At 43.0% G+C, this 144179-nt stretch overlaps 1 protein-coding gene across 1 annotated transcript; it reads right to left on the bottom strand.

Moving 5' to 3' along the window:
* Nucleotides 1-80271: 80271 nt before the first annotated feature.
* On the bottom strand, nt 80272-142523 carry nf2a (NF2, moesin-ezrin-radixin like (MERLIN) tumor suppressor a). Its single transcript, XM_041901667.2, has 16 exons — nt 141740-142523; nt 138347-138472; nt 138015-138137; nt 130946-131029; nt 117807-117875; nt 117495-117577; nt 116747-116822; nt 111997-112131; nt 111684-111758; nt 110544-110657; nt 110197-110319; nt 109473-109690; nt 102492-102597; nt 87840-87958; nt 86493-86652; nt 80272-81481 (listed from the first exon to the last, which is right to left on the bottom strand). The coding sequence occupies exons 1-16, from the start codon at nt 141851-141853 to the stop codon at nt 81431-81433; spliced, it is 1776 nt and encodes a 591-aa protein (XP_041757601.1). The 5' UTR covers nt 141854-142523; the 3' UTR covers nt 80272-81430.
* Nucleotides 142524-144179: the final 1656 nt, after the last annotated feature.

Here is a 144179-nt window from a genome sequence, read left to right as displayed (position 1 = left end):
ATTCCAAATCGACAACTAGATTTTGTACCCGCAAGGCAGTTGTGTAGATGTTAGACAGGGTTAGGGGGTAGAGGATCAATTCGGAATTCATTGTATGTTGTCTAGTAGCGTTTCTCATAACCAAAAATGAGCTGACCCTTTGTCAGTGCTTTGGTACAACTCCTTCCTACTCATTGCCACTCATGGGCAAATGTGTGCTACAAGCTACCATGGTGGCATGGAACTGGGCTGAGCTGAACTAGGGGGACTAGGGGAACTGGGGTGGGTAGTTGAGCTAGGGGGGCTCCGGTGATGCCCATCAGGACTCTGATGACAGCTTGGCGCCACAGAATTAAAACTCATACCGAGCCCAGCTCCTCATCTCCCTGGCAGTTATTCACCAAAGACAGGAAGGAGGCTCGCAGGAGGCTGACAGATGGAAAAGTAGAATAATTGGCAAGTCTGTAACAAGGATGTGGAGGAGAGAGCCTGAGGTTTTTGGGAAGAAGCCTGATTACATTGTTAGAGATGAAAAAAGGTGAAAGATTAATAAAGAGGGAAACAGAGAGAGGTAAATAAAGTAGAGAAGAGCTAGAGAGGAGATTGAAAGTTTGAGAAAGAAAACTGTAAGGCAATTTTGTTATAACACATAAAGATGGTAATCATCTCATCAGTGACGTGCATTGAGGTTGGTGGCTGGGTAGACACTGGCTATTATCAAAGCCAGATTTACTCACAAATAAACCTTGATGAAGCCCAAGTTCCCCATACAACAGATAGCTCCAACAACCAGCGTGTCATAGGCTATTAACCGAAAAAATAAATCACCAAATGTAAATACCAATGTAGCCAGGAAACACAACCAATAGCCTCCGATGGCGGCATATTTCATATAATTCGACAAAATGACACACTGCTCAACTCAGCTCAGCCATAGACCAATGTATCATCCACAGTTACAACTGATAGATGGCACTAAAATACCAATATATGGACACATTTCATCCAAATAATTTGCAACGCAAAATCCATAGCCTTTCACAATGGATTAACAATTCTTCCAATGCAATAAGGTTCTAACGAAATGTCCATATCAACAATCGAAATGACTGAAAAACGCAGTTCAAAACATAAATAAAGTGACTCATCAAAACAAAATTCTAGCTTAATAAATCAAATGCATCAAAGCAATGTTATCCGTATGTCACGCCCTGGCTCTAGGGACTCTTTTATGTTGAGCCAGGGTGTGTAGAGTCTATGTTTTGTGTTCTTTGTTTCAGTTTCTAGTTCATGTGTATCTATGTTGGCCGGGGTGGTTCTCAATCAGAGGCAACGAGAATCAGCTGTTGCTTGTTGTCTCTGATTGGGAACCACACTTAGGCAGCCTGTTTGGCACAGTGTATTGTGGGATCTTGTTCCGTGTTGGTTTGTGTATGTACCCAAGGACTTCACGTATCGTTTTGTTGTTTTTGTTCGTGTGGTAAATATATAATAAAAGATGTTCGCATTCCACGCTGCGCATTGGTCCAATCCTTTCGACGATCGTGACACCGTAGATCCAAACCATAAACAGCTAGACTGCTTTAGGAAATTAATTACATATTAAAGCCACTAAAGTATAGACAATAGAGTAAATGGGGAAGTAATTTACAAAGGAAAACCTTTTATACAGGTATATGAGGCCGCGGCCAGGATTCAGCACTGCTTAATGGACAGTGCCTCGGGGGCCGCTCATATGATAACCTACAGGTTAACTCCGTGGCCTCTTGGTCCCACTTTAAATTACGTTCAGCTTATAACGGCTTCATAAAGCCTTCATAATGCTTAGGTTTATGTTATATTTGACCTAGTAGGTTATGTCACATTGGATATTGGTGGTTATGTCACACAGTTAAGCCACATTTATGAACCCTTTATAGACCATGTCATATGGTTATAGATGATTTGTGACACAATTATGTAGTGTTTATGAAGGCTTTATGGAGACTTTATGAAGCCTTTATAAGCTGCACGTCATTTAAAGCAGGACCAGCCTCTTAAACTCTGATGCCCTCTGGTGGCATTTTCTAAACAGCACATAATATTGTATACTACTCTCATAAAGTACATTTCGGTTTAAAAACTATAAGTCCTACAAACACATGCTAAGTACTTTTAGAAAGGCTGAGATACAGCAGGCCCCAAAAAACTGAAATGCATCACATTGTTGTTTATTTTTTCTTCGGCAGGGGGGAATAAGAGATTTGAAAGTCTAGGTTGAATTAAAATATGTCACCAATTACTGTTCCAAAAGGATTTCAAAAATAATAATAATAATTGTCAGATCTTTTACCTAACACAGCCATTTTAAACATGCCATGCCTTCATTTTTGTCTTACAGGAATGATATAGCTACAAATGAGGAGAAAGCTGAAGTCTCTACCTATCCATTGATGTAAATACACTACATGGCCAAATGTATGTGGACCCCCCTTCAAATTAGTGGATTTGGCTATTTCAGCCACATCCGTTGCTGACAGGTGTATAACATCGAGCACACAGCCATACAATCTCCATAGACAAACATTGGCAGTAGAATGGATGACTTAAGAACTCAGTGACTTTCAACATGGCACCGTCATAGGATGCCACCTTTCAAACAAGTCAGTTCGTAAAATTTATGTCCTCTTAGAGCTGCCCCCGTCAACTGTAAGTGTTGTTATTGTAAAGTGGAAACCTTTAGGAGCAACAACGGCTCAGCCGCGAAGTGGTAGGCCACATAAGCTCACAAAATGGGACCGCCGAGTGCTGAAGCGCGTAGTGCATAAAAATTGTCTGTCCTCGGTTGCAACACTCACTACAGAGTTCCACATTGCCTCTGGAAGCAACGTCAGCACAATAACTCTTTGTCGGGAGCTTCATGAAATGGGTTTCCATGGCCGAGCAGCCGCACACAAGCCTAAGATCACCATGCGCAATGCCAAGCTTCGGCTGGAGTGGTGTAGAGCTCGCCACCATTGGACTCTGGAGCAGTGGAAACACATTCTCTGGAGTGATGAATCACGCTTCACCATCTGGCAGTCCGACAGACAAATCTGGGCTTGGTGGATGCCAGGAGATCGCTACCTGCCTCAATGGATAGTACCAACTGTAAAGTTTGGTGGGGAGGGATAATGGTCTGCGGCTGTTTTTCATGGTTCGGGCTAGGCCCCTTAGTGAAGGGAAATCTTAACGCTACAGCATACAATGACATTCCAGACGATTCTGTGCTTCCAACTTTGTGGCAAAAGTTTAAGGAAGGCCCTTTCCTGTTTCAGCATGACAATGCCCTCGTGCACAAAGCGAGGTCCATACAGAAATGGTTTGTCGAGTTCAGTGTGGAAGAACTTGACTGGCCTGCACAGAGCCCTGACCTCAACCCCATCGAACACCTTTGGGATGAATTGGAACACCAACTGCGAGCCAGGTCTAATCGCCCAACATCAGTGCCCGACCTCACTAATGCTCTTGTGGCAGAATGGAAGCAATGTTCCAACATCTAGTGGAAAGCATTCCCAGAAGAGTGGAGGCTGTTATAGCAGCAAAGGGGGTACCAACTCCATATTAATGCCCATGATTTTGGAATTACATTTTCGACGAGCACATGTCCATATACTTTTGGCCGTGTATCCGAAGCACGGCCGCAAAGCATTACATTTTACAGCGAATGCTGCAGAAGAAGCACTCCTTAATCCGCTTGCGCACACACATGGCTGACTGGTGCACCCACACACACCGCTGGCTGTTTAAACCTGTCTGAAAACAGCCTACAGTGCATTCGGAAAGTATTCAGACCTCTTGCCTTTTCCACAGTTTGTTACGTTACAGCCGTCTTCTAAAATGGAATAAAAATAATAATAATGTCATCAATCTACACACAATACCCCATAATGACAAAGCGAAAACAGGTTTTTTGATATTTCTGCACATTTATTATAAATAAAAAACAGAAATACATTATTTACACAAGTATTCAGACCCTTTGCTATGACACTCGAAATTGAGCTCAGGTGCATCCTGTTTCCATTGATCTTCCTTGAGATGTTTCTACAACTTGATTGGAATCCACCTGTGGCAAATTCAATTGATTGGACATGACTTGGAAAGGCACACACCTGTCTATATAAGGTCCCACAGTTTACAGTGCATGTCAGAGCAAAAAACAAGCCATGAGGTCGAAGGAATTATCCGTAGAGCTCCGAGACAGGATTGTGTTGAAGCAGAATTCTGGGGCATTGAAGGTCCCCAAGAACACAGCGGCCTCCCTCATTCTTAAATGGAAGCAGTTTGGAACCACCAAGACTCTTCCTAGAGCTGGCCGCCCGGCCAAAGTGAGCATTCGGGGGAGAAGGGCCTTGGTCAGGGAGGTGACCAAGAACCCGATGGTCACTCTGACAGAGCTCCGGAGTTCTTCTTTGGAGGTGGTGGCAGCATCATGCTGTGGGGATGTTTTTCAGCGGCATGGACTGAGAGACTAGTCAGGATCGAGGGAAAGATGAACGGAGCAAAGTACCGAGTACAGGTTGAGGAAAACCTGCTCCAGAGCGCTCAGGACCTCAGACTGGCAGCGTAGGTTCAGCTTCCAACAGGACAACGACCCTAGCACACAGCCAAGACAACGCAGGAGCGGCTTCGGGACAAATCTCTTAATGTCCTTGAGTGGCCCAGCCAGAGCCCGGACTTGAACCTGATCTAACATCTCTGGAGAGACCTGAAAATAGCTGTGGTGCGACGGTCCCCATCCAACCTGACAGAGCTTGAGATCATCTGCAGAGAAGAATGGGAGAAACTCCCCAAATACAGGTGTGGCAAGCTTGTAGCGTCATACCCAAGAAAACTTGAGGCTGTAATCGCTGCCAAAGTTGCTTCAACAAAGTACTGAGTAAAACGTCTGAATACTTATGTAAATGTATTATTTCAGATTTTCAGTTTTTTGTCTAAAAACCTGTTTTTGCTTTGTCATTATGGGGTATTGTGTGTAGACTGTTGAGGGGAAAGAAATGTCATCCATTTTAGAATAAGGCAGTAACGTAACAACATTTGGGAAAAGTCAAGGGGTCTGAATACTTTCCGAATGCACTGTATAATATATCTTTGTCTATAAAAAATTATCTGAGCTGCATGTGATTGAACAAGTCACAGGAAGCATGCGCTCCTTTCGTTGCCTTCCTTGTAGACAGAATAAAACATGGTTGGGCAGATTACTTGAAAACTATCTACAGTGAGGGAAAAAAGTATTTGATCCCCTGCTGATTTTGTACGTTTGCCCACTGACAAAGAAATGATCAGTCTATAATTTTAATGGTAGGTTTATTTGAACAGTGAGAGACAGAATAACAACAAAAAAATCCAGAAAAACGCAATTCATAAAATGTTATGAATTGATTTGCATTTTAATGAGGGAAATAAGTATTTGACCCCCTCTCAATCAGAAAGATTTCTGGCTCCCAGGTGTCTTTTATACAGGTAACGAGCTGAGATTAGGAGCACACTCTTAAAGGGAGTGCTCCAAATCGCAGCTTGTTACCTGTATAAAAGACACCTGTCCACAGAAGCAATCAATCAATCAGATTCCAAACTCTCCACCATGGCCAAGACCAAAGAGCTCTCCAAGGATGTCAGGGACAAGATTGTAGACCTACACAAGGCTGGAATGGGCTACAAGACCATCGCCAAGCAGTTGGTGCGATTATTCGCAAATGGAAGAAACACAAAATAACTGTCAATCTCCCTCGGCCTGGGGCTCCATGCAAGATCTCACCTCGTGGAGTTGCAATGATCATGAGAACGGTGAGGAATCAGCCCAGAACTACACGGGAGGATCTTGTCAATGATCTCAAGGCAGCTGGGACCATAGTCACCAAGAAAACAATTGGTAACACACTACGCCGTGAAGGACTGAAATCCTGCAGCGCCCGCAAGGTCCCCCTGCTCAAGAAAGCACATATACAGGGCCGTCTGAACTTTGCCAATGAACATCTGAATGATTCAGAGGAGAACTAGGTGAAAATGTTGTGGTCAGATGAGACCAAAATCGAGCTCTTTGGCATCAACTCAACTTACCGTGTTTGGAGGAGGAGGTATGCTGCCTATGACCACAAGAACACCATCCCCACCGTTAAACATGGAGGTGGAAACATTATGCTTTGGGGGTGTTTTTCCGCTAAGCGGACAGGACAACTTCACCGCATCAAAGGGACGATGGACGGGGCCACGTACCGTCAAATCTTGGGTGAGAACCTCCTTCCCTCAGCCAGGGCATTGAAAATGGGTCGTGGATGGGTATTTCAGCATGACATTGACCCCAAACACACAGCCAAGGCAACAAAGGAGTGGCTCAAGAAGAAGCACATTAAGGTCCTGGAGTGGCCTAGCCAGTCTCCAGACCTTAATCACATAGAAAATCTGTGGAGGGAGCTGAAGGTTTGAGTTGCCAAACGTCAGCCTCGAAACCTTAATGACTTGGAGAAGATCTGCAAAGAGCAGTGGAACAAAATCCCTCCTGAGATGTGTGCAAACCTGGTGGCCAACTACAAGAAACGTCTGACCTCGGTGATTGCCAACACATTTATTCATAAATTAAATACTCGTACATATTAAATAGCCTAGAAAAAAAGAAAGAAACAGAAAGAAAATGTTATTAAACCTGGTAATAATTAATTTTCTTTCAATTTGCTCTAGACTCTACTATCAATAATAAAACTAGGCCTACGGTATTTCCTTGAAAAGTAGACTTAAACAGCATATGTTGGATAGGAATTGCCTTTAGCAAGGCACTGCAGCTTGTTCTGGCTGATCCCCTCGAACTTGTCAGCAGCACACAGAATCTCTCCATCGATTGGAGTAGTATTAGGCTACTAGTGATTGGAACCCATATGTAAAGTCTGACTGTAGCCTATTAATTGCCCACTGGGCACAAACTGGTTGAATCAACATTGTTTCAGTGTAATTTTGTCAATGTACTGAGCACAAATTGGTTGAATCAACATTGTTTCAATGTACTGTGACGTTGAATCTACGTGGAAAATACATTGGATTTGAAAAAAGTCATCAATTGTTGTTTTGATGGTGAAATTTAAACCACAGGATAATGTCATCATTGTAACCAATTTTTTACATAGACAAACATTGTATAAAATATGTTGAATTTGTACCTTTGAAACAATGTCAGATCTTCAATGTTATATACACTATAACAATTAACAATATGTCACGCTCGTCGGGAAGAGAGGAGGACCAAGGCGCAGCGTTGAAGGCAAACATACTCTTTATTTAGTGATTACACTACAAAAATAACGTGACGTCCACGGTTTAACACAAACCACACTGGAACAAGATCCCACAACCACTGTGGGAAAACAGCCTGTCTAAATATGGTTCCCAATCAGAGACAACCAGCAACAGCTGACACTCGTTGCCTCTGATTGGGAACCACTCTGGCCAACATAGAAATACAACTACTAGAAAACAAATGGAAACTCACACCCTGGCTCAACATACAAGTGTCCCCAGAGCCAGGGCGTGACAGTACCCCCCCCTAAAGGCGCGGACTCCGACCGCGCCAACTAAATAACACAGGGGAGGGACCGGGTGGGCACTCCGCCTTGGCGGCGGATCCGGCCCAAGCCTGATCCCCACTCCCTCTCCAACCCCCAAAGTACCCCTGGTCCGGTCTGGCCCCGCTGGCCGGAGCTGGACTGCACACTGGTGGAGCGGACTGCTCTAGCTCCGGCGTGAAGCAGCTGACGGGTGCCGGACCAGGCACCGGTGGAACAGGCACGGGCGTGCCGGACTGACGCACGCACACCACTGGCCTGGTGTGGGGAACAGGCACGGGCCGTGCCGACTGACGACGCACACCATTGGCTTGGTGCGGGAGCAGGAGCGGACCGGACCGGGCTGGCGACAGCGCACCATTGGCTTGGTGCGGGAGCGGGCCCGGACCGGGCTGGCAACGCGCACCATTGGCTTGGTGCGGGGAGCAGGAGCGGGCCGGACCGGGCTGGCGATGCGCACCATTGGCCTGGTGCGGGGCGCAGGAACTGGCCGGGCCGGGCTGGCGACGCGCACCATAGGCCTGGTGCGGGAGCAGGAACAGGCCGGACCCGGGCTGGCGACGCGCACCATAGGCTTGGTGCGGGGAGCAGGAACAGGCCGGGCCGAGCTGGCGACGCGCACCATTGGCTTGGTGCGGGGAGCAGGAACAGACCGGACCGTACTGGGGACACACACCACTGGCCCTACGCAGGGATCTGGAACGGGCCGGACTGGACTGGTAACACACCCCAGTACCTCTCGCCGTGCCTCTACACCTTCCTTCCCCTCTTTGACCAGTGGCCCCCCGTAACCTGGCGGCCTCCTCTGCCAAACCCGCTGGGCCGCTCTATCGCGGTCTCCTGCTGCCCCGTCGTCCACGGCGTTAGCCCCCCCCCTAAAAAATGTCTGGGCTTCTCTCCTACCCGTGGACCAGGTCTCCATACTTTTCGCCAGCCTTTCGCCCTTCTGCTTCCACGTCAAGCCCCTCTCTTGCTCACCCGGCTTGACCCAGTCGAGGAGGCGCTGGATATCCGCTAGAGATTTCCCTGGCGATGGCTCCTGGACCCGCTGCTTGGTCCAGTTCTGGTGGGATCTTCTGTCACGCTCGTCGGGAAGAGAGGAGGACCAAGGCGCAGCGTTGAAGGCAAACATACTCTTTATTTAGTGATTACACGACAAAAATAACAAAACGATAACGTGACGTCCACGGTTTAACACAAACCACACTGGAACAAGATCCCACAACCACTGTGGGAAAACAGCCTGTCTAAATATGGTTCCCAATCAGAGACAACCAGCAACAGCTGACACTCGTTGCCTCTGATTGGGAACCACTCTGGCCAACATAGAAATACAACTACTAGAAAACAAATGGAAACTCACACCCTGGCTCAACATACAAGTGTCCCCAGAGCCAGGGCGTGACACAATAGGCTAGGCAACACCTCCTACAGTCATTTCGGTCTCCGATCCAGGGTTTTAACCAAGCCCTGCTTAGCTTGTATATTTGTCCCTGGCTACTACCAATGTGCTATTGTGAGAATAATTATTGAAAGACCTCTTAATAACTAAATACATTACTCACTGTTGCTATCGAAGTCATTCCAAAGGGTAGTTTTAACAGAGCAAATGAGTCATCTATCATAACATTTACATTTTAATCATTTAGCAGACACTCTTATCCAGAGCGACTTACAGTTAGTGAGTGCATACATTTTCATACTGGCCCCCCGTGGGAAACAAACCCACAACCCTGCCGTTGCAAGCGCCATGCTCTACCAACTGAGCTACAGGGGACCATATGGAGTAGAGTATGTAGATATCACCCTAGACACTGATCCAAGGTCAGTTTCACATTTACCCTATGGTTAAAGTTAGGATTTGGAGGGAATATGCTGAACTATGGCTACGGGCAACTTCTCCATCCCTACAGCACACACACAACACCACGACGCCCCCCTCTCTTGTAAACCAGTCACCTCAGCTGAACTGTAAAAAAAACAAAATTTTTAAGAGTGCTGCAGACAAATCCAAAAAGCAACTTCACTCACAGTACACACACGGTTACGCATTTGTACATAGACACAGAAACCGCGTAAACTCTGGTTACAATGTGGAAACCTCACAAACCTTTTTGTCATTCAGATAGTTCTCAGAAACAAAAGGCCCACCCTAACGGATTATAAAAACTCACTCCTAACCCTTTACATATAATAGTTAGTTATGACACTGGTATACATGCATCCACATCACTCACGCCCTGTTTGACACTACACTAACATGGGGGAATTCCTTTCTTGCATTTCATCTCTCGCCCTCTTCATCCTGCATTGAAGCCCTCTATGTCCAGAGGAGAAAGATAAGGTGAAGGGGAGGAGTGATGTGAGAGGAAACAAGAGATGGCTTTCGCCTCTGCTGGTCTTCTGTGGGCAGCTTCTGTCCGATTGCTTCGCTGTCCAGCTCCTGTTGCATCAGAGTTCACTACACCCCTCCATCTGTACTAGATTCATTCAACTCTGTTCATACTCACTCCACACAGAATATGCTATACCACTTCCCATAGAGCTCTACCCACTGCTCAACAGGAAATGACAGCCTAGAGGCTCTGCCTATCTAATCCTAAATAGCAGGTTAAAGAAAATAGAGGTTTTACACACTCATACTATTACTACTACCTTCCTCTCTCATCCCTTCGTACCACTAACACTACCCCCTCTCATTCCTCTCTTTCTTTCTCTGGCTTCCCCATCCACTCATCTGTGTATGACAAAGCCCTGCTGGAGCGTAGCTGTTAATGGAGCTGGAGCTGATGCTGTAGATGTGTGTCTGTGTCATGCTGGGATAACTACCGGGAGCTGGGGAGTTGAACATCTGAAATGAGCCTCTGTAGGTCATTCATCAATATCATCAATGATACTATTTAGGCATATAGTATTTGCGAAGTCATCAACAGCTATTGTTTCAATTCAACCCAGGGTTCAACAAAGAATAGACAATACATATAGGCCTAGGGTTTCATGCTTTGGTTTCATTTCATATGTAATCTTCAAGTTAATCATTAATACGTTGGATTCACGTCTCCATCTCAACCAAAAATCTAAGTTAAAGAATAGGACTAAATCCAATCAAACTTTATTTAAAGTGCATTTAAAGTTTGATTAGATTAGATTTAGTTATATTCTTAAACTTAGTGCACCAGTGGCTCAGATGAAACTATCCAAGCATTAGATATCCTTTAAATGTTGATATTTGGTTGCGTTGTCAACCAAACACAATTCAATAATATTTTGGTAATACAGTAAATAGCCTAAAGTTAAGGCTATTGTACAAACTAATGTAACAGTATTTATTCAACCTTAAAATGAATAACACATCCATGGCCACATTTTGAGGTTAGCCTACCGTAACTATAAATGTATTCTGATGTAATCATAGAAAATGTGTATGTTCAAGATAGCATGCAAAGGTCACAGGTCTGTGGAGATGTTCACAATTGCTATAATAATCTGCACAGGAACTTGAACAGCATTGATCACTTGCACTATGTACTTTTAATGTAATCTCAACTGTAATGCTGGTCATTTGGTTGTGCTATTAGATGAACAACAGTGATAACACATTAAGTTGTTGTATAAATACAAAATATCTGACATTGTTTTTCCATTTGAATTTGGTTGTGCTTTTAAATGGTTGAAAGCACAGCAATAATTTTAAAAAATCAATATGAAAAGAAGATGGAATGTGACTGACCTGCACAGGTAGGAAAGTGTCCAGATGACTGTGAGGTGATTGACCAGTAGGCTAGGTGTGGATGTTCTGAAAGATGAATTCTAATCAATAATCTGAACACTTTAAGAGCGCCCGTCGACACCTGATGGGCTATCAGCAGGACAATTAGTCAATATCCCTAAATTGATGTTGGTCATCTGCTATTGTCTGCTTGATTTAAAGCAGCGTGTAGGAAGATTTAACAGAGAAAGCAAGGATGTTTTGAACTGGATTCGTTTTTCCAAACTGCCCCCTGTAGGTGGATGAAGGCCATACTTAGAGTAACAAACTATAAAGGAAAATACATGGCTACTTTTGACAGATTTTAGTTTTTTTAAATAAAATAAATAGGGAAACTTCTCTGAAACCCTTTGGCATAATCTTCTACCGGGGTAAGATGCCCTATAATTACCTCACCTGCATATAAATTAGCTTTCTTCTTTTACCTTTTTCTTACACTCCATTATGTACAGTTAAGCTAAACTCATTATCATTTGAATAAGGCAATATTTTAAATCCCATCAGTCTTTAAAATAAAATTCAAGAGCAAATGGTTTTCAATAGTTTAATGTTTATATATTTTTTAAACAAATTAATTGGAATATAACTGATTAAATATTGATTAAACACACACACACACACACACACACACATTAAACATTTCATAACAGTGGTGGCGCCTCAGGGTTTTGGGTGGCCATTAAAAGCACGGGCAGCTGCCTTTAAGCCCTGCCCATTTTCAACAGCATTCAGGGCACAACGAAGTGCATCTTTCGCCATAGCCACCACGATCAGATATTTTCTTGTAAACTCTCATCTGAAAATAAAAAAATGAAAAGGATCTTAGGAACAGTGGAGAACTGACCCTAATCTAACCCTAACCCTAACCCCTATTCTGACCCTAACCTAACCCTAACCCCTATTCTAACCCTAACCCCTATTCTGACCCTAACCCCTATTCTAATCCTAACCCTGGCCCCTATTCGAACTCTGACCCCTAACCCTAATACTGATAACTGGGGGTTAGCTAGCTATGCTAGCAGACATTAGCTTATGCTAACTAGCTGGATAGCATTTGTTTCACCTCAGACTTTCTGCAAGTGAGGTTGCTAGCTAGCTAACTGGGGGCTAGCTAGCTATGCTAACAGATGTTAGCTTATGTTAACTAGCTGGACAGCATTTATTTCATCTCAGACTTTCTGCTAGTGAGGTTGCTAGCTGGCTAACTGGGCTAGCCAGTGCCTAAATTACAGCTAGAAGCAAATGATCAACCCCGGGGCATCTTGCCCCCAACATACTAATCTAACATATTACTACTAAAAAACAATCAACATTTTTCTCTCTAAACAAGTGGATGATTTATCTTAAGGCTTCCCTACATGTATATATACATTTTTAAAGATCTATGGGGGGAGGTCTTACCCCAGGGGGCATTTCGCCCCATAGTACCCTTTTTTTTGTTTCATTCAATTGAGTCTTATGACGGAAGCCTGGAGGTTTTTATTCTAGGCATGAAGATATTTCAACATCATGTCTAGACAATAAAAGCCTACAATGATATCTCATCCTTGGCTGCCAAATGTACACATCATATTTTAATTGAGGAAGTGCACCATAATCATTATTTTAGCGATCCACGGTAGACGTCCCTCCTAATGAAAAGGCCCCCCATCCTGCTGACATGAGCTGATGAACAGCGCACTTGCCCTTGAGATGCATTTATGGATGAGAAAGTGAACATGCCATTTCCAAAAAGTTTTCAGTGTAGGCCATTCATATGAAAGATGTACGCTGTACTTGGTTTTAAGCATCACTTTATCAAATCACTTCTTGTTTTCTTGATCTGCGAGCAGCACCTGTCACACTCTGTAATGTCTCGGAAAACACAGGGAATTCATTGCGCACGAGACACGTAGGCTATTATTAGAGGCCCTTGGAGTAGGTTATTCTGGCTGGAATTGTTACTCTCCCGCAATGTAAAAATTACTGACATGGCAGCACTGATGTCAATGAATAAATGGCAATCGAAATAGGCTAATAAGAAAGCTGATACCTGTGCATGTATTTTGATGGTGAGCGCCCAGTAATAGATCGACATGCAGTCGGTTTAATCATAGGCTATTGTTACTTTGTGTCTCTAAAATCAATGTTTCCATTTCTATACAGAAAGTATTTTTTTTACCAATGTCGGCCTATTACCAGATCCTAATATTTTAGCATGAACTGTAGGCCTATACCTGATCACATTTCTGTAGGCTATAGATACAATGTTCTGCCCATATGAACACATGTATTTTAGGACAAAAAAACATCAATACATGATTTAATGAAAAGAAGCAAACATACACAACATTGTTTCACATTCTTTAATAACAGACTCATGAACACAAACACACAGTATGCTATGATCCGTGCTATCCGGGATCCTTGGGATGTCCATACCCCATAGACGGGTTAGTTGAGAACATCACGAAAACGATGAGCATGCTTCAATGGGGCAGAAGGCGTGTGTTGTTGTGATTCTCGATGGTCAGATTCTTAGCAACAATGACAAGAAACTGCCATGTGGGGAATCGTAATCCACTGGGCACAGACATCAGTTCAACATTTCGTTTTTATTGACTTTTGGTTGAGTTGTCAACTAACTTGAATTCAACATGAAATCAACCAAAATGTCATCATGTCATTGGATTTAGGTTAAAAGTTGGATGTCTAAAAAGAAGAAAATCCTTTACCTTGACGACTTTGTGCAAATCCAAACAGTTTTCCACATTGATTCAACATCATCACATTATTTGTTTTTGTTTAAATGACATGTAAACAATGTTTATTCAACCAGTTTTTGCCCAGTTGGAAGTGGCTAATTTCAGTTAGTTTTATCTTGTTCTTGATTCTATGTCTTGTTTTGAGATGTTTTGACTGATGTCACCTATATGCTAATATGGCAAAAACGTTATTTATGTTTTCAATAAACATTGGAGAAGACATCTAGTTTACATGTTGTCAACAATCTAAGGCAACCCCATCTGTTTTGCCCCATAGTTGCGCACACGTCGGTTTTGTTGCTAAACAACCATCCTGTTTATTGAAGTTGAAATTTCAAATGGTTAGGGTAAGGGTTAATGTTAGGGTTAGGTAAGGGTTATGGTTAAGGTTAGGGTTGAAACAAATCAAATCAAATCAAATTTTATTGGTCACATGCGCCGAATACAACAGGTGCAGACATTACAGTGAAATGCTTACTTACAGCCCTTAACCAACAGTGCATTTATTTTAAACAAAAAAAGTAAGAATAAAACAACAACAAAAAAAAGTGTTGAGAAAAAAAAGAGCAGAAGTAAAATAAAGTGACAGTAGGGAGGCTATATATACAGGGGGGTACCGTTGCAGAGACTTACAGTTAGTGAGTGCATACATTTTCATACTGGCCCCCCGTGGGAAACAAACCCACAACCCTGCCGTTGCAAGCGCCATGCTCTACCAACTGAGCTACAGGGGACCATATGGAGTAGAGTATGTAGATATCACCCTAGACACTGATCCAAGGTCAGTTTCACATTTACCCTATGGTTAAAGTTAGGATTTGGAGGGAATATGCTGAACTATGGCTACGGGCAACTTCTCCATCCCTACAGCACACACACAACACCACGACGCCCCCCTCTCTTGTAAACCAGTCACCTCAGCTGAACTGTAAAAAAAAAAAAAAAAAAAAAAGAGTGCTGCAGACAAATCCAAAAAGCAACTTCACTCACAGTACACACACGGTTACGCATTTGTACATAGACACAGAAACCGCGTAAACTCTGGTTACAATGTGGAAACCTCACAAACCTTTTTGTCATTCAGATAGTTCTCAGAAACAAAAGGCCCACCCTAACGGATTATAAAAACTCACTCCTAACCCTTTACATATAATAGTTAGTTATGACACTGGTATACATGCATCCACATCACTCACGCCCTGTTTGACACTACACTAACATGGGGGAATTCCTTTCTTGCATTTCATCTCTCGCCCTCTTCATCCTGCATTGAAGCCCTCTATGTCCAGAGGAGAAAGATAAGGGAGGAGTGATGTGAGAGGAAACAAGAGATGGCTTTCGCCTCTGCCTGTCTTCTGTGGGCAACTTCTGTCCGATTGCTTCGCTGTCCAGCTCCTGTTGCATCAGAGTTCACTACACCCCTCCATCTGTACTAGATTCATTCAACTCTGTTCATACTCACTCCACACAGAATATGCTATACCACTTCCCATAGAGCTCTACCCACTGCTCAACAGGAAATGACAGCCTAGAGGCTCTGCCTATCTAATCCTAAATAGCAGGTTAAAGAAAATAGAGGTTTTACACACTCATACTATTACTACTACCTTCCTCTCTCATCCCTTCGTACCACTAACACTACCCCCTCTCATTCCTCTCTTTCTTTCTCTGGCTTCCCCATCCACTCATCTGTGTATGACAGAGCCCTGCTGGAGCGTAGCTGTTAATGGAGCTGGAGCTGATGCTGTAGATGTGTGTCTGTGTCATGCTGGGATAACTACCGGGAGCTGGGGAGTTGAACATCTGAAATGAGCCTCTGTAGGTCATTCATCAATATCATCAATGATACTATTTAGGCATATAGTATTTGCGAAGTCATCAACAGCTATTGTTTCAATTCAACCCAGGGTTCAACAAAGAATAGACAATACATATAGGCCTAGGGTTTCATGCTTTGGTTTCATTTCATATGTAATCTTCAAGTGAATCATTAATACGTTGGATTCACGTCTCCATCTCAACCAAAAATCTAAGTTAAAGAATAGGACTAAATCCAATCAAACTTTATTTAAAGTGCATTTAAAGTTTGATTAGATTAGATTTAGTTATATTCTTAAACTTAGTGCACCAGTGGCTCAGATGAAACTATCCAAGCATTAGATATCCTTTAAATGTTGATATTTGGTTGCGTTGTCAACCAAACACAATTCAATAATATTTTGGTAATACAGTAAACAGCCTAAAGTTAAGGCTATTGTACAAACTAATGTAACAGTAGTTATTCAACCTTAAAATGAATAACACATCCATGGCCACATTTTGAGGTTAGCCTACCGTAACTATAAATGTATTCTGATGTAATCATAGAAAATGTGTATGTTCAAGATAGCATGCAAAGGTCACAGGTCTGTGGAGATGTTCACAATTGCTATAATAATCTGCACAGGAACTTGAACAGCATTGATCACTTGCACTATGTACTTTTAATGTAATCTCAACTGTAATGCTGGTCATTTGGTTGTGCTATTAGATGAACAACAGTGATAACACATTAAGTTGTTGTATAAATATAAAATATCTGACATTGTTTTTCCATTGGAATTTGGTTGTGCTTTTAAATGGTTGAAAGCACAGCAATAATTTTAAAAAATCTATATGAAAAGAAGATGGAATGTGACTGACCTGCACAGGTAGGAAAGTGTCCAGATGACTGTGAGGTGATTGACCAGTAGGCTAGGTGTGGATGTTCTGAAAGATGAATTCTAATCAATAATCTGAACACTTTAAGAGCGCCCGTCGACACCTGATGGGCTATCAGCAGGACAATTAGTCAATATCCCTAAATTGATGTTGGTCATCTGCTATTGTCTGCTTGATTTAAAGCAGCGTGTAGGAAGATTTAACAGAGAAAGCAAGGATGTTTTGAACTGGATTCGTTTTTCCAAACTGCCCCCTGTAGGTGGATGAAGGCCATACTTAGAGTAACAAACTATAAAGGAAAATACATGGCTACTTTTGACAGATTTTTGTTTTTAAAAATAAAATAAATAGGGAAACTTCTCTGAAACCCTATGGCATAATCTTCTACCGGGGTAAGATGCCCTATAATTACCTCACCTGCATATAAATTAGCTTTCTTCTTTGACCTTTTTCTTACACTCCATTATGTACAGTTAAGCTAAACTCATTATCATTTGAATAAGGCAAGATTTAAATAAAGGCAAGAATAATAAAATTCAAGAGCAAATGGTTTTCAATAGTTTAATGTTTATATATTTTTTAAACAAATTAATTGGAATATAACTGATTAAATATTGATTAAACACACACACACACACACACACTCACACACACTCACACACACATTCAACATTTCATAACAGTGGTGGCGCCTCAGGGTTTTGGGTGGCACATTAAAAGCACGGGCAGCTGCCTTTAAGCCCTGCCCATTTTCAACAGCATTCAGGGCACAACGAAGTGCATCTTTCGCCATAGCCACCACGATCAGATATTTTCTTGTAAACTCTCATCTGAAAATAAAAAAATGAAAAGGATTTTAGGAACAGTGGAGAACTGACCCTAATCTAACCCTAACCCTAACCCCTATTCTGACCCTAACCTAACCCTAACCCCTATTCTAACCCTAACCCCTATTTTGACCCTAACCCCTATTCTAATCCTAACCCTGGCCCCTATTCGAACTCTGACCCCTAACCCTAATACTGATAACTGGGGGTTAGCTAGCTATGCTAGCATACATTAGCTTATGCTAACTAGCTGGATAGCATTTGTTTCACCTCAGACTTTCTGCAAGTGAGGTTGCTAGCTAGCTAACTGGGGGCTAGCTAGCTATGCTAACAGATGTTAGCTTATGCTAACTAGCTGGACAGCATTTATTTCATCTCAGACTTTCTGCTAGTGAGGTTGCTAGCTGGCTAACTGGGCTAGCCAGTTTCTAAATTACAGCTAGAAGCAAATGATCAACCCCGAGGTCATCTCACTCCATTGGAGGCGGGGCATCTTGCCCCCAACATACTAATCTAACATATTACTACTCAAAAACAATCAACATTTTTCTCTCTAAACAAGTGGATGATTTATCTTAAGGCTTCCCTACATGTATATATACATTTTTAAAGATCTATGGGGGGAGGTCTTAACCCAGGGGGCATTTTGCCCCATAGTACCCTTTTTTTTGTTTCATTCAATTGAGTCTTATGACGGAAGCCTGGAGGTTTTTATTCTAGGCATGAAGATATTTCAACATCATGTCTAGACAATAAAAGCCTACAATGATATCTCATCCTTGGCTGCCAAATGTACACATCATATTTTAATTGAGGAAGTGCACCATAATCATGATTTTAGCGATCCACGGTAGACGTCCCTCCTAATGAAAAGGCCCCCCATCCTGCTGACATGAGCTGCTGAACAGCGCACTTGCCCCTGAGATGCATTTATGGATGAGAAAGTGAACATGCCATTTCCAAAAAGTTTTCAGTGTAGGCCATTCATATGAAAGATGTGCGCTGTACTTGGTTTTAAGCATCACTTTATCAAATCACTTCTTGTTTTCTTGATCTGCGAGCAGCACCTGTCACACTCTGTAATGTCTCGGAAAACACAGGGAATTCATTGCGCACGAGACACGTAGGCTATTATTAGAGGCCCTTGGAGTAGGTTATTCTGGCTGGAATTGTTACTCTCCCACAATGTAAAAATTACTGACATGGCAGCACTGATGTCAATGAATAAATGGCAATCGAAATAGGCTAATAAGAAAGCTGATACCTGTGCATGTATTTTGATGGTGAGCGCCCAGTAATAGATCGACATGCAGTCGGTTTAATCATAGGCTATTGTTACTTTGTGTCTCTAAAATCAATGTTTCCATTTCTATACAGAAAGTATTTTTTTTACCAATGTCGGCCTATTACCAGATCCTAATATTTTAGCATGAACTGTAGGCCTATACCTGATCACATTTCTGTAGGCTATAGATACAATGTTCTGCCCATATGAATACATGTATTGTAGGACAAAAAAAACATCAATACATGATTTAATGAAAAGAAGCAAACACATACAACATTGTTTCACATTCTTTAATAACAGACTCATGAACACAAACACACAGTATGCTATGATCCGTGCTATCCGGGATCCTTGGGATGTCCATACCCCATAGACGGGTTAGTTGAGAACATCACGAAAACGATGAGCATGCTTCAATGGGGCAGAAGGCGTGTGTTGTTGTGATTCTGGATGGTCAGATTCTTAGCAACAATGACAAGAAACTGCCATGTGGGGAATCGTAATCCACTGGGCACAGACATCAGTTCAACATTTAGTTTGTATTGACTTTTGGTTGAGTTGTCAACTAACTTGAATTCAACATGAAATCAACCAAAATGTCATCATGTCATTGGATTTAGGTTAAAAGTTGGATGTCTAAAAAGAAGAAAATCCTTTACCTTGACGACTTTGTGCAAATCCAAACAGTTTTCCACATTGATTCAACATCATCACATTATTTGTTTTTGTTTAAATGACATGTAAACAATGTTTATTCAACCAGTTTTTGCCCAGTGGGAAGTGGCTAATTTCAGTTAGTTTTATTTTGTTCTTGATTCTATGTCTTGTTTTGAGATGTTTTGACTGATGTCACCTATATGCTAATATGGCAAAAACTTTATTTATGTTTTCAATAAACATTGGAGAAGACATCTAGTTTACATGTTGTCAACAATCTAAGGCAACCCCATCTGTTTTGCCCCATAGTTGCGCACACGTCGGTTTTGTTGCTAAACAACCATCCTGTTTATTGAAGTTGAAATTTCAAATGGTTAGGGTAAGGGTTAATGTTAGGGTTAGGTAAGGGTTATGGTTAAGGTTAGGGTTAAATCAAATCAAATCAAATCAAATTTTATTGGTCACATGCGCCGAATACAACAGGTGCAGACATTACAGTGAAATGCTTACTTACAGCCCTTAACCAACAGTGCATTTATTTTAAACAAAAAAAGTAAGAATAAAACAACAACAAAAAAAAGTGTTGAGAAAAAAAAGAGCAGAAGTAAAATAAAGTGACAGTAGGGAGGCTATATATACAGGGGGGTACCGTTGCAGAGTCAATGTGCGGGGGGCACCGGCTAGTTGAGGTAGTTGAGGTAATATGTACATGTGGGTAGAGTTAAAGTGACTATGCATAAATACTTAACAGAGTAGCAGCAGCGTAAAAAGGATGGGGTGGGGGCAGTGCAAATAGTCCGGGTAGCCATTATTAGCTGTTCAGGAGTCTTATGGCTTGGGGGTAGAAGCTGTTGAGAAGTCTTTTGGACCTAGACTTGGCACTCCGGTACCGCTTGCCGTGCGGTAGCAGAGAGAACAGTCTATGACTAGGGTGGCTGGAGTCTTTGACAATTTTGAGGGCCTTCCTCTGACACCGCCTGGTATAGAGGTCCTGGATGGCAGGAAGCTTTGCCCCAGTGATGTACTGGGCCGTACGCACTACCCTCTGTAGTGCCTTGCGGTCGGAGGCCAAGCAGTTGCCATACCAGGCGGTGATGCAACCAGTCAGGATGCTCTCGATGGTGCAGCTGTAGAATTTTTTGAGGATCTGAGGGGGGTATTCTTATGACATTGCCAGCAGTAAGATTTGAGTTTGATTTCCAAAAAGACAAGGACTGTATCTTTCAAATGATATGTCACTTTCTATTTTCTGTCAAATATATTTTTGGGGGGGTACACCCCAAACTCACCGGGCCTGGTAGTCTCAGTTGACATGAGGGCCAAGGATGGCGCAGTTGTACTTCACCAACACTCCCAATACATAATGACTGCTTCGATCAAATCATTCTGTATTCTGTTTGATGTACCACAGAAAACACGGTGGAAGTCTCCAAGTGTCTAGCTACCCTTTCACCTTTTTCAGCAAAGGTGTAAAATAACTCCACATAGTTGCCACGAGTACATGAGCTTGATCGTTACCGCGTAATGCTAACTCTTGTTGCTCTAATAGTCCTTCAAAATCTCACGGTTTTCCTTTACCTTAACCTTGTGGATGGCTGGTTGTTTTTGCTGCTCATTTAATGCCAGATTGATCCATCTGTCCCAAATGTTTTTAGGGTGATATGGTGTTGGATATGGGATGCCAACTTTTCGTGTTTGTTGAGGGCATTGGTCAGGTTGTTGAGGTTGCAGTAGCCGCCTGCTATGCAGACGTTGTCCCCAATTGGGAAGAGCAGGCAGCAGAACCAGTACAGGTCTACTAGTAACGCAACCACACAGCCATTATTTTCGTTAATACCACTCTTGTTTAAACAATCAGATGATTTTCTGTCCCTTCAGGAAGCGCAGGTGTTGGTCTCCATCTCTGAATTACTGTATACCAAGTTTTCCTTCACAGTCCAACTTGGAAAATTGTGTGTGTCAATTTTGTCAGGTTGTTTTTGCTAGCTAGCTAGCTTCATTCAGTTTAAGGGATGCGCGCGCCAAATTATGTAGACGCCCAAATGTGCAGAGCTCACCCACACCACATGTTTAGGCAATATGCACGCACAAAATATTTAATCCGCTCAATGCAACAAATGTCAGCTAGGAAAAGCAGCGATACCTATGCTGATTCTGTCCATTAACAGTCACTGGAGTCAGGAACGGCATCAACGATTTGAATGGATGGGGACATTGAGGAGAAAGGCATGCATACCCTGGCGCTTTTCCTGAGGTTTTGATGCAGTTTGTTGAGCAAATGTTGAGATCTTGAGCATAAAAACCACCAGAATCATTTAGAAAAAACATTAGATAATAAAAAAAGAGTTCTATATAATTATATTTTTACTTGGCTTTTCATAACTGCTTTTTTTATTAGATTATCACAGGGTAAGCACTGCCTACCCTGACTGCACATCACTGCCTACCCTGACTGCAATTCACTGCCTACCCTGACTGCACATCACTGCCTACCCTGACTGCATATCACTGCCTACCCTGACTGCAATTCACTACCTACCCTGACTGCACATCACTGCCTACCCTGACTGCACATCACTGCCTACCCTGACTGCACAGCACTGCCTACCCTGACTGCACATCACTGCCTACCCTGACTGCACAGCACTGCCTACCCTGACTGCACAGCACTGCCTACCCTGACTGCACATCACTGCCTACCCTGACTGCACATCACTGCCTACCCTGACTGCACAGCACTGCCTACCCTGACTGCACAGCACTGCCTACCCTGACTGCACAGCACTGCCTACCCTGACTGCACAGCACTGCCTACCCTGACTGCACATCACTGCCTACCCTGACTGCACATCACTGCCTACCCTGACTGCACATCACTGCCTACCCCCTGACTGCACATCACTGCCTACCCAGACTGCACATCACTGCCTACCCTGACTGCACATCACTGCCTACCCTGACTGCACATCACTGCCTACCCTGACTGCACATCACTGCGCTACCCCCTGACTGCACATCACTGCCTACCCAGACTGCACATCACTGCCTACCCTGACTGCACATCACTGCCTACCCTGACTGCACATCACTGCCTACCCCCTGACTGCACATCACTGCATCTCATAGCCTTCAAAGTACAGTCACCAGATTTCGTTTTTTATTCGCAAATTGAAATGAGCAGTTTGAGCTTTTAAATAAAAAACTAATACAGCAAAAAATCCTCCCCCAGACAGACTGACATACAACAAAAATTCTAAAGTAAAATTGGTGGAACATTGTGTGTGTCATTCCAGGACCCTCTATTGAAAAACATCCAGATTCTACTACCATGTCCATCCACTCCCCCAGACCCCATCTAGGGATGAGCAAGTCTGTTTTTCTGCCTGTCTATCTGGGGGGCTAGTACCCTTCCCTTTATGTTATATCTGCCCCTGAACCAATCATCCTCTCCATTCAGACCGTGTTGCTGGCTGCAGAGCGAGCCGCAGAGCAGGCGGGAAACCACATGGAGTGAATAATGCTCCACATTGCAGCCTATTCAGCTGCAGCCGGATTAGATCTCCGTCCCAAATGACACCATTTTCCCTATATAGTGACCAGGGCCCATAGGACTTTGGTCAAAAGTAGTGCACTATATAGGGAATAGGGTGCCATTTAGGACATTTAAACAGCAGACTGGAGCCACAGGGATATGCGTGCTGAAAAACAAGGAAGTGGGAGAGGGAAAAGGGCGATTTCTCTGTATTTGGGACTGAAGGACACAGATGTTATGGTCATTGGAATTAAGCGCAATACACTAATGCATCTTCATGACCGGCTAGCCACTTCAGTATATTGCTATGGGAAATTGGGATTAGTCTAGTTTTGTTTAGTGATGTATGTTTGTGTAAGCACTGATGTTGTGCAATGCAGTACTCAGACTCAGACCCAGACAGAGATTTGTTCCAATTGAATGTCCCATTTCAGACATTCCCATTTGGTAAGCAGTGGCACAGCCAGCCCCGCTTCAGATTCTCTCTAACTCTCATACCCACAGTGTGTGCATGCTCACTGTAGCCATTTGTGGGTTTTGGTTGAGTTACAGTGAAATCAGAAGTCTATAAAGAAACAAGAGAGCTGCCAGGGAAAGAGGAGTAGAACTGAGCTGAATTATTCTCTCTGAATGCTGCAGCAGCAGAAATAGCATACACTAAACTAATCAGAAAGGGTTCTTTCAGTGACAATGTTTCCAACTCTTTGAGATTGAGAACTCCTTTTTTCTCTGGCCTTCTGTGGTAGCCACACTCAACAAGCCTGGTCTTGCGAGTTCACACTCTGTTTTACATGGCTTGCGAGATCAGACTGCTGCTGCTGGCATTCATAGTCCTGTTTTGCTCAGTTGATAGAGCATGGTACTTGCAATGCTGGGGTTGTGGGTTTGACTCCCATGGGGGACCGGTATGGAAATGTATGCACTCATACTATAAGTTGCTCTGGATAAGAATGTCTGCTAAAATGTAATTCATATCCTGGGACTTTGTGTTTATCTCCAATTGTTCCTCTCATCTCCCCTATGCCTCCATGAGCAGTCCTGAGATGGGTGGACCGTGCTGAGGATGTTTGGAGGATGACACGCCAGCTCCTGTTTGAAGTTCCACTCTATTATTTGGGGAGCTTCCGCCTTGGATGAGGAAGGGGGGAGACAATAGGGGTAGAGGTTGAGGGTATAGACTTGGATGTGTGGAAAAGGAGCTGAGCAAACCTTTTCTTTTGGAGAAAAAAAACACAAATCTTGGTGACAAACAGACGAGACACAGCAGCCAGCCGGCTCCACCGTGGTTGCACCAACGGAAACACCCAGACAACTACCCTGACACTCTCGCAACCACCCCGTGAGAACCCTCTGCGGCAATGAGAAAGTGGGGTTGTGGAGTGCTAGCCACGGAATATCTAACACCACAGGGAAAGCAGGAGACTCAATGATGGAAAAAGTGACCTGCTCACAATGCGTCTCCTGTGTGATCATGGTGACTGGTACCGTGACTTCCTTTATCAACCCGGACCCTAATGGTCGACTATCAAGTGCTCTGATGGGGCGTGGAATGGATAGGGGAACTAATGAAATGCCCTGGCGGCGTGCGAAAGTTTTATCCATAAAGTTCCCAGCTGTGCCTGAATCTACTAGCGCCTTACACTAATCAGGGAAGTATATGGGTATGGTACAGTGCGCAGCAGAGGGCTCTGAACAAGAGTGGGTGCTCAATACCTGGGGTGATGCGAGAGTGCCCTGCCGGCCGCCTCCTGACCCAAAAGAGGGCTGACGACAATGTATGGTGGAATGTCCCTTCGTGCCATCCGATTGGCACTGGCGCTGTCGTCTTCCACTCTCTCGGTGCGCGGTACCACCCAGCTCCATGAGCTCTGGATCCGCGTTGGTCGGGGCGGGAACGGGCAGACCTCCTCCAGGACGTCCTCTGGTTGCCAACAGGTTATCCAGACGAATGGCCATGTCCACCAGTTCGGTAAAAGACAAACTGGTGTCACGGCAGGCTAGCTCCTGTCGGACGTCCTCCCGTAGATGGCACCGGAACTGGTTGATCAGGGCCTGCTCGTTCCACCCGGATCCTGCTGCCAGAATCCGGAACTCCAGCGCGAACTCCTGTACTGTCCTCGTCCCCTGCCTCAAGTGGACCAGCTGCTCACCCGCCTCTCGACCCTCGGGCGGGTGATCGAAAACCGCCCAAAATAGGCGGGCGAACTCCCTGTAGTCCTTCAATGCCTCTCCTCCTTCTCTCCAAACCGCGTTGGCCCACTCCAGCGCTTTCCCCGAGAGGCAGGAAATGAGGACGGACACCTGCTCTCGATCTGATGGCGCCGGCCTGACACTGGAGCAGTACAGCTCCAGTTGGAGAAGGAATGGTCGAGATATCTGGATCCCTCCGGGTGCTGTGATGTAGGTGGCTGGATCCGGTTGGTCAGCTGGTCTCGACGGATCGGTTCCTCTTCTCTCCAGGCATTGGACGACCTGAAGAACCCGATCCATCGCTTCCCCCAAGCTGGCCAGCATAGTGGAATGTTCCTGGACCCTTACCACTATTCCAGGCATGCGCTCCTCTCCTGCTGACTCCATAGAGGTGAGTGATTCTGTGATGAGGTGTGAATGACGGAGTCAGGCGCAGGAGGTAAAACACTGAAATCCAGAGTTTATTCAGTGTACATGAATAAAACGAAACTAGCACAAGTGAAAAATCCACCTTAGCTACATACAAGAAAAGAGTAGCTCAACCGAGCTACTCACTCTCACAATGAACAATCACTCAAAAGGACAAGGGGGCAGAGGGAACACTTATACACAGACTAATTAGGGAATGAGTACCAGGTGTGTGTGATTGACAAGACAAGACAAGACAAATGGAGTGATGATAAATGGAGCGGTAGTGGCTAGTAAGCCGGTGACGACGAACGCCGAAACCTGCCCGAGCAAGGAGGAGGGGCAGCCTCGGCTGAATTCGTGACAAACTGCCTGTAGCTCAGGACCTGAAGCAAGGATATGCATATTCTTGATACCATTTAAAAGGAAACACTTTGAAGTTTGTGCAATTGTGAAATCAATGTAGGAGAATATAACACATTAGATCTGGTAAAAGATCATACAAACAAAAAAACAAGTGAAGCAGAGTAAACTGCTGGTTTGGGAAATCACACTGCAAATGAGCATCTCATTATAAAACCCATGAAGAGACTCTCCACTCAGAGAGAATCAATGAAAACAAAACAATGAGGGAATCAGAATCATTAGACCCCCTTCATCCAATAATCTGGAGCTCTATTTATAGTTGTAACCTACGGGACTGAATTAATTTTGCTAGAAGTTATTGCAATTTCCCACAAGTTATATTAGTGGGGTGGAGTAGCCGAGTGGGCAAAGTTTTCTGAGGAAAAATACGTGTTGGAGCTTGAAAGAGGGTGGCAGCATTTGATACTCCCCTATTCATTATTTGTCAGTGGCCTAATGGGCTTGGTGCTATAACTCTTTCTCTCCGTGCGAACAGCAACAGCCCCTACGTGAGCGGTTTTTGATGCAAAGATAATACAGTGCATACATCACCCAGCCATACCGCTCAATAAAAGTCAGTCACCTCCTATACGACGTGCCATACGAGGTTACGCTCTTCTCTACCCATTTGCCTAAAGTCAGTGTTTCTCTCTCTCTCTCTCTCTCTCTCTCTCTCTCTCTCTCTCTCTCTCTCTCTCTCTCTCTCTCTCTCTCTCTCTCTCTCTCTCTCTCTCTCTCTCTCTCTCTCTCTCTCTCTCTCTCTCTCTCTCTCTCTCTCTCTCTCTCTCTCTCTCTCTCTCTCTTGTAACGCCAGGGTAGTGGGTTCGATCCCCGGGTCCACCCGTACGTAAAAATGTATGCACACATGACTGTAAGTCGCTTTGGATAAAAGCGTCTGCTAAATGGCATATTATTTTATTATTATAAAGAACAGACTTGCTCTCTCAATTTAATTTCCATTTCAATTTCAATTCAATTTCAATTTTAATTCAATTTAAGGTCTTTATTGGCATGGGAAACGTATGTTAACATTGCCAAAGCAAGTGAAGTAGATAGTAAACAAAAGTGAAATAAACAATAAATATGAACAGTAAACATTACACTCAGAAGTTCCAAAAGAATAAAGACATTTCAAATATCATATTATGTCTATATACAGTGTTGGAACAATGTGCAAATAGTTAAAGTACAAATGGGAAAATAAATAAATATAAATATGGGTGTTTGTTCTTCACTGGTTGCCCTTTTCTTGTGGCAACAGGTCACAAATCTTGCTGCTGTGATGGTACACTGTGGTATTTCACCCAGTAGATAAGGGAGTTTATCAAAATTGGGTTTGTTTTCGAATTCTTTGTGGATCTCTGTAATCTGAGGGAAATATGTGTCTCTAATATGGTCATACATTTGGCAGGAGGTTAGGAAGTGCAGCTCTCTCTCTCTCTCTCTCTCTCTCTCTCTCTCTCTCTCTCTCTCTCTCTCTCTCTCTCTCTCTCTCTCTCTCTCTCTCTCTCAATGACACAGAACAGACTCTCTCTCTCTCTCTCTATCAATGATACAGAACAGACTTGTTCTCTCTCTCTCTCCCCAGGCACCTACTGGTGATTTTAGACCGACTGACTGACCATTACATATGTAACCCACAGCCAAAGAAAAGTTAAAGTCTTGATAGACTATCTTCAGCTTTAAGCTTGTGATTTTGGGCATTGTAAGAAAGGCAAAGGAGCCACCCACTGGGCAAAAACTGGTTGAATCAACATTGTTTCCACATCATTTCAACCATAAAAATGAATGTGAGGACGTTGAATCAATGTGGAAAACTGATATATAAAACTAGACGTTGTCTAAACTGATGGGCAGACACAGACTCCAAAAACCTAAACATACCTCAGGATTTTAGGCCAGAGAAAAGTTTTCCTGATGGAGCTTATTTACCCTTAAGCTCTGCAGAGTTTTTGGGCATCGTAAAAAAAAAGTACCAGGCAAGGCTCCTTCCAGAATTTGTATTGTTTCTCTCAGTCTGACTTCAAAGTTGTGGAAACCAGGGCAAGATGGCTCTGTCATCTTTCCCCTCCCATCACTGAACTGCAGTTTGTTTACCCACAGCTTTAGAGGGGAGCCATGACACATCAGAACATCTGAGTCTGCAGGCTGTGAGGCTGTGAGACTACTTCCTCCCAGTAACCCAGAAACGCGACAATGAGGAGCTATCAATGGGAAATAAGGAAAAAAGAGAGCTTTCCCTTTTGAAAAGTTCAGCAAAAATCGAAGTTCAGCAAGACGTGATGTGAGTTTAAATCCAGCCACGACTGTACTGCAATTCACTCTTTGCCCACTTTGGTAATCAATGAGACAATTCAACACTTTTCCAATATCTTGCTCTCACTGTCAATATAAACGTTTCAAGCCTTTGTAAGCACAAATACTGCATTCCCTTCACGTAAAATGGACTTTCCAGAACTTTTCCAAAGTGTCTCAGTCTCTTACACATTATTGGTGACTCAAGCCATTGCTATGCACTTGTACTGTACACTGAGTGTACAAAACATTAGGAACAACTGCACTTTCCATGACATAGACTGACCAGGTGAATCCAGGTGAAAGCTATGATACCTTATTGATGTCACCTGTTAAATACACTTCAATCAGTATAGATGAAGGGGAGGAGAGAGGTTAATGCAGGTTTTTTAAAGCCTTGAGACAATTGAGACATGGATTGTGTATGAGTGCCGTTCAAAGGGTGAATGGGCAAGACAAAATATTGCAGTGCCTTTGAATGGGGTATGGTAGTAGGTGCCAGGCGCACCGGTTTGAGTGTGTCAAGAACTGCAACGCTGCTGGGTTTTTCCCCCTAAACAGTTTCCCATGTGTATCAAGAATGGTCCACCACCCAAAGGACATCCAGCCAACTTGACACAACTGTGGGTAGCATGGGAGTCAACATGGGCCAGCATCTCTGTGGAAAGCTTTCGACACCTTGTAGAGTCCATGCCCAGACGAATTGAGGTTGTTCTGATGGCAAAAGGGGGTGCAACTCAATATTAGGAAGGTGTTCCTAATGTTTTGTACACTCAGTATATATGGAAATAGCTGAAAATTCCCATTTCCCCTGTCTGAAATCAATTATACCCAGCTGCCTCTTGGGAAATTGAGATCTGGCAGTTCCCTGAGTGGATTTAACATACTGTACGCTTAGTGACTCTGCTGGATCGGTCTGTATCTATGCCTTCCACCCTTGCCTCCCCTACCAGCCTCCCCTGCACCTCCCCTGCCTCCACCAACCACCCCCATCTCACATTGCCTCCACAAGCCTCCACTCTGCGGATCGAACTTGATCATAATAAACTAATTTTAGAGCCCAAAACGGTACTGCTAAGTTTCTACGCAGTAGCCGACCTGCAGAGCTCGTGACTTTACGCTCTAGATCGGACACTGGGGCCCTGGTGTGTGCGTGTGTGCATGTTTGCTTAGCTTTCTCTCTCTGTGTCTTAATGCTACATTAGCATGTAAAGTGACCTAGAAATGTATGTGGTACAAAATATTGATCTGGATGCTGACCCATGCATCATTCTGTAATGGGCTTCTTTAGCATGGCCTCCCATACGTGTGTTCACAGTATGAGGTAGCTAGTGTTGCCACAGTGTGAGCGAAAGTTACTGGACCATGAAGGAAGGCAGCCCAGCAGGCTGTTGGAAGCTGGTGGATCTGGCAGCATGAAGTCTCCCTGAGTCATACGGCTGCTGCTACAACGGCACTCATCTAGTTAGGTAGCACCTATTGATCACAATAGAGTCTGGAGACTGAGAGTTATAACTTAACTTCATTAGATTATCTTATAGACTGCAAGGAACTTTTAATTCGATTCAACAATTTGTCAGTAGTTTTTGGTTTGTTGGGGTACTGCATTAAATAGGCAGACATATTGATAGGCTGAGCTTGTCCTGCTCATAATGAGACACACAGTGACATAATCAGATGCAGCAAAGTGTCAGAGCTGATCTTTAAAGTGACTAACCCGCTCATCTATGAATCTGCTGCAATTACACATTTAGCATAGTAATGGCAAGGGTAACCACTGCTACCACTAATTGTTACAAATAGTCTAATTTTGTATTCCCAACGTATTCAAACCTGAAGCTTGCATTTTTAAATGATATTCTCTCACACACACACACACATACACACACACACACAACAATCCTCTTAAACAAAAGACGCCCTATGCATTCGTCCCAGCAGGGAGAGGCTTTCTGAGGTGTATTCAGGGGAACAGTGGGCGCTAGTCTGGTTTATCTGATATCCGTGAAGGGTACCCAAGTGCCCTTGTTGTGAGTGGAATCACTGGCTGCGGGCAGGCTGGAGGCGATGCCAGCAGGTGGGCCAGACAGACGGATGAGAGCGGTGTTCATTCGCTTGCTCATTTGTTTGTTCGGCACCCTCTCAGTCCTGCATCCCTGTTTGTCCTGCATCCCCCCCAATAATAAGCACCCTGATGAATCTTCAGTTGTCTGTCTACTGTTGTTCATTTTCCTCTCTGGGTGTCCATAATCCATCAATCTGTTTGTCCTCTAAAATGTCTTCTTAGTAGATTTCTTAGAAATACCATGAGCATTTGATTGAGCCTATCACTGTAAACCCCAAGGCATCTTTAACTCAAATACTTCTGGTAGTTTAACTCAAAGTCAATGAAAAGTCATTATTAGTTAAAATGTTTGTGTGGTAATGACTCAATCCTAAATGAAAAGTCACATCAACTCTATTTTTGTAAGTTATGATAACAAACTTTTGACCCAGAATGCATGTTGATTATTTGGAATTGTTTTTAATATCTCTGTTTTTGCATGCACATTGAGTGATTGATTGACTAATCTTATGCTACACAAAGATAAATAACATACATTTTTCTAAACTAATCCAATCATTTAGTTAGATTTTTTGCACCCATTACTGAAATGGTTGTTCCCGTTTAAATGGCTTAGGTAGTCTCCTCACACTGTTCCTAACCCTGACTGTCATTATGAATAAACAATTCCAACTGTTGAATATCCTCTGGCTGGATTCCAATAGAAATTACACATCACTTTGCAAGCCAGCATAATGTGACTTGCAGGTAGGGTTGCAAAATACTGATACATTTCCCAGGTTTTCCAGAAATCCCGGTTGGAAGATTCTTGGAAATCCTGGATTTTTTTTAAATCTGGGAATTTGGGGAAAGTTACCAGAATTCTGCAACCCTACTTGCAGGCCTGATGTGGCCTGTAAAGCATGAGTTTCAGGCCACTGTATCAGGGTTAAGCTAGGCCTCAAAATAAGACCTTATGAGATATGTAATGTATTGTCATAAAGAGTTTAACCCCCCTAGAGTCAATGCACATGCTCCTGTGGAAATTAGCTTAATAAAAAAATCCCCATAAAAATCTGTCAGCTTAAGCTAGAGATATCTGTTTCTTTTGCATTGCGTCTCAATCCACCACATCCGCCGATATCGCTCTTCTGCATCTGCGGTGAAAGGTGACAGAGCTAGAGCAATGTTTGTCAGACCATGAGACATCCAAAAAATCGGTCTTCTCAAAAAATTGTCTATAGCGTACGAATGGTTTGACCTACAAACTATTATGAGCCCTCTATAGAAAGATGAGACTCCCACGAACGCATTTTTTGCTCTACGACCAACACAAACGTCTTGGGACTCGTCTGAAGTCGGTACAGCCGATCTGCCAACTTCTGTCTGTAGCGTCCGAACAGTTTGGGCTACACACTAATATGACCCCTCTGTGACCCCTCTTGTTTTGCTCTAGACACCCACTGGCCTCACAAGACTCTTCTGAAGGTTCCCCGGTACCAGTTGAACAAATGAATGGAAGTACAGTACCAGTCAAAAGTTTGGACACACCTACTCATTCAAGGGTTTTTCTTTATTTTTACTATTTTCTACATTGTAGAATAATAGTGAAGACATCAAAATTATGAAATAACACATATGGAATCATGTAGTAACCAAAAAAGTGTTAAACAAATCAAAATATATTTTAGATTTTAGATTCTTCAAAGTAGTAACCCTTTGCCTTGATGACGGCTTTGCACACTCTTGGCATTCTCTCAACCAGCTTCATGAGGAATGCTTTTCCAACAGTCTTGAAGGAGATCCCACATTTTCCTTCACTCTGCAGTCCAACTCAGCCCAAACCATCTCAATTGGGTGTAGGTCGGGTGATTGTGGAGGCCAGGTCATCTGATGCAGCACTCCATCACTCTCCTTGGTTAAATAGCCTTTACACAGCCTGAAGGTGTGTTTGGGGTCATTGTCCTGTTGAAAAATGATAGTCCCACTGAGTGCAAACCAGATGGGATGGCGTATAGCTACAGAATGCTGTGGTAGCCATGCTGGTTAAGTGTGCCTTGAATTCAAAATAAATCACAGACAGTGTCACCAGCAAAGCACCCCCACACCATAACACCTGCTCCTCCATGCTTCACGGTGGAACCACACATGCGGAGATCATCCGTTCACCTACTCTGCGTCTCACAAAGACACCAAAAATCTCTCATTTGGACTCATCAGATCAAAGGACAGATTTCCACCGGTCTAATGTCCATTGCTTCTGTTTCTCTGCCCAAGCAAGTCTCTTCTTATTATTGGTGTCCTTTAGTAGTGGTTTCTTTGCAGCAATTCGACCATGAAGGCCTGTTTCACACAGTCTCCTCTGAACAATGGATGTTGCGATGTGTCTGTTACTTGAACTCTGTGAAGCATTTATTTGGGCTGCAATCTGACGTGCAGTTAACTCTAATGAATTTATCCTCTGCAGCAGAGGTAACTCTGGGTCTTCCTTTCCTGTGGCGGTCCTCATGAGAGCCAGTTTCATCATAGCGCTTGATGGCTTTTGCGACTGCATTTGAAGAAACTTTCAAAGTTCTTGAAATGTTCTGTATTGACTGACCTTCATGTCTTAAAGTAATGATGTACTGTCGTTTCTCTTTGCTTATTTGAGCTGTTCTTGACATAATATGGACTTTTACCAAATAGGGCTATCTTCTGTATACCACCCCTACCTTGTCACAACACAACTGGTTGGCTCAAACGCATTAAGAAGGAAAGAAATTCCACAAATTAACTTTTAACGTTGGCACACATGTTAATTGAAATGCATTCCAGGTGACTACCTCGTGAAGCAGGTTGAGAGAATGCCAAGCGTGCGCAAAGCTGTCATCAAGGCAAAGGGTGGCTACTTTGAAGAATCTCAAATATAAAATATATTTTGATTTGTTTAACACTTATTTGGTTACTATATGATTCCATGTGATTCCATGTGTTCTTTCATAGTTTTGATGTCTTCACTATTATTTTACAATGTAGCAAATACATTTTTTTTATTTTTTTTATTTGTAATGAGTAGGTGTGTCCAAACATTTGACTGGTACTGTATATATGGAGACTGTTTAGTGCCAAAGATAAGGGGTTAAATACATGAAAAAAAAAACACGACAAAATCTTGATCTTTCTTATATCTCTCAGATATAGGACAGAACAAACTTCCTTTTGATTTGTTTGGGGGGGACTATCTGTTGTTCAATGTTGTGAATCTGTTATTCAATGCGTTTGTATGGGCTAATAGCAGTAAGGCCAAATACACATTTTCATCAAATAATTCGTTATATATATTTTTTGATACTTCAAGGGGTTTTACATTTCTAAATCAAATAGCAGAATTATCCTTGGTATGACCTCCTTAAAACAATTCCATATAGCTTAGACAGGTCTTAAGACTGTGATGGGTTAATTCTAATGATACTATTAGCTTAGGAACTCACTTGGTGAAGGCCACATGACTGAAAATGAACTATTTCAACAACAATGTCTCTGTCACTTAGAAATACAGTCATGGGTTGTAACTCTACAATTCACTCAAAGGCAAGGCACACCGGGAAATTATATTGGAAGCGTGGCTTAGTGGGGGCGTTACTTAAAATGTTGAAGCTGATACAACTCAAATCTGGATCCCCTACAGGGTTACAGTGACTATCGGTTTGAGTAATGACTACAAAATCACTTTAAGTAACTGTAGGCTACTCAGATATATTAAGTTTCATTAGTTCCATCGCGGGAGTATTAAACAATTATATTTGAACCCAGATCTGGTGTCCAGTCCAGTCCCACTCTAGTCCCATGCAACCGGTGACACCAGATTAAATGTGTTCACAGCCAAGGATCTACACAGATGGACAAGAGCTGTTTCCTTCCCAGTCCTGGTAAATCAGCCGTTCAATCTGTGCTGCATAGTACATAACATGTTAACTGTTGCTCACTTGTCACCACATAATCTAAGCCACTGAAGAATCATTCACAACCACAATTTCAGCAACATGGGCCAAGCTTATGTTTGGTTAGAACCCAAACTTCAAACCCTAGTTAATGTATATCCCAGACTGTATATCTGTTACTGTACACTACACATACATAAGAATGCCTAACTATTCCTTGATGGACTTTAAGGACAGTGTCTGTAAAACAAAGACACATTTAAAGTCTGTCTGTGAAGTTGAGTCTTCATTCTCGGTAGCTAGCCTACTTCCCAAAACAGGTTGATAACACAGTGTTCTGGGTGCGTGTGTGCATAGCCTATGTCAAAGCGAGATGGACAGTTCTAACATCCCCCAAAGACAGTCTGAGAGTCAGGCTGAGATTAGAAAGAAATGAAAAGTAGACTGCAATATCTCCCTCCTTATACCTCAAAGCTAGGCTGATGTATTTAAAACTGAGAGATGGATGTGCATGTGAAATGGTCCTCTGTAGCTCAATTGGTAGTGCATGGTGCTTGTAACGCCAGGGTAGTGGGTTCGATCCCCGGGACCACCCATACGTAAAAATGTATGCACACATGACTGTAAGTCGCTTTGGATAAAAGCGTCTGCTAAATGGCATATTATATTATTATTATTATTATTAAAAATAATAGCCTTGGTCTAGTACTCTGTCTAGTATAATTTAAATTGTATGAGAATAACTTCACATTGTATTTTTATCCCTATACAAAGAAGCTGTAATGACTCAGCTAACAACTATCTGTTGTTTCACCATAGCACGCAACATGGTAACAAATCCACAAATACAGTAGACAAAATTGTCCATCAAGCTGAAAATACCTCAGCTCCAAGTGAAAATACTGTATTCATGCTCTGTTTATAATTTCTCATCCACAGTATCCCCACACCAGTAAGAGAGTGTGTGGGTTAGAGGTTGTTTCCACCCTTGTGGTTTTAAAGAGTGCAGTGCTGTATGAGTCAGAGCTCTGTTTTTTCTCACAGTGAAAGGAGAGGGAATGGGCTACATACAACAGGCTACCCTGAGTGTGAGCTGAATAGCTGAATAGCTGAAAGGAAAGGGGCTCCACTGCATCACAATCATCACTAAAACAATCATACTCATGCTTTTATTAGAACCAATCAGGCAAAAACACACAATCTCAACTGATGTCACTATATAAGATGTTGTATTTATTGGGAAATTATCATATCGGTCCATGTAATTTACATTTCCTAAACATTTCTTTAATAAAATGAAAAAAAATTAGGCCTACCCTTCCCACCTTTTCAATCATTCTGAGGTTAAATTAAAACTTGATAGGTGTTTCGCTTCACTTCTTGCTGTGGTTGTATTCGCTCTGTTTCCATGCTCATCTAGGAACGATGTGGCATTTGTGTCACAGACACAGTCCTCTGACTGTCAACTGCGTTTATTTTCAGCAAACTTAACGTATAAATATTTGTATGAACATAACAAGATTCAACAACTGAGACAAAACTAAACAAGTTCCACAGACATGTGACTAACATAAATGGAATAATGTGTCCCTGAACAAAGGGGGGGTCAAAATCAAAAGTAACAGTCAGTATCTGGTGTGACCACAAGCTGCATTAAGTACTGCAGTGACTCTCCTCCTCATGGACTGCACCAGATTTGCCAGTTCTTGCTGTGAGATGTTACCCCACTCTTCCACCAAGGCACCTGCAAGTTCCCAGACATTTCTGGGGGGAATGGCCCTAGCCCTCACCCTCCGATCCAACAGCTCCCAGACGTGCTCAATGGGATTGAGATCCGGGCTCTTCGCTGGCCATGGCAGAACACTGACATTCCTGTCTTTCAGAAATCACACACAGAACGAGCAGTATGGCTAGTGGCATTGTCATGCTGGAGGGTCATGTCAGGATAAGCCTGCAGGAAGGGTATCACATGAGGGAGGAGGATGTCTTCCCTGTAACGCACAGCGTTGAGATTGCCTGCAATGACAATAAGCTCAGTCCGATGATGCTGTGACACACCGCCCCAGACCATGACGGACCCTCCACCTCCAAATCGATCCCGCTCCAGAGTACAGGCCTCGGTGTAACGCTCATTCCTTCGACGATAAACGTGAATCCGACCATCACCCCTGGTGAGACAAAACTGCGACTCGTCAGTGAAGAGCACTTTTTGCAAGTCCTGTCTGGTCCAGTGACGGTGGGTTTGTGCCCATAGGCGACGTTGTTGCCGGTGATGTCTGGTGAGGACCTGCCTTACAACAGGCCTACAAGCCCTCAGTCCAGTCTCTCTTAGCCTACTGCGGACAGTCTGAGCACTGATGGAGGGATTGTGCGTTCCTGGTGTAACTCGGGCAGTTGTTGTTGCCATCCTGTAGCTGTCCCGCAGGTGTGATATTCGGATGTACCAATCCTGTGCAGGTGTTGTTACACGTGGTCTGCCACTGCGAGGATGATCAGCTGTCCATCCTGTCTCCCTGTAGCGCTGTCTTAGGCGTCTCACAGTACGGACATTGCAATTTATTGCCCTGGCCACATCTGCAGTCCTCATGCCTCCTTGCAGCATGTCTAAGGCACGTTCACACAGACCCTGGGCATCTTTCTTTTGGTGTTTTTCAGAGTCAGTAGAAAGGCCTCTTTAGTGTCCTAAGTGTTCATAACTGTGACCTTAATTGCCTACCGTCTGTAAGCTGTTAGTGTCTTAACGACCGTTCTATATGTGCATGTTCATTAATTGTTTATGGTTCAATGAACAAGCATGGGAAACAGTATTTAAACCCTTTACAATGAAGATCTGTGAAGTTATTTGGAATTTTACGAATTATCTTTGAAAGACAGGGTCCTGAAAAAAGGATGTTTCTTTTTTTGCTGAGTTTATATAGGAGAAAGACAAGTTAATAAATTGTCAAAAAAACACAAGGCTTTCAGATACACTACCAGTCAAAAGTGTGAGAACACCTACTCATTCAAGGGTTTTTCTTTATTTTTACTATTTTCTACATTGTAGAATAATAGTGAAGACATCACAACTATGAAATAACACATATGGAATCATGTAGTAACCAAAAAAGTGTTAAACAAATCAAAATACATGTTATATTTGAGATTCTTCAAATAGCCACCCTTTGCCTTGATGACAGCTTTGCACACTCTTGGCATTCTCTCAACCAGCTTCATGAGGTAGTCACCTGGAATGCATTTAAATTAATAGGTGTGCCTTCTTAAAAGTTAATTTGTGAAATTGCTTTCCTTCTTAATGCGTTTGAGCCTATCAGTTGTGTTGTGACAAGGTAGGGGTGGTATACAGAAGATAGCCCTATTTGGTAAAAGACCAAGTCCATATTATGGCAAGAACAGCTCAAATAAGCAAAGAGAAATGACAGTCCATCATTACTTTAAGACATAAAGGTCAGTCAACACGGAAAATGTCAAGAACATTGAAAGTTTCTTCAAGTGCAGTCACAAAAGCCATCAAGCGCTATGATGAAACTGGCTGTCATGAGGACTGCCACAGGAATTGAAGACCCAGAGTTACCTCTGCTGCAGAGGATATGTTCATTGGAGTTACCAGCTTCAGAAATTGCAGCCCAAATAAATGCTTCACAGAGTTCAAGTCACAGACACATCTCAGCATCAACTGTTCAGAGGGGACTGTGTGAATCAAGCCTTCATGGTCAAATTGCTGCAAAGAAACCACTACTAAAGGACACCAATAAGAAGAAGAGACCTGCTTGGGCCAAGAAACACGCGCAATGGACATTAGACCGGTGGAAATGTGTCCTTTGGTCTGGAGTCCAAATTTGAGATTTTTGGTTCCAACCGCCGTGTCTTTGTGAGATGCTGTATGGGTGAACGGATGATCTCTGCATGTGTAGTTCCCACCGTAAAGCATGGAGGAGGAGGTGTTATGGTGTGGGGGTGCTTTGCTGGTGACACTGTCTGTGATTTATTTAGAATTCAATGCACACTTAACCAGCATGGCTACCACAGCATTCTGCAGCGATACGCCATCCCATCTGGTTTGCTCTTAGTTGGACTATCATTTGTTTTCAACAGGACAATGACCCAACACACCTCCAGGCTGTGTAAGGGCTATTTCACCAAGAAGGAGAGTGATGGAGTGCTGCATTAGATGACCTGGCCTCCACAATCCCCCGACCTCAACCAAATTGAGATGGTTTGGGATGAGTCGGACAACAGAGTGAAGGAAAAGCAGCCAACAAGTGCTTAGCATATGTGGGAACTCCTTCAAGACTGTTGGAAATGCATTCCAGGTGAAGCTGGTTGAGAGAATGCCAAGGGTGTGCAAAGCTGTCATTAGGGCAAAGGGTGGCTATTTGAAGAATCTCAAATATAAAATATATTTTGATTTGTTTAACACTTTTTGGGTTAATACATGATTCCATATGTGTTATTTCATAGTTTTGATGTCTTCACTATTATTCTACAATGTAGAAAATAGTAAAAATAAAGAAAAACCTTTGAATGAGTTGGTGTTCTAAAACTTTTGACCGGTAGTGTAGAGTGAGAGGAAATCAAGTCTAACTGTCTGCAGGGAAACTCCATCTCCTCTCCTGCTGTGCCCAGGCTTTGTCTGGTTGTGCTGCTTTGTGTAATGGGAAACAGAGGGACAGTCAGAGGCTAGAGTATCTCTGCCTGTCATGGGATATCACGCTGCTGCCTCGTGGGAGGACAGGAAGGGCTCTTCATTAAAATGAAATTGCACACCCTGCCTGCGTCTCACCGTGGAAATGGCTTCCCCCGTTCCCCTCTCCAACTCTTAGAGGAGATTATGAAGGCCCCACAGCCTCCCTGTGGGCCAAGGTAACACCATGTGCTACCGCCATGAGTTTTACATCAGGAATTACTGACCCAACATGTCTCTCTCTCTCTCTCTCTCTCTCTCTCTCTCTGTCTCTGTCTCTGTCTCTGTCTTCTGGCCTCGCTCTCTGTTTCTCGATCTCTCAAACAAAATGTTATCTGCATTAACATGAAGAGTTTAAGGATCTGTATGGAAGCCTATCAATGCTTCTTGTTTCACTGGGGTATAACAATGAGGTAACACGCATCTAAAAATCAATTTGTCATCCATCGCCATGGGGAAAGGCAAAGAACTCACAAATAAAAAGAGAAAAAAAGCTTGGTGTTTGATCACCTTTCAGAACCATTTACACACCAAGGGCTCATTCAATTAGATCCGCTTTAGCCAACATCCGCACAGCGGTTGTTTTGATGGTGTCAGAGGTGGAACTGCATTAGAGCTGTCAAATCTACAAGTGGCTCCTGGAATTTATACCTAAAGCAGACATTGCCATTGGCTGCACGGAGTCGCATTAACAGAAATCCCATGCAGCCTTGTTTACAAGTTCAAACACTGGAATGTGAGATGTAATCTACACCTCGATTAGGATGACAGAAATCCTCAGTATTTAATGTTTGAGATTTTTCCATTTGAGCGTAATTATTTCTATTTAGCCTACACTTTCTCATTCTGAACTTATAATACTAGTATGGGGGAGAGTGTGGCTTTGTGACAATGATCGCAAGAGCAGCTGATCACTGATTTGACCGCTCCAACTCAGTTCCACCAGTTGCTCACTGATTTGATGCTCCAATGCAGTTCCACCTCCAAAACATCTGCTATGCAGGTGTCTGCTATCACCGGTTAACGCTTGATCTGATTATATCTAGGCCATACTGTATCATTTCAGCAGCCAGGTCACCCGTGATACAAGTCAGTATTCGACGTTCATCCATGTCTGATGATGTGGAAACCGGCCACGATGGGCAACAGTGAGCGCTGTTACCTTGAAGTCGGTTTTGCAAGGACATTGTAGATGGGGATGGCGAATGGGCATGAACATCTGCCTCTGACTCCAGACGTTGTAAGTTTGAATCCAGCGATAAAAAGTGTTTTTTGATATTTTTGTTTTAAGCCTATCCCAAACCTTAACCCTTACCTTAACTATTCGGAGTTAATGCCTAACCTTAAGATTTTGGAGTTAATGCCTGAACTTAACCCTAACCTTATAAATTTGGAGTTAATGCCTGAACTCAACCCTAACCTTAAGTTAACGCCTAAACTTAACCTTAAACACTTCGAAATTTGACATTTGGAGCAACTTCGAAATTTGACTTTTGAGAAACATGGATGAAAGTCTAATTCTGATGTGAGACTGTGAGAGCTAGAAGCATTTCAGAGTGTAGTGAGGCGAATGAGTGAGACACTCAAATACACGGAAACACACGCACGCACATGCACACACGCACACACACCATTATGATTTGACAGCTGTTGTCATGGAACCACCCCAGAATCAACTATCACTGCTTGCCTTGGACACTCACTGACAGATGTCGCAGGATAATGAACTTGGAGTGAGTCAGCTTCTGCCGTAGATTCAAGTTTTATTCCAACACTGCATGTAGTTAACTAGACTGTTTCAGTGGCAATTACAGTACATACTTCAAGCTACGTATATTTAGCTAATGAGAGTTTGAATACGTTTATTTTATTTAATCGCCAAGTTCTACCTGTTACTGTTTTATTGTGAATAATGCACAGCTGGAACACATTGTTTAACCGGTTACAAGGCGTGGACGGCCCACTACGCTAATTAAAGTTTGGCTCAGGTTAGCTTGCATTATGTTCTATCTCTACTTTCTCATAGTAGTGTTGGTTTCCTGTGGCCGAACTGTTTGTCATAGTAGTATTGGTATACTGAGCCGTGACTGACTCATCCATTATCTGACTCCCTGGTTTCTTCCTGTTCATTAAGGAATCCTGACAGTCTGCTCTAGTCTGTTTCTGGTCTGTGAGCTCACTAACAGGGATGAAAGAGAGGCGAGGGAGAGCTGCTGGAGTTTCTGCCAAGCAGCTGTTCACCACCTCTGACTGGCCCCTGCCCAAACTTCACCAGGCCTTGCTTTGACCAGCCCAGCATCAAACCAGCACAGCCCAGCTCAGACCAGCCTATGGTGCAGGGGCAGGTGGCATGGTCAACACCAGCCTGTAGCTCCACGTGTTCCTAACGTCTGTCACATCCTGGCTAGTAGACATGGAGGGGGAAAAAGGGGGCTGGCTATTGAGGCAGACAGCCAGCCATGTCTGGTGTCTCTGAAGTGGTGATGATGAAGAGAGCAAAGTATGGAAGTTGAAAGAGAAAGTGTGTGTGTGTGTGTGTGTGTGTGTGTGTGTGTGTGTGTGAGAGAGAGTGCATGCACAGCTGTCTCTTTGTGTGTGTGTCATCCCTGTCAGAGCAGAAACTCACTTAGAGAGTCTTACAGCTCAACAGGTGTCATCCCCCAACCCCCACCCCCCTCCTCCCATCCATCGCCATGGCTGACACATCTCATTCATCCCAGTCAGTCACTAATTGCCCTTTCCTTCAGGTAAACAACCTAACCTGTCATTTACTAATGTCTACTTATGGATGTGTTTTTTTCCTACAACACTGTGTGTCACAAGCTCACAAATCAACACTGTCAACGAGAAAATGTCCGGAAATTCATTATCATGTATTTATAAGTGCTAGGATGCTAAAACTATTTCACAAGATGCAGCGTAACTGTCAGTGTCAACATTTGACATTTCCCATCGGTGTGATAAGGGTATGACAGTATTTCACCCCCTAGAGATTACACATGATTTATCTCTTTGTTTCACCCCTTGTCCCAAGCACACCAAGATGATAGATCTCATTTTAATGTTTTTCAGCTGTATGGCGCACACACCGACACACACTCCAATGCTCAACTTCAGTTTCAGCCCCTTTGATAAGGGAAAACCCAAATTAAAATGATATCTGGGTATAAATGGATTACATGAAAGACAGCATTTAATTCAAACAGAGTTAATTACCTCTCTAGGGATAATTTGCAACTGAATGGAAGACAGACAACATGAAAGAACTTCATTAACCTTGAATATGAACCACCAAATTCACAAAGGGTTTATTAATTTCAATCGTCATTATAACAGCAGGTATTATAATGATTTTGGTCAAAATCAGGATTAATTATATTGTGATTATGTATTAGGGGTAATTAAAAGATCAACATGGAGGGTAACTGGAGCCACTACAACCTACAGTAAAGGAAGGTTGACAAAATGTCTCAAAGACCACAAATGATGAAGCATCTTTCACATAAGATGTCCCTGGCTCCATCTCAATTCATCTTTCCACAATTCCTTGCATCCTCTTTCCACACCTCCTTCTCAAACCAGAGTAGAAGATCGAAAGTCCCTTTCCTCAACCTTTTTCTTCAATGTGTTTTCTGAGAAGGAGGCAAGGAGAGAGGCTGCGAGGAATCAAGGAAAGTTGCATTGGGAAAGCGCCAATTCGTCAGCCCTGCCTGCTAAATGTGTGGCTTATGGAGACAGTCGTGTTTTAGGGCAGCTCTCTCTCATATGAATTCCACCTGCAGATTCACAACAACACCTCAGCCTTGTCCCCGATCTCTTGCTTTAATTGCCAGAAAGAGTGAAGGCGCAGAAACGCCACTCACTCCCTGTTTGTTTTGCCTATAGTCTACCTGTCACGTAAACACACCCACGCACACATACACATACCTATTTTGCGTTTGTGCATGTGTGCATTTGTGTGTGTGTGTTTGCCAGCCAGTAAGTCTGTGTACACCCACTGTACCACTTTCTGTCAGCAAATATTTGAATTGTGCATTTGAAAACGACTGTTTGGATTGTGTCTACAAGAGGCGTGGGTGTCCATATTAGCATACACGGTGACTCATTCACAAATTAGTACACTAAGTGGGCTACTGTATAATAGACTGTCATGAAATATATTTCTGGTACTAACTGATACTGTTATCTACAGAAGTTGTGGAACAACGATGATACAAAGAAAACAAGCTATCAAAAAAAGATAATAGGATATCAATTGATAAAATGGCTCTAGTCATCATATTTTCTTCCATCAGCCGACTCCGAATATCCACTCAAGTCTGGGGTAAACAGGAGTGCAGATCCCTGTTTGTTTGTTGCCTCAGTGGGTTTCCTGATCTTCAGGGAGGGAGTATGAAAAATGTATGCACTCACTAACTGTAAGTCGCACTGGATAAGAGCGTCTGCTAAATGACTAAAATGTAAATGTCTTTTTTTTTCTCACTTTTTTAAATTATTTTTGCTCTCTCTCTCTCTCATTTTGTCAGGGGAGTTCTGTTGAACATCCCCATATCTGACTGCTGAGTCATTAAGGTACTGAACACCACCCCAGCTGAGAATTCTCTCAGGGGTGGAGAGAATAAATGATTGTTTTCTCTCTCTCTCTTTTCTCTCCCTCTCCCTCTCTCTCGCTCCCTTCTCGCTCTATGTCTGTCTGTTGTCTGTATGTCTCTCTTTCTATCCCTTTCTCACTGTTCTGCTCTCCCTCTCCCTTCCCTTTCTCACTCACTGTCCTGTCTCTTTCTTTCATTCCCTCTCTCTCTCTCTCTGCACCTTACTGAGGCTCTGAAGGGAGAAAATACATGTTTTCCCCCAGCAGGACTATTCCCTCCCAGTTACTGCAGTGGTAAAGCAGCAGCAGTCACACCTTAGGGATGATCAGCTCCTGTCTCTCTGTGATGTCCAGGCACATTCTTAGAAAAAAAGGTGTTATCTAGAAACTAAAAGGGTTCTTCGGTTGTCCCCATTGGAGAACCCTTTGAAGAACCATTTTACTTTACAAGTAGAACCCTTTTGGTTCTGGTTAGAACTATTTTGGGGTCCGCGTAGAACCCTTTCCACAGAGGGTTTTACATGGAACCCAAAAGGGTTCTACCTGGAACTAAAAAGGGTTCTCCTATGGGGACAGTCAAAGAACCCTTATGGAACCCTTTTTTGTAAGAGTGCACGATAAGTAATCTACCTGTAAAGGGTGAGCGATAAGATCACAGTGATAACACAACATCTGCCCTTTTTATGCGGTGAAGTTTCTCAATGAGGAAAACTCTGTCAGTGTTTTTCAAATCCATATTTACTTTCATGTCTGTATTCGTAAAAAAATATGCCCCATGATCTTTACTTCTTCAAAGACTACTATATCAAATACTCTATTTTGCTTATTGCTGCATGTGTCACGACTCACAAACTAGGCATCTGCCTTGTCAAAATTAAAATGCTAATCAAGAATTTGCTTGTGTTTTGCCAGCACAGGCATTTAAAGAGAATCCCTTACAAGTACAGTGCATTCGGAAAGTATTCGGACCCCTTCACTTCTTAAACATTTTGTTACGTTACAGCCTTATTCTAAAATGGATTAAATAAAATAAATCCTCATCAATCTACACACAATACCCCATAATGACAAAGCAAAAACAGGTTTTTAGAAATTTGCTATGAGACTCGAAATAGACTATGAGACTCGAAATAGAGCTCAGGTGCATCCTGTTTCCATTGATCATCCTTGAGCTGTTTCTACAACTTGATTGGAGTCCACATGTGGTAAATTAAATTGATTGGGCATGATTTCGAAAGGCACACACCTGTCTATATAAGGTCCCACGGTTGACAGTGCATGTCAGAGCAAATACCAAGCCATGAGGTCGAAGGAATTGTCCGTAGAGCTCCAAGACAGGATTGTGTCGAGGCACAGATCTGGGGAAGGGTACCAAAAAATGACTGCAGCATTGAAGGTCCCCAAGAAAACAGTGGCCTCCATCATTCTTAAATGGAAGAAGTTTGGAACAACCAAGACTCTTCCTAGAGCTGGCCGCCCGGCCAAACTGAGCAATTGGGGGAGAAGGGTCTTGGTAAGGGAGGTGACCAAGAACCCGATGGTCAATCTGACAGAGCTCCAGAGTTCCTCTGTGGAGATGGGAGAACTTTCCAGAAGGACAACCATCTCTGCAGCACTCCACCAATCAAGCCTTTATGGTAGAGTGGCCAGACGGAAGCCACTCCTCAGTAAAAGGCACATGACAGCCCGCTTGGAGTTTGCCAAAATGCACCTAAATGACTCTCAGACCATGAGAAACAAGATTCTCTGGTCTGATGAAACCAAGATTTAACTATTTGGCCTGAATGCCAAGCGTCACGTCTGGAGGCAACCAGGCACCGCTCATCACCTGGCCAATACATGTTACAGGAGGGGGTCGCAGTTCCGGAGCGACCCACTAGGTGTCATCCTCCGACAACCTTAGGCAACTCGTCACTCACAGTCTGGACTAATCAGTATCCTATTGGTGTCACCTGTGTCTACCTGTTCACCTGTGTATTTATGCCCTCACTTCCCTGTGTTCCCTTGCTCAGTTTTCTCTGTTCGTTTCTCTATGTCCAGCAGTACTACTCAGTGTCTGATCGGAGACCTATGTATAGGTACTTGAGAAGTGTTCTCCCTGTTTCGTTATTTGTTTCAGTCGTAGGAAAGTATTTAGTATTATTGCTGTCAGACGGTTTTTGGAGATTTATTTGCGTGATTATCGTGATAAGTCCATTATTTTGTATTCTGGCTTTGGGACCACCAGTAAAGATCCTTGTTTCCCCATCTCTGCCTACTGCCTACTGTATAGCCTGCACCGCACTTGGGTCACACCTCACATCAACCCTTACAAATACCATCCCTAAGGTGAAGCATGGTGGTGGCAGCATCATGCTATGGGGATGTTGGTCCTCTGTAGCTCAGCTGGTAGAGCACGGCGCTTGTAACGCCAGGGTAGTGGGTTCGATCCCCGGGACCACCTGTTACGGATACAGGTATCCTGTGTTTTTGTGTGTTTCTCTCCTTCTGCCCTAATCACAGGTGTCCTGTATGTTCCTGATTGGTGGTCGTTGAGGTGTCTGCTGATTGGACCAATCAGTGAACATTCCTGTGAATTGCACCACCTGTTACTCGTTTGTTCAATCACACATCCCATTTTATAAAAAACCAGACTTGTGTTTGTTGCAAGAGAGAGATTTTTTCCATATGTGAGTATGGACACTGTTGTGTCCTGTGTGTTGTGTACTCACTAAGTTGTTGGTTACCCTGTTGGTAACTTTATTAGAAACTATTTCTTTACCTGAGTGTGGATACTGTTGTATCCTGTGTACTTATTTAATTGCTGATTACCCTGTTTAGTAGCTTTGTGTGTTTCTGGGAAAAGGGGAGTTTAAGCTAGTTGCCCTTGGGCGTACATTACCCGTAGGAAGAAATCTGTCTATAAACACCAGTTAGACCTGAGCGGACCACCCACTGTATTTTTTTGTATGGTAGCAGTAGCCTAGCGGTTCTTGAGGCAGGCAAGATCAGTTTAGGGGGTTTTACACTATTGTTTCATTTCTTGGGTCCTGCTCAGCCCTTTTTCCCAAACCCTTACCGTGTGTTCATAAATAAACCATTAGTGTTTGACGGTAGTTCATGGTTGTTGTGTCATTTTTGGTTCTCACTGCTCCATGCCACACTCCTAATTTGCATAATTTATGTTACGTGTCTCATGTCCATCCACCCTAGACGTTTAGAGGCACGGGGTTCGTAACATAAAGTGGGGGTTCATCCGGGATCCTATCTATCCCATGCTACTCATGTAAATTAGTCAGTGTCTGGTTCAGTGTTGAGCTTGGCAGCTGTAACTACCTGTTTTTTTTGTGTGTTCAGTAGTCGACGGCTCGTGTTGCTAGTAGGATGGCTACTTTTGATTTGGAGGCATTTTTGGAAAACCCTACGTGGGAGGTTTTTGATAATTGCCGTAGAGTGGATCTACAGGCTTTGGCTGACCACTTTTCTGTACCCATACCGAGGGGTTTAGTGAAAGCAGAAGTTAGGGAAGTAGTGCTAGCGATATTGTTAAACGAGCGAGTGCTTGAGTTACCGCCGCCTGAGTCTGCTGCTCCTGTAGGGGATGTGGTTGCTGTTCCTGTAAGCCCATCAGTGTCTGAGGACGAGGCTAAGGCTCCAGCCACATTGCCCCGTTATGACCCACTCTCCCCACTGACTGACAGTGATGCCAGGATCGATGTCCGCTCGACACGGCTCCAAATGGAGGCGGAAGAGCGGGCACAAATCAGGCAAGACAAGCTGGAGATGCGTAAGCTAGAGGCAGAACAGGAGACGCGTAAGCTAGAGGCAGAACAGGAGACGCGTAAGCTAGAGGCAGAACAGGAGACGCGTAAGCTAGAGGCAGAACTGGAGACGCGTAAGATGGAAATGGAGATGCGTAAGATGGAACTGGAGGTGCGTGAAAATGGAACTAGAGGCAGAAACAGCGAGGTTAGTCTCTGCTAATACTATGCCTGCTAGTGAGCCATCCTCACCAGCTGTGTCATCTGCTACGTTTGATATTAGTAGGCAGATCACCTTGGTACCTGTGTTCAGGGAGTCAGAGGTTGATTCCTATTTCAGTGTGTTTGAACGTATAGCGGTAGCATTGAAATGGCCCGAAGAGGTATGGTGCCTATTACTTCAGTGTAAGCTAACAGGTAAAGCCCAAGAGGTTCTGGCAGCGCTACCTCTTGAAGACAGTTTGAATTATGAAGTGGTCAAAGCTACTGTTCTTCGTGCCTATGAGCTTGTTCCTGAGGCATATCGACAGAGATTTAGGTCTCATAAAAAGTCTCCTACTCAGACTTATGTGGAGTTTGCTAGAGACAAAGGAAATCTGTTTGACAAATGGCACAGTGCTAGTAAGGTAACTGATTTTAACTCTCTACGGGAGTTAATCTTGTTAGAAGAGTTTAAAAATTGCTTACCCGAACGCATTGTAGTTTATCTGAACGAACAGAAAGTATCCTCACTGTCGGAAGCGTCTGTATTGGCAGACGAAGTTTGTGTTGACGCATAAGAGCGTGTTTTCGGCTCGTACGGAGAGCAGGGCTGCGGAGTTGCTAACTTTTAGTCCTAGTCGACCAGCAGTACATCCAGCGCGCCCAAAAGATGTGCGTCACTGTTTCTATTGTCATAAGGTGGGACATATGGTTAATGATTGCTTTTTGCTTAAACGCAAACCGGGGATGCCTCGGCACACCAGGCCGCCAACGGGTGTTGGGCTGATTCGTACGGTTGTAAGGCCGGAATCAAGACAGAAGCCTCATAGTGAATGTGGTTTGAAAGGCCCTGTCCCAGATCACAGTTATGAACCGTTCATTTTTGAGGGGTTTGTTTCTAGATCAGATAATGAAGCGTCTCAGCGTCCAGTTAGAATCCTCAGAGATACTGGTGCGGCGCAGTCGTTCATACTCGCTGATGTGTTGCCCTTGTCCAGTAATACATATTGTGGTTCCAGTGTGTTAGTACAAGGAATTGAAATGGGTTTCGTCCCAGTGCCATTGCACTTTGTGAACGTACACTCTGAGTTAGTCAGTGGATTGTTCAGAGTTGGCGTACGTCCGATGTTGCCAGTAAAAGGGGTGACCTTTATAATGGGCAACGATATTGCCGGAGGAAAGGTAATACCCATATTGGAGGTATTGGATAAAAGTGACCAGTCTCTCTCCGAGGAGCTGGCACAGGGTTATCCAGATGTGTTCCCCGCTTGTGCTGTCACACGTGCTCAAGCACGACAAGTGGGTGAAGTGGTAGATTTGTCAGACACGATTCTATTCAGAGAGTGTGACCCAGAGGATAGTTCGGGTGCTACCTCTGGTAAGCTGGTGCAGTCTGACCAACAGCCCAGAGAAAGGAAGAAGGATGTGGAACTTGTTGCTGAGGCAATACAGTTACCAGTTACTCGTGAGCAGCTGATCGCTAACCAACAGGTTGACATTAGCCTGGCTAAATGTTTTTCTAGTGTTGTCTCAGAGGACGAGCTAAAGAAGAAAAACATGGCATACTTCATTGATGGTAATCTCCTCATGCGTAAATGGACATCCCATGTTGACGCTGGCGGAGATTGGAATGCTGTTTACCAAATAGTGATTCCTACAGCCTTTCGACCAAATGTTTTATCCCTCGCTCATGATCACCAGTGGTCCGGACATCTGGGAGTCACCAAGACTTATGATCGTGTTTTGCGACATTTCTTTTGGCCTGGCTTAAAACAAGATGTGGCTCAGTTCTGTCGGACTTGCCACACCTGTCAAGTAGTTGGGAAACCGAACCAGGTTATTTCCCCGCGCCTCTTTGTCCCATACCGGCCATAGGTGAACCATTCGAACATGTGATGGTTGATTGTGTTGGACCATTACCAAAAACAAAATCTGGTAACCAGTTTATGTTGACAATTATGTGTGTGGCCACCAGGTACCCAGAGGCCATTCCTCTGCGAAGGATTACTGCTCCGGTGGTGAGTAAAGCGTTGATCAAATTCTTCTCAACTTTTGGATTACCTAAGGTGATACAAACTGATCAGGGTACGAATTTCCTTTCTAAACTTTTCAAACAAGTGTTAAAATCCTTGTCAGTTATACACCGTGTGTCAAGCGCATATCACCCAGAGTCTCAGGGTGCGCTTGAACGTTGGCATCAGACCCTGAAGTCTATGCTCCGTAAATATTGCTTGGAATCTGAGAAAGATTGGGATGAGGGAGTTCCTCTAGTGTTGTTTGCTGTCCGTGAGACAGTACAGGAATCCCTAGGGTTCAGCCCAGCTGAACTGGTGTTTGGACACACCATGAGAGGACCTATGAAAGTCCTTAAGGATCAGTTTTTGTCACAAGAGTTGTGTGTGAAAGAAAATGTGTTGGACTACGTTAGTCGCTTTCGTGAGCGCCTACATGCTGCCTGTGCTCTAGCAAAGGAAGCGCTGTCTTCCTCACAGAAACGGATGAAACGACACTATGACACACAGGCTGTTTCTCGTTCACTGCAGCCAGGTGACCGAGTTCTTGTGTTGTTGCCTGTGCCAGGAGCGTCATTGTCAGCACGTTTCTCTGGTCCTTATGTCATTGAAAAGAAACTAACTGAAACTGACTATGTGATACAGACTCCTGATAGAAAACGCCAATCTCGTGTGTGCCACGTTAACATGTTGAAGACATACCACAACAGACCCGTCACTCAGGTAGACAGTCCAGAGAAACTGGCCGAGTCGGCTGTCTCTGTTGCTGCTACGGCTGTAGTGGGAGGTCATGTTAATGATGTGGACGGAGATGGTTTGGAGTTGCGCAATACTCAGCAGCAGTGTGCTAGATTGCCCAATTCAGAGATGCTGCTGTCTCTCCCGTCAAGCCTGATTCATTTAACGGACAGACAGTCAGATGATATTGTGAGACTATTACACAGCTTTCCATGTCTTTTTAATGATGTTCCTACATGTACAAATGTGTTAGAACATGACATTAATGTTGGAAACGCTGCACCTATCAAGCAACATCCTTATCGTGTCAACGTCGCTAAGAGAAAGATAATGAGGGGTGAGGTCGGTTATTTGCTGGAGAATAACCTGGCTATGCCAAGTTCAAGTCCTTGGAGTTCTCCGTGCATTCTGGTTCCTAAACCTGATGGGACATCCAGATTATGTACGGACTATCGGAAAGTCAATGCGGTCACAGTGCCCGACTCGTTCCCGTTACCCAGACTGGATGACTGTATTGATACTGTTGGTGCTGCTACTTATGTAACCAAATTAGATCTTCTAAAGGTTACTGGCAGGTGCCGTTAACCCCACGTGCCTCCGACATCTCTGCATTTGTGACCCCAGATCACTTCCTACAATATGCTGTCATGGCATTTGGGATGCGGAACGCACCAGCCACTTTCCAACGCCTGGTTAACACAGTATTGGCTGGAGTTCCTAATTGTAGTGCTTACCTTGATGATCTGGTAATTTATTCAACTGAGTGGTCTGATCATGTTAACACTCTAAGGGTAGTGTGTGAACGTCTAGCAACCGCTTCTCTAACCCTGAACTTAGCAAAGTGCGAGTTTGGGAAGGCCACTGTTACTTATCTTGGTAAACAGGTCGGCCATGGTCAGGTGCGCCCTCTAGATGCCAAGGTCTCAGCTATAAACGCATTTCCCGCACCTACCACCAGAAGAGAGCTACGCCGTTTTTTAGGGATGGTTGGCTACTACCGTAGTTTCTGTAAACATTTCTCTGCGGTAGTTGCTCCATTAACGGATTTGCTCAGTCCGGCGAGAAAATTTGTATGGTCTGAAGATTGTTGTACTGCTTTCAACACTGCTAAAGCACTCTTGTGTAGTACTCCTGTTCTTGCTGCGCCAGATTTTGAGCGGCCGTTTAAACTGGAGGTAGATGCAAGTGCCAGAGGTGCTGGTGCTGTTCTACTGCAGCAAGACCAGAGTGGAGTGGACCATCCTGTCTGTTATTTTCACGGAAATTTAGCAAATGTCAGACAAACTATTCCACCATTGAACAAGAAGCTCTAGCTTTGTTGTTAGCTCTGCAGTACTTTGAAGTTTATGTTGGTTCCAGTGCATTACCAGTGGTAGTGTATACTGACCATAACCCCTTAGTTTTTCTCCACCGGATGTACAACCAGAACCAACGCCTTATGCGTTGGGCACTTGTCGTGCAAAATTATAATTTGGAGATCCGCCACAAAAAAGGGGTTAGATAATGTGATGGCAGATGCTTTGTCTCGTGTTTGATGATCTAGGTTTTTTTTGTTATCCTGGCGGATGATTATTGAATTTTGGGTGTTGTGATAGTACGTGTGTCGCAAACCATTTTGGTTTGCTCTTTTAAGGGTGGGAGTGTTACGGATACAGGTATCCTGTGTTTTTGTGTGTTTCTCTCCTTCTGCCCTAATCACAGGTGTCCTGTATGTTCCTGATTGGTGGTCGTTGAGGTGTCTGCTGATTGGACCAATCAGTGAACATTCCTGTGAATTGCACCACCTGTTACTCGTTTGTTCAATCACACATCCCATTTTATAAAAAACCAGACTTGTGTTTGTTGCAAGAGAGAGATTTTTTCCATATGTGAGTATGGACACTGTTGTGTCCTGTGTGTTGTGTACTCACTAAGTTGTTGGTTACCCTGTTGGTAACTTTATTAGAAACTATTTCTTTACCTGAGTGTGGATACTGTTGTATCCTGTGTACTTATTTAATTGCTGATTACCCTGTTTAGTAGCTTTGTGTGTTTCTGGGAAAAGGGGAGTTTAAGCTAGTTGCCCTTGGGCGTACATTACCCGTAGGAAGAAATCTGTCTATAAACACCAGTTAGACCTGAGCGGACCACCCACTGTATTTTTGTATGGTAGCAGTAGCCTAGCGGTTCTTGAGGCAGGCAAGATCAGTTTAGGGGGTTTTACACTATTGTTTCATTTCTTGGGTCCTGCTCAGCCCTTTTTCCCAAACCCTTACCGTGTGTTCATAAATAAACCATTAGTGTTTGACGGTAGTTCATGGTTGTTGTGTCATTTTTGGTTCTCACTGCTCCATGCCACACTCCTAATTTGCATAATTTATGTTACGTGTCTCATGTCCATCCACCCTAGACGTTTAGAGGCACGGGGTTCGTAACACCACCCATACACAAAAATGTATGCACGCATGACTGTAAGTCGCTTTGGATAAAAGCGTCTGCCAAATGGCATATTATTATATTATTATTATTATGTTTTTCAGCGGCAGGGACTGGGGGACTAGTCAGGATCGAGGGAAAGATGAACAGAGCAAAGTACAGAGAGATCCTTCAGGAAAACCTGCTCCAGAGCAGTCAATAATATATATATATATATATATATACAGTACCAGTCACACCTACTCATTCAAGGGTTTTTCTTAATTTTTTGCTATTTTTTACATGTAGAATAATAGTGAAGACATCAAAACTATGAAATAACACAAATGGAATCATGTAGTCACCAAAAAAGTGTTAAACAATAAAAATATATTTTATATTTGAGATTCTTCAAATAGCCACCCTTTGCCATGATGACAGCTTTAAACACTCTTGGCATTCTCTCAACCAGCTTCACCTGGAATGCTTTTTTAACAGTCTTGAAGGACTTCCCACATATGCTGAGCACTTGTTGGCTGCTTTTCCTTCATGCAGCCGTCCGACTCATCCCAAACTATCTCAATTGGGTTGAGGTCGGGGGATTGTGGAGGCCAGGTCATCTGATGCAGCACTCGATCACTCTCCTTCTTGGTAAAATAGCCCTTACACAGCCTGGAGGTGTGTTGGGTCATTGTCCTGTTGATAAACAAATGATAGTCCCAATAAGCCCAAACCATTTGGGATGGCGTATCGCTGCAGAATGCTGTGGTAGCCATGCTGGTTAATAAATCACAGACAGTGTCACCAGCAAAGCACCCCCACACCATAACACCTCCTCCTCCATGCTTTATGGTGGGAAATACACATTCGGAGATCATCCATTCACAAAGACACAGCGGTTGGAACCAAACACCTCCAATTTGGACTCCAGACCAATGTCCATTGCTCGTGTTTCTAAGCCCAAGCAGGTCTCTTCTTCTTATTGGTGTCCTTTAGTAGTGGTTTCTTTGCAGCAATTAGACCATGAAGGCCTGATTCACACAGTCCCCTCTGAACAGTTGATGTTGAGATGTGTCTGTTACTTGAACTCTGTGAAGCATTTATTTGGGCTGCAATTTCTGAGGCTGGTAACTCTAATGAACTTATCCTCTGCAGCAGAGGTAACTCTGGGTCCTCCATTCCTGTGGCGGTCCTCATGAGAGCCAGTTTCATCATAGCGCTTGATGGTTTATGTGACTGCACTTGAACAAACTTTCAAAGTTCTTGACATTTTCCGTATTGATTGACCTTCATGTCTTAAAGAAATGATGGCCTGTCATTTCTCTTTGCTTATTTCAGCTGTTCTTGCCATAATATGGACTTGGTCTTTTACCAAATAGGGCTATCTTCCGTATACCCCCCTACCTTGTCACAACATAACTGATTGGCTCAAACACATTAAGAAGGAAATAAATACCACTAATTAACTTTGAATATTCTACACCTGTTAATTAAAATGCATTCCAGGTGACTACCTCATGAAGCTGGTTGAGAGAATGCCAAGAGTGTGCAAAGCTAAAATATAAAATAGATTTAGATTTCTTTAACACTTCTTTGGTTTCTACATGATTCCATATGTGTTATTTCATAGTTTTGATGTCTTCACTATTATTCTACAATGTAAAGTGGTCCTCTGTAGCTCAGCTGGTAGAGCACGGCGCTTGTAACGCCAAGGTAGTGGGTTCGATCCCCGGGACCACCCATACACAAAAAATAAAAATAATGTATGCACCCATGACTGTAAGTCGCTTTGGATAAAAGCGTCTGCTAAATGGCATATTATTATATTATTATTAGAAAATAGTAAAAATAAAGAAAAACCATTGAATGAGTAGGTGTGTCCAAACTTTTGACTGGTACTGTATATATATATATATATATATATATATATATACACAGTTGAAGTCGGAAGTTTACATACACTTAGGTTGGAGTCATTAAAACTCATTTTGCAACCACTCCACAAATTTATTTTTATCAAACTATAGTTTTGGCAAGTCGGTTAGGACATCTACTTTGTGCATGACACAAGTAATTTTTCCAACAATTGTTTACAGACAGATTATTTCACTTATAATTCACTGTATCACAATTCCAGTGGGTCAGAAGTTTACATACACTAAGTTGACTGTGCCTTTAAACAGCTTGGAAAATCCCAGAAAAGGATGTCATGGCTTTAGAAGCTTCTGATAGGCTAATTGACATAATTTGAGTCAATTAGAGGTGTACCTGTGGATGTATTTCAAGGCCTACCTTCAAACGCAGTGCCTCTTTGCTTGACATCATGGGAAAATCAAAAGAAATCAGCCAAGGCCTCAGAAAAATAGTTGTAGACCTCCACAAGTCTGGTTCATCCTTGGGAGCAATTTCCAAACGCCTGAAGGTACCACGTTCATCTGTACAACCAATAGTATGCAAGTATAAACACCATGGGACCACGCAGCCGTCATCCCGCTCAGGAAGGAGACACGTTCTGTCTCCTAGAGATGAACGTACTTTTGTGCGAAAGGTGCAAATCAATCCCAGAACAACAGCAAAGGACCTTGTGAAGATGCTGGAGGAAACAGGTACAAAAGTATCTATATCCACAGTAAAACGAGTCCTATATCGACATAACCTGAAAGGCTGCTCAGCAAGGAAGAAGCCACTGCTCCATAACCACCATAAAAAAGCCAGACTACGGTTTGCAACTGCACATGGGGACAAAGATCGTACTTTTTGGAGAAATGTCCTCTTGTCTGATGAAACAAAAATAGAACTGTTTGGCCATAATGACCATCGTTATGTTTGGAGGAAAAAGGGGTTGCTTGCAAGCTGAAGAACACCATCCCAACCGTGAAGCATGGGGGTCGCAGCATCATGCTGTGGGGGTGCTTTGCTGCAGGAGGGACTGGTGCACTTCACAAAATATATGGCATCATGAGGAAGGAAATTATGTGGATATATTGAAGCAACATTTCAAGACTTCAGTCAGGAAGTTAAAGCTTGGTCGCAAATGGGTCTTCCAAATGGACAATGACCCCAAGCATACTTCCAAAGTCATGGCAAAATGGCTTAAGGACAACAAAGTCAAGGTATTGGAGTGGCCATCACAAAGCCCTGACCTCAATCCTATAGAAAATGTGTGGGCAGAACTGAAAAAGCCTGTGCGAGCAAGGAGGCCTACAAACTTGACTCAGTTACACTAGCTCTGTCAGGAGGAATGGGCCAACATTCACCCAACTTATTGTGGGAAGCTTGTGGAAGGCTACCCAAAACGTTTGACCCAAGTTAAACAATTTAAAGGCAATGTTACCAAATACTAATTGAGTGTATGTAAACTTCTAACCCACTGGGAATGTGATGAAATAAATAAATGCTGAAATAAATAATTCTCTCTACTATTATTCTGACATTTCACATTCTTAAAATAAAGTGGTGATCCTAACTGACCTAAGACAGGGAATTTTTACTCGGATTAAATGTCAGGAATTGTGAATAACTGAGTTTAAATGTATTTGGCTAAGGTGTATGTAAACTTCCGACTTCAACTGTATATACAGTGAGCACCATAATTCATTGGACAGTGACCATTTTTTTGTTATTTTGGTTTTGTACTCTAGCACTTTGAGTTTGAAAGGATACAATGACAATGAGGGTGAAGTGCAGACTGTATTTTCATACATATCGGATGAACCGTTTAGAAATGACAGCACCTTTTGTACATGGTCCCCCTATTTTAAGGTACTAGTATTTGTTAAATTGGCTTCACAGATGTGAGTTGTTAGGCAGGTGTATTCATGTGTGTCGTTAGTGAATGCAGGAGAGTTGTTGATTAATAGTAATGATTCTAGACTTTGCTATTGCCTTTGGAGGTTGTTGTTGGGGTGTGACAACATGAGGAAGACAGCAGTGTCGATGCAAATGAAGCTGGCCATCATAAGGCTCAGAAATGAAAATCAATCAATCAGGAACATTGCAAAAACCCTGGCCATGTCCAAGTCAACAGTTTGGTTCATCATTAACAAGAAAAAAACAACCAGTGAACTCAATTATGTCAAAAGACCCGGTAGACCGAGGAAGACCACTGTAGTGGGGACCGGAGAATACTCTCTATGGTGAAGAAAACCCCCCTGACAACAGCCCAACAGATCAAAAACACTCTCCTGGATGCAGGTGTAGATGTGTCAAAGTCTACCATACGTAGAAGACTACACCAGCAGGACTACAGAGGGTACACTACGAGATGCAAACCACTGATAAGCCTGAAGAACAGAAAGGCGAGATTACAGTTTGCTAAAAAGCACCTAAAAGAGCCCCAAGAGTTCTGGAAAAACGTATTGTGGACAGATGAGACAAAGATGAACATGTACCAGAGTGATGGAAAGAGGAAAGTGTGGAGAAAAAAAAGAAATGCCCATGATCCAAAGCATACCACCTCATCCGTGAAACATGGTGGAGGGGGTGTTATGGCTTGGACCTGTATGGCTGTCAGTGGAACAGGCTCACTTGTCATCATCGATGATGTGACTGCAGACAGAAGTAGAACAATGAATTCTGAAGTCTACAGAAATATTTTATCTGCTCAGATAAAACCAAATGCCTCCCTAAACATACTGCTAGAGCAACGAAGGGGTTTTTGATGGCCAGAAAGTGGAAAATCCTTGACTGGCCGAATCAATCACCGGATCTGAATCCAATTGAACATGCATTTTACATGCTGAAGAGGAGACTGAAGGCAATAAGTCCCCGAAACAAGCAGGAACTGAAGATGGCTGCAGTACAGGCCTGGCAGAGCATCTCCAGGGAAGATAACCAGCATCTGGTGATGTCCATGCATCGCAGCCTTCAAGCAGTCATTGCATGCAAAGGATATGCGACCAAATATTAACAATGATTACTTTATTCTACATTATGTTAAACTGTCCAATGTTTTTTGATGCCCGAAAATGGGGTGGACCATGTACAAAAGCTTCTATAATTTCTAAACGGTTCATCCGATATGTATGAAAATACCCTCAAATTAAAGCTGACAGTCTGCACTTCACCCTCATTGTCATTGTATCCTTTCAAACTCAAAGTGCTAGAGTACAGAACCAAAATAACAAAAAAATGGTTACTGTCCAATGAATTATGGTGCTCACTGTATATATATTTATGAAACATTGAATCTGGACAAAATAAATCACCAGGAACAAGGTTTTGAAGTGTCTGTTCTATATCTGAGATATATAAGAAAATAAAAAATGGTGGTCACGTTATGTTTGGCTCATTTTACCCCCTATGCATGTTTTGCAATTTTTACAGCCAGTTACTGGGTTAATTTCAGATGACTCCTGTGAAGCTTGTGTACCTTTTGATATTGGTAACATATTAGTTTGTAGCTCCAATGGTTAGGTCTAGACAGTCAGTTTGTGAGAAGACCTCTTCGAAATGTCGTAGAGCCAAACAACCGACACCATCATGTTTGTGAGAGTCTCCCCTTTTCGATAATGGTGACATAGCTCACACGGTTCGGGTTTCACAGACGATTTCGTGACGATTTTCTTGTCCGGATCCATGTGTAGAAAAAGGCCGCTTTTACAAGCCCCATGTTATGGAATAGGCACAAACTTTAAATCGACGAGGGGATTGAGCTGCAGCCACTACAAGAAACAGTAAGTCTCAAGCATGAACACATGGGGAGCTATACAATATTCAACAATCGACTGTATGGCGAATTTAATTGCTGTTTTTAAATGCAAAATATTAGTTAAGCATGTTACCTACCACAAACGGTTCTGTTTATTGCTTCAAACACAGTCCTTTGAATAAAATGTATGAAATGAGTCACATTACCTGCAGGTTTATAGAGAGAAATATGAATAGTGTTAAAGTGAGCAAAAAGCATGTTTGAGTACACCTGGGTAGCAGTTAATTGGTGCTTGAGGGTACTCTTTCTGGAGAATTCTGTTTCAGCTCTGTTGGTGGACTCTTTAAGGCGGAAGTCTGAATATCAACATGGGTAATTGGAAGATGATCTAGGTGTGAAGTGTAATATCTATACGGGCTGAAAAGTATTTAGGAGACGTTAATAGCTTGCCCCTTGGCAACCTCACCTGCTTAGCACTGTTAGTACTGTCTCTATGCCTCTATAAGCCAGTTATCCACTAGAGATACAGTGGGGAAAAAAAGTATTTAGTCAGCCACCAATTGTGCAAGTTCTCCCACTTAAAAAGATGAGAGAGGCCTGTAATTTTCATCATAGGTACACGTCAACTATGACAGACAAATTGAGGAAAAAAGATCCAGAAAATCACATTGTAGGATTTTTAATGAATTTATTTGCAAATTATGGTGGAAAATAAGTATTTGGTCACCTACAAACAAGCAAGATTTCTGGCTCTCACAGACCTGTAACTTCTTCTTTAAGAGGCTCCTCTGTCCTCCACTCGTTACCTGTATTAATGGCACCTGTTTGAACTTGTTATCAGTATAAAAGACACCTGTCCACAACCTCAAACAGTCACACTCCAAACTCCACTATGGCCAAGACCAAAGAGCTGTCAAAGGACACCAGAAACAAAATTGTAGACCTGCACCAGGCTGGGAAGACTGAATCTGCAATAGGTAAGCAGCTTGGTTTGAAGAAATCAACTGTGGGAGCAATTATTAGGAAATGGAAGACATACAAGACCACTGATAATCTCCCTGATCTGGGGCTCCACGCAAGATTTCACCCCGTGGGGTCAAAATGATCACAAGAACGGTGAGCAAAAATCCCGAACCACACAGGGGGACCTAGTGAATGACCTGCTTAGAGCTGGGACCAAAGTAACAAAGCCTACCATCAGTAACACACTACGCCGCCAGGGGACTAAAATCCTGCAATGCCAGACGTGTCCCCCTGCTTAAGCCAGTACATGTCCAGGCCCGTCTGAAGTTTGCTAGAGTGCATTTGGATGATCCAGAAGAGGATTGGGAGAATGTCATATGAAACCAAAATATAACTTTTTGGTAAAAACTCAACTCGTCGTGTTTGGAGGACAAAGAATGCTGAGTTGCATCCAAAGAACACCATACCTACTGTGAAGCATGGGGGTGGAAACATCATGCTTTGGGGCTGTTTTTTCTGCAAATGGACCAGGACGACTGATCCGTGTAAAGGAAAGAATGAATGGGGCCATGTATCGTGAGATTTTGAGTGAAAAACTCCTTCCATCAGCAAGGGCATTGAAGATGAAACGTGTCTGGGTCTTTCAGCATGACAATGATCCCAAACACACTGCCCGGCAACGAAGAAAGTGGCTTCGTAAGAAGCATTTCAAGGTTCCTGGAGTGGCCTAGCCAGTCTCCAGATCTCAACCCCATAGAAAATCTTTGGAGGGAGTTGAAAGTCCGTGTTGCCCAGTGACAGCCGCAAAACATCACTGCTCTAGAGGAGATCTGCATAGAGGAATGGGCCAAAATACCAGCAACAGTGTGTGAAAACCTTGTGAAGACTTACAGAAAACGTTTGACCTGTGTCATTGCCAACAAAGGGTATATAACAAAGTATTGAGAAACTTTTGTTATTGACCAAATACTTATTTTCCACCATAATTTGCAAATAAATTCATAACAAATCCTACAATGTGATTTTCTGGAATTTTTTTTCTCATTTTGTCTGTCATAGTTGACGTGTACCTATGATGAAAATTACAGGCCTCTCTCATCTTTTTAAGTGGGAGAACTTGCACAATTGGTGGCTGACTAAATACTTTTTTTCCCCACTGTACCTTACAAACTGAGCCGCTAAAGAGAGATAACATTATTGTTATGAAGGCAGTTCGTTTCACTCAGGCTAACCTTTATAGAGAAAACACAGGCTCTCAGTTGAGTTCAATTAATTTCTCCCAATCTAAAGAGCATGAGGCTGAGGGGAGACCAACTGTTTGTGTGTGATGTGTGAGAGAGAGAGAGAGAGAGAGAGAGAGAGAGAGAGAGAGAGAGAGAGAGAGAGAGAGAGAGAGAGAGAGAGAGAGAGAGAGAGAGAGAGAGAGAGAGAGAGAGAGAGAGAGAGAGAGAGAGAGAGAGAGGTTTCTGAATGTAGAAACAGCAGATTAGATTTCTAGGGAGATGCACATTTATACATCACCGCAGCATCAGTAAATGGGCCAATCTGCCACCACCCAGATCTTCCTTCTGATGTTAAATCTGAATTAATAGCTGAACACACCTCCAAGGCCACATCTATCTGGTTAAAGTTACCCCTGTATCGTTCCAATTAGATCATCCCTGTTTCCGCTGTGTTATATATAAAAATTTTCCCTCCCATCTGATGTTTTTTAGGGATGGAAATTAAGCTAGCCCGCGGCTAGTACTTTTAGTAGAAAATATGCCCAACTAGCCCGCTGACTAGTGACATTTTGTCTTTTCAAATATAGCATGGCACAGGTTTTGGACCAGGACTAGTAAAATTTTTAAAACTTATTTCAGTATGATGCCTGGTTGGAAAAAACATACCAAAATCTCAAATACCATCCTCACCTTCCCTTATTTTACAATCATGCTCTCCACCTGGGTGGATGTCCCATCTCTTTTCCTCAATGGTCTGAAAGAGGGATTTATATTATCTCAGACATTACAGAAGGATACTGTCTCCGAGCATTCCAAGACTTCCAGAAACAATTGAACTGACCTGGCACTTCCCTTTTTCTTTAACTTACAGCACGGTTCTGCTTTGCGTGTCTATGGAGTCCCCTGGGGGCAGGAGTGGTCTCTACATGCAATTCACAAATTGATTGTTAATGGCAGTACACAGGGACAAGTTTCTAAATGACATCTTCAGTTGCTTAAAGATCACCCACAAACCAATCCCTTCCCATGCTTCATGGAAGAAGTACCTCTCCATGTGTACTACTGTGATCAATTGGACGAGAGTTTGGTCCAACATATCAATTGCTTTAAGAAACCCCAACCATCAAATTATAGATTACAATTTTTCCCATAGAACTTACTGCACACCACGCAAACTATTCAAGACATTTAAATCCACCAAGTACTGCAGACCGTCAACCTCGGTTACTTTGGATTTTCCTTTTTGCCACAAAGCATCTGAGTTGTATACCATAAGGAGTATGAGTAGATACCCTTGCTATGAGGGAAACATAACCAGCACCGTGTCAAGTTGAACACAAACAAACAACAGAGGGGAAATAGTGATGAGTGTTGCTTGAAAATGAAGATAATAAAGCCTCATTAATATAAAGTAATTATATCCAGCTCTCTACAAGGGCAGACTGCTGGAGTGTGTAATAGACACATAGATGAATGAATTACCTGTAGTCTAGCTGTAGAGGTACTCTCTCCCTTTCCCACTACACTGTTGTCATCCTATACAATACGTTTTTGTGAAAGTAGGTACACTCACACACGGCTCCTAAAAAGAGTAAGCTCAATTTCTCAGAGCCTCAAAATATACCTTTTTCTTTTTTTTTTCCTTTTTTTTTTTTTTACAGTTTGTTGCAAAATGACAAAGGAGAATTTGTTTGCATCCAAAATGGCACACTATTCCATACATATTGCATTGCTTTTGACCAGAGGCCTATGGGCCCCTTGTCAAAAGTTGTGCACTATAGGGAATAGGGTGGATATTTTCGTTGAGGCTTTAATGGTCAGCTCCCAGGGTTGGATAGGTTACTTTCTAAATGTAATCCATTACAGTAACTTTTGGATTACCCAAACTCAGTAACGTAATCTGATTACTTTCAGTTACTTTTAGATTACTTTCCCCTTAAGAGGCATTAGAAGAAGACAAAAATGTATATTACCAATTGAAATACATCTATTGCAGGATAAATCAATATTAGAGTTTATATAGCTGGCCATAAATGGATGTTGCATTTTACTTTATGGTTTGGTTATCTTCTATTAACACATTGCTTTCTACTACAGATCATACCATTAGGCTATACCTTTACATTAAAAGCCAAAGTCTGTCAGATTTCCAGTCATTCCAATTAATGTAACACCCCTTGATCTTCAAGAGTAGGACTTGGAAATATGGACATATAGATTAGCCAAAATGTTTTAACTGAGCATAACCCAAAAACGAAGGATTTATTAGCCTAGTTTATTGGGTATGGTTTTCTAGTTGAAAAATAAATGCTGCTCTCATGGAACGGCATGCTTTGAGTACTACCGAAAAGTGCTATTTGCATATGAAAAATGCCTGACATATGCTGCATTTGCTATAGGCCGATTGTTTGCGTTTTTGTTGGTGACACTAATTTGCAGCTGTTGAAGTCTATAAAAATGCGCTAGTTTGAGCATATGCCCTTAGGCCCATGGAATTCTGGGGAGAATCAGCACAAATTAGATTGAGCAATAAAAGCCCAACTCGTGGTCTTCTTAAATTACACTCGTTTTTGACAGTATGGAGCACAATACAGGAGGAGTTTAGAAGGGAGGAACTCCCTCAAACTTGTTTTCCATAGGCTGGGATCCGCACTATGCAGCTGTTGCAAGAGCGCATTTTTCACTGGCTGTCCACTGGTCGCAAAAACAATGATTGATAGGCAGTTGAAACTTCTTCAATTCAACCATTATTGGGTTAAAATACACATACATTTGTGAACAGCCATCCACCACAACCACAATCCCTAGGGCGCAAATAGCTAAATGAGAGAGCAGCAGTGTGATTCACATCAATGCGCAAGATATCAACAATAAATTATATCTGTATCCATAGGCTACACCACTGCTGTCGTCATTACCTACAAGCGTTTATTCAAGTTGGATAATCTTTGGATGCCGACAGCAGTCGCACCATTGGAAGACATAGCTTGGACTACAAAAGCCTATTCCTGATCTTTTCCCACGATCCATCAAACGTATTTGGTGTGTCATCATTGTGATCTCTGACAATTTTTTACATTGTAGAATAATAGTGAAGACATCAAAACTATGAAATAACACATATGGAATCATGTAGTAACCAAAAAAGGTGTTAAAGAAATCAAAATATATGTTATATTTGAGATTCTTCAAATACCCACCTTTTGCCTTGATGACAGCTTTGCACACTCTTGGCATTCTCTCAACCAGCTTCATGAGGTAGTCACCTGGAATGCATTTAAATTAATAGGTGTGCCTTCTTAAAAGTTAATTTGTGAAATTGCTTTCCTTCTTAATGCGTTTGAGCCTATCAGTTGTGTTGTGACAAGGTAGGGGTGGTATACAGAAGATAGCCCTATTTGGTAAAAGACCAAGTCCATATTATGGCAAGAACAGCTCAAATAAGCAAAGAGAAATGACAGTCCATCATTACTTTAAGACATAAAGGTCAGTCAACACGGAAAATGTCAAGAACATTGAAAGTTTCTTCAAGTGCAGTCACAAAAGCCATCAAGCGCTATGATGAAACTGGCTGTCATGAGGACTGCCACAGGAATTGAAGACCCAGAGTTACCTCTGCTGCAGAGGATATGTTCATTGGAGTTACCAGCTTCAGAAATTGCAGCCCAAATAAATGCTTCACAGAGTTCAAGTCACAGACACATCTCAGCATCAACTGTTCAGAGGGGACTGTGTGAATCAAGCCTTCATGGTCAAATTGCTGCAAAGAAACCACTACTAAAGGACACCAATAAGAAGAAGAGACCTGCTTGGGCCAAGAAACACGCGCAATGGACATTAGACCGGTGGAAATGTGTCCTTTGGTCTGGAGTCCAAATTTGAGATTTTTGGTTCCAACCGCCGTGTCTTTGTGAGATGCTGTATGGGTGAACGGATGATCTCTGCATGTGTAGTTCCCACCGTAAAGCATGGAGGAGGAGGTGTTATGGTGTGGGGGTGCTTTGCTGGTGACACTGTCTGTGATTTATTTAGAATTCAAGGCACACTTAACCAGCATGGCTACCACAGCATTCTGCAGCGATACGCCATCCCATCTGGTTTGGGCTTAGTGGGACTATCATTTGTTTTTCAACAGGTCAATGACCAACACAACTCCATGCTGTGTAAGGGCTATTTTACCAAGAACGAGAGTGATCGAGTGCTGCATCAGATGACCTGGCCTCCACAATCCCCCGACCTCAACCCAATTGAGATGGTTTGGGATGAGTCGGACGACAGAGTGAAGGAAAAGCAACCAACAAGTGCTTAGCATATGTGGGAACTTCAAGACTGTTGGAAAAGCATTCCAGGTGAAACTGGTTGAGAGAATGCCAAGAGTGTGCAAAACTGTCATCAAGGCAAAAAACATATTTTGATTTGTTTAACACCTTTTTGTTACTACATGATTCCATGTGTTATTTCATAGTTTTGATGTCTTCACTATTATTCTACAATGTAGAAAATAGTATAAATAAAGAAAAACCCTTGAATGAGTAGGTGTGTCCAAACTTTTGACTGGTACTGTACATACACACAAACTTTATTTGCCTTGATCCTGAACTACACTAAACGTATTACTGTCTCTAAACATAGTTAATTTAGTCATATTCGAACCCAGGAAATGTCCCTAACACCAATTCACTGTTCTTTTCTTGTTGTTGTTGTAATCCCCCCCCCCTTTTATTTTAATTAATCTTTACTTGTTTATTCTCCACAGGTCTAATTGATGCTAATTGAAACAGGCAGAGAACGCAATTGCAGAGCAGACTATCCCAATGAAATTTACCCACCAAAACAAGCTAGTCTGCATCCCAAATGTAATCCTTTCCCCTATATAGTGCAAAACTTTTGACCAGGGCCCATAAGGCTCTGCTCAAAAGTAGTGCACTATAAAGGCAATAGGGTGCCATTTGGGACGCACTTCTGGACTCTGGGATCCGGCTCTCTCTCAGGCTGACTAGTCCTGGTATTGATAGGCCCCAATGAAGCAGCTGCCCAATGAAACTCACTCGTGTTAAAAACAGATGTGAACTAATGCCTTCCCTTTTGTCACCAACACTGCCAAGGGGAGGCTGCAAAGGCAAATGTCAATTTCACCTAATTTTTCCTCGTTTTCTACCCAAAAGGCAAGTGAGGATAATTGACTTTTCTGCGGCTTCTGCCTCGCCTCTGACGAAAACAGTTAGCCGAGCCATCCATAATAATTTGTTTCCTTGCAGTAGCCTACCAAAGTAGAGGAAGGGCAGAACCTGCCCTACAGGCAAAGGGTTTGTTGCTTGATTTAGCTGGAGGAAGTTGTGAGCCATCCAAGTATTTACATCACTAATACAGTCAAATAATTATCTGGGGAGCTAAAATCCTCTGGTGGCACAGAAATGTAAAGTTGTGTATCGTCTGCATAGCAGTGGAAATCAATGCCGTGTTTTGTGATAACACTGCCAATGGGAACATATATCAACTGAACAGTACTGGACCCAAAATCAAACCTTCTGGAATGCCACATGTGATATCTATTTTCTCTGAGTTACGTTCACCAAGGGAGACAAAAAACTCTTGAACAGGTCCTAAACCAATTTAGAACTGGACCGGAGAGGCCAACCCACCTCTCCAGTCTGTCCAGAAGGCCATCATGGTCAACAGTGTTGAATGCAGCCCTTATATCCAAGAGTACAAGGACAGAGAGCTGTTTGGCATCTGTGTTGGCTCTAAGATCATTTAACACTTTAACTAAAGCTGTCTCTGTAGTGTTTGGATTCCAAGAGTTTGCAAGGCAGTATTGAATGTCACTGTCTGTCCATGTGTCACTGTCTGTCGCCTCAAATTTGCGGAAACCAGATTAGAATATTTCAAAAATACAGTTTGCACTTAAAAAAATATTTTACCTGTTTGAAAACCAATTTCTGCAACTATATCCGGCAGTCACGTAGATAGTCCTTCCCTGTATCCAAATCACAAACACTACAAATGCAGCAAGCTGGTTCACTTGGACTAGGACGTCTTCGGATTTTCCATGTTTCCTGACAAACAAAGCATGCAGAGTAATTCCAATATTTATCAAATATATAATCTCTAAAGATTTCCATCATAGCACTTTAAATTAACTCTCTGCATCAGAGACAGAAGCCAAATTGCTGGGATGTGTGTTGCACAGAACTTCAGGATGTGGTTCCCTATTTCTTGAGGATTGACCATGTCTGTCATCGTATCCAAACAAACAGACAAAGCCATGTCTCTTGGGATCCAATCAATAGAAAGGAAAGCAGAGCAAAGAGAGCATCTGGCGTGTCTCACAGCTCTGGTGTACAGAACACAAACAACAGAGGTAACAATTACTTCTCTGTCCTGCTCCTCCTACCTCTCCAGTACTACCTCTGCTCCCTTGTGTTCCACTTTACTGCTGCTGGGTCCCGGTCCTGTCTCGCCAACAGAGCCATGGTCCAGAGAGCTCAACTATGGACTCCCCCTCTTCTTGTATACTGAGTATATCATGTATACTGAACAAAAATATAAACACAACATGCAACAATTTCAAAGATTATCCTAGGTTACAGTTCATATAAGGAAATCAGTCAAATTAAATGAATTAATTAGGACCTAATCTAAGGATTTCGCATGACTGGGCTAAGGCGCAGCCATGGGTGGGCCTGGGAGCTCTGTTTAACTGTTTGTACTTATATTTGTATATTTTCCAACCTCACTTACACAACATTTTTACCAGTTTCTGATCTGTACTGTTTTGGCTTGTTTACTTTGGTGTGAATCAGTGGCGGTCAGTGCCGTTTAAGATGAGGGAGGACAATCTTTTTTTCATGAGCATGGCCTTATTTCTATTACAGCATATTGGATGAATCTCATCCATATTCCATTCACCAGGTTCAATGTAACAGTGATAGGTTTAGGCTACTACATGATGCTCAAATTTACCCTATACCCATCATGAGGTTGCTACAACCTAGTCAATGAATGAAAGTTTACAACGTAGGTGCACACAGGTCGAGAGACAAATTTGAGGCGACAGACAGTGACACATGGACAGACAGTGACATTCAATACCGCCTTGCAAACTCTTGCCTGCATCTAGCTGATTTGGGTGTAATCATTAGTCTAACAGTTGCAAACGAGAGTTTCTATTGGACAAATTCAGGTATGTTTATCCCCGTTTTGTTCCGTTTGCTTCCGTTTAAGAAAAGTTTTTCAACAGAATCGGCGGAATGAATACACCCCTGATCATGTGTAAACACAGTTCACTTTCATAGCAACCACGTTGTATTCCTTCTATGCGCTCTACTCCTCTCACCTTGTCCCTTCGCTTGTAGACGTCAATGCACAACACATCAGCTGTATGTGACCAGGTGAAAAAACCTTTCCATGCCAAACCGCTACACACAGCCTACATCGTTGTCACCATATTAGCTAAAGTAACGTCATAGTCAGCATGGCTAATAGAACTAACGTGTTAGTAAACCCGCTACAATCATGCAGTAACGTTAGTGTACAGTCAGTAAGCAGTTATACCGGCGGGCCCCGGTGACAATAAATTAGTAATACCAAAAGCTTACCTAGACTTGGAAGAGTTCCAGTGTTGTGTTGGATAGTCATAGCCACCTAGCTAACATAGCATCCCTCTGTTTGAGCAGGGTGTTTCAGTAGGCTAAACTAGCTAGCTGCATTTTCTAGCTAAGTAAGTGAAACTGAAAGTAAAAAAAAAAGTAAAAATCTCTCTCTCTTTCTCTCTTGCTTCTCATTCATTTTGGAAGAAATTAATTTGTTCAAAACTGTTCAACTATTGTCTTTATCTTTGAGTCAACTACTCACCACATGTTATACACTGCAGTGCTAGCTAGCGTTGGCTTATGCTTTCAGTACTAGATTCATTCTCTGATCCTTTGATTGGGTGGACAACATGTCAGTTCATGCTGCAAGAGCTCTGATAAGCTGAAGGACGTCCTCCGGAAGTTGTCATAATTACTGTGTAAGTCTATGGAAGGCGGTGAGAACCATGAGCCTAGGTTTTGTATTGAAGTCGGTGTACCCAGTGGAGGACGGAAGCAACTGTCCTCCGGCTACACCATGGTACTACCCTACAGAGTGCTGTTGAGGCTACTGTAGACCTTCTTTGCAAAATATTGTGTTTTAATAAAAAAAATTTGTGACGTGATTATATTTAGTATAGTTACAGTGGGGAAAAAAAGTATTTAGTCAGCCACCAATTGTGCAAGTTCTCCCACTTAAAAAGATGAGAGAGGCCTGTAATTTTCATCATAGGTACACGTCAACTATGACAGACAAAATGAGGAAAAAAAATCCAGAAAATCACATTGTAGGATTTTTAATGAATTTATTTGCAAATTATGGTGGAAAATAAGTATTTGGTCAATAACAAAAGTTTCTCAATACTTTGTTGTATACCCTTTGTTGGCAATGACACAGGTCAAACGTTTTCTGTAAGTCTTTACAAGGTTTTCACACACTGTTGCTGGTATTTTGGCCCATTCCTCCATGCAGATCTCCTCTAGAGCAGTGATGTTTTGGGGCTGTTGATGGGCAACACGGACTTTCAACTCCCTCCAAAGATTTTCTATGGGGTTGAGATCTGGAGACTGGCTAGGCCACTCCAGGACCTTGAAATGCTTCTTACGAAGCCACTCCTTCGTTGCCCGGGCGGTGTGTTTGGGATCATTGTCATGCTGAAAGACCCAGCCACGTTTCATCTTCAATACCCTTGCTGATGGAAGGAGGTTTTCACTCAAAATCTCACGATACATGGCCCCATTCATTCTTTCCTTTACACAGATCAGTCGTCCTGGTCCCTTTGCAGAAAAACAGCCCCAAAGCATGTTGTTTCCACCCCCATGCTTCACAGTAGGTATGGTGTTCTCTGGATGCAACTCAGCATTCTTTGTCCTCCAAACACGACGAGTTGAGTTTTTACCAAAATATATATTTTGGTTTCATATGACCATATGACATTCTCCCAATCCTCTTCTGGATCATCCAAATGCACTCTAGCAAACTTCAGACGGGCCTGGACATGTACTGGCTTAAGCAGGGGGACACGTCTGGCACTGCAGGATTTGAGTCCCTGGCGGCGTAGTGTGTTACTGATGGTAGGCTTTGTTACTTTGGTCCCAGCTCTCTGCAGGTCATTCACTAGGTCCCCCTGTGTGGTTCTGGGATTTTTACTCATCGTTCTTGTGATCATTTTGACCCCACGGGGTGAGATCTTGCGTGGAGCCCCAGATCGAGGGAGATTATTAGTGGTCTTGTATGTCTTCCATTTCCTAATAATTGCTCCCACAGTTGATTTCTTCAAACCAAGCTGCTTACCTATTGCAGATTCAGTCTTCCCAGCCTGGTGCAGGTCTACAATTTTGTTTCTGGTGTCCTTTGACAGCTCTTTGGTCTTGGCCATAGTGGAGTTTGGAGTGTGACTGTTTGAGGTTGTGGACAGGTGTTTTTTATACTTATAACAAGTTCAAACAGGTGCCATTAATACAGGTAACGAGTGGAGGACAGAGGAGCCTCTTAAAGAAGAAGTTACAGGTCTGTGAGAGCCAGAAATCTTGCTTGTTTGTAGGTGACCAAATACTTATTTTCCACCATAATTTGCAAATAAATTCATAAAAAAATCCTACAATGTGATTTTCTGGATTATTTTTTCTCCATTTGTCCGTCATAGTTGACGTGTACCTATGAAGAAAATTACAGGCCTCTCTCATCTTTTTAAGTGGGAGAACTTGCACAATTGGTGGCTGACTAAATACTTTTTTTCCCCACTGTATATCTAAAAAGGATATATTTTTTAATGTTTTACAGTTTTTATTTTTATGACATTCACTGAGTAGGATGGTCCTCCCCTTCCTCCTATGAGGAGCCTCCACTGGTGTGAATAAATAAAACCTGAAAACCTAAAACCTAGTCTAAAGTGTCTCCCTCTCCTCATCTCCTTCATCTCCTTCATCTGCACTGATCTGTAAACACAAGCTAGGTGAATTAAATAAGGAGGATGGCTACCAGGACATGTCTTTTACCTGTCCAGTCAGTGCAGAATCAGATGGAGGAGAGGAGACGAGTAGAGGAAGCCCCTGAAACTATTTAGATTCACCCCAGGGGAGGGGGAGGCTTCTGGCAGAGAAACTATGCAAATCTCCCTCCTCCTCCGTGTCCCTTCACAGTCTCTCTACTGCGCCTCAACACAATAGACTGGTAAGCCTAAAACTGGGTCAGTAAAACAGGGCAAGCGTAGAAAGTAAAATGATTTGTCTTGCCCTCCAGACATGCGGTTCGTTCTGAGGTACTTTTTTATCCTACTATTATTTGGGTTTAAAAACAGATTGAAATCCCCTTGGGGCCCACTGGACGACTTCGTTAGTCTGACTAGTAGACGACCTTCAGGCAACGCCAATCTTTCACGAAACTGTGAGATGGAGGAGATTACTGCAGGAGCATATCTAAAGAAAAGGAACTAATCTGCAGGTAACAAAGCGAGAAACGCGTCAGTACGGGTGTTACATGTTCAGGGCCCAAAGGTCTGTATAGATAATGATTTATTATGATGGGATAAAGAATGATAAGAGCATCATTATGTCCACCCTCCCTCACCCACCCTGTCCCAAATATTCCAAATAATAATCTCCTCGTTAATAATTTACTATAGGCTTCTCGTTACCGACTCACAACATCGAGCACTCATTAGCATTCTAACACAGTGGAAACCCATAAACAGCTTTCTGGCACCAGATGCACATTTGATGGGGCTGGAGGGAGAGAAGATGAGAGGGATAGAGAGGGAGAGGGAAAGGGGGATGATGGCTGACAGAGAATGATAATGATGAGTTTGCTCACTACACAGCACAGCTGCAACAGCCCTCTGTCCATGCAAACAGCCACATCCTCAGAGCATGCGCAGACCAGCTGGCTGGTGTGTTTACAGACATATTCATTCTCTCCCTATCCCAGTCTGTTGTCCCCACATGCTTCAAGATGGCCACCATTGTTCCCGTACCCAAGAAAGCAAAGGTAACTGAATAAGTGAATATTGCCCCGTAGCACTCACCTCTGTCATCATGAAGTGCTTTGAGAGACTATTCAAGGATCATATCACCTCTACCTTACTTTACCCGTCACCCTAGACCCACTTCAATTTGCTTACCGCCCCAATAAATCCACAGACGATGCAATCGCCATCACACTGCACACTGCCCTATCCCATCTGGACAAGAGGAATACCTATGTAAGAATGCTGTTCACTGATTATAGCTGAGCATTCAACACCATAGTACCCTCCAAGCTCATCAATAAGCTTGAGGCCCTGGGTCTGAACCCCACCCTGTGCAACTGGGTCCTGGACTTCCTGACGGGCCGCCCCCAGGTGGTGAAGGTAGAAAACAACACCTCCACTTCGCTGATCCTCAACACTAGGGCCCCACAAGGGTGCGTGCTTTTCCCACTCCTGTACTCCCTGTTCACCCATGACTGCGTGGCCAAGTACGCCTCCAACTCAATCATCAAGTTTGCAGACGACACAACAGTAGTAGGCTTGATTACTTGTTATTACTGCAATGTCGGAGCTAGAAGCACAAGCATTTCGCTACACCCGCAATAACATCTGCTAAACACGTGTATGTGACAAATACAATTTGATTTGATTTCATTTGAGACAGAAAAGCAAAAAAGAGAGAGGGAGAGAGAAAGAGAGGCAATAAATAGATATAAGAGAGAGAGAGAGAGAGAGAGATGATACTGAGGGGAATAAACTAGAAGGTAGAGTCGATATCATAGTTGAGGAAAGGATTGAGGAAACACAGTTAATACAGACCAGAGGGACAAAATGCAGAATGAGGAGTTGAAGAGTATGATCAGTGGAGAGGCAGGTGTGAGGTTAGCATGCTCAGGGGAAAGAGAGGGAAAGGGCTGGTGGAAGATTGAGATGAGAAAATGTGAGGAGGGATGCAGTGAGTGAGAGAGAGAGGAGAGAGAAACAGCGATAAATTGGTATTCATGAGGTAGAGAGAGCTGATGATCATGATAACTCCTAACCCAGACTTCCTGCACAAATCTTAGTCACTCGTTTATTAATTTACATGAGAATGAGAAGTGGGTGCAATCAGAATTCACTCCATAGAAGAACAACCAGGTGCCGCTGCTGCGTCTAAAAGTCTGCTAATGTAATTTACACACAGAGCCCAATCCTCTGATTTCAAATCAAATCAAATTGTATTTGTCACATGCACCGAATACAACTGGTACAACTTTACTGTAAAATGCTTGCTTACGAGCATTTCCCAACAATGCAGTTAAAAAATTACACTAAAATTGTAACACAAGAGGAATTCAATAAAATACACAAGAATGGAGCTATATACAGGGAGTACCTAGGGCTGTTACGGTAACCGAAATAGGCGAATAGTTTATCAACATTTTAAGCTAAATGTTCTGATCTGTTGCATCAGCCTCTTTGCTTTTAAAATGTTTTTTGATGCGAGTGGTTGTATTAATTTGGGATCTATCACATCCCACAACTGTCCCAGACTATGTTTGGAATATTTATTTCTCGCACAGAAGGACAAGTTGACCAATAGAATAGGTCAACTTTTGTACTATGGGGGATAGTAGATTGACATAGGCTAGTGCTTTTGCTGTTCGTTAGGCTACTCATCTTGACAAAAAGTACAGTGGGGAAAAAAAGTATTTAGTCAGCCACCAATTGTGCAAGTTCTCCCACTTAAAAAGATGAGAGAGGCCTGTAATTTTCATCATAGGTACACGTCAACTATGACAGACAAATTGAGGAAAATTCCAGAAAATCACATTGTAGGATTTTTAATGAATTTATTTGCAAATTATGGTGGAAAATAAGTATTTGGTCACCTACAAACAAGCAAGATTTCTGGCTCTCACAGACCTGTAACTTCTTCTTTAAGAGGCTCCTCTGTCCTCCACTCGTTACCTGTATTAATGGCACCTGTTTGAACTTGTTATCAGTATAAAAGACACCTGTCCACAACCTCAAACAGTCACACTCCAAACTCCACTATGGCCAAGACCAAAGAGCTGTCAAAGGACACCAGAAACAAAATTGTAGACCTGCACCAGGCTGGGAAGACTGAATCTGCAATAGGTAAGCAGCTTGGTTTGAAGAAATCAACTGTGGGAGAATTATTAGGATATGGAAGACATACAAGACCACTGATAATCTCCCTCGATCTGGGGCTCCACGCAAGATCTCACCCCGTGGGGTCAAAATGATCACAAGAACGGTGAGCAAAAATCCCAGAACCACACGGGGGGGACCTAGTGAATGACCTACAGAGAGCTGGGACCAAAGTAACAAAGCCTACCATCAGTAACACACTACGCCGCCAGGGACTCAAATCCTGCAGTGCCAGACGTGTCCCCCTGCTTAAGCCAGTACATGTCCAGGCCCATCTGAAGTTTGCTAGAGTGCATTTGGATGATCCAGAAGAGGATTGGGAGAATGTCATATGGTCAGATGAAACCAAAATAGAACTTTTTGGTAAAAACTCAACTCGTCATGTTTGGAGGACAAAGAATGCTGAGTTGCATCCAAAGAACACCATACCTACTGTGAAGCATGGGGGTGGAAACATCATGCTTTGGGGCTGTTTTTCTGCAAAGGGACCAGGACGACTGATCCGTGTAAAGGAAAGAATGAATGGGGCCATGTATCGTGAGATTTTGAGTGAAAACCTCCTTCCATCAGCAAGGGCATTGAAGATGAAACGTGGCTGGGTCTTTCAGTATGACAATGATCCCAAACACACCGCCCGGGCAACAAAGGAGTGGCTTCGTAAGAAGCATTTCAAGGTCCTGGAGTGGCCTAGCCAGTCTCCAGATCTCAACCCCATAGAAAATCTTTGGAGGGAGTTGAAAGTCCGTGTTGCCCAGCGACAGCCCCAAAACATCACTGCTCTAGAGGAGATCTGCATGGAGGAATGGGCCAAAATACCAGCAACAGTGTGTGAAAACCTTGTGAAGACTTACAGAAAACGTTTGACCTGTGTCATTGCCAACAAAGGGTATATAACAAAGTATTGATAAACTTTTGTTATTGACCAAATACTTATTTTCCACCATAATTTGCAAATCAATTCATAAAAAATCCTACAATGTGATTTTCTGGATTATTTTTTGTCATTTTGTCTGTCATAGTTGACGTGTACCTATGATGAAAATTACAGTCCTCTCTCATCTTTTTAAGTGGGAGAACTTGCACAACTGGTGGCTGACTGTAAATGTGGACAGTTCTTCCAACAACTTCAATATGCGCCTTGGAATTCAATAAAGACGCGCGTCCCGATGTGTCTGTCTTCACTTGTAGTCTGTCAGAAGGATGCGATCACATGACGGGCATTGGCTAATAAGAATTGAGATATCTGAGAGAGCCATGTGAGTGAGAGGTGCTTTGGAGCACTCAGCCGGGAGAAGGGAATTATAATTATTATATTGAGCCCAAGGGCACAACGGCCAATGGCCGCAAAAGGCATGGATTTTTTTTAGGGGGCATTACGGCCACACAAAGGGGATGCGCCGGGAAATTCAAGGCATTATCAAGTGCTTGTCAAATTGTGAATGAGAAACTGATGAAGTGTGTGCAGCCTGCGCAAGAAAACAAAGCAGCGCTCATGCCTTTCATGCAACTTTTTTCAAACCATCATTAGAGTTGCATCATGTGGCCTTAGAATGTATTAAAAATCTAAACATATAGCCCAACGTTTGTATCACAACCAAAGTTGCATAAATAACTCTAAGTTAAGCATGTAGGAGGACCTGTTTCTTTGTTAACCACTCAACACAGAATAGCCGCCCGCATTGAGAAAATATCCTTTCAATTTTATTCAGCTATGTTCAATTGTATTCTTTATACTATAAAATAATATAAAATAATGCCACGGAATTCCAAGCAAATCTTGTCTGCTAAATGAACTAGTGTAGCCCACAGCCATATGGCACAGCCTGCCTGTTTTTGCTTTGTCATTATGGGGTATTGTGTGTAGATTGATGAGGAAATAAAACTATTTAATCCATTTTAGAATAAGGCTGTAACGTAACAAAATGTGGGGAAAAAATCAAGGGGTCTGAATACTTTCCGAATGCACTGTATGTGTGTTTGTGTTGTGTCAGTATGCGTGTGTGTGTTATGTGTTATGTGATATTTTTCCAACCCAACTCCTCGTTATGAACAGTTATGATTTTCCTCTGCTGATTGTGAAGGTTATATTTTGTCTGGAAAGAGGGCATATGTAAGCGAGAGCGAGAGAGATAAAACAACTCGGCACACCTTGTTGACTTCACACCCTCTAGAGGACGCACATCTGACACATTCACACATGTTGTGTACATCGCCTTCTTTCCAACTGCCTTGAACTCCTCCAATTCTGGGATCTTGAATGACAACAGCAGCCCCTACCCTCCTGCACCTCCCCCGCAGCAGCAGCAGTGACATTCAGGGTGAGGAGGATGTATTCTTGGCCCTCAGTCCACTGGTCAGAATGTGTGCTGTTGGACACAAAAGCTTGATAGGTTGCTGGCAAGGGCTCACAGACCTCCGTTACTATCTGCTTCAGCAGATGACCGGGTCCCTCTCCCAGATCTTCCACTGATCTGCATCAGATGGCCCAACTTTGCACACCCTGCAGTCAGCAGGCTTGAACGCAGGCTGGCTGAAGACAGTTTGTGAATGTAGGATGGAATTATGGAACAGGACATCACACTCACCCTCAGTGTGCATTGACCACCACACACTCCATACACACACTTGCTCGCACAAGTGCGTGGAGACACACACAAACACACATGCACAAACACATGCGCACACACACACTTGCTTACACACGTGTGCACACACAAAAACATACATCCACAGGCACGTGCACACCAGTGGTGTAAAGTAACTAAGTAAAAATACATTTAAAATACAAATATGTTTCTAAAGAAAATATATACTTCTTACTCCCATACATTTTCCCTGACACCCAAAAGCACTCGTTACATTTCGAATGCTCAGGCAGGACAGCAATATGGTCCAATTCACGCACCTAACAATATAACAAGATGTCATCCCTACTGAAAATGATCTGGCGGACTCACTAAACACAAACACTGCGTTTGTTAATTACATATGAGTGTGCCCCTGGCAAAAAATGGTGCTGTCTGGTTTGCACCACTGGTGCCAACACACACTTTTTCCTCAGTATGTGATCTGATCTGACTGCTACTAACCACATATTTGGAGAATCTGTTTTAAATATGTCTTACAGGGTGTGTGGGAGGTTGTTACATAACATTTTATTCATTCAAAAGTATACGGGTGTCGCTTTAATGTTATTTTCAGAGCGGCGTGGAGAACATTTTCTCCATTGCGTGCAGAAGGGCAGCAGACAGTTTTAGCAGACTAAGGTTGTTACTCATTGACAAAATAAGGCTTCATGCAACCTTGGTCATTCTTGAAAAAAGGTACAAAATGTTTACTCCAATGTTTTTATTTTTCACAGATGAACATCAGTTCAAACATACAGTATTTCTATAAAATAGTATAGTGTTTAAAAAGGCAACTTCAACCCATGTAAAATAATAGTATTTAAAAAATAAAAACACTTTTTCACACATTATTATTCCCAAAGATAATCTGTTTTCACAGATAAAACAAATACAGTGCATTCGGAAAGTATTCAGACCCCTTGACTTTTTCCACATTTTGTTATGTTAAATTATTCCCCCTCGACAATCTACTCACAATACCCCATAATGACAAAGTAAAAAACTATTTTTTTGTGTGCAAATCTATTAAAACGTAAATATTAAATTTACATAAGTATTCAGACCCTTTACTCAGTACTTTGTTGAAGCACCTTTGGCAGCCTTGAGTCTTCTTGGGTATCTTGCTTGGCACACCTGTATTTGGGGAGTTTCTCCGATTCTTCTCTGCAGATCCTCTCAAGCTCTGTCAGGTTGGATGGGGAGCATCGCTGCACAGCTATTTTCAGGTCTCTCCAGAGATGTTCGATCAGGTTCAAGTCCGGGCTCTGGCTGGGCCACTCAAGGACATTCAGAGACTTGTCCCGAAGCCACTCCTGCGTTGTCTTGGCTGTGTGCTGAGGGTCGTTGTCCTGCTGGAAGGTCAACCTTCGCCCCAGTCTGAGGTCCTGAGCGCTATGGAGCATGTTTTCATCAAGGATCTCTCTGTACTTTGCTCCGTTCATCTTTCCCTTGATCCTGACTAGTCTCCCAGTCCCTGCCGCTGAAAAACATCCCCATAGCATGATGATGCCGCCACCATGCTTCACCGTAGGGATGGTACCAGGTTTCCTCCAGATGTGATGCTTGGCATTCAGGTCAAAGAGTTCAATCTTGGTTTCGTCAGACCAGATAATCTTGTTTCTCATGGTCTGAGAGTCCTTTAGGTGACTTTTGGCAAACTCCAAGCGGGCTGTCATGTGCCTTTTACTGAGGAGTGGCTTCCGTCTGGCCACTCTACCATAAAGGCCTGATTGGTAGAGTGCTGCAAAGATGGTTGTCCTTCTGGAAGGTTTTACCATCTCCACAGAGGAACTCTGGAGCTCTGTCAAAGTGACCATCGGGTTCTTGGTCACCTCCCTGACCAAGGCCCTTCTCCCCTGATTGCTCAGTTTGGCTGGGCAGCCAGCTCTAGGAAGAGTCTTGGTGGTTCCAAACTTCTTCTATTTAAGAATGATGCAGCACTGTGTTCTTGGGGAGCTTCAAAGCTGCAAATTTTTTGGTACCCTTCCCCAGATCGGTGCCTCGACACAATTGTGTCTCGGAGCTCTACGGACAATTCCTTCGACCTCATGGCTTGGTTTTTGCTCTGACATGCACTGTCAACTGTGGGACCTTATATAGACAGGTGTGTGCCTTTCCAAATCATGTCCAATCAATTGAATTTCTCCAATCAAGTTGTAGAAACACCTCAAGGATGATAAATGGAAACAGGATGCACCTGAGCTCAATTTCAAGTCTCATAGCAAAGGGTCTGAATACTTACGTAAATACGTTTATTTTTATTTATTTTTTAATTCGCCAAACAAACCTGTTTTCTCTGTAATTATGGGGTATTGTGTGTACAGTGCCATGCAAAAAATATTCATCCCCCTTGGCGTTTTTCCCATTTTGTTGCATTACAACCTGTAATTTAAATGGATTTTTTATTTGGATTTCATGTAATGGACATACACAAAATAGTCCAAATTGGTGAAGTGAAATGAAAAAAATAACTTGTTTCAAAAAATTCAAATAAAAAAATAATGGAAAAGTGTTTCATGCAAATGTATTCACCCCCTTTGCTATGAAGCCCCTAAATAAGATCTGGTGCAACCAATTACCTTCAGAAGTCACATAATTAGTTAAATAAAGTCCACCTGTGTGCAATCTAAGTGTCACATGATCTCAGTATATATACACCTGTTCTGAAAGGCCCCAGAGTCTGCAACACCACCAAGCAAGCGGCACCATGAAGACCAAGGAGCTCTCCAAACAGGTCAGGGACAGCGTTGTGGAGAAGTACAGATCAGGGTTGGGTTATAAAAAATTATCAGAAACTTTGAACATCCCACGGAGCACCATTAAATCCATTATTAAAAAATGGAAAGAATATGGCACCACAACAAACCTGCCAAGAGAGGGCCACCCTCCAAAACTCACGGACCAGGCAAGGAGGGCATTAATCAGAGAGGCAACAAAGAGACCAAAGATAACCCTGAAGGAGCTGCAAAGCTCCACAGCGGAGATTGGAGTATATGTCCATAGGACCACTTTAAGCCATACACTCCACAGAGCTGGGCTTTACGGAAGAGTGGCCAGAAAAAAGCCATTGCTTAAAGAAAAAAATACGCAAACACGTTTGGTGTTCGCCAAAAGGCATGCGGGAGACTCCCCAAACATTTGGAAGAAGGTACTCTGGTTAGATGAGACTAAAATTGAGCTTTTTGGCCATCCAGGAAAACGCTATGTCTGGCGCCAACCCAACACCTCTCATCACCCCGAGAACACCATCCCCCCAGTGAAGCATGGTGGTGGCAGCATCATGCTGTGGGGATGTTTTTCATCGGCAGGGACTGGGAAACTGGTCAGAATTGAAGGAATGATGGATGACGCTAAATACAGGGACATTCTTGAGGGAAACCTGTTTCAGTCTTCCAGAGATTTGAGACTGGGACGGAGGTTCACCTTCCAGCAGGACAATGACCCTAAGCATACTGCTAAAGCAACACTCGAGTGGTTTAAGGGGAAACATTTAAATGTCTTGGAGTCCAATTGAGAATCTGTGGTATGACTTAAAGATTGCTGTACACCAGCGGAACCCATCCAACTTGAAGGAGCTGGAGCAGTTTTTCCTTGAAGAATGGGCAAAAATCCCAGTGGCTAGATGTGCCAAGTTTATAGAGACATACCCCAAGAGACTTGCATCTGTAATTGCTGCAAAAGGTGGCTCTACAAAGTATTGACTTTGGGTGGGTGAATAGTTATGCATGCTCAAGTTTTCTGTTTATTTCTTGTTTGTTTCACAAGAAAACATATTTTGCATCTTCAAAGTGGTAGGCATGTTTTGTAAATCAAATGATACAAACCCCCAAAAAATCAATTTTAATTCCAGGTTGTAAGGCAACAAAATAGGAAAAATGCCAAGGGGGGTGAATACTTTCGAAGCAAAAAATGTTTTTAATCTATTTTAGAATAAGGCTGTAATGTAACACAATGTGGAAAAAGTGAAGGGGTCTGAATAGTTTCCGAATGCACTGTATTAGATCAATACAATGGAATGGAATGCAAACTCAAGTTTGTTCAAAGAGCTAAAAAAAAACATAACCCTGACATTATTCCCAAAAGTACCAACGATAGGCTAGGTCAGTGTTTCCCAACCTGGTCCTGGGGACCCAAATGTTCACCCCACACATTTTAGTTTTTGCCCTAGCACTAACATAACTGATTAAACTAATCAAAGACTTGATGATGAGCTGATTAGTTGAATGAAGTGTGTTAGTGCTAGGGCAAAACAACAAACATGTGTACCGCTTTGGGTCCCTAGGATCAGGATTCAGGAAAACTGGGCTAGATGTACACCGGATAATTGTACTGTAATACTCTACCATTCCTTCATCTAGTTCAAAGCACCACCCACTCTGAGTTCAAAGGCTATACCACTCTGCTTTTAAAGGGTAGAACAGAATATAGTGCACTTGGTACTGTACCTTCGTCCTAGAGAACACCTTTACAGAAATTAACTTACGGCAGCCAGAGACTTGAAGTGACGTGACACATGATTTGATAATATTTTACTGTCATGTTTCAGTGGTATTTATCTGTTAATACTCATTATTTAAGTGGTAAGGATACTGATACTTTTACATAATTAAACATACTTTACCTACCTGCTAGTGAATGGTGAATAGTGTGCTTTTATCAATGTTCCCCAAATTACATTTAACACAAACTGTAGTTATTGTAAGTATTGTAAGGATATTGTAAGGTAAATATCAGGTAAGTAGTAGTGGACTGTAAATTAAAGTGTAACACATGATTGTCTCTCTTGGCCTATACAGTATGTAAACTTCAGTCCTGAAATTAGTTTTGACTGAAGCAGTGGTCCATCGTTTGACCGCAGTTGTGGTCAGTATTTCCCAGCAAATGGAGCCAAAGGCCACGTAGTACGGTTCACACAGTGGACCGGGAATGTACTGTAGTGATAAGGTTTCTCCAGAGACATGTCCACATAGACACACACACGCGCATGCACACAGACGCGCACACAGACACAGACACACACACACACACACACACACACACACACAGTCATGCACGCACGCACTTACAAACATGTCTCTCATGACATCTATAGTTCTTCAAAGTAAGCCACTCTGGTCTTGGTGCTCTGTAGAGTTAGCTGTAAGAGAAAAATACATTTATTAGATCTCCAAAACACCATAAACACCTGACCAGGACCAGTTCTACTACACCAGTGAGTTCACACATGAAATAACAGTTGGACAGGCTCTTCTATACTAGAAGTGACTTGTTAGCTGGCAATGTGGCTGTTTGTGAGGTGATGTTATCCACCTAGGATAATGCTTTTGCATGTACCACCTCACTTCTTGACAGTCTGTGTGTCTGTGTATTTACATTCAGCATTCTGACGGGACACGTTGATGTTGATGCCATTGTTTGTTTGTTATTCTGATAGAATCTTGACAATATTATGAAGGAACGCTGACACTTATTGAATCCTGACTTAATCTAGACACTTGTTTTCTCCTGGTTCTTTTTGTTGAACACAAGTCTCAAAGTTAAAAAGACGTTATGGGGAGAACAAAGCGAAGAGAGAGCGTTGTCGTCTTGCAGGAGACATTAATGGGCATGATTTCATTGGCCTGTCAAATACACAGCTCTGACTGTGATCTAAGGGAGTCACGATGACTGACATGTCTTTCTAGTATACCTCTGCTATTTATTTTAAAACCGTCTCAGAAGTTTGGGAGAGTACCTCAAGGCACAATGCCTCTCCCCCATGTGACCTACTTTTTGTGTGTATGTACTGTAAATTGTAAAGTATTTTGTCTGTAATGTCTTTTTCGTTATGTGTCGGACCCCAGTAAGACTAGCTGTCGCCATTGGCGTCGGCTAATGGGGATCCTAATCAAATTTAAATAAAAAATATCAGAGAGGGAGCAGCAAGTGGTGGAGGTTAGAAGGACTATGGGATGAATCCAAAGTTGAGATTTGTGCACATACTGTAACAACAATTTCGGAACAAATATCCCATTGACATCAATGCGTGATTCACAGAAAAGTTTTGAGTTATGCCACCTTATCTTAAGTTAGGATTCTTGATGGACAAAGCAAATGTATCCCCATCTATAGCAGGGGCTGCAGTACCTCAGTGGCCAGGCAGGTCAGACAGTGAAAATGAGCCTGATGGAAGATCAATGTTGAGCTAGAGCGCTGTGTTAATTATTTTTTCCATCCTAACCCAAATTAAGTGGTGATGGATTAATTTGGGCTGCTGGCTCTCTCTCTCTGCCCCCCCCCCCATCCATCCATCCATCCATCCATCCATCCATCCATCCATCTCTCTCTCGCTCGCTCTCTCTCCACCACTCACCTCCACAAACTAAAACCTAATTCAGTCAGGTAAAACAGAAAAAATTTATATATATATATATCATGTCTCCCATTAACCTAATGTAGCAGGCGTAAAATAAACGCCTGAGTGGGATGCCCCGCATTCTGGTCATGGCGAGAGAGAAAAACTGTCGGGGGAGGTTCTCTTCTGCAATGTTCAACCAATCCAGTAAATGTGGAGGAGGAGTTAATATGGATATTCCGGATGGAAACAACTTCAGACAGCAAGCTAGGCAAGAACTTCATCTCGAAGAAAGACAGGCCCTATCAATAGACAGGCCCTATCAATAGACAGGCCCTATCAATAGACAGGCACTATCAATAGACAGGCCCTATCTATAGGCATCTGCTATATGTTTAACCGGGGACAGTAAACAGCGAGGTGCACGTCCAAAAGCGGAAGTCGCGTCACAGGCTCTCTTCTTTTCCCCCTGAAAACCGGATGTTTCCAGTTTCTATCAACCCCGCTAAGGGTGGTCATCCATGTAAGTAAACAGAGGGGACTGCCAGCTTAAATACTAGAGTGGGGAGTTGGAAAGCATTATTGTTGGTGCTAGACTGTTGGCTAAATCTGTAGACACGGGTGTTCAAGCGCACCAAAATATACAATATGAGGGAGAGAAATGGATTTGCACAGTCTGTGTTTACCATCTTCTTATTTTACACCAGGCAGGTAGCCAAGCTTATAGACTAGCTGGCCACAGGCCTGACAGGGTAGTGTGTGTGTGTGTGTGTGTGTGTGTGTGTGTGTGTGTGTGTGGGTTGGTTCTTCTATCCTTGTGGGGACCTAAAATCCCCAAATGTCCCCACAAGGATAGTAAAACAAGGAAAATTCTCCCTCGTGGGGACATTTCCCACGTCCCCATGAGGACAAAGGCTATTTTAAGCTTAGGGGTTATGGTTAGGTTTGTAATTAAGGTTAGGGTTTGGGTTACGGGTTAAGGTTAGGGTTATGGTAAGGTTAGGTTTAGGGGTTAGGGAACATAGGATTTTGAATGGACATTAATTTTAGGTCCCCATGAGGATAGAAGAACATAATGCGAGTGTGTGTGTGTCACCATATTGTATTTTCCATCATGCTGATATTAATACCGATACTTACAAAAAGAAAATATTTGTTTTAAGAGTGTTGAAGAGTAAGTATGCCTTGTTGAGCCAGTTAATATACTCTAAAGGTTAATCAATAAACAATCAATAAAGATGATCTATCTATTCAATCACGACACAGTCCATAGCTGTGCACCAGCCTAAGGAAATCAACGTAATCTTTACCTCCTACCTACTCTTCCCAAACCCACCCTGTGAAGTTCATCATAATTTATTGAATCTGTAGCCGAATAAACTGCATGGTTTCCCCAGTCGTAGTGGGAGGACCACACACGATATCATCGCGTGACTCCCAAGTTTACTTCGATATGATGGTTATTATATCGATATTTGCGCATAAATGTGTTTTCACCGCAATTTCTCGCATTATTAATTTTACAGACACAAAAAGATCCCACCATGCCGAACGAACAAATTGTCTGTCGGCATTTATAAAATTGTTTCCATCACAGCTGTCGTGATTTTTTTATACGGTATGACGTTACTTGTATAAAAACTGTGGATGGAAACGTGGATAGTGATATGTATTTCCTGCAACTATCTGAAGAGGTAACAACAATTCCCTGTGTCTGTGTATGTGCAGTACTTTGTGTAGCCGTTAGCGATGATGCTCATGACATTTCTTCTGGTAGATGGAAAGGCTTTCCCAAAAACGTTCTCAATTAAATGTTAACTACAAAGTAGACTATGCGTACCTGGCAGAATGATATCATGATTATTTTCATCAACAACAGCCTCTTGCTAGGTGCTGCACTGGAGTTAAAGGGTAACTACACCCAAAAAGAACATTTTCTAAAATTGTTCCCAGACCTCAAAAGTGGTCTCCTGATGTGGTTTAAGCATTGTTGTAGACTTACAACATCCAATTTAGTTGTTTTTCTATTAAATAAGTGTGATTTTGAGAGCGAGAATCAGAAAAATCGGAGGGAAACTGAAACCTAGAAAAACAAAACGGAGAAAACGGAATTTGGGGAAAAACGTAATCAGGCAAAAAATATAATTGATTTTATAAACCAGCGGTCCCTGTCGCCTCCGGGCCTCAATCCCTTTCCTCCCTTACCCTCTCTGCCTCCTTTCCTCTCTCCTCCCACCTCTCCCCTCCTCCCTTCTCCTCAATCCCTCTGCACCCTTTCCTCTCTCCTCCCACCTCTCCCCTCCTCCCTTCTCTCCTCAACCCCGCTGCACCCTTTCCTCTCTCCTCCCACCTCTCCCCTCCTCCCCTCTCTCCTCAACCCCTCTGCACCCTTTCCTCTCTCCTCCCACCTCTCCCCTCCTCCCTTCTCTCCTCAACCCCTCTGCACCCTTTCCTCTCTTCTCCCACCTCTCCCCTCCTCCCTTCTCCTCAACCCCTCTGCACCCTTTCCTCTCTCCTCCCACCTCTCCCCTCCTCCCTTCTCTCCTCAACCCAGCTGCACCCTTTCCTCTCTCCTCCCACCTCTCCCCTCCTCCCTTCTCTCCTCAACCCCTCTGCACCCTTTCCTCTCTCCTCCCACCTCTCCCCTCCTCCCTTCTCTCCTCAACCCCGCTGCACCCTTTCCTCTCTCCTCCCACCTCTCCCCTCCTCCCTCCTCCCTTCTCTCCTCAACCCCTCTGCACCCTTTCCTCTCTCCTCCCACCTCTCCCCTCCTCCCTTCTCTCCTCAACCCCTCTGCACCCTTTCCTCTCTCCTCCCACCTCTCCCCTCCTCCCTTCTCTCCTCAACCCCTCTGCACCCTTTCCTCTCTCCTCCCACCTCTCCCCTCCTCCCTTCTCTCCTCAACCCCTCTGCACCCTTTCCTCTCTCCTCCCACCTCTCCCCTCCTCCCTTCTCTCCTCAACCCCTCTGCACCCTTTCCTCTCTCCTCCTCACTCCTTCGCAGCCTCCCCCTCTTTTTCTCAGGGTAACCACACAGACACAGACATACCACAGAGCCACACTGCAATGGCAGTGCAGTCTCATTCCCCAACACAAAGAGTATTGCTCACTGCCCCCCAGTTCAATTAAACAAACACAGTGACTAAGCCCAGCTAAAGCTCAGAACACCCAAGGTGCTCCCATCCATTCCAATGACTGATCGCAGGGCTAAAATCAATTAGTGCTACTCTAACAAGTTTATTTTACACACAGAGACAGAAGAAGGGGTGGCAGGGGGAGGGAGAGGCGTTTTGTATGGATGTGCCAAAGCTCACATTTCACCTCAATGGTTTTAAGGATTTAGCGAAGAATCTGGGGGTTGTAGATAACGGTTCAGGTTGTGAGCTTAATTTGTTAATTCCTCTTGATGATAGCAGAATAAGTCTTCTCTATGTGAAAGTAGTTAGACGGTTATGTTTGATATGCAAGTCTGTGGTGTGTGAGTGGTAGGCTATATGAGGTGTGTGGGAGCAATGTGTAAGGAGTCATGTGAGAAGTGTGTATGACGATTGTTTGTGTGAGATAGACCAATGTATGTGTCATCGACACTGGATAAGTTAACGACAGACAGCACTATATGGAGTACCTTTTTGAAGTTGCTGTGCTTGCTGGTGCCTTTCTTAGTGTTGTGTGTTTATGACGATTGTGTAAGACGTAATCCTATGTGTGTGTGTGTGTGTGTGTGTGTGTGTGTGTGTGTGTGTGTGTGTGTGTGTGTGTGTGTGTGTGTGTGTGTGTGTGTGTGTGCGCCTGTCTGAGGAGTTATAGGGCTTACCTTTTTGAAGTTACTGTGCTTGCTGGTGCCCTTCTCAGTGTTCTCGTTGTGGAGTATATCCAGAGGTGTCTCTCGCTCCTTCAGCTTCAGAGACTCTATCTCTGTCTTCAGCTCGTTCAGCTGCTCCTGAAGGTGCTTACTCTTCTCCATGTACTCCACCCTGAGAGGACCACAGAAATATGAACGACAATCCTCCACCTGGGTCATACAGGCCGAAACAGGAAAGCATTATCTGAACTTAAGAATAACAAACATTCTTTATCGTTTTCTGTTCCACAATGCTTTGAAATAGTTTTGCTACGGTGTGCCCTAATGAATACAATCCTGACCTCCACAGATGAAAATTGTTGAGTTATTAATCTTACCATGTGACAAGCAGTCATTTTGATTCACGAATATGACATAAAAAGGGTTGTAAAAACTTGAATAGCTGCTTGAATTTCATTGATTAACATAAAGTGATAGATACTTAAACAAGATGATAGTGATACAACATGTCTACATCATTTTTTTCAGAACTTGAACATCATGAACTAGTACCATCTGTGCCACATCTTTACAAACAATTAACAATCTAGTGACATTTCTGTACACTATAATATCCATTAATGATGAAATGAGTGCTTCTGACTGCAATGCTTCAACATTGTACCACCATGAGTCACGGTCCATGACATTTCCGTGCTCGACGCATGATAGAGCACACGGGACATGTCTCATTCGGATGCTGTGGTGTACTGTACGTGTGTACAATCAATCAATGATCTAATTGGATGAAGTCAGGCGGCGGGACAGAGAGAGTGGCTAGTGAGTGACTCACTTTTCCGTCTTGAGAGATGGGGAGAATCAGACAGGGAGTAGGAGACAGCGACAGAGCAAGAGCAGGAGATACGGTTGACAAAGACGGAGACAGGTAGTCCAAGAAGGAGGGGGAGAAAGAGAGGGACGGAGAGGGGAAAATGACAGGTGAATACAGGACATAGAGGGAAGGTTACAGTAGAGAAAGTACATCTGATTGGATGAAGTCAGGCAGAAAGAGAGCCAGTGATGAAGTCAGGCAGAAAGAGAGCCAGTGGTGAAGTCAGGCAGAAAGAGAGCCAGCTCCTCGAGATAGGGGAGAAGCGAGAGAGAAAGAGGGACAGGGACGAATAGAACAGAGACGGAAAGAGGGACATGTCTGTAATAGTGGTGTACATCTGATTGTTAATGCAGCAGCAGGATGAAGCGAGATGGTCAGTGACTCACGTATCCTTCTCGAAAGAGGAGAGAAAAGAGAGAGAGTGATGGAGAGAGAAAGAGAAGGATGAGAAGGCAGAGGCAGAGAGAGCGAGGTGGTCAGTCACTCACTTCTCCTTCTCAATCTCCATGGAGAGGCGCTTCATGTCTGTGTCTTTGAAGTCGAAGCTCAGGTTCTCTCTGCTGAAGCTCAGGTCTGGAGGCATCGCATCGCCTGGGACGGCCGAGGGCTGGGAGGAGGAGAGAAAGAGAGAGGAGGGAGAGGGGGTGGGGAGGAGGGGGGAGGTAAGGAGACGGGAAATAAAAGAAAATGAGAGAGAGGGATAGCAGCAGAAGAGAGTGACAGACAGAGAGACGGAGGGAGTGACAGATTCAGATGAATACTTTGATATGAGCGCAGACACACATAACACACTTCCCGAATGATGACGGAGGCAAAATACCCCAGAATGCATTAACCACGTGTGTACATCTAGTCCGTGTGGATCAGAGCTGCAGTAATGTACAATATAATAGCTGTTGAATGACTTATTTTGTTAGGATCCCCATTAGCTGAAACCAATGGCGACAGCTAGTCTTACTGGGGTCCGACACATAACGAAAAAGACATTACAGACAAAATACTTTCCAATTTGCATACATAAACAAACTATGTAGTGTAGGGCTGTCCCAGACAAAAAAATCTATTCATTCGACAAATCGATTGGTCAATATTTTAAAACGTGTATTTTTCCATATATAGACACATCCTATGTGTTTTAGTCAAATAAATGATATGCCCTGAGCTTGTCTGATGCTTTAAGCAAAACGTTTGATGAAATAATGAAGACACAAATGACTAGAACGGGTCCGAACGCAATTGATTTGATTGTGCCGGGCCTGGCTCAGACTTGCTGCTCTGTGTAAAGAAAAGACAGCGAGTGACTGTGTGACTAGCACCCGTTGTCTCTCTCTCCTCCCTGCTGCAGAGACCACCATAGAACATCAACAGCGTGTATCACGCTGTCCGTGTTGCTGAAGCTGCAACATAATTACAGCCATTTCTGACTGAAAAGTTACTGTAAGTATTGAAATATAGGCCTAAGTAAGTTACGGTATTAAGACTAAACAGGATGTGCTCTTAGGCCTGCAGCTCAATGGTGGTTATCCCAGGCTGCTATACTAAGCCTACTAATGATAATGACATTACTTATTACATTTAACAGTTATGCTATTGATTATAGACTTAATTAAGTTGGGGTTTCCTCTCTCCTCACTTTTCTTAGACAATTAAGGCAAAGGCTGTTTTCTCGTCTCCTAACTCTGCTGCTGCCTCCGCCGCATTGTTCTCAACACCAATATGCTGGTTAACTTTGCTATTATGCACATAGCAACATGGTCTAGGAAAAGGCGCCAATTCAACAGCGCACTGATGTGTTTCAGATCCACAGACAGCAACCACTGTCCAACACGGGAGAAAGCGCATTTGTTATAAAATAATACATGTTTTATTTGTGTTGTACCATTGTTCTTAGATAACCATATAACCATTTGCAATTTCAGTAGCACATGTCTTAGACTGATGGACTGTGCCATCACCACAGCCTCCACAATGGATCAGTCCACTCAGACAGGCGCGAATCAGACAGGTGTTTTGTACACCATGATTATTTTTTTATATATTTTTTGCTACTTGCTCAACTAAAGAAATATCGGTCGACCAACAGCCTATCGACCAAACAATCGACCAGTCGACTAAATGAGGTCAGCCTAGTAAACACAACAAGTAGGTCACATGGGGGAGAGGCATTGTGCCGTGAGGTGTTGCTTTATTTGTCTTTTTAAACCAGGTTTTCTGTTCACTTGTGCTATATAAGATGGAAGGGAGTTACATACAATCATGGCTCTGTATAATACTGTACGTTTTCTTGAATTTGTTCTGGACCTGAGGACTGTGAAAAGACCCCAGGTGGCATGTCTAGTGGCAAGTGTGTGTGTGTCAGAGCTGTGTGTAAGTTGACTATGCAAACAATTTGAAATTTCAAACACATTAATGTTTCTTATAAAAACAAGAAGTGATGCGTTAGTCTTTCCTCAACTCTTAGCCAAGTGAGACTGGCATGCATATTATTGATATTAGTCCTTTGATTACAATGAAGAGCAAAACGTGCCCCTCAGTTCTGGGCCAGCTGCAGCTTAACTAGTCCTTCTTTGTAGCACTTGGCCATATGACAATAATCAAGATAAGATTAAACTAGAGCCTGCAGGACTTGCTTTGTGGAGTGTGGTGTCAAAAAAGCAGAGCATCTCTTTATCACGGAGAGACCTCTCCCCATCTTTACAACCATTTAATCAATATGTTTTGTCCATGACAGTTTACAATCTAAGATAACACCAAGTAATTTAGTCTCCTCAACTTGCTCAACAGGCACACCATTCATTACCAGATTCAGCTGAGGTCTAGAACTTAGGGAATGATTTGTACCAAATACAACGCTCTTAGTTTTAGAGATGTTCAGGACCATCTTATTACTGGCCACCCATTCTAAAACTGAATGGATGATGTGTGAACAGTATTGATGAGGCATATCTTCCAAATGCAATATTGTCTCACAGTACACATACAGGCCAACAATATGGGTAATTTAATTACCCAGGATGTTTAAAAAGAAACCTGTTGAGTTGAAATGATAGCCCACAATAGCTTACATTGCACATCCGGGGCTGTATTTGGGTCTTTCCATAAACTAGGGTACCAGTGAGCATTTCTTGTAGTGGGTAACTGTTTGGAGCTGTTACAAAGTCATTAGTAATAATTTGCCATTTGTTTGTTAAGTCAAATGACACCGCTGGTCCTGCTCACACTGCCCTACCCTATGCTTTGACTTCTTTCTCCCCTCTCTCTCCAGATGAAATCTTGCGACTTGTGACGGCCGGCCGCCCAACAACCTGCCCGCTTGACCCTATCCCCTCCTCTCTTCTCCAGACCATTTCCGGAGACCTTCTCCCTTACCTCACCTCGCTCATCAACTCATCCTTGACCGCTGGCTATGTCCCTTCCATCTTCAAGAGAGCGAGAGTTGCACCCCTTCTCAAAAAACCTACACTCGATCCCTCCGATGTCAACAACTACAGACCAGTATCCCTTCTTTCTTTTCTCTCCAAAACTCTTGAGCGTGCCGTCTTTAGCCAACTCTCTTGCTATCTCTCTCAGAATGACCTTCTTGATCCAAACCAGTCAGGTTTCAAGACTGGTCATTCAACTGAGACTGCTCTTCTCTGTGTCACAGAGGCTCTCCGCACTGCTAAAGCTAACTCTCTCTCCTCTGCTCTCGTCCTTCTAGACCTATCTGCTGCCTTTGATACTGTGAACCATCAGATCCTCCTCTCCACCCTCTCCGAGTGGGCATTTCCGGGGCGGCTCACTCATGGATTGCGTCCTACCTGACAGGTCGCTCCTACCAGGTGGCGTGGCGAGAATCTGTCTCCGCACCATGTGCTCTCACCACTGGTGTCCCCCAGGGCTCAGTTCTAGGCCCTCTCCTATTCTTGCTATACACCAAGTCACTTGGCTCTGTCATATCCTCACATGGCCTCTCCTATCATTGCTACGCAGACGACACACAATTAATCTTCTCCTTTCCCCCTTCTGATAACCAGGTGGCGAATCGCATCTCTGCATGTCTGGCAGACATATCAGTGTGGATGACGGATCACCACCTCAAGCTGAACCTCGGCAAGACGGAGCTGCTCTTCCTCCCGGGGAAGGACTGCCCGTTCCATGATCTCGCCATCACGGTTGACAACTCCGTTGTGTCCTCCTCCCAGAGTGCAAAGAGCCTTGGTGTGACCCTGGACAACACCCTGTCGTTCTCCGCTAACATCAAGGCGGTGACCCGATCCTGTAGGTTCATGCTCTACAACATTCGCAGAGTACGACCCTGCCTTACACAGGAAGCGGCACAGGTCCTAATCCAGGCACTTGTCATCTCCCGTCTGGATTACTACAACTCGCTGTTGACTGGGCTCCCTGCCTGTGCCATTAAACCCCTACAACTCATCCAGAACGCCGCAGCCCATCTGGTGTTCAACCTTCCCAAGTTCTCTCACGTCACCCCGCTCCTCCGCACACTCCACTGGCTTCCAGTTGAAGCTCGCATCTGCTACAAGACCATGGTGCTTGCCTACGGAGCTGTGAGGGGAACGGCACCTCCGTACCTTCAGGCTCTGATCAGTCCCTACACCCAAACGAGGGCATTGCGTTCATCCACCTCTGGCCTGCTGGCCCCCCTACCTCTGCGGAAGCACAGTTCCCGCTCAGCCCAGTCAAAACTGTTCGCTGCTCTGGCACCCCAATGGTGGAACAAGCTCCCTCACGACGCCAGGACAGCGGAGTCACTCACCACCTTCCGGAGACACTTGAAACCCCACCTCTTTAAGGAATACCTGGGATAGGATAAAGTAATCCTTCTACCCCCCCTTACCCCACCCCAAAAAAACAAAAAAAAAAGAATATTGTAAAGTGGTTGTCCCACTGGCTATCATAAGGTGAATGCACCAATTTGTAAGTCGCTCTGGATAAGAGCGTTTGCTAAATGACGAAAATGTAAATGTAAAATGTTACCATGTGAATACATTAAGATATAAAGGGGGAACATAGATACATTCAATATAATTAATGAGTTGAATCAAAACCCTTTCTCATGCTTGGAGTCTTCACAGAATTGGCAAAAATCATGTGACATAAAACACTACCTTTCTTTCCTTACATTTATGATACTGTTGTTTGTCGTTATACCATATACTAAGCATTTAACAATTGAATTACACATTGAACTTGATCCTGTAAAATTACTGGATATTGCTGTCGGACACTTTTTTGTATGGAGATCTCGGAAGTACACTGTAACCTCGTAACATTTCGTATCTCCCTATGTTACGGTGTGAAAACAGTTTTCATGGGCACACATATCCAAAATAATGTCTGAGATTGCAAAATTGAATGCTTCTAACAGAAAAAGCAACTTTAAAATGATTAATAAAACTAAAATCCACACTGTCATTAACAGGGTCCTTCAATAATTATCCACAATAGCTGTTTGACGCGCATTTGATGCCTAGCTGTTTAGTTACGAGAGAACGTTATCACACTACTTCAGCTGATTCAGGAAAGGATTTTCTGAATGACAATCAAGTGATAACGAGCTTGTGTGATGCCGCACGCGATTGAACAACAGCCAAAGTGCAGGAATTAATGTTGATCTCAAGGGTTGACAGAATGTTTTTGTGTCTATGTTGTTACGGGGGTCAGGATAAATAGCCTGTCTATTCTGAGGATTCTTGTAGCCTAGTAGTCTGTTTGACTTATGGCAGATATGTTACATTGAGAAGATAAAGTGTCAAGTTCATGAGTGAAAGGGATGGGCGATGGAACGTTAGCTGACTTGTGATGGGACAGTGTGTTAGGTAGAGCCATCATCATGCGCAACATGAGTGCCATGCGCATACAAAACATTTATTTCTAAAGGCTTTCCCAAAAAACGGTCCCAATTAAATGTTGACTGCAGTTAAGGAATACCTGGAAGAATGATATCATAATGGTATCAATTGGGTGGGTGTTAGTTTGTTTTGAAAACTCTCCCATCACATGTCTAGTAGCCAACAAACACCCTAGTCAAACACAACAGTTGTCACGATCGTCAGGAACAGAGGACCAAGGCGCAGCGTTGAATGCGAACATACTTTTTATTTAGTGATTACACGAACAAAAACAACAAACGATAACGTGACGTCCACGGTCTAACACAAACCACACTGGAACAAGATCCCACAAACACTGTGGGAAAACTGGCTGCTTAAGTATGGTTCCCAATCAGAGACAACAAGCAACAGCTGATACACGTTGCCTCTGATTGAGAACCACACCGGCCAACATAGAAATACAACACTAGAACGGACACAACGAGCACAAAACATAAAGAACACTCACACCCTGGCTCAACATACAAGCGTCCCCAGAGCCAGGGCGTGACAACAGTCAACTGCAAGGTGTGCAGTTGAATTAAAGGAGAACTACAGGAAGTTTTGCAATGTGAACAGTTGAATTAAAGGGGAACTACACCAATTATATATTTTTTCTTTACTCAAAAAAGTGGTCTACTGATGTGGTTTAAGCATTGTTGCGTATAAAGTGATTCTGAGAGGGAAAACCTGATTATTATTATTTTTAAGTTTTCCATAGGCCTACTTGTCATCCTTTATTTATGGTCACTTGACATGAGTCATCTCTGAGGTTAGTTCCTGGCAACAGTTGATCCACGTCTCCTCCAGATTATGTTATCCGGTGTGTGACCTGTGTAGGACACAGGGCCTGTTTGTGCGACCACTGTTGCTGGTAGGGCTGACCCCAATTAGTCGACTGGTTGATTGTTTGGTCGTTAGGCTGTTGGTCGACCGAGATTGGTTTAGTCGAGCAGTAACAAATATATATATATTTCCGCTCATCTCAGTGAACTAATCCATTGCGGAGGCCTAGACTAAAAGCCAATTTATGCTTGATCCAAAAATGCTCCGTACCGCATCGCCACGCGCCTCCCAAATGTTGTCAGGCTCTGCATAGCGCCGCATTGACATTATTGGTTGACGGTAGGTGGGGGCGGTACATGCTGTAGAAAACACAAACTAACTTCCTTGACAACAGCTCTGCGCTGCTCCGCGAAGCGCAAGAAGTATGAATGCCCTGACTTCTGCTGAGGCCATATCACCGTAAATGCTGCACAGCCAATGCAGACGTCGGATTGACCATGCAGCGCCCAGATGCACCATGTACTTCTTCCTACAGAATGCGCTCTCTCCTGCCAATTTGTGCACATTCTTTGTTTCATAACTTCATTGTGTGAATTGTTTGTTTATTTACCGTTAATTCCTATAATTTCTAATCTCGGTAATTTCTGTTAATGCATTTAATATTATTATTCCAGGCTTCCCGTTATCATTGTCGGAGTGGACAATTATTTGCAGAGTGCACAACCTATGCTACACTTGTGAGACACAAGTTTTGGTTTATTTCTGTCAATTTAGTCATTGTCTTTTGTTTGGAGCGCTCCTGTCAATGTTGAGTAAGGACGCGCACGCATAGAAGTAGGCCTATAGGCTACCTGGTCTGCGCGCAAATGTAGGCATATAAATGTGCCCATTTGGGGATCTGATAGTATTTCTGATTGGCTTAACCCATCACTACTAATGACCTTTGGAGCTTCTCAAAGTAATGTTTTCTTCACCTCAAACAGCAAGCAAACAAAGTCTGTTTTTACATCCATTGAGAATTACAATAGTTCCTGAATGTATTTGAAAAACCTTTCTAGCTCTCGTCATTTCGATAACCACTCAGTGTGAAAGGGAAAAATGTAATGCACTGATCCAGTGGAAACGTCATAAAATAAGCCTACCTGATTACAAAGAGGGACTTAGGAAAATTGCAATTGGCTCAGAACAGGGCAGCACGGCTAGCCCTTGGATGTACACAGAGAGCTAACATTAATAACATGCATGTCAATCTCTCCTGGCTCAAAGTGGAGGAGAGATTGACTTCATCACTACTTGTATTTGTGAGAGGTATTGACATGTTGAATGCACCGAGCTGTCTGTTTGAACTACTGCCACACAGCTCGGACACCCATACATACCCCACAAGACATGCCACCAGAGGTCTCTTCACAGTCCCCAAGTCAAGAACAGACTATGGGAGGCGCAGAGTACTACATAGAGCCATGACTACATGGAACTCTATTCCACATCAAGTAACTCATGCCAGCAGTAAAATAGATAAAAATAAATTTTATGGAACAGCGGGGACTGTGAAGCAACACAGATACACATGCATACAAACACACGATAACATACGCACTATACACACATGTACACATGGATTTTGTGTTATAGATATGTGGTAGTAGAGTAGAGGCCTGAGGGCACACACTTAATATTTTGTGAAATCTGTTATAAATGTATTGTAATGTTTTTAAAATGTATAACTGCCTTAATTTTGCTGGTCCCCAGGAAGAGTAGCTGCTGCCTTGGCAGCAGCTAATGGGGATCCATTAATTACAAATAGTTGGGTCAGGTTAAGGTTAAAGTTTTTTTTCTTCTGGTTATCTAGATCTCTGGCGCCCTCTTGTGGCATTTGTCTTATTTCATCAAACCATTACATTTACATTTACATTTTAGTCATTTAGCAGACGCTCTTATCCAGAGCGACTTACAGTTAGTGAGTGCATACATTATATTTTTTATTTGTTCTTTTTTTATACTGGCCCCCCGTGGGAATCGAACCCACAACCTTGGCGTTACAAACGCCATGCTCTACCAACTGAGCTACATCCCCTGCCGGCCATTCCCTCCCCTACCCTGGACGACGCTGGGCCAATTGTGCGCCGCCCCATGGGGTCTCCCGGTCGCGGCCGGCTACGACAGAGCCTGGATTCAAACCAGGATCTCTAGTGGCACAGCCTTAGACCACTGCGCCACTCGGGAGGAAGACCATAAGCCTAAAGCGTCAGACAAGCTCAATGCATATAGTTGATTTTATTAAAACACATTGGGTGTGTCTACATATGGAAAAATACAGATAACTTTTCGGTCGACCAAGATTTTGTTTAGTCGGGGACAGTCCTAGCTGCTGGTATCCACTTTGGACCTTTGCAGTAGTTCCGAGCAAGAACTCTCTCTCCAGCTCTGGCGCTCCGTCTCGCCACCTGTGCTCTCTGTTGTATCTGCACAACCTGTTAGTCTTTGGAGGTCGAGTCGTGTGCAAAGCTGTCTTTTCATCATGGCTGACGCGGGTGCCACTTTGGTTGTAGCATGGGGGGGGGTTTCTGTGATGTTTTTAAAGCATGCTTCATCATCTGGACAAATCTTTCAGCGAGGCTGTTTGTTGCAGGGTGATACGGCACTGACTTGATGTGCTGAATTCCATTTGCTTCCATGAATGACTGGAACTCTTCAGACACCAGTTGGGGGCCATTATCGCAATCCGATGCGACTGAAGATTGACCATAGCTCTTCAATGTTTCTCTCCGCTGAGGTGCTCTTCATCACTGCAACGTCAGGCCATTTGCTGTGTGCGTCGTTTACGACTAAGAACATACGATATTCCAGTGGGCCTGCATAGTCTATGTGGACTCGCTGCCAAGGCTCCTCTGGGAAGTCCCATGGGTGTAGTGGCGCTAGCTGAGGCATGTTCCTCATCTTTTGACATGCAGAACATAACTTGGCCTTGTCTTCGATAGCTGCGTCCAAACCTGGCCACCAAAAGTAGCTGCGTGCATTCTCCTTCATTCGCACCATGCCACAGTGCCCTGAATGGAGTTCTTCAAGCACCTGCCTTCTCAGTGGCGGCGGTATGATGACTTGAAAGCCCCATAGCAAGCATCCAGACTGAACTGTGAGCTTGTTTCTCCTCACCGACAGCTCTCCTCCTTTCCCACAAGTGACAATGTACACGACCTCAGACATCACTGGGGGTTAACTTTTTCACTTGGACAGACGTAATTGGGGCGTTCGTCACTTCCTTGAAGTAGAAGATTTCAGCCTGGGAGTGCTCAGTGTGTGTGACAGGTAAGCGAAGCATTGAGAGGCCGTCTGCATTGCAGTGCTGCTCAGACCTTCTGTACTTGGTATCGTACTGGTGAGCAGATAACAGTAATGCCGATGTGGGAACCAAAGATTTTCTAAAAAAGTTGGGTTCTTTTAATATAGACTGTACTATATTGACTCTGTTTTACAAATCCTTTATTGAGAGTATTTTAACTTTTTGTATTGTTTGTTGGTTTGGCAATGCCACTGTCAGTCAGAGAAACATGCTGAGAATGATTATTACCACAGCAAGTAAGGTACTTGGAGTCAAACAGACAGGCCTGGATGAGATCTTTAAGGTCAGGGCCCTCCGTAAGGCTCACAAAATCATTTTAGACCCAAGTCACCCCCTGTACCTGGACTTTGAATTACTCCCCTCTGGGCGTAGGTATAGGGCACCCCTCAGCAGGAAAAATAGAACGAGACAATAATTTGTGCCAGGTGTGATATCCCTCTTAAATAGCTCGGGCAAATGTTCCCATTGACCCCGTAAGGCCAGCAGGCTAGTCTTTGTTTTAAATGTTTTAAATGTTTTATTTCTTATTTCCTACTTTTATTGGTGCGTGACTGTTATTGAAAGTTGTATTGTCAATCTTGTTTTGTATTTAACGCCACTTTAAATGTGTACATGACACTGCAACAAAATTTCCCCATGGGGACAATAAAGTAAGTAAGTAAGTAAAGATGGAGGTGAGGGGTCTATGGTCCGTCAGCAGTGTGAACCATCAGCTAAACAGAAACTGATGAAATGTCTTAACTCCGAACACAATGGCGAGTGTTTCACGCTCTACCTGTGCATAATTGCTCTCAGCTTTACTTAAGGTTCGTGATGCGAAAGCAATTGGCCTTTCTTCACCTGATGGCATGATGTGTGAGACAACAGCACCAACGCCATAAGGCAATGCGTCACATGCCAACTGTAATGGCAAGTTGGGGTTGAAGTGGGTGAGGGCCTCTGACTGAGCTAAGACTGTTTTCACTTTCTTGAAGGCCTCCTCACATCTGACTGTACACTTCCACTGTTTGGTTTTGTTCAAAAGTTCATGCAGTGGCTTTAAAATGTAAGCTATGTTCAGCACAAACTTTGCATAGTACGTCAGTAGTCCTAAGAATGATCTCAGCTGACTCACGTTCTGTGGGGATGGAGCTTCTGTGACGGCCTTCACCTTTGATGGCGCTTTGTGGAGCCCCAAACTGTTGATGCGTGGCCCAGGTACTCAACAGAAGGCCAAAAAATTGCATTTGTCCTTCCGGACCCTCAGACCGTACTCCTCCAGTCTCTGTAGTGTACTGTCCAGGTTTCTGCTCGTCTTTGCTGGTGATGAGTAGATCATCGAGGTAACATTGGAACCCGGTGAGCCTTTTAGGTTTGTGTCCTCTTTTGCAACCATGTGAATTTCCTGCCAGTTTAGTTTGATATTTTCCAGCCATGTGCATCCTAGCAAAGCTGGATGGTTGCCTTTCACGATGTAGAGTGGTAGCTTTAACTTCTGTTTGTTGAGCTCCACTGTAACAATCACGCTTCCTCTCACTGGATGTTTTCAGCGTCATCATCGTGGGCTGTGGTGTGAGGTGATGTAGTTTCTCCTTGTACAGTTGAAGTCGGAAGTTTACATACACTTAGGATGGAGTCATTCAAACTCGTTTTTTAACCACTCCACACATTTCTTGTTAACAAACTATAGTTTTGGCAAGTCTGTTAGGACATCTACTTTCTGCATGACACAAGTAATTTGTCCAACAATTGTTTACAAACAGACTATTTCAATTATAATTCACTGTATCACAATTCCAGTAGGTCAGAAGTTTACATACACTAAGTTGACTGTGCCTTTAAACAGCTTGGAAAATTCCAGAAAATGATTTCATGGCTTTAGAAGCTTCTGATACGCTAATTAAGATCATTTGAGTCAATTGGAGGTGTACCTGTGGATGTATTTCAAGGCCTACCTTCAAACTCAGTGCCTCTTTGCTTGACATCATGGGAAAATCAAAAGAAATCAGCCAAGACCTCAGAAAAAGAATTGTAGACCTCCACAAGTCTGGTTCATCCTTGGAAGCTATTTCCAAACGCCTGAAAGTACCACGTTCATCTGTACAAACAATAGTACACAAGTATAAACACCATGGGACCATGCAGCCGTCATACCGCTCAGGAAAGAGAAGCATTCTGTCTCCTAGAGATTAATGTACTTTGGTGCGAAAAGTGCAAATCAATCCCAGAACAACAGCAAAGGACCTTGTGAAGATGCTGGAGGAAACAGGTACAAAAGTATCTATATAAAACAAGTCATATATCGACATAACCTGAAAGGCCGCTCAGCAAGGAAGAAGCCACTGCTCCAAAACTGCCATAAAAAAGCCAGACTACGGTTTGCAAATGCACATGGGGACAAAGATCGTACTTTTTGGAGAAATGTCCTCTGGTCTGATTAAACAAAAATAGAACTGTTTGGCCATAATGACCATCGTTATGTTTGGAGGATAAAGGGGGACGCTTGCAAGCTGAAGAACACCATCCCAACCGTGAAGCACGGGGGTGGCAGCATCATGCTGTGGGGGTGCTTTTCTGCAGGAGGGACTGGTGCACTTCACAAAATAGATGGCATCATGAGGAAGGAACATTTTGTGGATATATTGAAGCAACATCTCAAGACATCAGTCAGGAAGCTAAAGCTTGGTTGCAAATGTGTCTTCCAAATGGACAATGACCCCAAGCATACTTCCAAAGTTGTGCCAAAATGGCTTAAGGACAACAAAGTCAATGTATTGGAGTGGCCACCACAAAGCCCTGACCTCAATCCTATAGAAAATTTGTGGGCAGAACTGAAAAAGCGTGTGCGAGCAAGGAGGCCTACAAGCCTGACTCAGTTACACCAGCTCTGTCAGGAGGAATGGGCCAAAATTCACCCAACTTATTGTGGGAAGCTTGTGGAAGGCTACCCGAAACGTTTGACCCAAGTTAAACAATTTAAAGGCAATGCTACCAAATACTAATTGAGTGTATGTAAACTTCTGACCCACTGGGAATGTGATGAAATAAATAAAAGCTGAAATAAATCATTCTCTCTACTATTATTCTGACATTTCACATTCCTAAAATAAAGTGGTGATCCTAACTGACCTAAGAGAGGGAATTTTTACTAGGATTAAATGTCAGGAATTGTGAAAAACAGAGTTTAAATGTATTTGGCTAAGATGTAAACTTCCGACTTCAACTGTATATAGCCTCAGACAGCAAAGATACGGCTGCTCCAGCGTCCACTTGCATCCGTACTGCTTTTCCAAACAGTAGCGGTGTCACCCAGTATCCGTGTCCATTGTCTGAAATGGACAAAACATGCAAAGATTCTTCCCCTTCAGACAGGGTTTCACTTTGTTCATCCTCTGTGTGCTCCATTTTATGCACTTTCTTTTTGTACTTCCTGAAGTCGCTTTTCCTTTGTTCAGTACTTTTGTTTAATTGTCTTTTAGTTTTTACATGCACGTACGATGTGACCCTTTTTTCCACAACTTCTGCAGTCTAAGTCTTTGCACCAACACTCCTCTGCTTGGTGACCTGGTTTCCCACAGCAATAGCATGGCTTGCCACCTACTGCCTTGACTTTTAAATCCGTAGACACCTTATGCACTTGGGTCGATGCACTTAGCTGCTGTGCATTTTTATTTGCCATTTCCATTGTACTCACTTCTCTTGCTCTCTGCAATGTTAAGTTACTCTCAGTCAAAAGGCGTTTCTGAATTTCCTCGCTGTGCATGCCACATACTAAACTATCACGTTTCGTGTCACTCAGTGATCGCCCAAATTCACAGTGTTCAGATAACTGTTTCAATACAGCCATAAACTGTGAGATTGACTCCCCCTCCTCTTGATTTCTCTTATGAAACCTGAATCTCTCTGCAATTATCAGTGGTTTGGGAGAATAATGTCCTTTTATGGTAGCCACAATTTCATCATATGATTTATCACCAGGTTTTTCAGGCGTTACTAGGCTGCGCAGTAGATTTAATGTTTTTCCTCCCATAACAGTCAAATAATGTTGGCACAACTACTTCTGCCTTAATTCCATTTTCCAACACAAAGTACTCAAAACGTTCTGTGTAAGAAATCCATTGTTCCACAGATTCCTTAAATGTTCCTATATTTCCAACCAGTGCAGACATTTTCGGTTCATTATTTTTCTTTCTCACACTTTTTAGACGGTCCCTTACACACAGCCCCCTTTTTTTTCTCCCTTCTTTTCACTCACAGTGATTCCACTTTCTCCCGCAGCGAAACTCTTTCTGTCCCTCGAGGCTCTCGTCGCTGTGACATCGGAAGCTAGCTAGCATCACTCGACTGGCTAGCTCCACATTTTCTTTGCGTCTTTCTACAGCGAAAAAACTAAACTAACTAAACGTTTCCTCCTCGCCGCCAGTTCTGTTGTATCGCACACTGTTTTACTTATACAACTAATTTAAGGACATGAGACTGGAGTAGAAACTAACTTGGGCATTGTTTAATGTATTTCACAGAACAAAACATTCCAAGCACTCCAATGTACGTAAGCAGGGGGGCGTTACATGTGCCCTAAAGGGACAAACTAGAATATCAATACACAACAGAACAGTTTTATGCTTTTACATGTAGGCTAACATGTAGATAAAAGCTGGTGCATGTGTCAAGGATATTGTACATGTCAGTCTTATTTTAATGCATATCTGTGTGTGTGTATGTGTGTGTATGTGTATGTGTGTGTGTGTGGGTGTGTGTGTGTGTGTGTGTGTGCGTGCGGGTGTGTGCGCGCGCGTGTGTGTGTGTGAGTGTGTGTGTGTGTGAGAGAGTAGACTTGTGTAGCTGGGTTGATATGTGTAGGTGGGTTAGTAAGTGTATGTTGGCTGTTGTGTAAGCGGGTGTGTGTGCGGGTTGCATCCTTCCGTGGGTGGATTTCTGAGTGTAAGGGCTGTTCTTGTGTAGGAGGGTATGTGTGTTACCTGCTCTTATGCAATCACATTTTTGTGAATGTGTGAGTGTGTGTGTGTGTGTGTGTGTGTGTGTGTGTTGTGTGTGTGTGTGTGTGTGTGTGTGCGAGCACGCAAATGTGTGTGTGCAAACATGTGTGTGTGTGTGTGTGCAAATGTGTGTGCCTGTGTGTGTATCCAGGCTCTTACCGAGTAGGTAGACTTGCTGGTGATCTCTAGCAGCTTGTGTTTGGCCCTCCTCTCAGAGTCCCTGGCTTCCTGCAAGTCCTGCTTCAGCTGGGCAGCCTCCATCGCCCTGGAAGGAGGCATGGAGGAAGGGAGGGAGGTAGGGAGGGTGAGGGAGGGATAGAGAGGGGGGAGGGAGGGATAGAGAGGGGGGAGGGAGGCAGAGAGAGGGGGAGGGAGGGAGAGAAACGGGGTCAGCGAGACACATAAATAAATAAATAGATAGACGATTTGTATAGAGGCATTCCATGTAACACTTTTCTTTACCATGTAATTACCATTTCTTCATTAAATACAGAGTAAATAGCATGGGTGTGTGTGTGTGTGTGTGTTAGTGATGCGCGGGTTGACTCATAACCCGCAGTCCCTGTGGTTATATCCATGAAATATTGTGTGGTCGGGTTGAATAAAGAGAAAACAATACATAAGAAAAAATCCATAAATGCATCATTCTTGTGCAATTTATATCTATTGGCTACATTGCGGTTTTTCTTTCATTATTTTAAGGCTATCTGGCATTAGTGTGTAAGCCTAAGCTTTAGGGCCTTACTTTACGTGCGCCAAATAGAGATACACACCAAACACTTTTGGGAACAGGCAGAAAAAGTTAACGTCGATCCACTGAGGTAAAAATGACTATGTCTGAGTTTAATTCAATAAGAGAAAAGCTGCGAAATGGAGAGGGGGCTTCAAATAGGCCTATTGTACGTCAAGGGAACAGTAGCATACTGTTCAGATGGGTTAAATGGAAACTGAAATCTGGACACTGAATGTAGGTCTATAAACTCTCACATAGTCTTAATATTAACTCCTGCAGAATTAAGCATTTCTTGCAGTAAAATTATACACCAGATGTGGAGAAATATGATTGATTTATTTCGGCATCTTGAGAGAATGCGGAGTTAAAGACGATCTGAAGAGGTGCTATCTTCATCAGCATCAAAAAAGCTGATAGTATTTCAAGCACATAAAATATGCATCCAAGCTGAACTGAAATCTTATCAGAAACATCTTATGTCGTTTTCACAGCCTTCTATTTCCTTAAGGTTCCTGAGGTTGCAGAGGCTCTGTTGCGCCTTCTTCACCACACTGTCTGCGTGGGTGGACCATTTCAGTTTGTCGGTGATGTGTACGCCAAGGAACTTGAAGCTTTCCACCTTCTCCACTGTGGTCCCGTCAATGTGGATAGGGGGGTGCACCCTCTGCTGTTTCCTGAAGTTCACGATCATCTCCTTTGTTTTGTTGATGTTGAGTGAGAGGTTATTTTCCTGGCACCACACTCCCAGAGTCCTCACCTCCTCCCTGTAGGCGGTCTCGTCATTGTTGGTAATCAAGCCTACTTCTGTTGTGTCGTCTGCAAACTTGATGATTGAGTTGAAGGCATGCTTGGCCACGCAGTCATGGGTGAACAGGGAGTACAGGAGGGGGCTGAGCACGCACCCTTGTGGGAACCCAGTGTTGAGGATCAGCGAAGTGGAGATGTTGTTTCCTACCTTCGCCACCAGGGGGTGGCCCGTAAGGAAGTCCAGGACCCAGTTGCACAGGGTGGGGTTCAGACCCAGGGCCTCGAGCTTAATGATGAGCTTGGAGGGTACTATGGTGTTGAATGCTGAGCTATAGTCAATGAACAGCATTCTTACATATGTATTCCTCTTGTCCAGATGGGATAGGGCAGTGTGCAGTGTGATGGCAATTGCATCGTCTGTGGATCTATTGGGGCGGTAAGCAAATTGAAGTGGGTCTAGGGTGACAGGTGAGGTAGAGGTGATATGATCCTTGACTAGTCTCTCAAAGCACTTCATGATGACAGAGGTGAGTGCTACAGGGCGATAGTAATTTAGTTCAGTTACCTTTGCTTTCTTGAGTACAGGAACAATGGTGGCCCTCTTGAAGCATGTGGGAACAGCAGAATGGGAAAGGGAGAGATCGAATATGTCCATGAACACACCAGCCAGCTGGTCTGCACATGCTCTCAGGACGCGGCTAGGGATGCCGTCTGGGCCGGCAGCCTTGCAGGGGTTAACATGCTTAAATGTCTTAATCACGTCGGCCTACAGTCCTTGGTAGTGGGCCTCGTCAGTGGCACTGTGTTATCCTCAAAGCGGGTGAAGGTGTTTAGCTTGTCTGGAAGCGAGACGTCGGTGTCGGCGACGTGGCTGGTTTTCTTTTTGTAGTCCATGATTGTCTGTAGACCCTGCCACATACGTCTCGTGTCTAAGCCGTTGAATTGCGACTCCACTTTGTCTCTATACTGATGTTTTGCCAGTTTAATTGCCTTGCGGAGTGAGTAGCTACACTGTTTGTATTCTGCCATATTCCCAGTCACCTTGCCATGGTTGAATGCGGTGGTTCGCGCTTTCAGATTTGCACGAATGCTGCCGTCTATCCACGGTTTCTGGTTAGGGTAGGTTTTAATAGTCACAGTGGGCACAACATCACCTATACACTTCCTGATAAACTCAGTCACTGTTTCAGTGTATATGTCTAAATTATTTTCAGGAAGCTACCCGGAACATATCCCAGTCCGCGTGATCATAACAATCTTGAAGCGTGGATTCTGATTGGTCAGACCAGCGTTGAATAGTCCTTAGCACGGGTACTTCCTGTTTGAGTTTCTGCCTATAGGAAGGGAGAAGCAAAATGGAGTCGTGGTCAGATTTGCCGAAAGGAGGGCGGGGGAGGGCCTTATAACCATCCCGGAAGTTTGAATAGCAATGGTTGAGGATTTTAGCAGCGCGAGTACAACAGTCGATATGTTGATAGAACTTCGGCAGCCTAGTCCTCAAATTTGCTTTGTTAAAATCCCCAGCTACAATAAATGCAGCCTCAGGATATGTGGTTTCCAGTTTGCATAAGGTCCAGTGAAGTTCTTTGAGGGCCGTCGTGGTATCGGCTTAAGGAGGGATATACATGGCCGTGACTATAACCAAAGAAAATTATCCCAAGAGAGCCATGTTTCCGTGAAACAGAGTATGTTACAGGCCTTGATGTCTCTCTGGAAAGAAATCCTTGCCCGTAGTTCGTCGACTTTGTTAACCAAAGATTGAGCACCATTGAGCACCACTTTGAAAGCATGTGTTCTACTTTTTATTCTCTTGGGATCCAATTAGATAATGACCGATTATCGGTCGGGACGATATTTATGGCCGGTATTAGCCTTTCCTAGTCTATCAGCTATTGGCCCAGTATTGGCGCAGCCGATCTCCCCTTTATAGTGCCAGCACACTTGCCTCGTGTGAAACTCCTGCAAGCCGGAGCAACTCACTGCTAGTTAGCCTGTCCTCGAGGAACCTCTGGGCTGCTTGCCCAGCTACCCACTCATGCTGAATATAAATGTAGCACACTTTAATAATGCCCCATGGAATGTAGAAATGTTGAAAGTGTTAATTCATTTACTGTTAGGCAGTGTTGTAGTACTCAACCGGTCTCGAGTCCGGTCTCGAGACCACATATTGAGTGTCTCGGTCTTGTCTCAGTGTCGGAAACATTTGTACTTGGTCTTGACTCGTTCTCAGACAGTGAGGACTCGTGATTTCTTCCTGAGACCAGCTGAGTAAAAATCTCAAAATTATCAGCTTCCATTCAGTCAGCGCATTAAACTGCTTCGCCAGGCCAAATATATACACTCCTTTCTTGAAACATTAATATCTTAACAGCCTTTATATCTATTATAGACATGTTTGCGCAGTGGCGAACCTATAGGCCTTCAGTGTGTGACAGGTTTGTGATTCTGAAAGGACAGCAACCCTAATACCAGCGCACTCATGTAGGAGAGTGCACTTTTTGTAAACACAAAGGGCCAGTGGTGTAGTGTAGGGTATACGCAGGTATAAGCCGTATATACCCACTTTTGTTCAGTGGTTTTGAGAGTGAAAATCAGAAAAATCTATAGGAAAACTCATAAAACAAACATAGGAAAACATAGGATTTTTCACACAGGGTGTGTTTCCTTCGCTAGGCGGGCCGTTTGGGAACTTTTTGTCAAAATTAGAGTATGCCCACTTCTCCAGCTACCACTACACCACTGCATAAGGGCAACGGAAAGACAGCAGGCACACACAGCATGATGTTAAAGGATAAGCAGTCCATTAACTCAGACATAATAAGCCAGTAGCTCCCAATCATAAGAATACAAAAACACAACCATTAAGCATTTCCCAATTGAAATGTACAACTATTACTTCCCATTGCAAAAAACATTTCACGTTTAGCACACAAAGTACCCGGTGACCTAAAGTTTAAAGTGGAACTGACAGTGTTTTAACTACTTTGCAGATATGAAACAAACAATCATAATATCAGTCAAAACTATCAAATTACTAGTTTATACTACAAAACCAACTTTATAAAGTTTTAAAAATAGGTTATATTTGATACAACGTTCCATGACGTACACTAAAAAATTGTTGGCAGAATAGATGGATGCAGTTCAACGCATGATTAATATAATTCACCAATACATTTCTTGGTAGTCCAAAAAATATTGCTATCAGGTTGTAAATCACAGCTGGCCTGGGACATTGTTTGCTGCCTCCATTCGGGATGCACTGTTTCAGTTTCAATGACTCAATATTCTGGACAAAAACTGAAGAATGTAACTAAGGCTGGGAATGTCAATACAATCAAACTAGCAAGGGCAATGATCACAAGTCAGTCACAACGTGGCTAATAGGCTAGCGTATCTATTTATGTAGCAAGCTAAAAACACAGAGCCTAACGTTAGCTAGATAGCTAGCTAGCAGGCTGCTAGGAGGATGTCTTGTCATGCGATTGGAGGAGTGGGTGAGTGTGTGATTGACTTTTTCCCCTCATATTGTTTTTTGGTGGCTATACACAGCTAGAGTTGCATGTGTCATTTGGTTAGCGAGCAAGAACTTGAATGACTGTTATACAGTTAGCATATCTCTTGCGTTCGCAAATTGACTCTGGCTATCTACTCCGATTTCAGAGCACTCTCGTTTGAGTGTGCCAGAGCGCAGAACAACTGATGAATTTACGAACGTGCAACACCTGCTGAATATGACCGGTGTCAGTAAAATAAGTAATAGTTAGTCAAGAATGCTCTAAATAACATCTAAACAGCCTAACCAGCTTTGCTACAAGACAATGCAAATAGTCCAGGTAGCCATTTGATTAGCTGTTCAGGAGTCTTATGGCTTGGGGGTAGAAGCTGTTAAGAAGCCTTTTGGACCTAGACTTGACGCTCCGGTACCGCTTGCCGTGCGGTAGCAGAGAGAACAGTCTATGACTAGGGTGGCTGGAGTCTTTGACAATTTTTAGGGCCTTCCTCTGACACCGCATGGTATAGAGGTCCTGGATGGCAGGAAGCTTGGCCCCAGTGATGTACTGGGCCGTACGCACTACCCTCTGTAGTGCCTTGCGGTCGGAGGCCGAGCAGTTGCCATACCAGGCAGTGATGCAACCAGTCAGGATGCTCTCGATGGTGCAGCTGTATAACTTTTTGAGGATCTGAGGACCCATGCCAAATCTTTTCAGTCTCCTGAGGGGGAATAGGCTTTGTCGTGCCCTCTTCACGACTGTCTTGGTGTGTTTGGACCATGAACATCATTGAAAATAATAATATAATTATCATAATTGTTATATTATTATTATATTTATTTTATAAATCCTTAGCCCTTCTCTGAAGGCGTTTAAGGCCAATTTTCCCCCACTGTGTTTGGGTTAGTAATAATTTGTAGAGTGGCTCTATTTTCCCTTAGCATGCATTTTTTCACTATTCTGAATGTCTAAATAATCCATATCTTGTTCTGAAATATGAACACAGAACTACTAGACATTTTGAACTCTTATTATGGTGGTGATTTGACAAAATTGCAATCATGGTCTTGAATTGGACTCGCATTTTTCTGGTCTCTGTCTCGGACCCCTTGTCCCCCTCCGGTCTTGGTCTTGACTCAGACTCGATTTGCTCCGGTCTTGGTCTTGAATCGGTCTCTTTAGGTGGTCTCAAACACAACACTGCTGTTAGGCAAAACAATGTCCATACAGGCTGCAGCACTTCACAAAGCAACATACCGGTAGCATGCTTGCTAACTAGCTAGGTTAACAACAACATTCAGCATTCATAGAGCTAACTTTGCTAGTTATGAAGCTTACGTCAGTTCACTATTTGCGATAGCTAATGTGCAAAATATACTAATTTCAAAGCTGATTGTCAATGACTTGTCTTTCCCTTGCCGAGCCAAAATGCCTGCCTACAAAACTCACGAGTGGTGTCTTTTCTCTATAAAAGAAGACAATAAGCTACTTCTGTGAAAGTTTTGTTGATCAGTAGGCCTAACATGGTCCCAAATTAAAGGGACACCGATTGTTTGTCATCTGTTGCCCCATAGACCACTGAAATAAGCCAAAACGCCCTCAATAACTCACTGCATGCACACAGTCCTATTGAATATGAATTCACCTGTATTGTGAGTAGGCCTATGCCCAGTTTATCATGAGATTTACCGTTCAAATAAATGATTACCACTATGTTGTTATGTAGTTACATTGTTAGAAAACAAAGTCAAATTGATTGTATGGCTGTATTATTGATTTGTTAATGCATATATGGCTGTCTCTGGGAAAATGTACCATCAAAATGTTTACATTTAATTATATTTATTATTATCATCATAAAATATCTGCCATTGGCCTCCTTGTCTCCCAAATATCAGTACCTTAAAAACCCATATTGGTCGTTCTCTACATCCAATGCACATCTTGTTGTGCTATTTTTCACCCCAAAAAAATAAATTGAAGTTTTGCAACATTTTTTAAATTTTAAATTTTTGTCATTTAGCAGACGCTCTTATCCAGGGTAGTGAGTGCATACATTTTCATATTTTTCATACTGGTCCCCCGTGGGAATCAAACCCACAACTCTGGAATTGCAAGCGCCATTCTCTACCAACTGAGCCACACGGGACCATCCATTCAACTCACCTCCTCTCTGACTCATCAGCCATCTTGAGGGCCATCATCTCCGCCTCCAGCATCTTCTGCTCCATCATTCTCCTCTCTTCCTCTGAGCGGATGGCTGTCACCTTGATACGCTGCATTTCGGCCTCGGCCTCGCTAGCCTTCTGGGACAGTAGCTTAGCTTCCTCCTCAGCTATCTGGGCTTTCTCAGCCAGGAGATCTGCTGTCTCCTCAGAACGAAGCTAGAGAGGGGGAAAGAAACAAGACATAACATGTTCATAGAAGTTAATAAACATTCATAAAGCAGTTTAGCCTCCTCCTCAGCTTGTCTGCTGTCTCCCCACTACGCAGCTACAAAGAGGGATGGAAACAGAAATAAGGCCTTCATAAGCTGTTCATAAGCAGTTCATAAGCAGTTCATAAACATTCATAAAGCAGCTACGTGGGCCTTCTCTGCCAGTGGGTCTGCTGTCTCATCTGAAAGCAGTAAGAGGGAGGGAGGGGGTAAGAGAGAAAAACACACAAATCATTAACCACATATTTTGCCTTAGCAGAACGATTGCAAATCTAAATTATTTGGATTAATAAGGTGTATTTCTTTAAGCATCAGGACCCAAAATCCCTGGGTAAACCATCCCTTCTCCTAGTAAACAATCTACTTATATGAGATGTGTCTGAGTCTAGGAACACCCCACTGGGTTAAAAAAATTATATACAAATAAAAAAAGGAACACCCCACTGGTCTTACCAGAGCATCATTGGCCATGTGGGCTTCATCCTGTAGCTGCATCAGTCTCCTCTCCAGATCATCCCTGGCTCTCTCTGCCGCCTCTCTCAGGTGCTTCTCCCTCTCTAACCGCTGCCTCTCCACCTAGACACAGACAGAGAGAGGCGGGGGCGTAAGCAGGTTACAGGTTCCACCGAGAGGGACATAGTCAGGATCACAAAGAGACAGAGGACAAAGGTAACGATGAACAAGAGGGACAAGAGCTGCAGCTGTAAAGGCAGAAAGAGGAGCACAGAGACAGTCGGGGTGGTAAACCACCTCCATGTCTCTTCCAACGACTCGGCCTCCATTGACCATTCTGTTCATACCCGTTTCCTGGCCCTCTCCTCTCGGGCCATGGCCTTCATCTGCTGCACCTCTAGAGAGTCCACCCTCCTCCTCCGCATGAACAGGTCATGGTTCCCCATGCACAGCTGCAGGATCTTGAGTGGAACAATTAGGTGAGTTTAAGTACACTTAAAGGTCCAATGCAGCCATTTGTATCTCAATTTCAAATAATTTCTGGGTAACAACGAAGTACCTTACTGTAATTGTTTTGAATTAAAATGGTCAAAAAGAAACAAAAATTGCTTCTTAGTAAAATTCAATTTCTCAAGCAAGAGAGGGGCAAGAGTGTGGAGGGGAAAACTGAAAACCAGCTGTTATTGGCAGAGTGGTTTGGAATGCTATTTTTTATTGGTCTATTAACTAATTTACTACCTCCAAAGTTCCATCCCAACAAAACAGGCTGATATTTCAGGCGGTCTTTTCAAACAGCTCTTACACTAAAAGGGCAGTATCATCATTTTCAGAATTTCACAGTATTATTCCAACCCTTATAGTGTGGAAATATACACTGAGTGTACAAAACATTATGAACACTATTCCTAATATTGAGTTGCACCCTTCCCTTTGCCCTCAGAACAGCCTCAATTCGTCGGGGCATGGACTCAACAAGGTGTTGAAAGCGTTCCACAGGGATGCTGGCCCATATTGACTCCAACGCTTCCCACAGTTGTGTCAAGTTGGCTGGATGTCCTTTGGGTGGTGGATCATTCTCAGCAGCATTGCAGTTTTTGACACAAACCAGTGCGCCTGGCACCTACTACCATACCCTGTTCAAAGGCACTTACATATTTTGGCTTGCCCATTCACCCTCTGAATGGCACAAATATACAATCCATGTCTCAATTGTCTCAAGGCTTAAAAATCCTTCTTTAACCTGTCTCCTCCCCTTCATCTACACTGATTTGAAGTGGATTTAACAGGTGACCTCAATAAGGGATCAAAGCTTTCACCTGGATTTACCTGGTCATTCTATGTCATGGAAAGGGTTTTGTACATTCAGTGTATAAAACACAGAAATCTAGTTTTTGACTGCACTGGGCCTTTAAAAACAAGAAACTAACTCTCACATAATAATACATTCAGAAAATAAAAGAATGTTTCGTTTTCATCACTGTACTCACCAACTTGTTAACCCTCAACTTGGAGGAGTTGAACTTGAACACGTCTGTTTTCTTATCCAGAGGCTTTATGGCAAACTTGATCAGAAAGAAGACAAGACACAATAAAACCTCAAAGTAAGAGGTTACACAATCTGTAAAAACAGACTTGTTCCATTCAGGGTTGGGGTCAATTCCATTTAAATTCAGTCAACTCAGAAAGTAAACCGCATTGAACATTTGAATTTCTGTTTAATTCCCGCGTTGACTGGACTGAAATGGAACTGACCCCAATCCTGGTCCAATTTCAGAGGCTGTAGGAGGAACGATCCAGTACCTCTCTGTCGCTGTAGGAGATGTTGCGGATCTCATTCCAGGGGAAGGAACATTTGGGGGTCAATTTGTTGTCTGGATCGTAGATATGTAGACCCAAGGCATCCACTCCCAGCAGGAGATCAGTTCCCTTCTTGTTCTGGGGGAAACAAAAGAACAGAGTGATGAACGAAGGAAGCGAGGATGAAACAAAGAAAGTTATATAGATAGCCACACACACCCTAATGAAGAACATTTAATTCCATATTGTTTCTTTAACCAGGATAGTCCAATCTGTGACTTAGTAACACTTTCCACTATTTTCCAGGAAGTCTTGGGTGGTGAATGAGAATAGGAAACAAAGCCCTCAGCATTTACTGGATCTTTGCTTAGACACCCAGGTAAGTAGCTGTGGGACTATCAGACTTCACTCTAGTGTCTGTTTGTCTTTCTGACAGACACAATTAATTACTCTCCTTTATGCTAATAAACACCAGCTGTGATACAAAGTAGTGGTCTTTATTGACTGTTCTACACTCCAGTGTATATCTGTCTGACAGGCAGTAGTGGTAGTGGCACAGCCTGGCAACACAATTCATTAGAGAGCTGGGCAATACTGTCAAAAATCCATATTGCGATAAATTGACTAAATTGATGAGATAACGATAAATAGAATGATAAGTTTATAACATTAATGTGCACCACAGTTTGTTTTATTATCCTTTACAACTATTACTACTAGTTTGATAGTTGTAGCCATCAATTGTCCCACTAACAATCACCCATATTAGCAAACTCATTTCATTTCAAAGGCTACTTATCATAATGAACGATATCAGCAAAATGCCTGAGATAAGTGATTGGTATGGTCGGTGTTGATCATTTTCGGTTTATCCTCCCAGCTCTAATTCATTACTCTCTTTTATTCTGATAAATACTAGTTGTAATACAAGGTACTGTTCTTGGTTTTGTTCATCTAAGACCTTAACCTACATGAATTACTAATGTTGAGTAAGTTTGATGTGCTACTTAGAATGCCCTGGTCTTTTAGAGTAGACATTGATTACCGCAGTAGGCTATATTATGTCACTTCAAGAGAGAAACTGATTAAATGAGACATGAATATATATGTTCTATCAGTGGGTAAAATACAAAAGATCGCCAAATCAGCCAATAGATGGTATGGGCATACTCTAGAACACAACCATCCGTGTATATCATCATGACAAAGTATATATTTCGCTTAGATGTGCTCAATCTAGATAGAGTACCAAATTATTCAACTTAGTTTCTCCTTCAAGTACCATCTCGCAATACGCCCTGTGTGTCTGTGGGAAATGTGGGAAAGGGCCTTTGTTGCCATAGCAACATACTCTGCACTCGCTCTGGGCAGAGGCAAACTGCAAGTTGAACTCTGTGAGACAGACTCCTAAATTGATAGTGCAGTTTGTTTAGGTAAAAGCTAGCAACTCTGAACAAAAATATAAACGCAACATGTAAAGTGTTGGTCCAGTGTTTCAGCAAAATCTTTGAAATTGTTGCATTTTGAGTTATACGCTAAACAAAAATATAAACGCAACATGCACCAATTTCAAAGATTTTACTGAGTTACAGTTCATATAAGGAAATCAGTCAACTGAAATAAGTTAATTAGGTCCTTAATCTATGGATTTCACATGAATGGGAATACAGATACAGAGGCTTGCGAAAGTATTCACCCCCCTTGGCATTTTTCCTATTTTGTTGCCTTACAACCTGGAATTAAAATAGATTTTTTGGGGGGTTTGTATTATTTGATTTACACAACATGCCTACCACTTTGAAGATGCAAAATATGTTTTATTGTGAAACAAACAAGAAATAAGAAAAAAAACAACTGAAAACTTGAGCGTGCATAACTATTCACCCCCCCAAAGTCAATACTTTATAGAGCCACCTTTTGCAGCAACAACAGCTGCAAGTCTCTTGGGGTGTGTCTCCATAAGCTTGGCACAACTAGCCACTGGGATTTCTGCCCATTCTTCAAGGCAAAACTGTTCCAGCTCCTTCAAGTTGGATGGGTTCTGCTGGTGTACAGCAATCTTTAAGTCATACCACAGATTCTCAATTGGATTGAGGTCTGGGCTTTGACTAGGCCATTCCAATACATTTAAATGTTTCCCCTTAAACCACTCGAGTGTTGCTTAAGCAGTATGCCTTGGGTCATTGTCCTGCTGGAAGGTGAACTTCCGTCCCAGTCTCAAATCTCTGGAAGACTGAAACAGGTTTCCCTCAAGAATTTCCCTGTATTTAGCGCCATCCATCATTCCTCCAATTCTGACCAGTTTCCCAGTCTCTGCCGATGAAAAACATCCCCACAGCATGATGCTGCCACCACCATGCTTCACTGTGGGGATGGTGTTCTCGGGGTGATGAGAGGTGTTGGTTTTGGTTTTGCTTAGTGGTGTTACAGACTCTGGGGCCTTTCAGAACAGGTGTATATATACTGAGATGATGTGACACTTAGAATGCACACAGGTAGACTTTATTTAACTAATTATGTGACTTCTGAAGGTAATTGGCTGCACCAGATCTTATTTAGGGGCTTCATAGCAAAGGGGGTGAATACATATGCACGCACCACTTTTCCGTTATTTCTTTCTTTGAATTTTCTGAAACAAGTTATTTTTTTCATTTCACTTCACCAATTTGGACTATTTTGTGTATGTCCATTACATGAAATCCAAATAAACATCAATTTAAATTACAGGTTGTAATGCAACAAAATAGGAAATACTTTTGCAAGGCACTGTATACATCTGTTGGTCACAGATACCTTTAAAAAAGAAAGTAGGGGCGTGAATCAGAAAACGACTCAGAATCTGGTGTGACCACCATTTGTCTCATGCAGCACAACACTGTTGATTGCGGCCTGTGGATTGTTATCCCACTCCTCTTCAATGGCTGTGCGAAGTTGCTGGATATTGGCGGGAACTGGAACACGATGTCATACACGTCGATCCAAAGTGTCCCAAACATGCTCAATGAGTGACATGTCTGGTGAGTATGCAGGCCATGGAAGAACTGGGACATTTTCAGCTTCCAGGAATTGTGTGCAGATCCTCACGACATGGGGCCGTGCATTATCATGCTGAAACATGAGGTGATGTCGGCGGATGAATAGCAGGACAATGGGCCTCAGGATCTCATCACGGTATCTCTGTGCATTCAAATTGCCGTCGACAAAATGCAATTGTGTTCATTGAACGTAGCTTATTCCTGCCCATACCATAACCCCACTGCCACCATGGGCACTCTGTTCACAACGTTGAGCAAACCGTTCGCCCACAAGTCTGCCATCTGCCCGGTACAGTTGAAATCTGGATTAATCCGTGAAGAGCACACTTGTCCAGCATGCCAGTGGCCATCAAATGTAATAATCTGCCCACTGAAGTCGGTTACGACGCCGAACTGCAGTCAGGTCAAGACCCTGGTGAGAACGACGAGCACGTAGATGAGCTTCCCTGAGAATGTTTCTGACAGTTTATGCATAAATTTTTCGGTTGTGCAAACCTACAGTTTCATCAGGTGGCTGGTCTCAGACAATCCCGCAGGTGAAGAAGCCGGATGTAGAGGTCCTGGGCTAGCGTGGTTACATTTATTCTGCGGTTGTGAGGCCGGTTGGACGTAATTCTCTAAAAACGACGTTGGAGGCAGCTTACGGTAGAGAAATTAACATGAAATTATCTGGCAGGCAACAGCTCTGGTGGACATTCCTGCAGTCAGCATGCCAATTGCACGTTCCCTCAAAACTTGAGACATCTGTGGCATTGTGTTGTGTGACAAACTGCACATTTTAGAATGGCCTTTTATTGTCCTCATCACAAGGTGCACCGGTGTCATGATCATGCTGTTTAATCAGCTTCTTGATATGCCAAACCTGTCAGGTGGATGGATTATCTTGGCAAAGGAGAAATGCTCACTAACAGGGATGTAAACAAATTTTGCAAAAAATGTAGAGACATTTGAAAATGTCTCGCTCTTTTATTCAGCTCATGAAACATTGGACCAACACTTTACATGTTGCGTTTATATTTTTGTTCAGTGTACTTCACATGCTGATAATGTCTTTGGTAGTATTGTGTGTAGCTACGTTTGCTAGCTAGCTAGACAGCCCGGAGAGAGCACTGCATTGTGGGTTTTGTAGTCGACTTGAGCTACAACAGATTTCCACAACGATTTTCACATTGCTACCAACCTTGTTATAACGACAAAATGAAACGTTTTTTCCCCCAATATCCTTTTCACATATTAGTGCTATTTAACACTGTTTAACACTGTTAATCACAGGAATTAGTGGTTTGGGGTGGATTATCCCTTTAAAGAACATAATGATGAAGTAGTAATATTGCAGTAATCAATGGTTACTTTTCATATTAGTCACTCATGACAGACCGTTAGATTTGGTTCTGGGTGCTGAGATTACTTTCATAAAGCCTAAATCAATTTCTCACTTTATTAGGATCCAGATATTTTCCACTACAACCTGCTGAAGTACAAATTAATATAGGATTCAACTTTCACCTTATTTCTTCAATTACCTTTCTTCAATTACCTAGTAACATTTTGAGAGGATAAAAGCTTTCTATTGGCTTACTGGTAGATGAATCATCCAGGATCATGTTTCTCATACCTTTCCATAAACTTAACTTTTCCAACATTTCTATGGGCTTATTGTATGGGCTTAACACCTCTCTCTTTGATGGGAAAGAAGCAGAAAAGGTTCTCAGTCTCACCCTGATGGGAAAGTAATTGATGCCGTACATCTCCAGGTCCTGAGCTATTTTTAAGTACTCCATCTCAGCATCTTCCCTGGGTCAGGAGAAGAGAAGATGAGATCAGAACATCATGTGTCAAGAGAGAGCGAGAGAGAGAGAGATACCTCTTTCTAACTCATGCATCATTATGTGTATTAGAGTGGTGGTTCCCAACAGTCCTCGAGTTCCCCCAACAGTACACATTTTTACTGTAGCCCCGGACAAGCACACCTGATTCAACATCAGCAGGGGGTTTCACACTAACGTAGAGTGTAATTCCCTGAATGCACTTGAGAGGTCACGCGCTGTGGTTTAGGCAGATAAACTAATTCTGCTGCAGCCTCAAACAGCCAGTTACGTTGTAATCTAGTGATGAAAGTAAATTTAAGCAGTTTTCTTTTTTCTCTTTCTAGGTTGTCAGATCGGACTCTTCTTCTGGGTCATCTCCAGTAAGAAACAACATTTGCATACTTTGACAAAAACCACGACGTTGACGCTCGTTTCACTTTTATCTGATGTTCTTTTGATGTGGCTGGCAAACAAAAGCAAGAGGGTAGATCCACAAGTTTGCTCTTATGCGCGCCTTCTTTGGTGTTCGCCCGAGTACATAGGCCTAACTCTAAACAACGGAGGAAAAAACTCCTATACATAAGCACTGAGAACTGTCCGAGAATCAATGAAGACAGACACCTTATCCCTAGACAGGTATATGACATTGCAGTTTTACCTTGTCCTCCCTCTATGCTCAGCATAACAAGCAGTGATTCTCTCCTCCCACATCTCTGCTGTCATTTGGTACAGGTTGATCACCTAAAAAACAGAGGATACGTAGTCAAAACAATCACTCAAATGTTTTATGCAAAATGTATGCGGGACAATAATGAAAACATGCCTTTGTACATGTGTTCCATGAAATCCAAGGAAAACGTTATTACCGTCATTGATAATGTCCTTAACATTTCTGGCAGAAATGAAAACTACTAGGTTACTACGGTGGTGCTTATGCATTGCAGCTAAAAGAATAATGGCAGTCACTCACCCTCTTTGGTAGGAGTTCCTCTTGAGCAAGAAAGCCTGGTTTGTGGACATTGGGGTCATAGTCTCCATACTGCAAAGTCAAGAGAGAAAAAGCAGTTAAAAGGTAATGGTCAGGCCAGGATAACAGCCAATAGAGATAATATGATAGTATATTTCTATCCTTTTATTAAGTTTATGATTAAGATAAGTATTAAGTATTAAAATGAGAGATGAAGGAATCGGTCAAAATGAACAGGGTCAGTCTTCCATCAACACACAGACTAATTTACTTGCAGCTCACACACACACACACACACACACAAACAGCTCCCTGGTTGTCAGGAAATTGTGTCATTACATGTCATTAAGATATGGCTCAGAAATTATTGAGAGGAATAACAATGGACGAGAGAAGAAGGGAATGTCAAATACCATCAGTGGTGGTATCAAAATGATTCACTGACACAGAAATTACCTCCCCCTGGGCTAGGGAAAACTGTGGTAGTTCCTTTGTGTGTGTGTGTGTGTGTGTGTGTGTGTGTGTGTGTGTGTGTGTGTGTGTGTGTGTGTGTGTGTGTGTGTGTGTGTGTGTGTGTGTGTGTGTGTGTGTGTGTGTGTGTGTGTGTGTGTGTGTGTGTGTGTGTGTGTGTGTGTGTGTGTGTGTGTGTGTGTGTGTGTGTGTGTGTGTGTGTGTGTGTGTGTGTGTGTGTGTGTGTGTGTGTGTGTGTGTGTGTGTGTGTGTGTGTGTGTGTGTGTGTGTGTGTGTGTGTGCGTGTGTCACACACATTCAAGTCTGTAATCTCTCTACAGACCAGAGGCTACAAACAATAACTAGTTGGATGGAAGAGAATAGTATTGTGTGAGGGCAGCAGTCAACATCAGTAACATCTTTGCTGTCTTGCCAGTCCACTCTCTGGAAGTTTCTCTGACTGCCAAACACGTAAGCTGACATGGGACTGCTGGCCAGAGAAAAGGCCTGCACTCGCAATTCTACGTCTTAACTACTCAGACAGACAGGTAGACAGACAGGTAGACAGACAGGGAGACAGACAGGGAGACAGACAGGGAGAGAGTTTCAGGACTGGTACAAAAGGCCAAAGGAAATGGGTCTAAAATTAGTGTAAGGACCAGAAACTGATGAGACCTGATGATAACAGCTACCACCAACCATTTAGCTTTCATCAGTCGGAACTGAATGTGAGTTTATACTTGGTAACTAGGGAATCATGCTTAATGGCAAATTCATCATAATTCGGAAAAGGACACAGGAGTAGTTTTGGAAGTGTGTTGGATGTTTTGGATACTATTGGTTGTTGTAGTTGAATGGAAGGTGTGTTGTTACTGTATTTCAATTCTTAACCTTGAATTGCATGAACCTAATCAAGACATCAAGACATTAATCGACAAGAATCCCTTTACTAAGATGAGGTGACAATACGCCAATTTAAATCATCGATGTCAGCTGCCAGAGCAGCAATGCAGACTAGTAATAACTGGTCGATCGTATCTCAGACCAACTCTCTGTATTGTATTATATTAACACAGTGGGGTTACAATGCAGGCTGCTTGGTGTGTCACACACACTCTCTATACTCCACTAGCTACCCCTCTCCTCTCCTTCTGCTACCCCTGCTCTCCCTACAGCCATTGAGTGTACGCCTGGCCAGGTAACTCCCTGCGTTTTATGAAGCAGCTGTTGCTTGAAAATTCCCTGTCAACATGTCTCTGGTGCGAGGTGCCCTGCAGAATACCAAACAGCAAACACGAGTCTATCCTGCACCGCCTAGCAGAATGAGATACATTAGCCTACACACATATACACACACACGTGCATGCACATACACACCAATAAATACACACACACACACACACACACACCTTCTGCTTCCTCTAATCCCTTTATCAGTCTGCCCACCTTCAATCTCTCTCCATCTCTTGCATGTCAATTAAGCTTTCCACTGCTTATGATGTTCAGTGGTATCTGCTGTCATTGAAATCAGATTACAGATCTTAAATCTGTAAGTCTGTACGATTGCCCTTATCTCAACCTGCCTATAGGCTAAATCATGCCAGTTAGAATCACTCGTCTTTTCCCCACTCACTTCGCCTTCATTTTCTTTATAGAGAACATCTCATTCCACACACACACAAGTGATGGGGGAGGGGAAATCGATGTAGTTACATATCTCAATATTATTATTATTATCGATTTGTACAAAATTATAATAATAAACAATGTTTGTTTTTTGCTAGGTAGCGTTAGCTAGCGCTAGTCAGCGATACCTGTGCCAAAACCCATGTATTTTTTATCCTATAGCTTGTTCTCCATCTTTAAAAAAAATTGTGAGCCAACATGTTTTCTGCATTTTTATTTCCATGACTGATCAAAAGAATATAGTCAGCAATATGTTTGGAACATGAAATTGCAATACATATAGAATAACAATACATTTTGTTTTGGCACCTAAGTATCGTGATAATATCGTATCGAAAGATCCCTGTCAATTCCCAGCCCTAACACACACACACACACACACACACATACGACTGCTCAATAGCTATCTAAATAGCTAACAAAATGGCTACACTTTCACCCTTATATTTTATTCTCTATGCACACTCACAGGGCCCTACACACTTACGCACACTGCTACTCTGTTTATCATACAGTGGGGGAAAAAAGTATTTAGTCAGCCACCAATTGTGCAAGTTCTCCCACTTAAAAAGATGAGAGAGGCCTGTAATTGTCATCATAGGTACACGTCAACTATGACAGACAAAATGAGGAAAAAAAATCCAGAAAAACACATTGTAGGATTTTTTTATGAATTTATTTGCAAATTATGGTGGAAAATAAGTATTTGGTCAATAACAAAAGTTTCTCAATACTTTGTTATATATACTTTGGGGCTGTCACTGGGCAACACGGACTTTCAACTCCCTCCAAAGATTTTCTATGGGGTTGAGATCTGGAGACTGGCTAGGCCACTCCAGGACCTTGAAATGCTTCTTACGAAGCCACTCCTTTGTTGCCCGGGCGGTGTGTTTGGGATCATTGTCATGCTGAAAGACCCAGCCACGTTTCATCTTCAATGCCCTTGCTGATGGAAGGAGGTTTTCACTCAAAATCTCACGATACATGGCCCCATTAATTATTTCCTTTACACGGATCAGTCGTCCTGGTCCCTTTGCAGAAAAACAGCCCCAAAGCATGATGTTTCCACCCCCATGCTTCACAGTAGGTATGGTGTTCTTTGGATGCAACTCAGCATTCTTTGTCCTCCAAACACGACGAGTTGAGTTTTTACCAAAAAGTTCTATTTTGGTTTCATCTGACCATATGACATTCTCCCAATCCTCTTCTGGATCATCCAAATGCACTCTAGCAAACTTCAGACGGGCCTGGACATGTACTGGCTTTTAGCAGGGGGACACGTCTGGCACTGCAGGATTTGAGTCCCTGGCGGCGTAGTGTGTTATTGATGGTAGGCTTTGTTACTTTGGTCCCAGCTCTCTGCAGGTCATTCACTAGGTCCCCCCGTGTGGTTCTTGTGATCATTTTGACCCCACGGGGTGAGATCTTGCGTGGAGCCCCAGATCGAGGGAGATTATCAGTGGTCTTGTATGTCTTCCATTCCTAATAATTGCTCCCACAGTTGATTTCTTCAAACCAAGCTGCTTACCTATAGCATATTCAGTCTTCCCAGCCTGGTGCAGGTCTACAATTTTGTTTCTGGTGTCCTTTGACAGCTCTTTGGTCTTGGCCATAGTGGAGTTTGGAGTGTGACTGTTTGAGGTTGTGGACAGGTGTCTTTTATACTGATAACAAGTTCAAACAGGTGCCATTAATACAGGTAACGAGTGGAGGACAAAGGAGCCTCTTAAAGAAGAAGTTACAGGTCTGTGAGAGCCAGAAATCTTGCTTGTTTGTAGGTGACCAAATACTTATTTTCCACCATAATTTGCAAATAAATTCATTACAAATCCTACAATTTTCTCATTTTGTCTGTCATAGTTGACGTGTACCTATGATGAAAATTACAGGCCTCTCTCATCTTTTTAAGTGGGAGAACTTGCACAATTGGTGGCTGACTAAATACTTTTTTTCCCCACTGTATATCTTGATGCCTAGTCACCTTACCCTATACATATCTACCTCTATCGATCCAGTATCACTGCACATTGTAAATATGGTACTGGAACCGACTCTGTATATACACTGAACAAAAATATAAATGCAACATGTAAAATGTTGGTCCCATGTTTCATGAGCTGAAATAAAAGATCCCAGAAATGTTCCATTCTCACAAAAAGCTTATTTCTCTCAAATGTTGTGCACAAATTCGTTTACATCCCTGTTAGTGAGCATTTCTCATTTGCCAAGATAATCCATCCACCTGAAAGGTGTGGCATATCAAGAAGCTGATTAAACAGCATGATCATTACACAGGTGCACCTTGTGCTGGGGACAATAAAAGGCCACTCTAAAATGTGCATTTCTGTCACACAACATAATGCCACAGGTTTTGAGGGAGCGTGCAATTGGCATGCTGACTGCAGGAATGTCCACCAGAGCTGTTGCCAGATAAGTTTATGTTCATTTCTCTAACATAAGCTGCCTCCAATGTCGTTTTAGAGAATTTGGCAGTACGTCCAACCGGCCTCAAAACCGCAGATGTATGTGGGAACTCCTTCAAGACTGTTGGAAAAGTATTCCATGTGAAGCTGGTTGAGAGAATGCCAAGAGTGTGCAAAGCTGTCATCTCGTAACCGACTTCAGTGGGCAAATGCTCACCTTCGATGGTCCACTGGCACGCTGGAGAAGTGTGCTCTTCACGGATGAATCCCGGTTTCAACTGTACCGGGCAGATGGCAGACAGCATGTATGGCGTCGTGTGGGCGAGCGGTTTGCTGATGCCAACGTTGTGAACATAGTGCCCCATGGTGGCGGTGGGGTTATGGTATGGGCAGGCATAAGCTACGGACAATGAACACAATTGCATTTCATCGATGGCAATTTTAATGCACAGAGATACCGTGACGAGATCCTGAGGCCCATTGTCGTGCCATTCATCCACCGCCATCACCTCATGTTTCAGCATGATAATGCACGGCCCCATGTCGCAAGGATCTGTACACAATTCCTGGAAGCTGAAAATGTCCCAGTTCTTCCATGGCCTGCATACTCACCAGGCATGTCACCCATTGAGCATGTTTGGTATGCTCTGGATCGACGTGTACAACAGCGTGTTCCAGTTCCCGCCAATATATAGCAACTTTACACAGCCATTGAAGAGGAGTGGGACAACATTCCACAGGCCACAATCAACAGCCTGAACTCTATGTGAAGGAGATTTGTCGCGCTGCATGAGGCAAATGGTGGTCACACCAGATACTGACTGGTTTCTGATCCACGCCCCAACCTTGTTTTTTTTAAGGTACCTGTGACCAACAGATCTGTATTCCCAGTGATGTGAAATCCATAGATTAGGGCCTAATGAATTCGTTTCAATTGACTTATTTTCTTATATGAACTGTAACTTGAAATTGTTGCATGTTGTGTTTATATTTTTGTTCAGTATAGTATGCTTACTTACTTTATCGTGTTTGTTACGGATACAGGTATCCTGTGTCCTGTGTTTTCCTCTCCTTCTGCCCTAATCACAGGTGTCCTGTATGTTCCTGATTGGTGGTCGTTGAGATGTCTGCTGATTGCTAAGGTGGACCAATCAGTGAACATTCCTCTGCATTGCACCACTAAGTTGCTGGTTCCGCTGTTTAGTAACTTTGATCGACTACTTTTTGTATGTGAGAATGGATATGGTGGTGTCCTGTGTATTGTGTACTCACTAAATTGCTGATTACTTTGTTTGGTAACTTTGTGTGTTTCTGGGAAAAGGGGAGTTGAAGCAAGTTGCCCTTGGGCGTACATTACCCGTAGGAAGAAATCTGTCTAAAAACACTAGTTAGACCTGAGCGGACCACCCCCTGTACTTTTGTATGATAAGCAGTAGTTTAGCGGTTCTTGAGGCAGGCAAGATCAGTTTAGGGGTTTTTTACACTATTGTTTCATTTCTTGGGTCCTGCTCAGCCCTTTTTCCCAAACCTTTACCGTGTGTTCAGCAATAAACCATTTATGTTTGACGGTAGTTTATGGTTGTCGTGTAGTTTTTGTTCTCACTGTTCCATGTCACACTCCTAATTTGCATGAATTATGTTACGGGTCTCATGTCCATCCACCCTAGACGTTTAGAGCCACGGGGTTCGTAACATAAAGTGGGGGTTCATGCAAATTAGTTAGTGTCTGGTTCAGTGTTGAGCTTGGCAGCTGTAACTACCAGTTTTTTTTTTGTGTTCAGTATTCGACGGCTCGTGTTGCTAGTTTAGGATGGCTACTTTTGAGTTGGATGCATTTTTGGAAAACCCTACGTGGGAGGTTTTTGAGAATTGCCGTAGAGTGGATCTACAGGCTTTGGCTGACCACTTTTCTGTACCCATACCGAGGGGTTTAGTGAAAGCAGAAGTTAGGGAAGTAGTGCTAGCGATATTGTTGAACGAGCGAGTGCTTGAATTACCGCCGCCTGACCCTGCTGCTCCTGTAGGGGATGTGGTTGCTGTTCCTGTAAGCCCGTCGGTGTCTGAGGACAAGGCTAAGGCTCCAGCCACATTGCCCTGTTATGACCCACTCTCCCCACTGACTGACAGTGATGCCAGGATGGATGTCCGCTCGACACGGCTCCAAATGGAGGCGGAAGAGCGGGCACAAATCAGGCTAGACAAGCTGGAAACGCGTAGGCTTGATCAGGAACAGGAGACGCGTAAGCTAGAGGCAGAGCTGGAAACGCGTAGGCTTGATCAGGAACTGGAGACGCGTAAGATGGAACTGGAGGTGCGTAAAATGGAACTGGAGGCAGAAACAGCGAGGTTAGTCTCTGCTCATACTATGCCTGCTAGTGAGCCATCCTCACCAGCTGTGTCGTCTGCTACGTTTGATATTAGTAGGCAGATCACCTTGGTACCTGTGTTCAGGTAGTCAGAGGTTGATTCCTATTTCAGTGTTTTTGAACGTATAGCGGTAGCATTGAAATGGCCCGAAGAGGTATGGTGCCTATTACTTCAGTGTAAACTAACAGGTAAAGCCCAAGAGGTTCTGGCAGCGCTACCTCTTGAAGACAGTTTGAATTATGACGTGGTCAAAGCTACTGTTCTTCGTGCCTATGAGCTTGTTCCTGAGGCATATCGACAGAGATTTAGGTCTCATAAAAAGTCTCCTACTCAGACTTATGTGGAGTTTGCTAGAGACAAAGGAAATCTGTTTGACAAATGGCACAGTGCTAGTAAAGTAACTGATTTTAACTCTCTACGGGAGTTAATCTTGTTAGAAGAGTTTAAAAATTGCTTACCCGAACGCATTGTAGTTTATCTGAACGAACAGAAAGTATCCTCACTGTCGGAAGCGTCTGTATTGGCAGACGAGTTTGTGTTGACGCATAAGAGCGTGTTTTCGGCTCGTACGGAGGGCAGGGCTGCGGAGTTGCTAACTTTTAGTCCTATTCGACCAGCAGTACATCCAGCACGCCCAAAAGATGTGCGTCACTGTTTCTATTGTCATAAGGTGGGACATATGGTTAATGATTGCTTTCTGCTAAAACGCAAACCGGGGATGCCTCAGCCCGCCAGGCCGCCAACGGGTGTTGGGCTGATTCGGTGCGGTTGTAAGGCCGGAATCAAGACAGAGGCCTCATAGTGAATGTGGTTTGAAAGTCCCTGTCCCAGATCACAGTTATGAACCGTTCATTTTGAGGGGTTTGTTTCTATATCAGATGACGAAGCGTCTCAGCGTCCAGTTAGAATCCTCAGAGATACTGGTGCGGCGCAGTCGTTCATACTATCTGATGTGTTGCCCTTGTCCAATAATACATATTGTGGTTCCAGTGTGTTAGTACAAGGAATTGAAATGGGATTTGTCCCAGTGCCATTGCACTTTGTGAACGTACACTCTGAGTTAGTCAGTGGATTGTTCAGAGTTGGAGTCGTCCTATGTTGCCAGTAAAAGGTGTGACATTTATAATGGGCAACGATATTGCCGGAGGAAAGGTGATACCCGTATTGGAGGTATTGGATAAAAGTGACCAGTCTCTCTCCGAGGAGCTGGCACAGGGTTATCCAGATGTGTTCCCCGCTTGTGCTGTCACACGTGCTCAAGCACGACAAGTGGGTGAAGTGATAGATTTGTCGAACACGATTCTATTCAGAGAGGGTGACCCAGAGGATAGTTCGGGTGCTACCTCTGGTAAGCTGGTGCAGTCTGACCAACAGTCCAGAGAAAGGAAGAAGGATGTGGAACTTGTAGCTGAGGCAATACAGTTACCAGTCACTCGTGAGCAGCTGATCGCTAACCAAAAGGTTGACATTAGCCTGGCTAAATGTTTTTCTAGTGTTGTCTCAGAGGAGGAGCTAAAGAAGAAAAACATGGCATACTTTATTGATGGTAATCTCCTCATGCGTAAATGGACATCCCATGTTGACGCTGGCGGAGATTGGAATGCTGTTTACCAAATAGTGATTCCTACAGCCTTTCGACAAAATGTTTTATCCCTCGCTCATGATCACCAGTGGTCCGGACATCTGGGAGTCACCAAGACTTATGATCGAGTTTTGCGACATTTCTTTTGGCCTGGTTTAAAACAAGATGTGGCTCAGTTCTGTCGGACTTACCACACCTGTCAAGTAACTGGGAAACCGAACCAGGTTATTTCCCCTGCGCCTCTTTGTCCCATACCGGCCATAGGTGAACCATTCGAACATGTGATGGTTGATTGTGTTGGACCATTACCAAAGACAAAATCTGGTAACCAGTTTATGTTGACGATTATGTGTGTGGCCACCAGGTACCCAGAGGCCATTCCTCTGCGAAGGATTACTGCTCCGGTGGTGAGTAAAGCGTTGATCAAATTCTTCTCAACTTTTGGGTTACCTAAGGTGATACAAACTGATCAGGGTACGAATTCCCTTTCTAAACTTTTCAAACAAGTGTTAAAATCCTTGTCAGTTACACACCGTGTGTCAAGCGCATATCACCCAGAGTCTCAGGGTGCGCTTGAACGTTGGCATCAGACACTGAAGTCTATGCTCCGTAAATATTGCTTGGAATCTGAGAAAGATTGGGATGAGGGAGTTCCTCTAGTTTTGTTTGCTGTCCGTGAGACAGTACAGGAATCCCTAGGGTTCAGCCCAGCTGAACTGGTGTTTGGACACACCATGAGAGGACCTATGAAAGTCCTTAAGGATCAGTTTTTGTCACAAGAGTTGTGTGTGAAAGAAAATGTGTTGGACTACGTTAGTCGCTTTCGTGAGCGCCTACATGGTGCCTGTGCTCTAGCAAAGGAAGCGCTTTCTTCCTCACAGAAACGGATGAAACGACACTATGACACACAGGCTGTTTCTCGTTCACTGCAGCCAGGTGACCAAGTTCTTATATTGTTGCCTGTGCCAGGAGCGTCATTGTCAGCACGTTTCTCTGGTCCTTATGTCATTGAAAAGAAACTAAGTGAAACTGACTACGTGATACAGACTCCTGATAGAAAACGCCAATCTCGTGTGTGCCACGTTAACATGTTGAAGACATACCACACCAGACCCGTCACTCAGGTAGACAGTCCAGAGAAACTGGCCGAGTCGGCTGTCTCTATTGCTGCTACGGCTGTAGTGGGAGGTCATGTTAATGATGTGGACGGAGATGGTTTGGAGTTGCGCAATACTCAGCAGCAGTGTGCTAGATTGCCCAATTCAGAGATGCTGCTGTCTCTCCCGTCAAGCCTGATTCATTTAACGGACAGACAGTCAGATGATATTGTGAGACTATTACACAGCTTTCCATGTCTTTTTAATGATGTTCCTACATGCACAAATGTGTTAGAACATGACATTAACGTTGGAAACGCTGCACCTATCAAGCAACATGCTTATCGTGTCAACGTCTCTAAAAGAAAGATAATGAGGGATGAGGTCGGTTATTTGCTGGAGAATAACCTGGCTATGCCAAGTTCAAGTCCTTGGAGTTCTCCGTGCATTCTGGTTCCTAAACCTGATGGGACATCCAGATTATGTACGGACTATCGGAAGGTCAATGCTGTAACAGTGCCCGACTCGTTCCCGTTACCCAGACTGGATGACTGTATTGATACTGTTGGTGCTGCTACTTACGTAACCAAACTAGATCTTCTAAAAGGTTACTGGCAGGTGCCGTTAACCCCACGTGCCTCCGACATCTCTGCCTTTGTGACCCCAGATCACTTCCTACAATATGCTGTCATGGCATTTGGGATGCGGAACGCACCAGCCACTTTCCAACGCCTGGTTAACACAGTATTGGCTGGAGTTCCTAATTGTAGTGCTTACCTTGATGATCTGGTAATTTATTCAACTGAGTGGTCTGATCATGTTAACACTCTAAGGGTAGTGTGTGAATGTCTAGCAACCGCTTCTCTAACCCTGAACTTAGCAAAGTGCGAGTTTGGGAAGGCCACTGTTACTTATCTCGGTAATAGGTCGGCCATGGTCAGGTGCGCCCTCTAGATGCCAAGGTCTCAGCTATAAACGCATTTCCCGCACCTACCACCAGAAGAGAGCTACGCCGCTTTTTAGGGATGGTTGGCTACTACCGTAGTTTTTGTAAAAATTTCTCTGCGGTAGTTGCTCCATTAACGCATTTGCTCAGTCCGGCGAGAAAATCTGTATGGTCTGAAGATTGTCGTACTGCTTTCAACACTGCTAAAGCACTCTTATGTAGTACTCCTGTTCTTGCTGCGCCAGATTTTGAACGACCGTTTAAACTGGAGGTAGATGCAAGTGCCAGAGGTGCTGGTGCTGTTCTACTGCAGCAGGACCAGAGTGGAGTGGACCATCCTGTCTGTTATTTTTCACGGAAATTTAACAAATGTCAGACAAACTATTCCACCATTGAACAAGAAGCTCTAGCTTTGTTGTTAGCTCTGCAGTACTTTGAAGTTTATGTTGGTTCCAGTGCATTACCTGTGATAGTGTATACTGACCATAACCCCTTAGTTTTTCTCCACCGGATGTACAACCAGAACCAACGCCTTATGCGTTGGGCACTTGTCGTGCAAAATTATAATTTGGAGATCCGCCACAAAAAGGGGTTGGATAATGTGTTGGCAGATGCTTTGTCTCGTGTTTAAAGATCTAGTTTTTTTTTGTTATCCCGGCAGGATGATTTTTGAATTTTGGGTGTTGTGATGGTACGTGTGTCGCAAACCATTGTGGTTTGCTCTTTTAAGGGTGGGAGTGTTACGGATACAGGTATCCTGTGTCCTGTGTTTTCCTCTCCTTCTGCCCTAATCACAGGTGTCCTGTATGTTCCTGATTGGTGGTCGTTGAGATGTATGCTGATTGCTAAGGTGGACCAATCAGTGAACATTCCTCTGCATTGCACCACTAAGTTGCTGGTTCCGCTGTTTAGTAACTTTGTTCGACTACTTTTTGTATGTGAGTATGGATACGGTGGTGTCCTGTGTATTGTGTACTCACTAAATTGCTGATTACTTTGTTTGGTAACTTTGTGTGTTTCTGGGAAAAGGGGAGTTGAAGCAAGTTGCCCTTGGGCGTACATTACCCGTAGGAAGAAATCTGTCTAAAAACACTAGTTAGACCTGAGCGGACCACCCCCTGTACTTTTGTATGATTAGCAGTAGTTTAGCGGTTCTTGAGGCAGGCAAGATCAGTTTAGGGGTTTTTTACACTATTGTTTCATTTCTTGGGTCCTGCTCAGCCCTTTTTCCCAAACCTTTACCGTGTGTTCAGCAATAAACCATTTATGTTTGACGGTAGTTTATGGTTGTCGTGTAGTTTTTGTTCTCACTGTTCCATGTCACACTCCTAATTTGCATGAATTATGTTACGGGTCTCATGTCCATCCACCCTAGACGTTTAGAGCCACGGGGTTCGTAACAGTGTTCTTCTTATTTCTATGTCTTGTGTGTTTTTGTTCTACTTTGTTATTTTTTGTATTACATTGTTGATTATTTCATTGTTGGGGTTAGAGCTAGCAAGAAAGGCATTTCACTGTACTTGTGCATGTGACATTAAAACTTGAAACATCAACTTCCTTTCTTTCGATCTCCTCTGCCCTTCACTTAGTCCGTTAGATACAAGGTGAGGTCCCAACATAGCCCGATATCTCAGTATATCTATCTTTTCCTACACAAAAACAACCCAGGTGGACAGAGTGAATGGAGAAAGGTCACCCTGCCACCAATCTCTCACCAACCTATAACAACCTCCCACTATGTGAAGTCAAGTTAAGCAGATCAATTCAAAGATAATCAAAGCGGACTGCTGATACACTGAGAGCATGTTCCCGTTTCTGCCGTGTCTAGTTCAAATGATCTGACAGGAGAGGAGAGGAGAGGAGAGGAGAGCCGGCCTGATGTGATTTGTGTATAAGACGTGATGTGTCCCAAATGGCACCCTATTCCAAATATAGTGTACTACTTTTGACCAGAGACATATGGCCCTGGTCAAAAGTACTGCACTATAAAGGGAATCTGGTGCAAATTGGGATTCAGGCATGGTCAACGGTTGTCCTCTTTGGGGGAATCTGGAGACAGACAGGTTTGGAGTGATGCAATCCTTCAGCAGAATGGTGAGAGGAAGTGGGGATGTTCATTTGGAGAGTCTTTCTTTTGCAAATGACAAACCAAGGCTTCCTGTCTGGAGTTTCATTGAGCTTGGCCCTGTATTTTTCATTTACATTTTACATTTTAGTCATTTAGCAGACGCTCTTATCCTGAGCGACTTACAGTTACTGAGTGCATACATTTTTCATACTGGCCCCCCGTGGGAATCGAACCCACAACCCTGGCGTTGCAAACGCCATGCTCTACCAACTGAGCTACAAAGGGCTTTCAATTATAGATGGATGGATGGATGGATGGATGGATGGATAGATGGATGGATGGATGGATGGATGGATGGATGGATGGATGGATGGATGGATGGATGGATGGATGGATGGATGGATGGATGGACTGACTGACTGACAGATGGACGGGTGAGTGAATGGAATGGACAGATGGATGTGTGGACAGACAGGTTTATTGATTGTAAGAGGAGAGAACAGAGAGTTCCAGTGATACAGACCTTGGCCTGGACGGCATAGGAGGCCAGCAGCACCGAGGCTTCAGGAGGGCAGTATATCTCCTCTTCCAGGATCTTATTCTTTACCTGAATGGAAACAAAAAAAGAGATTGACAAAATCGGACCTACACTGTAAAAAATAACTATTTGGATGAACCAAAAAACAATTACTTCAACTGGTTACCAGTACATTGAAAAATATTACATTTATTGAAACAAAATATATGATTCAACGCCAACTGTTTTATTTGATTATTACAAAAGCTGTATTTCAAGTTGCAACCTACTTATTTCAACACAACTTACTTTTCCTCTTTGGTTAAACCTGATAAATAACAAATACAAACTAATATTTTATGTAAATACAATGCATTCGGAAAGTATTCAGACCCCTTAACTTTTTCCACATTTTGTTACGTTACAACCTTATTCTAAAATTGATTAAATTGTTTTTTTCCTCATCAATCTACACACAATATCGCATAACGACAAAGGAAAAACAGGTTTTTATAAATTTTTGCAAATGTATTAAAAATAATGATGGAGGCCAATGTGTTTTGGGGGACCTTCAATGCTGCATAAATTTTTTGATAACCTTCCCCAGATCTGTGCCTCGACACAATCCTCTCTGAGCTCTACGGACAATTCCTTCGACCTCATGGCTTGGTTTTTGCTCTGACATGCACTGTCAACTGTGGAACCTTATATAGACAGGTGTGTGCCTTTCCAAATCATGTCCAATCAATTGAATTTACCACATGTGGACTCCAATCAAGTTGTAGAAACATCTCAAGGATGGAAACAGGATGCACCTGAGCTCAATTTCGAGTCTCATAGCAAAGAGTCTGAATACTTATGTAAATAAGGAATTTCTGTTTTATAGTTTTTATAGATTTGCAAAAATTTCTAAAAACCTGTTTTCCACATTATGGGCTATTGTGTGTAGATTGATGAGGAATGTGATTTATTTAATCCATTTTAGAATAAGGCTGTAACGTAACAAAATGTGTGTCACAAACGTTGAGAGACGGGTCAGACCAAGGTGCAGCGTGAAAAGCGTACATGTTTATTAAACTCAATAAACATAAACAAAACAAGAAACAACGTAAAGTGAAGTCCTCAGGCTATACACATACAAGCCTAACACGGAACATAAACAAGATCCCACAACCCAGGCAGGAAAACTGGCGGCCTAAGTATGATCCCCAATTAGAGACAACGAGCGACAGCTGCCTCTGATTGGGAACCACACCCGGCCAAACATAGAAATACAAATACTAGAATGTCCACATAGAAATTCCCACACAAAATATTCACACCCTGGCTCACCAACTAGCCAACTCTATGTCAGGGCGTGACAATGTGGAAAAAGTAAAGGGGTCTGAATACTTTCCGAATGCACTGTACAACCCAGCTCACTTTTTAATTTAGAAATACTTATGCAAATGTATTAAATAGTGTTACAAGCAATTCAATAACTTCCCTGTTAACCAAGACATTTAATTGGTTCAAAAATATTTTCTTTACACAAGACTTTTGCATGTAAAAGCCACAATATTATAACCAAGCATAGGATACATTAACATAGAAAGCTTATCAGGCTCTTTTGTAACACTTGCACTTATTTAAGTATCACTACAGATGCTGGCAGTGTACAAGTTTACATTTTATTATACCACAGCATTGTTGAATACTCATATCTGATTGGCTAGAAGGGCATTCTAGAATGGACATTAAAACCAGATAACGAACGACTGGGTCTGTAAATATCAAACTAATCGAATGAACGACTGGGTCGCATCTCCAGCAACCAGAAGATGATCAATTATTTATTTGCTTATAAAAATTTAAATATCAACAACAAATAATATTTATACCGGTAAATGTGTGCTTTCATATTGTTTTCTTTGGCAACTGTGGTATAAGCAGGATAAACACCTCCGTTCTGTACATTAACTTGGAAATAATCATCCATTATTTCTAAGGTAATATAGAACGTCTGCATTTATCCCTTACATGACATTCACTCTCACGGGTGGCCAAAACTAACAAACTGAAAGCCACGCACCCAATAAACTACGCCGCCAACTCTTCGGATAAAAAGCAACCTTGTCCTAGAGAAATGTACACTGTTATCAAAATGTCACGCAAGGGTAAGCCTACACGGAACACAGCCCTTATTTTAAGTGTTTCTAAAAAAAAATATGGGAAAAGTGAATGGTGGAAAAACGATTGGAACCATTTCCCTGGATAAGAGAAGGACGGTATGACAATATGAAAATCTGGATACCACCCAAGCCTAATTCAGACACACTGAATAGAATATGTTGAACAAACCAAAGTGTACATTTTAATCATTCCAATCAGTAAAAGCACTTCAGATTAACAACAGCGTTGTCCCACTTTTTACAGTGTAATAATGTCCCTATAAGCCTACTCCAACTTGGGTAGAACTTTTTGGGCTCCACTCTGCTCTCCCCCACATTCCTATTCCTCGATTGAATATGTCAACACTGGAACACAGGAACCATTGATTCATTTGACCATTTGACCACTGATTCATTCATTATTTTGTCAGATAAGTGATTGAGAAAAGAAAAACTATTTTAGCAGTAGTTAACAAACTTTTATAGTAGTTTTCCATGAAGGCATATAGTATGTCATGCACAGATGGTGCTCAGGCTGGGGATGGGAATCTCTTTGTTGCTTTACAGCAGTCATCCAATTTGACGTTAGTACCGAGAAAACATAATTAAAACATTTTGCCATATGGGTTTGACTGTGTCTGAAATTCCGTTTGATGTTTTTCACACAGCTTAGCTATCACTGCTACATGGATGAGTTCAAAGTTGTTTGAAAGTAAGACGTCAGCAACATAGCCATTTGGACTGCGAGCACAAGCCAACTTTCAGGCTCTGGTCAAAAGTAGTGCACTTTAAAGGGGAATAGGCTGCCATTTGGGACGCAAACAGAGAGACAGGGAGGTTGATGGCTTCTCATAAACAGTAATCCGTCTGTCAGTCATGCTTACGACACTATCTGAACATGGGAGAAGGGGGAGCCGTGCTCCCACATCATGGGAATTCATGAGAGTAATACGGAGACAAGCTTTTACAAGCGTTTAGTCTTTTGAATTCTTGTCCCTTTCCTTTTTGCAGCATCCATTTTAAATGGATGTTGTTGTTGTTCTTCATTTGTCTCCTGGATGTTAGGCTATACGGCACGGCATCTAAATCGTTTTCTTTGTGGCAGGTGAGTTCTCTCTTTAAAACCTCAACAACTCCTTGGCTAAATGCTTTAGAACAGATTAAGGACTGAACATGTTTTACTCACATCCATCCGAGATACAGTAAGTACCTACCTGCATTCCAATACTGAGGACGGAGAGATAAGAAATATAAATAAACAAATTATTGTCTTTAGCCGTGTAACAAATCCAGCACAATGGACAGGAGTATTTCTTTCTTTCTTTGACATTTTGCAGGATGAAAGTTGTTGAGATGCACCATCTCGTTTCTGAAGAGGGTACAAAGGATATAATGAGACTGACTGCTACAGGGACAACGAATCCCAGGAGACCAAGTCATTAAGTGGGCCATTGACCAGAGCTCTTAAAGGCCCAATGCAGCCATTTTTTCTCTCAATATCAAATCATTTCTGGGTAGAAGTTAAGTACCTTACTGTGATTTCTTTCAATTAAAATAGTCAAAAAGAAACTAAAATAGCTTCTTTGCAAAGAGCAATGTCTCAAGCAAGAATTTTGCTAGGACTGTCAGGGAGTGATCTGAGTGGGGAGGGGAAAACTGAAAACAAACTGTTATTGGCAGAGAGGTTTGGAACTCTCTTTCCTATTGGTCTATTAACTAATTAACCACCTGGTGATGTCACCAAGCAGGCCAAAACTCCATCCCACCAAAACAGGCTGAAATTTCAGGCAGTCTTTTCAAACAGCTCTTACACTAAAAGGGCAGTATCATCATTTTCACAATTTCACAGTATTATTCCAACCACATACTGTGGAAATATACAGCGCATTCGGAAAGTATTCAGACCCCTTGACTTTTTCCACATTTTCTTACATTACAGCCTTATTCTAAAACTGATTAAATAATTGTTTTTCCTCATCAATCTACACACAACACCCCATCATGACAAAAGCGAAAACAGTTTGCAGACATTTTTGCAAATGTATTAAAAAATAAAGAACAGAAATAGCTTATTTACATAAGTATTCAGACCCTTTGCTATGAGACTCGAAATTGAGCTCAGGTGCATCCTGTTTATATTGATCATCCTTGAGATGTTTCTACAACTTGATTGGAGTCCACTTGTGGAAATTTCAATTGATTGGACATGATTTGGAAAGGCACACACCTGTCTATATAAGGTCCCACAGTTGACAGTGCATGTCAGAGCAAAAACAAAGCCATGAGGTCGAAGGAATTGTCCGTAGAGCTCAAAGACAGGATTGTGTCGAGGCACAGATCTGGGGAAGGGTACCATAAAATGTCTGCAGCACTGAAGGTCCCAAAGAACACAGTGGCCTCTATCATTCTTAAATGGAAGAAGTTTGGAACCACCAAGACTCTTCCTAGAGCTGGCAGCCCAGCCAAACGGAGCAATTGGGGGAGAAGGGCCTTGGTCAGGGAGGTGACCAAGAACCAGATCGTCACTCTGAAAGAGCTCCAGAGTTTCTCTGTAGAAATGGGAGAACCTTCCAGAAGGACAACCATCTCTGCAGCACTCCACCAATCAGGCATTTATGGTAGTGGCCAGACGGAAGCCACTCCTCAGTAAAAGGCACATAACAGCCCGCTTGGAGTTTGCCTAAAGGCACCTAAAGGATTATTTTGCCTGATGAAACCAATATTGAACTCTTTGGCCTGAAGCATTATGTCTGGAGGAAACCTGGCACCATCCCTATGGTGAAGCATGGTGGTGGCAGCATCATGCTGTGGGGATGTTTTTCAGCGGCAGGGACTGGGAGACTAGTCAAGATCGAGGGAAAGATGAACGGAGAAAAGTACAGAGAGATCCTTGATAAAAACCTGCTCCAGAGCGCTCAGGACCTCAAACTGGGGCAAAGGTTCACCTTCCAACAGGACAACGACCCTAAGCACACAGCCAAGACAACGCAGAAGTGGCTTCAGGACAAGTCTCTGAATGTCCTTGAGTGGCCCAGCCAGAGCCCAGACTTGAACCCGATCGAACATCTCTGTAGAGACCTGGAAATAGCTGTGCAGCGACCCTCCCCATCCAACCTGACAGAGCTTGAGAGGATCTGCAGAGAAGAATGGGAGAAACTCCCCAAATACAGGTGTGCCAACCTTGTAGCGTCATACCCAAGAAGACTTGAGGCTGTAATCACTGCCAAAGGTGCTTCAACAATGTACTGAGTAAAGGGTCTGAATACTTATGTAAATGTCATATTTACATTTTACATTTTAGTCATTTAGCAGACGCTCTTATCCAGAGCGACTTACAGTTAGTGAGTGCATACATTTTCATACTGGCCTCCCGTGGGAATCGAACCCACAACCCTGGCGTTGCAAATGCTATGCTCTACCAACTGAGCTACACGGGACACGGGACATATATTTCAGTTTTATATTTTTAATACATTAGCAAAAATGTTGCTGTATGGGGTATTGTGTATAGATTGATGAGTGGAAAAAACTATTTAATCCATTTTAGAATAAGGCGGTAACGTAAAAAAAATGTGGAAAAAGTCAAGGGATCTGAATACTTTCCGAACGCACTGTATATAAAACTCAGGAAATCCCATGTTTTTGACTGCACTGGGCCTTTAAACCTAATTGGTAATTGATAAATGCGGTTAGGTGAATTGGACAGCAGGGAGACCATTGTAACAAATCTCATCTGGCGTGAGGGGATAAGGGAATTGGAGTTATGTCCCAAATGGCACACTATTCCCTATGTAGTGCACTACTTTTGACCAGGGCCCATAGTACTCTGGTCAAAAGTAGAGCACTACATCGGGAATAGGGTGCCATTTAGGATGAATCCAGTGTGTCAGTACTGGGAAGGAATTCCCCCCAAAGTATTAGGGCAGGGGAGAAAGGCCACTGTTAAAATGCAGCACATTGATTCCACATGGCTGAATACAATCAGAGAGGGACAATGGGAAAGTGTATTACTGAGAGTGTTCTGGACTGAGAGGGCTTTGGCTCTGGTGCTCACTAACTATAGCAGTCAAAGAAACTAGATGTGAAAGTTTGCCCTCTATTGGCAGTCTGCCTGAAGAGACCCGTGATATAACTTCAGAGAACAGTAATGTAGCTGTAGGTGTATTATATTGCCCATTTCAATGGGATAACCGGTCAAGTAAGTACATGAGCGCACATAACCATGAATATAGTGGAGTATTATTACATTGATGGGCTAAGTGCCTAAAGAGCTAAATGTCTGTGCATAGTGTTTCAAGATATTTAATATGACTGTATGATTCTCACTGAAACATTTGAGAGCTTTCTATAAGTTAACTGACCAAAATTCACCTAGGTATTTCTGAGATGATTAAAAAATAATTTCTAACCTCTTAAAACTTTATTGAAAGCAGCTAGCAAGGTGAGGCAAGCCTCTGGAAAGATTGCCAACACATACAAAATCATCACTATCTGTCCACTGCCGAGACAGACAGTAACCTATTAGCATGTTCTGAGAGGCATGTCAGATTTGAAGTTTACATGCAGGACTTGGAAGAAGAAGTGTGTGTCCCAAATGGCACCCTATTCCTTGTTTAGTGCACTACTTTATAGCAGTGTCTTGATAGGTATCAGATGAGAATCCAAACCAGATTTTCTTAAGAGGCGGTCCGAAAGGGAAAAATACATGCTTGTTCAAAGGTCCTAGATTGAAAGTTTTGAAAATGAGAGGCTTTCATAATGTATCTCCAAAACGATTAATGATAAGATGCCAACCAGTGAAAATTACAATGACTAGAGCTACTTTCTTGGTGGCCAACTCCCATTTAAAAAATAGCCAGGAGTCTTTACAGTGAAAAATATGGATTGAGTTGATGAGAAATAATGAGTGTGCCATGCATAGTCACCTGTAGGAAGAAGAGATGCTGAGTGACGTCCTGAACCAACTCCTCCTCTGCATTCTCAGGGTAAAACTTGGCCAGGAAATTAAGGGTGATTGGTTCCTCCTTGGACACATCTTGGTCCAAAACCTGCAACAGAGACCAAAACAACATGGACAACTCAATTAGTCAGAAAGTTTCTTGCCAGGCTCCTGACATCCCTAGAAGATGGTGAAGAAGAGTACATCTCGATTCAACTCACAGTGTTCACAAACAATGTAAGGGACACCGAGTACCAACCAGCACATCAATGTACTCAGTGGTAGATTTCAGTGGGTCCGTCTGTTGCTGAGATTTACCTTCTTGTCCATCTTGATCCAGGCTACAGTCTCTTTGACATCATACTGGAACCCGAAGAACCACGTCTCTCTCAGTCCCAGAGCCCGGCACACCAGATCAAAAAGATCCTTTCCCTTCCATTTGACCTGAAAAACAGGATAGCAGCATGAATTGACATTAGGGTAAATATGGGAACAGTCTCATGATGTGGGTGGAGTGAATGATTGACAGAGCAAATAGCATCTGCAGAGGGCAGAAACTGTATGAAATAAGGCAGAGGGTAAGATAAGTCATAATAGTCGTGATGAGAGTCATGAGAGGCGAGAAATCCCTTTGCTCAGGCTGGACATAGACAGTCCATCTTTCATAAGCTCAGTTCAAGGCAGGGGGCCGCTAAAAGTCTTTCTATATCCCATTCAGCTCAAAGCTCTGAGAAGCATATCAGATGCACATTCATTCTCAAATAAAAAAGCTTTAATATCAGACTGTTTAACTTTAAAGTGCACCAATAGAACTTTAACAGTACACTAAGCAATAGAGAAAGAAAAGTGCCCAGGATATCAGCTCAATAGGAGAATGAAATGAAGGTCAATTGAAGAACAGTCAAGGTCAATTTAATAATGCACTTCAAAGACCCTGCACCTAAAATGGCAAACACTCAATAATTACTATTTACCAAGCATATAATTTCTAAAATTATCATCCAGGCACAGACAGTAATCTGAGCAAACCTGCAATTGACATTCTGCCGGTCTGTGTTATTACCAATTTTCAACAGTGGTAGCGTCCAGTCTCCCTCCCCTGTTAAGTACTGATGGCCTTTCCAAGTTATTATTATGATGCATTCTTTGCATAGCCTAAGGCCCTAGGCAATGTTAAGTTGACTACAGTGGCTGAAAGGCAAAGGACAAAAAGTCATCTAGGCCTATTATATACTGTACATCTGCACAGGTATTAGCCTAAAGCCTATCATTTCTTCTTTAGTTGGATTCGAGAACACCATCTACATTTCATTACCCTCTTTTGCTGCTTCAGTATTGTATTGAAGTGACCTTAAAAAGAGCAACACATAGGTAAGACATCTGTCTGCATTCTGTTGTTTCCTCTTGAGCCTAATATGAAGAAAATATATTTTAGATTTTACACTGTGAATGATTCCTGTAAGGTGCATGAGTCACACTTCTCCAGAAGCAGACATTTATACTGTAGATACTCACTACCTTGTGGTAAAGTGCATGACATGGTTATTGTTTTTCAATTACATCGCCTACTTAGTTATTACTATTACACAGGTGGTTTCAAATGATGTAGTTACTGTAGCCCAGTGTTTCCCAACTCCAGTCCTCGAGTACCCACAACAGCACACATTTTTGTTGTAACCCAAGACAAACTCACCTGATTCAACTCATTAAGGGCTTGATTATTAGTTGACAAGTTGAATCAGGTGTGCTTGTCCGGACTGGAGTTGAAAAACAATGCTGTAGTCTATAAGGTCAAAGTAAAACAGAAGTGTCATATTGAATAAGGCACAGATTAAACTGACTGACACCTGTAGATTCTGCCGGTGTCCCAAATGGCACCCTATTCTTTACAGTGAGGGAAAAAAGTATTTGATCCCCTGCTGATTTGGTACGTTTGCCCACTGACAAAGAAATGATCAGTCTATAATTTTAATGGTAGGTTTATTTGAACAGTGAGAGACAGAATAACAACAAAATAATCCAGAAAAACGCATGTCAAAAATGTTATAAATTGATTTTCATTTTAATGAGCGAAATAAGTATTTGACCCCCTCTCAATCAGAAAGATTTCTGGCTCCCAGGTGTCTTTTATACAGGTAAAAAGTTGAGATTAGGAGCACACTCTTAAAGGGAGTACTCCTAATCTCAGCTTGTTACCTGTATAAAAGACACCTGTCCACAGAAGCAATCAATCAATCAGATTCCAAACTCTCCACCATGGCCAAGACCAAAGAGCTCTCCAAGGATGTTAGGGACAAGATTGTAGACCTACACAAGGCTGGAATGGACTACAAGACCATCACCAAGCAGCTTGGTGAGAAGGTGACAACAGTTAGTGTGATTATTCGCAAATGGAAGAAACACAAAAGAACTGTCAATCTTCCTCGGCCTGGGGCTCCATGCAAGATCTCACCTCATGGAGTTGCAATGATCATGAGAACGGTGAGGAATCAGCCCAGAACTACACAGGAGGATCTTGTCAATGATCTCAAGGCAGCTGGGACCATCGTCACCAATAAAACAATTGGTAACACACTAAGCCGTAAAGGACTGAAATTCTGCAGCGCCCGCAAGGTCCCCCTGCTCAAGAAAGCACATATACAGGGCCGTCTGAAGTTTGCCAATGAACATCTGAATGATTCAGATGAGAACTGGGTGAAAGTGTTGTGGTCAGATGAGACCAAAATCGAGCTCTTTGGCATCAACTCAACTCGCCGTGTTTGGAGGAGGAGGAATGCTGCCTATGACCCCAAGAACACCATCCCAACCATCAAACATGGAGGTGGAAACATTATGCTTTGGGGACAGGACAACTTCACCGCGTCAAAGGGACGATGGACGGGGCCATGTACCGTCAAATCTTGGGTGAGAACCTCCTTCCCTCAGCCAGGGCATTGAAAATGGGTCGTGGATGGTTATTCCAGCATGACAATGACCCAAAACACACGTCCAAGGCAACAAAGAAGTGGCTCAAGAAGCAGAACATTAAGGTCCTGGAGTGGCCTAGCCAGTCTCCAGACCTTAATCCCATACAAAATATGTGGAGGGAGCTGAAGGTTCGAGTTGCCAAACGTCAGCCTCGAAACCTTAATGACTTGGAGAAGATCTGCAAAGAGGAGTGGAACAAAATCCCTCCTGAGATGTGTGCAAACCTGGTGGCCAACTACAAGAAACATCTGACCTCTGTGATTGCCAACAAGGGTTTTGCCACCAAGTACTAAGTCATGTTTTGCAGAGGGGTCAAATACTTATTTCCCTCATTAAAATGCAAATCAATTTATAACAGTTTTGACATGCGTTTTTCTGGATTTTTTGTTGTTGTTATTCTGTCTCTCACTGTTCAAATAAACCTACCATTAAAATTATAGACTGATCATGTCTTTGTCAGTGGGCAAACGTACAAAATCAGCAGGGGATCAAATACTTTTTTCCCTCACTGTATGTAGTGTGCTACTTTTGACCAGGACCCATCTGATCAAAAATAATGCACTGCATAAGGGATAGAGTGCCATTGGGACACAACCTGAGGGATAGTGAGAAGGTCAGGGTGATGTCATAGCTATGTCATCCTGTTGAGTGAAGCAAGAGCTGGACAACTACATTATTAATGTGTGTGTTGTAACAACTAGGCTACAAGCTACACATTGACACATACAGAAAGGGGGCACACACCTCACAACTGAATTCCATGTCTGCATCCATTGTGGTGATCCTGACATTGAAGTTCTTGGCTTGTTTTCTTCTCAGTGAGTTCAGTCCCATTTTAGCTACCAAGGCACTTGCCATGTTGACAAACCCTCAATTTGTTTAGCTAGACTATAACGTTAGTTATAGCTAGTGTATAGGTATAATGTGATGATGTCAACAGTGGCACACAATGGCGTCATAACAACAACAATATCACGTGTTTTCCCATTCTATTCGTAGTCTTTTTAGATACTATTTCTTTGATTGACATACTTTATCTTCTTCAGTGTAACAGTAATCACAGTTCTGCGCGTGAGAACCTGAGGGTTGCGCCAAAACATTCACAAGCTAGCTAATTTAGCTTTTTAGCTATGCTACTAGCTACAACTTCAGCAATTTACTGTAACCAGATTTGTAAATCTAGATTGGTAAAATATATATAGTAGGGCATTATCCAACACCTTTTACTTTCAGTTATGGTATTTAGCTAGCTAATTGGCTTAATATAGCTAGCTAGCTCGCCTAGCTAACTTTCGGATGGGAAGCTTCACCTGTTTTGTAAACATACCAATGCGCTAACTCATAAATTCGGTTGTTTCATACTCGGAAAACGGGTTCCCGTTGAAACATGAATTCCGTTCAAACGTAAAGTATCCTCGCACTCATGGAGAGGTGATTTAAGTCTTCTGAAACCTTTCAATTACAATAACAAAAGTTAGAGCCCTATTAGCATACTTTACTAGTAGCAGCTAACTAGCTTCCTCGTTCATCGAGAAGGCGGTCCTAACAAATGTCGCTGTAATCAGAGACGGCCTGACTGACCTATCTTCATTTACCCACCATCTTTACTGTAATGTGATTGGCTTATTCTTCTTTGGGTTGTAACTTGTGAATCCAGCGCCATCTTTTGGTTAAAAAATACCAACAGATGGGCATGCATTGATCATACTGGTATTTTGAGTAGCCAACAGTGGGCAATATATTGGCAGTAAAAGAGTCATGGGTTCACTTCAGTCAGTTTGCAAAACATTTTTATTGTTAGTAACTTAAGTGTAAGCACAACGGTAAAGACAAAAGCACTTTAAAAAATGTTGACTGTACAGTACACTGGACCCAATTCTACATGAAGTGGAGATGTATCTGTCTTAAAAATCTAATTTCTATCTGCAACGTTATGTTATGCCACTGAATATGCTGAATAAATTAGTTAATAAAAGCAGAAATATAAATGTTTATGTACATGACAATGTTTCTCCCAATCATGTGTCTAGCCTGTCTGCTCTCACAGGGAATGATCTTTCATTTATTAGCCTCTGTGCTTACTCTTCCTGTCTTTCCTTTGAATTGCAGCAAAGATATAATGGTTTATTCCTCTAAGTCTGAATCCTCTCTGGTTGCAGACTCCTGACCTGCCACTGGTCTCTAAAGACACACAGACATAATCTCCCAATGACAAAAAGCCTGGCAGAACATGCAATCAAACAATCATGATCAAATCTGCCACTATCTTACCCCCTTTGACACAACCTCTTTCTATATTTCCCCATTGTCATCATCTGTCTTTATATGGTCAATAAAATCTGAAAATCCCTTAAAATATATATACATATGCCTAGGCTACCTCATACAGTATATGCGTTTGCGTAAGGGGTAGTATATGAAAAGCCCAAGAAAGCCCAGCCCACCTCTGAGGACCAGTAACAACACCTGCCTCTCCTGAAGGTCACATTCACCGGTCTCACTGATGGACTCTGTGCGTGTGTGTGTGTGTGTGTGTGTGTGTGTGTGTGTGTGTGTGTGTGTGTGTGTGTGTGTGTGTGTGTGTGTGTGTGTGTGTGTGTGTATGTGTGTGTTACCTGGTAATTGTATCTGGAGAGTGATGAGGATTACCGATGCTCAAATCTTCAGACTCTTCACAAGTAATAATGTGCTTAACAACTCACATAATAAGTTGCATGGACTCACTGTGTGCAATAATAGTGTTTAACATGATTTTTGAATGACTACCTCATCTCTGTACTCCACACATACAATTATCTGTGAAGTCCCTCAGTCGAGCAGTACATTTCAAACACAGTTTCTACCACAAAGACCAGGGAGGTTTTCCAATGCCTCGCAAAGAAGTGCACCTATTGGTAGATTGGTAAAGACACTTTGGATGGTGTATCAATACACCCAGTCACTACAAAGATACAGGCGTCCTTCCTAACTCAGTTGCCAGAGAGGAAGGAAACCGCTCAGGGATTTCACCATGAGGCCAATGAGTTTAAAGGCTGTGATAGGAGAAATCTGAGGATGGATCAACAACATTGAAATTACTCCACAATACTAACCTAATTGGCAGAGTGAAAAGAAGGATGCTTGTACAGAACACTAATATTCAAAAACATGTATCCTGTTTGCAACACTAAAGTAAAATAAATTG

This window comes from Coregonus clupeaformis, chromosome 16 (assembly GCF_020615455.1).
Source record: "Coregonus clupeaformis isolate EN_2021a chromosome 16, ASM2061545v1, whole genome shotgun sequence".
Lineage (NCBI taxonomy): Eukaryota > Metazoa > Chordata > Actinopteri > Salmoniformes > Salmonidae > Coregonus > Coregonus clupeaformis.
Note: the sequence above shows the minus strand (reverse complement) of the source record. Positions and strands in the feature narration are given on the sequence as shown.

Coding starts and splice junctions, on each gene's coding strand:
- nf2a (XM_041901667.2), bottom strand. CDS start 141,853: ATGGCAAGTGCCTTGGTAGCTAAAATGGGACTGAACTCACTGAGAAGA. Junction 117,876..130,945: donor CCTATGCCGTCCAGGCCAAG/GTCTGTATCACT, acceptor TTGACTTTGCAG/TATGGAGACTATGACCCCAA. Junction 112,132..116,746: donor TCAATTACTTTCCCATCAGG/GTGAGACTGAGA, acceptor TGTTTCCCCCAG/AACAAGAAGGGAACTGATCT.